Source organism: Pelobates fuscus, chromosome 11, assembly GCF_036172605.1.
Source record: "Pelobates fuscus isolate aPelFus1 chromosome 11, aPelFus1.pri, whole genome shotgun sequence".
Classification (NCBI taxonomy): Eukaryota; Metazoa; Chordata; class Amphibia; order Anura; family Pelobatidae; genus Pelobates; species Pelobates fuscus.
The window spans coordinates 83,287,448-83,431,626 of record NC_086327.1 but is presented as its reverse complement, the minus strand read 5'-3'; the positions used below and the strand labels follow the sequence as shown (position 1 = coordinate 83,431,626).

The following is a 144,179-nucleotide window of genomic DNA, read 5'->3' as shown; positions in this document are numbered from 1 at the left end:
ATAGGGGTGATTGTAACACCATTTTTTCAAAGTAAAGATTATGGCTAATATTTTTTTGTTCCCTATATCATAGTTTTGCATATGAAGCCACAAGGATGTAAAGACGTCTCAGGAGAATCCCATTGTGACTGAACAGCCCCAATACTAATGTCAGAGGTGTCAACCTCAGGATGAAAAACGTGAAGCTGGATTGGGATGACGTAAAACAGGAGCAGAAGCAAAAGCTTTTTTCCGTTTCACAAATGTTTTGGGAGCTGTAGGAGACTGATACGCATACTCATGTTTGTGATTGGGGTGAATTTGTCCATCCTATGATCAATATCCTCAATATGATACTCAAATATGGCTAATTTCTGTCATAGATTAGCAGGGTAAATGGCCCTGTCCCAGTCCATCCTAGCAAAATGAGAAATATGGGATGGATTACCAGTCCTTCGTGGTGGCCAGGCTTAAAGTAATCACAAAAGCGAGAATGGTCAGAATACAAGCCAAGGTCACAGGATACAGATAGACAACAGGACATAAAGACAAGCCAAAGGTCAAGGGGCATAGAATTTAGAATAGTCAATAAACAAGCCAAGGTCATAATCCAAAATGAGTAAACGCAGAAGGAATGCACTCTACACATTAGTGTTACTCTGCATATTAACGCAGACTAAACTTAAAGGACCACTATGGCCTCCCTCCTGCCAGGCTGAAGTGGGAGGATGGGGTTAAACACTCACCTTTCTCCAGCGCCGGCTCCCTCGGCGCTGGGGACTCTCCTCCTCCTTTGGACATCATTGGCTGAATGCGCATGCGCGGTTAAATCACAGTGAGAAGCGCGGGAAGCGCCCCTAGCGGCTGTCAATGAGACCGCCACTAGAGGCTGGCTTAACCCAAATGTAAACATAGCAGTTTCTCTGAAACTGCTATGTTTACAGCAGGCAGAGTTAACCTTAGAGGGACCTGGCACCCAGACCACTTCATTAAACTGAAGTGGTCTGGGTGCCTATAGTGGTCCTTTAAGAGGCCATTATAGGCAACTGAAAGAACATTAGCTGTTGATTTTTAGGTAAATGTAATGTCTAGGTGAGTTCTCTAGAGTTCCCGCAATGCTCAAACTGAAGGCAGATTATTGGGTGATTATAGCAGAGTTAGTCAACAGCTCTTGTGGCCACGTAGGTCAGCAGCTAAACAACACCATCTATACCTTATATTACCTATATACCTTACAGTCTGTTACAAGGTAAAGATTGAACTCATTCTGTCTGAAAGCTAACTAATTCATACTTACCTTTTCACCCCAAACGAGAAATTCTGCACTGGCCAACACAATGTGCAGCATCTAAAATACTGTATTCCTGGTTGATTTATATCGCCGCCTCTGACATTGTTCTCATACTAAACAATTGTGGATTCAGGTGGTTGGCTTTTCCAAACATATGCTCTGGTGTGGTGGGATTTCATTGATTACATCTTTGGTATATGGTACAGAACAGAGGAGAGCTTATTAGCTCTCTTTGAGGATATAAATGATATAAAGTCCGATATAAAATGTATGATGCAACAAAGTACCATTTAAAAAAATAAATAATTTGGATTATTATTATTTTATTATTTATATAACGCCAGCTAATTCCATAGCGCTGTACAATTGGTGGACTAACAGATACATAATTGTAACCAGACAAATGGACGCACAGGAACAGAGGGGTTGAGGGCCCTGCTCAATGAGCTTACATGGTAGAGAGAGTGGAGTATAGTGACACAAAGGGTATAAGTAGGGCCAATGAAATAGGTTGCTAGAAAAGTATTCACTGAGGGCTTAGTAGGTTATTTTTGACAGTGGCAGGAGAGGAGTCATGGGGGGTGAGGGAGGAGAGAGGATGAAAACCCGCTAACAGTTTAAATCATATGCTTTCCTGAAGATGTGTGTCTTCAAGGATTTTTTTTGAAGGAGTGGAGACTGGGTGAAAGTCTAACGGAGAAGGGAAGGGAGTTCAACAGAAAAGGTGCCACCCTGGTGAAATCTTGGAGGTGAGCATCAGATGTGGAAGCACGGACAGAGGATAGACGTAGGTCTTCGGCAGAGCGCATGGGCCTCGATGGGACATACTTGTGTATTAGGGAGGATAGGTATGTTGGAGCAGCATTATGTAGGGACTTGTAAGCAAGCACCAGAATTTTAAATTGAGCCCTATATCTAACTGGAAGCCAATGTAAGGACTGACAGAGGGGGAGATGTGGGAGGTGCGGGCTAACAGGAAAATGAGCCTCGCCGCCGCACTCATTATAGATTGCAGCAGTGCAATCTGGGAACACGTAAGATCCCTCAGAAAGGGATTGCAGTAGTCAAGGCGAGAAAGAACAACGGCATGGACCAGCACCTTAGATATTACCACAGACTCTGTCCGATTACACCACGTGAATCTGTCCGATTACAACAACCAATTTGCTACAAGCTGGTAGTATTCACCCTTCAAATACCATCTAGTCTTTCTGACGAAGTAAGTTTTTGAGAGTGGTACATAAACAGATGTGCAATATTCTTGATGGTGTGGTAGATACATTTTTTTAAAAGGGGCGGTGCAAGTAATCTATTTTACTGGAATATGAGAATTAAATTGTGTTGTGTAAGGATAGGAAGGATTTGTTGAAACTATAAGCAACATTTGAAATACTGATGGGATTCCATTTGTATCTGTATTCTGAAAGTAACGAAATAGAGAACAGTATTAGCCGGTGTTTAAGAAATCTTTTGCATAAATTTCTGAATTTCAGGAACGCCCACTTTTTTCACACAAGCGCACACGCAATCTAAATGAAAGCAAATATAGGCCCACTTAGACCTAAATCCCAACTGGCATTTGGTAAACCAGATTAGGGAACTTTTCCATGCTGAAACTGTGGATCTTCGAATTCTATCATTAGGGAGGGATAATAGCTCTCTACACACCAGAACTGGAAAGAAATTTAAAAAAATATGGACACTACACAAATCAGTCAATGTTTGTAGTCTACATACTTAAATGCCCTTGTAGCTTACCTTACACTTCATTAACCAAATATTCTGAATTGATTAGATCAACTATTGCCAGGAATTACATTTTATTAGACAATTAACGAATATTTGCACAAGTCTAAAAATAAGCATTTAAATAAACTGATAGATGTAATGTTGTTATATATTGGTAGAATAATAATAAGAACACAAAACAGGTAGCGGGGAACAGACTGAAAACCTGGGCTCTAACGGGGACGGTCACAGTCTGGACACGCTAACCTGTGTACCGCAAGGAGACTCCAGGGTTCTCCAGGGGCTTAACCCCTAAACTGAGTATGCAAAACAAGAGAAAAAGGGTGCTAAAGGGTCTCAAACTAAAACAAGCTATGAGACCCCATGCATCCCCTGGATATTGGTATAGCCAGCTGGAAAATAAAGAAATCTATATAGAAGCTGGTTGGCTCAATGGCCCAAAAATAGAGAGGTAAGTACTGCAAAAGACAAAATATTTACAAAGGATCTAATCTTTACTATGTGGCAGAACTGCAATAGGGCACACATGCACTAAAATCCAAGTGCAGAGGTATATATGGGATACAGGGAGAGAAAAATAAAAAACCTTTAATGAAACAATGCTAAATAAAAGTATCTATACCCCTAATTGTGGCCCCACAGCCAAACGGTCCTCTATTGCATATAAAAAGCTGGAGCCTGAACCTAAAATAGGTGGTATCATATAGGTCCCCAGCCCCCCTTGCGGTTAACAAGAGTCCAAAAAAGAGACTCAAATCAAATAATAGTATACCAGGGGTACTAGTAATGCAAGAGGAAATAAAGCAGTATACGGAGAGAGAAATATAGAACAAAATCAAAAGTCAGTGCCAAATGCACTGATAGTTACTTTATAAAGCCTCTCTCCCTGTAAAACTAGCTAAACAGACATAGTAGGGAAAAAAAGAAGAAAGAATAAATCAAAGGTAGTGGTTTAAAGCATCATCAAGGTGCTCTACACCCGAGGTGTCTAATAAGTGCCTATGTGAGAACAGCAAAAAAATAATAAAACGCCCGACGCGCGTTTCGGTGCTTAGGTAATGCACCTTCGTCAGGGACCAACTGAATGAGGTAACAGACCTCCCTTAAATATGAAAGGCGCCAAAAATGCCACTATACATGTAGCCAATCCGGTGAATAGGGGAGAAAATTCCCTCAGGTGCTGCAGTATTACCTTAATGGGTCCGGTTAATGGAGGAACTCCATGCCGGGTGGGTACATCACGTGATCGCTACTCCGAGGATGTGGATTGGTTGCCCTACTGAGCTTCCGTGATTGGATCTAACCCACATGGGGCTCGTCCAATCGGCGGGTAATATGCCTTAGGGTGACACGCCCACTGGGAGGCTTCCTTGTACAGCCGATCATACCCAGTTAGGGATGACTGTAAATCCTATGTCTCTCAGCCAGCTGTCCCAAAAGGAACTTAAACCGGCATCTGCTCACAGACATATATGTGCAAACCGCCCATTGAGGATTATAATCGAATAAATCAAATACATTTTCTACTGACTCCACAAAGAAGACGGACCTCTATTGGGGGGGTTAATATTTATTTAAAAAACGATTTTTTTCCACTGTCATCAAGGCAGTGTGACCCACTCCCAATCAATAGGTAAACACTTACCCCATATTATACTCAACTTCGTTATGTATTTAAAGAGACAGTACCCTATTCAAGTAGAGGGTATGTTTACTAAGGAGCACATAAACCTTGGGGATGTGATAAGGTATACATGTACCAGGTATACTGACAATTACAATATTCAAAGGTATAGGCTAAAGGGAAGGCCAACAGCATAAAGGTAATAAACAATCCAAATGTGCTATACAAACATGTGAGTGTGTATGAGGCATATATTATATATTTACATATTTACAAAAGGGACCATAAATCTCAATCTGAGATAAAAGAAGTGTATGAGAAGCCCTCATTGAGACCAAGGGGTGAGAGTGTCTTGAGTTTGTAGATCCAAAAGCTCTCTCTTTGTAAGAGCTTTTTGTCAAGATCTCCACCCCTTGGTCCCAGTGTAACCTTTTCCAAGCCACAGAACCTAATCCCGTCTGGGGACCCCCTATGGTGTAGTTTGAGATGTTTTGAGACTGGTGTGTCTGTCAGTCTCCTAGGGTTCACTGAGTTCACGTGTTCCCTTATTCTCAATTTGAACATCCTGGAGGTTTTTCCAACGTAGAGTTTTTTACACGAACATGTGAGTAGATAAACTACGCCTTTCGTTTGGCAATGAAAGAAATTTTTAACCTTAAACTCCTGGGAGTAGGAAGAGTCTGAAGGTTTTGGATGGGCGACGTATGAAATGACAAGCCTTACACCTACCGCAGTGGTAGGTGCCTACAACTGGAGATTTTAACCAGGTGGGATTCTGAGGGGTGTTTTGCAAATGACTGGGGACTAATAAATCCTTCAGGTTACGTCCCCTTCTTGCGGTGACGGATGCATGAGGGGTAATCACTTTATGTACATGGGGATCTTGATGCAGAAGAGGCCAGAATCTTTCCAAGATCTTAAGGATTTGATTCCAGCCTGCATCATAGTTCCCAATGCATCTGATTACGTCTTGTGGTGATTTACGATTACTCTCATCTGACAGTAGATCATTGCGATCTACAAAGGTATACATGCGTGGGCGCATCCCGTTTCTTCCATTTTGTGGGGATCAAAGAGGTGGCAGCTGTCAGCAAATGTTTAAGCAGTGACTTTTTATAGGTGGAGGTTGGTATGTCTGTGTGATGTAGGAGCATGGACAGGGGTTGGAACGGTAAGGAAGTGTCCGTGATTTGTCGGATGGTGTCCCTAATCGTTGTCCAGAAGGGAACGATACCGGGGCAGGACCACCAGATATGGAGGAAGGAGCCATCTGCAGATCCGCATCACCAGCAGTCTCCAGACGTCTCAGCGTCCATTCGGTGCAAGGTGTCAGGAGTTCGATACCAGCGGGTTAAGATTTTAAAGTTTGTCTCCTGGTATTTGGAGCTGATGGAACATTTGTGCGTTAGGGTGAAAATCTTTTCCCACTCCTGGTTAGTGAGTGTGGTCCCCGTCTCCCTCTCCCACCTGGACACAAATCCAGGGTGTGTTAGGTTTTCGTTTGTCAGGAGTAATGCATAGAGTCTGGAGACCCCCTTATCGGGGTGGGTCCGTTTTGTACAGAGCGACTCGAACTGTGTGGGCTCCCTGTGGAGGTGTTGTGTGGACGGGAAGGACCTATAGTATGCCTGGATTTGTAAGTAATGGAAGCTGTCCGCGCCCGAGGGTGTTTTGTCCCCAATAAGACCCGCTAGGGGCTTAAGCCGGTTCCCTTGTAGAAGTTGACGGAAGTATTGCCAGTCCGAGTCGGTGTATGCGCGCAGGTCTGCGGGGGTGAGCTCCCCTCCAATCTTAGGGTTATGTGTTATGGGTGTGAGGGGGCCGTCGGCGGTCGTGAGTTGGTGTGAGTATCGCAGCGACCACCAGACTTTCAACGTGGCGTCTATGAGTGGGTTTCCAGTTCGCAGGGGTCCCGTCGTCTGAGAGCTTAACCACAGGCGGGATGGAAGTGAGCCACCCGCCTGTGTGAGTTCCATGGGAACCCATAATTTGGTCGTAGGGCGAGCGTGCCAGTCCACCATCCGCAGTAGGTGGGCCGCCTGGAAGTATCTCAGGAAGGACGGGAGCCCCGCGACCCCTTTGGCCTTAGGTATTTCTAGAATCGCCCTGCTCACCCTGCTAGCCTTCCCGTTCCACACGAAGTGACGTACGGCCGTGGTTATGGAGCCGAAGAAAGTTCTCGGTAGGGATATGGGGACCGCCTGGAAGAGGAATAGGAGACGTGGTAAGACATTCATTTTGACGGCGTTTATGCGGCCGAACCAAGAGACATATAGGCCCTGCCATCTTCGGAGGTCAAGCTGAATGTCTGATAGTAGGGGGAGAAAATTCAGTTGGTATAGGAGGGACAGGTCGGTGGGGAGCCAGATCCCTAGGTATCTCAGTTTGGAAGTGCACCAGGCGAAGCGGAATTGTGTGCGAAGGTGTGCGGTTCTCTCAGCGTCAAGCGAAATCGGCAGGGCTTCAGATTTACTCGTATTCAGCTTAAGGTTAGAGATTTCGCCGAAATCTCGGAAGGCCCGGAGGAGGTTGGGGAGTGAGACTGCCGGGCTGTTGATAAAAAACAACATGTCGTCCGCAAAAGCGGCAACCTTGTGTTCCACATTGTGCAGTCTGTACCCCGTGATGCCCCCATCCCGTCTGACCGCCTCCAGGAAAGGTTCCAGGGTGAGGGCAAACAGGAGGGGGGACAGGGGACAGCCCTGCCTGGTGCCATTGCGGATAGAGAACGGGGCTGAGAGTGCGCCATTGATCCGAATACGGGCCGTGGGGTTCGTGTATAGGGCTTGGACTCAGGAGCGAACGTGGGGTCCAAATTGCATGTGTCGCAGGGTGGCCTCGAGGTACTGCCAATCCACCCGATCGAAGGCTTTCTCGGCGTCTGTGGATACCAAGACCAGGTTCTTGTCTGTCGATCGGGCGGAGTGGATCATGTTTAGGGCTCGAATGGTGTTGTCCCGGACCTCCCTACCGGGGATGAAACCCACCTGATCAGGATGTACCAAGGAGGGGAGTACGCGTGCGAGTCTAAGGGCCATGGTCTTGGCAAATACCTTAAGGTCAGCATTAAGGAGCGATATCGGCCTGTAACTTCCGCAGCTGGTGGGGTCCTTCCCCTCCTTAGGAATGACCGTCACTGTCGCGTGTAGTGAGTCTACCGGGAACCTACCACCATCTAGAAGGGAATTAAGTCCCTCCAGTAGGTGCGGTAACAATGTGTCCTTGAATTTACGTAGGCACACAGTCGGTAGGCCGTCTGGGCCGGGGGCTCTGTTTGATTTAGACACCTTGAGGGCTGCGGCGAGTTCCTCTAGGGTAATAGGTTGGTCCAGTTCCTCGGCCAGGTCACCCGGGACCTTGCGCCCTACATATTCCGAGAGGAAGGTCTCTATTTTCTGTAGGTGCCGTGGTGACTCCGCGTGTCGTGTGGTACTGTCAATGTTGTAAAGGTCTGAGTAGAAAAGCTTTTAAGATGTCTGATGGGGCCCTCTTAATTGTCCCGTCCTCCCCTACGATCTGGTGGACATGGCGTTGCCTCTGTCTCTGGGTCAGTGTACGGGCGAGCAGTCTCCCACTCTTATTGGAGAACTCGTAAAAGTGTCTGTTGGACTTTCGTACTGTGTGAAGCATTTTCTGGGCGAGTAAGTCTCTGAGTTGCCTACGCTGCTCAGTGAGTCTGCAGTATATGTCGTCCGCTTGGTCCTGTTTGTGACTAGTCTCTAGGTCTACTATTGTGCGTATTAATGTTTGAACCTGTGCGGCGTGGTCTTTCTTCCGTTGGGTGCAGAGTTTAATGAACTGGCCCCGGATCACACATTTATGTGCCTCCCAGACCGTAAGTGGGGGCTTTCTTCTTTTTTTCCCTACTATGTCTGTTTAGCTAGTTTTACAGGGAGAGAGGCTTTATAAAGTAACTATCAGTGCATTTGGCACTGACTTTTGATTTTGTTCTATATTTCTCTCTCCGTATACTGCTTTATTTCCTCTTGCATTACTAGTACCCCTGGTATACTATTATTTGATTTGAGTCTCTTTTTTGGACTCTTGTTAACCGCAAGGGGGGCTGGGGACCTATATGATACCACCTATTTTAGGTTCAGGCTCCAGCTTTTTATATGCAAGAGGACCGTTTGGCTGTGGGGCCACAATTAGGGGTATAGATACTTTTATTTAGCATTGTTTCATTAAAGGTTTTTTATTTTTCTCTCCCTGTATCCCATATATACCTCTGCACTTGGATTTTAGTGCATGTGTGCCCTATTGCAGTTCTGCCACATAGTAGGGATTAGATCCTTTGTAAATATTTTGTCTTTTGCAGTACTTACCTCTCTATTTTTGGGCCATTGAGCCAACCAGCTTCTATATAGATTTCTTTATTTTCCAGCTGGCTATACCAATATCCAGGGGATGCATGGGGTCTCATAGCTTGTTTTAGTTTGAGACCCTTTAGCACCCTTTTTCTCTTGTTTTGCGTAGAATAATAATAGTAATAAGGTTCAGAACATAATTAAAGGGTTTCTCCATGCACCATTTCAGTGATTTGAAGTGGTAATGGTGCCTGGACATACTGAATTTCACCCCTTTACTGCCAAAGTTGAAACTCTGCCCTCTGTCAGCACCATTGGAGCATCATTAACAAGCCCGAAAGAGTTGTGTCGTGTCTAATGCAAATTATGTGCATATTTTATTACATTCATTGACTAAGAGTGATCGACTGATGTTCCAATGAATGAGGGGCAGGATTGGCATCCAGTTTCTGGATATATTCCTTTTTAAAGTATATTTATTTTATTTAAGACATTTTCCCCCCTATCTGTATTTAATTTAAAGGGATACTATAGTCACCTGAACAACTTTAGCTTTATGAAGCAGTTTTGGTGTAAAGAACATGCCCCTGCAGCCTCACTGCTCAATCCGCTGTCATTTAGGAGTTAAATCCCTTTGTTTATGAACGCTAGTCACACCTCCCTGCATGTGACTTGCACAGCCTTCCATAAACACTTCCTATAAAGAGAGCCCTATTTAGGCTTTCTTGATTGAAAGTTCTGTTTAATTAAGATTTTCTTATCCCCTGCTATGTTAATAGCTTGCTAGACCCTGCAAGAGCCTCCTGTATGTGATTAAAGTTCAATTTAGGCTCTGTCAATCAAAGCCAGGGGAGGTTTGGCTAGGGCTGCATAAACAGAAACAAAGTGATTTAACTCCTAAATGACAGTGAATTGAGCAGTGAAATTGCAGGGGAATGATCTATACACTAAAACTGCTTTATTTAGCTAAAGTAATTTAGGTGACTATAGTGTTCCTTTAATGACTTTTTACTTTAGCTTGAATCACCCCAGCTGGAACATTCAAAATTGTGTTTTTCTGTTTATTTTTATATTCACACACACAAATGGCACTTACACGGACGATATAATTGTTGTGATACGTTTTATTATTTTGAAACACTAATATTTGTGTTCTCCGAAGTCTCCTGAGTATAACAGTACCCCTCATGTACAGGTTTTATGGAGTTTTTAAAAGTTACAGAGTCAAATAAAAGGCTTGCATTTCAGTTTTTTCACACTGAAATTCGCCAGGTTATGTTGCTTTTGAGACAGTATGGTAGCCCAGGAATGAAAATTACCCCCATGATGGCATACTATTTGCAAAAGTAGACAACCCAAGGTATTACATTGTCCAGTCTTTTTTAGTAGCCACTTTGTAAACCCGATTGCTCCCGCCGCCCGTTTTCCATTATGAAGGTTCAGGACCGTCACCGGTCCTCAAGGGTATGCTACCGATGACGGTCCTGAACCGTCATCGGTCCTTAAGGGGTTAAAACAATATATCGTAAATGGTTGAAAGGAAATCAACAAATGCCTTTAACTGTTAATATATGACCACAAATTGGTCCTTACCAGAAATCTACATCAATTCCACCACACTTATCATTTTAATGATTTAATGGGGACCCAGTGTTGCTAGCCCCTCCAATCTGCTGGTTTGTATTAATAGTATTATATTACTTGGCATTATTTTTCATCTTTTGTAGTTTGTTACTGTGTGTGGAAGGCGGAATACAATTAAATTGAAAATGTAATATTGTGCCAGAGTCTCAATGTTTGTAGTTTACCTTATAAGACATAAGATGCTGTCCTACTGATAGTAACATGAAAATTATTTTAAAATATTGCTTTATTTTTAAGTACATGCTGTACATGTTCCCTTGCCATATTGTTTTGTTGTTATATACTAATTAGTCTAATGATGGAATTATTTGCTTAAGAGACATCCTTCCAGTAATCCATAAACAAGGTATTTTGATTAACTCTAATACAAATAATACAAATTCCTGATAGCATCAGTGCCAACCCAACAATGAAACATTTGATTTGGTGCAGTAAAATAATAAGGGGTTCTCCTAATCTGACAATACCGTAGCAAATAATGAAAATGTAATCAAAGAATAAGGCTCAGTAGTCAATTAAAATCAGGTTATCATTCAACGGGGAATGAGCAAAAGCAAATCGTCTTAAATCACCCTAAATCTTCCTAGTGATAGATCTCCGGTAGGTAAAAGGTAACGGAGCTTTTAAGCAAACGATCATCTTAACTTAAAGACACAGGCAAACACATGATGTCAGCAGGACACTAGTGACCCAGCATGGTATTTGCACATAGATTATGGTGAATTTATTATCACATTTATATGTGATGCTTACATCTAATTATAGAACAATGATGACACATACATTGACGTGGGAACAGCTAGAGACTACCAAAATATTTTTGATTGCAAACCAAAACGTAATTTGTTTATGTGGAGAACATGTATTTGTTTATGTGGAGAACATGCACCTTTAGTTCTGTCCCAGTTTGTCCTTGATTACTCAAGTACTGTATCAGAGCATTAGATGCCTATACTCCTCTCCTGGCAGCATTAAATTATGTGCCCCCTATTCTTAAGTCCAATTGTTTACTCCTAAGCGCGCTGCTTTCAGTCTGTCAGTGTCTTACAACTTTAAAATCTGTTATTATCATAGAAACATAGAATATGACAACAATTTTCTAAATACTTTCATTACTCCCTGGCCTTATCTTATAGCTAGAATAGCCTCATGCCTATCCCACGCATGCTTAAACTCCTTTACTGTGTTAACCTCTATCGCTTCAGCTGGAAGGCTATTCCATGCATCCACTACCCTCTCAGTAAAGTAATAGTTCCTGAAATTATTTTTAAACCTTTGCCCCTCTAATTTAAGACTTAATTGAAGGCAACGAATGCCCATTTTAAGAAAATTAAAGGGACACTGTAGGCACTGTGTCTACTTTATCTCATTAAACTGGTTAGAGTGTCCGGAGTTCCTCTTTTATCGTCATTTCATTAAGCATTAAACCGTTTTTAATGTTTGTATGTTTTAATGCTAAATGAGAGTCTCCAGCAGCCTATCACCTATGTGCTGCTTTGGCTAATGAGAAAGTATTAGCTTGAGCTGCAATGGGCAGCTGTGATTGGTTGTGTCAGCTAACTGATTTTAGCGTATCAGAACTCCAACTGACAGTATGAATGGGTATGAGTACAAAGAAGAGTGTAATCTCTGCCTTAGATATAACTCCAGAAGGAACCAGACTATGGGTAGTCCAGGACCATTATTTCGTGTTAAACTGCTCTAAAGTCGTTTAACACTGAATAGAGGGACAGTGCCAGGGGCAGGGGCGGACTGACCGGTCGGGCACTTCGGACATGGTCCGAGGGCCCGGCCGGGAGGGGGGCCCGCCATCAGGGGGGCCCGCCGCCCCTTTAAATGCTGCAGCCGCCTGAACGCTCTCTTAAGAGCCTCAGGCGGCTACAGCTTCTCACCTCCCGTCCCCTGTAGCTGTGCAGTCCGCGCGCGGAACAGGAGTTTCTGTTTCCTGTACCCGGCCGGACTGACAGACAGTCAGGTGCACACTCAGTGAGGGGGGAGAGTGAGGGGGGAGTAAGAAGGGGGGTAAGAAGAGGGGGAGGAGGGCAATTGCCCCCTCCCCTGTCTGCAGGCACCGTGCGGGCAGCCTGCAAGGGAGGGAGGAAGAGAGGACCCGGCAACGTTACGGCTCTTGCGAGAGTAAACTCTAGCCCTGGAGCTACGGGCTAGAGTTCACTCTCAACACTGTGACCACCAGGGATTCCTGGTGGTCGCAGTGGTGAGAGTGAACTCTAGCCCCATAAACACACTGCCCCCACACACCATACACATTCACACACTGCCCTCCATACACCCACACACACCATACACATTTACACACACACACAGCCCCCCATACTAACATTGCCACACACATACACAGCCCCACACACCCTACACATTCACACACTACACCCCCTCACACACACTGCACCCCTTACACACACTGCACCACTGCTCCTATTCCCTACTACAGCCTCATATCCCAGCAGACCCCAGGTAAGTTGTCAAACTGTTCTTAAACGGTTTGACTACTTACTCTGAAAGGGGGGCCCGGCCCTCCTGGCACCATAACGACTGCACAGAGCAGTAGTGGTTATTGTGCATGGATTATTTCTTTAAATCATCTACAAGTGCCCCAGTAGCCAGCAAGCCACCCAGCCCATAAGCCGGCCAGCCAGCCAGCCCATAGGCCGGCCAGCCAGCCCACAGGTTGGCCAGTAGCCAGCCAGCCAGCCCACAGGCCACCAGTTAGGCTTACAGCCAGCAAGCCCACAGCCTGCCAATCGCAGCCAGCAAGCCAACAGCCTGCCAGCCGCAGCCAGCAAGCCAACAGCCTGCCAGCCGCAGCCAGCAAGCCAACAGCCTGCCAGCCGCAGCCAGCAAGCCAACAGCCTGCCAGCCGCAGCCAGCAAGCCCACAGCCTGCCAGCCGCAGCCAGCAAGCCCACAGCCTGCCAGCCGCAGCCAGCAAGCCCACAGCCTGCCAGCCGCAGCCAGCAAGCCCACAGCCTGCCAGCCGCAGCCAGCAAGCCCACAGCCTGCCGGCAGTAGCCAACAGCCTGCCAGCCGCAGCCAGCAAGCCCACAGCCTGCCGGCAGTAGCCAGCAAGCCCACAGCCTGCCAGCAGTAGCCAGCAAGCCCACAGCCTGCCAGCAAGCCCACAGCCTTCCAGCAAGCCCACAGACTGCCAGCCAGCAACAGTAATTAAGGTAAGAGGAGCCAACTTGGCCTAGGTATCAGCGAGCTATGTTGTGTTGCTATATTGTGAATAGGAAATAGTGAATAGGAGTGTTGGAGAGACCCCCCTCCAGGCCCCATTAGACTCCATTGTAGTCTCTAATGGGACCTGGAGGAAATTCTTTTAACACACTCTCTAAAGGACACTGCTAGAAGGCTCCCCCCCTCCATGGCCCATTAGCCCTCAATTGTAATCTCTACTGGGGCCTGGAGGCGACTGTTTCCAGCAGGGACACTGAGATGGCCTCTGTTATAAAGACCCCCTTCCAAGCCTATTAGACTCCATTGTAGTCTCTAATAGGGCCTGGAGGGGATTCTTTCTAACACACTCTCTAAAGGACACTGAAATAGCCTCTGCTAGAAAGACCCCCTTCCATGGCCCATTAGCCCTCAATTGTAGTCTCTACTGGGGCCTCGAAGGGATTATTGCACTTTTGTTCCTTGTGTCTAAAGAGTGTATAGGGTGTGGCTGGAGGCGGTGCATGGAGGCGGGACATGGGTGGCGCTTGCTGCGGAGTATGGGTGGGGCCTGTAAGGGGGCCCTTGATTTATTTTGCCCGGGGGCCCTGAGGGTTCTCAGTCCGCCCCTGGCCAGGGGTATGAAAATGAAATGAGATGAAATGGTATAGTGACTACAGTTTTAATTTAAGAAAATTGTACGGTGATCAAAATTCCCTTATTATAATTATATATAGTGCCAATATATTCCACAGTGCTTCCTCCCCATTACTTGCCAATTCTGTATTTAAAATTTTAAAGGATGGGGCGGGGCCGGACCGCTGAGCTGGATGGTCGCAACCGAGATCAGCGCCTACATTTCACAAACTTCATAAGCTTATAAACATGAAAAAAGACCCAAATACTGACCGACAGCAATGGTCTTCGGTGCTGAGGGGACACTGGATCCAGGGCAAGGCCGGCTCCTCGAGTTTCAGTCCCCTGGAAGTGAGGTCTTTGACGTCCCAGTTGAGGCCTTCGCCGGCGGTGAGCGGGGCGGACGGCCGCTGCCCCACTATCCTGCCCGACAGTGCACAACCTGAGGCCCGGTCCGGGGTGGATCCAGCCCCGTCCCCCCCCCCTATGGACCGGCGGGGGTGATCCCGGTCCTCACCCGGAGGCTATACAATCCAGGCCTACCGATACCACCACCCCGACTGGGGACCCGGGCGCAGCACACAAGATGGCGGATACCATGTGCACCGATGTTGGAGAGAAGGGCTGCTCTTGCAAACTGCCCACAGCAATCGAGGAGACTCCCAGCCGGAGACCCTTAGGACCCGTGCTGTCCCAACAACGATCCAAGACGACGGCCGGCAGTGATGGGGACATGGCTCAGCCGTTAATAGCTGCAGCACCAGAGGGTCGGAACGTGACAAGGCGACTACCCCCGCCAGAGAACACCGATATTGCCGCCAAGAAAGGTACTCCCACAGCGGGGCCGATCACACACCCACAGAACGCACATCAAGCAGCACAACGTCCCCAGAGCAGGGTTACGCGTGGCACCCAAGCTCACAAGAATTGCGCTCAGCTAACTACCCCGATGGCTTCTACCCTCCAGCTGCCCGGACACTGCGGCCCTGGTCCTTCGCGGCTACGGCCCGCAGGAAAACAGCAAATGGACTCTGCTCAGATCCCTGCCCTGGCGGACAATCATACCCTGCAATACCGACACGACCGTTTGGGTATCGGCTAACCGCTAGTCGGCTCATACCGGCAAGGTCTCACGCCCGCCATGTGGACGACTCCCAGAGCCTGTATCAGACCATGCATGTTAGACCAACCAGGGTGATTCATTACAAGCAGCTTACTCTTCAAGCCCAGCACGCTTACACCTCAAGCCTAGTGACCCCACACCAGCATAACCCTTTACTACACACACTAGGCATATTTACAGTTACTGCAAATCACTTACTAGGACACCAGCTTGATAAGCAACCACTTAGTCTACTCATACAATGCACCAACACCATTCTTCCTATCAGTTTCTTAAGTATACACATGTGAAAAATGTCAGCTATAACTGGTGGCTTGCCGAGCCTGGCTCTAAATGTGTCTCAATTCATTACATGCATCTTACTCTGAGAAAAGGGGTTAAAACCCCTTCAGTAGCTTACCTTAATCCAGCGCCATGCTCCCTCGGCGCTGGTTACCTCTCCTCCCCCGCCGACGTCAGCTCCCTCTGCCGACGTCAGCAGAGCCGAATGCGCATGCGCGGTAAGTGCCGCACGTGCACTCAAGCTGTCAACAGGAAAGCATTTTTCAAAGCTTTCCTATAGACGCTCTGCGTGATGAAGGCATAATATGCCTCCAGCGTCACAGATGCGCCTCTAGCGGCTGGCCGGAACACAGCCACTAGAGGCTGGCTTAACCCCAAATGTAAACATAGCAGTTTCTCTGAAGGACATTGCACCTGAGGGACATTGCACCCAGACCACTTCATTGAGCTGAAGTGGTCTGGGTGACTATAGTGTCCCTTTAAGCTTCTCAAGAATCCTATTTACCCATGCCAGATTTAGTTATTAGAGTTCTATTGCACCCCATACAAACTAGTTTCCTGTCAAATATGGGAACACTAATGTCTACTGGTACTCCTTTACAGCCAGTCAGGTACCCTATATGGTTATTGCAAGATCTGCAGTATTTCTTCAAGGACTACCCAGACTTTGATCTCTGTACGGTCAATAACAGTACCACTGAGGGCTTATAGCCAATATTGGCCTCAACTACATTCTCACCGATAACAACTATCGGCAGTTTATTGGTTCCCTATAAGTCTTTTATCGGTTCGCATCAATTTAATTCTCACAGATAAAGGCTTATTGTAAGTCAATAAATAATGTTGCAAATAATATAGACTGAAAAAAGCACATCTGGCAATTTCAATAGGCATAATTCTCGATGAATGGCCTTGAAAAAAATCGATAGCAAAAAGCTGTTGATAAATGCATTTATCAACACGCGAATAATTATAAAAAGCTCCACACATGACCCCCACAGTTGTACAAAGCAAGTTTATTGCCTACCTGATGCCTCTATTTGCCATGCCACACCTGGTGTGGGTATCAGGTGGGGGCTGTAAAATAAAAAAACATGGGGAATACAGATCAATGTCCACCCTGTGCCCCTAAAGTGTGGCTATTCAGGGCCAGATTTTACATTAGGCAAGATAAGCACCTGCATACATGCCATTGTCCACTGTGGGGCCGTTTTTAGCCCTTATAATGTGCCTTTTTGGAGTTTAGGTGGGCTGGTGAGGGGTAATACATACCAGGAGCCTTGGCCAGTGTCCTCTGTCGTCTAGTCAGCCTCCTATGCTTGATATCAGAGCTGCAGGAACGGTTATAGACAGTGTAAACTCAGTACTATTTCACCTCCATCCAGTGTCTGTGTGAAGATGGACAGGAACAGGAAGGAATCACTTCCCATCTGCCCACTAACAGCATGTCAAACAGGAAGTGCCTTTCAGGAGAAGCAGGGACAGCAATGAATGAAGTATACAGCATTTGCTTCTCTGCTATTAATTATAGGTTGTTAAAGGACCACTCTAGGCACCCAGACCACTTCAGCTTAATGAAGTGGTCTGGGTGCCAGGTCCCTCTAGGATTAACCCATTTTTTTTTTATAAACATCGCAGTTTCAGAGAAACTGCTATGTTTATAAATGGGTTAATCCATCCCTCAAATCCTCTAGTGGCTGTGAGAGCACGCAAGCGTCCATAGGAAAGCATTGATAATGCTTTCCTATGAGACCGGCTGAATACGCGCGCAGCTCTTGCCGCGCATGCGCATTCAGCCAAATGGGAGGAGAGGAGGAGGAGAGCTCCCCGCCCGGCGCTGGAGAAAGGTACGTTTTAACCCCTTTCCTCTCCCCAGAGCCCGGCGGGAGGGGGTCCCTGAGGGTTGGGGCACCCTCAGGGCACTATAGTGACAGGAAAACGAGTACCGTATGTTTTCCTGGCACTATAGTGGTCCTTTAAGTGGACTACAGAAGGCATAGGGGGTGAGTACTTTGCAATAACCATTCAAACTCCATATATCCTAAACACCTTTTTATCCACTACTCTAAATTTAACTTCTCTCAATGCCTAAACAAATCCTTTCCTTAGTACATCATTTAAAGCGGCTTGGTAAAGCCTCCCCTCCCCCACCACCACACACAAAATAGGAGGGTGGGGTGGAATGGTTGCACCCCTGCGGTACAGGTTCAGGAGGTAAGTAAATTATGCAAGGTTCCCAGACGGTAACAATGCTGCTTTAAAGGGATTCTATAGTGCCAGAAAAACAGAGCCGTTTTCCTGGCACTATAGGCTCCTGCAGTGTCCCCCTCCCTCCCTATCACTTACCTGAATCCTGTGCCGATGTCCCTCTGCGCTGGGTCAGGTTTTGTCCACGCTCCTCCCCCTCCGACGTCAGCCGGCGGGGGAGACCTAATGCACATGCGCAGCAATGGCAGTGCTCACATTAGGATTTCCCCATTGGAAAGCATTATTCAAAGGTTCGTTTCAATCCAGGAAGTCCCTCTAGTAGCTCTCTGGTAGACAGAGGTGGAGTTAACCCTCAGAGGTAATTATTGCAGTTTAATTATGGGTGCCTACAGTGTCCCTTTAAGCACTCAAAGCTTTCGCCTGGAAAAAAAAAACAATCTTTACTTTAATACTAGGTGTAGCTCCTCTGAAAACGCTTAATACTCCGTGTACCCTAATACGAAATTTAAAGGGACACTCCAGGCACCCAGACCACTTCTGCCCATTGGAGTGGTCTGGGTGCCAACTCCCACTACTCCTAACCCTGCAACTGTAATTATTGCAGTTTTTTATAAACTGCAATAATTACCTTGCAGGGTTAACTCCACCTCTAGTGGCTGTCTACTAGACAGCCACTAGAGGTAACTTCCTGATTTCTAGCAAAGATTTTCCTTGCTAGAGCGTCGCTGGACGTCCTCACGCTGTGTGAGGACCTCCAGCGTCGCCATTTCCCCATAGGAAAGCATTGAAATTAGTTTTCAATGCTTTCCTATGAGGAGACCTAATGCGCATGCGCGGCATTGCCGCGCATGCTCATTAGGTCTCCTCGGCCAGTGGGCGGATCAGTCTCGCCCACTAGCCGACGGAATCAGAAGGAGGAGCGGCGCGGAGGAGGAGACAGCGACGAGGGACATTTTTCACCCCTTCAGTAACCGGGGATTGGAGGGTGGGAGGGAGAGGGTACCTTCAGTGCCAGGAAAGCGGATTGTTTTCCTGGCACTGGAGTTTCCCCTTTAACCCTGCAAGTGTAATTATTGCAGTTTTTTTATAAACTGCAATAATTACATTGCAGGGTTAACTCCACCTCTAGTGGCTGTCTACTAGACAGCCACTAGAGGTCACTTCCTGATTTATAGCAAAGATTTTCTTTGCTAGAGCGTCGCTGGACGTCCTCACGCTGTGTGAGGACCTCCAGCGTCGCTCATTTCCTTATAGGAAAGCATTGAAAATCTTTTTCAATGCTTTCCTATGGGGAGCGCTAATGCGCATGTGCGGCATTGCCGCGCATGCACATTACGTCTCCTCGGCCGGTGGGCGGGATCAGTCTTGCCCACCGGCCGACGGAGACAGAAGGAGGAGCGGCGCGGAGGAGGAGACAGCGATGAGGGACATCGTCGCTGCCTCAGGTAAGTGACTGAAGATGTTTTCACCAGTTCAGTAACCAGGCATTGGGGGGTGGGAGGGAGATGGTACCTCCAGTGCCAGGAAAACAGATTGTTTTCTGGGCACTGGAGTTTTCCTTTAATCCAACTCCTATTCTAAACTGAACAATTCTAAACAGCCTTTTACCACAACTATGACTCCTCTTAAAGGGACAGTATAGCACCAAAACAACTTTAACTTAATGAATCAGTTTTGGTGTATAGATCATGCCCCTGCAGTTTCACTGCTCAATTCTCTGCCATTTATGAGTTAAATAACTTTGTTTATGCACATCCTGTAAAGAGAGATCTAATGTTTTCACTTCCTTTATTGCAAATTCTGTTTAATTCAAAATTTCTTATGTCCTGCACTGTTAGTAACTTGCTAGACCTTTCAGGAGCCTCGTGTATATGATTAAAGTTAAATTTACAGAACAGGAAATAACACTTCTTAAGTAAGTTAGCATCTGATTGAATATGAAACCATTTAATTTTTTTTTATGCAGGCTGTGAGTCACAGCCAGGGGAGGTGTGGCTAGGGCTGCATGGATGGAATCAAAAGTGAAAAACATGTATTTCATAAAGATATGATATTTAGGAAATACATATATTGACTGTGTTGGAATTTCACTGAAATTTCAAACCAGTCAAGAGACATACTGAGACAAAGTACTTTGTCTCAGTATATTTTCTCCGCTTGACACTTCTAGACACTGGGCGGTGCTACCGCCGTCTAGAAGTATCAACCCCCCAGCCGTCACCAGTGACAGCTGCAGGGAATTTGCTTTACCTATGGATGGTCTCTCAGGATCTTCCATAGATCTCAATGCTGTACTCTCGCACATGCATTGACACCATGTAGTGGCATTGAAGCACCAGGAGAAGAGAGGGTTGCCACCTTTCTTGTAAAAAATACTGGGCATGCTTATTTGCATAATTATGTATGCGTGACATCACAGGATGTAAATCACAAGGAGTGACATAGAAAATTCCGTAAAATCATCAAAAAAACTACTTATAGATTGATTCTGCTGTATAGAGGGATTGCTCCCACTGCCTCACTGTCTCTCAGTGTCCCCATATCTCACTGTCCCCGTGTCTTAGTGTCACCATGTCTCCCAGTGTCCCCTAGTCTCACTATCCCTGTGTCTCCCAGTATCCCCAAGTGTCTGTGTCTCCCAGTGTCCTTATGTGTCTGTGTCCCCTAGTGTCGCCACGTCTCCCAGTGTCCCCTAGTGTCTTAGTATTCCCATGTCTCCCAGTATCCCCATGTCTCCCAGTGTCCTCTAGTGTCTCAGTGTCCTAATACCCTGCGCCAGTATTGCAGTCTAATTTCAGGTGGCCTCAAATACCGCCTGTGCTGGTAAAATACTGGCCACGTGGCAACCCAAAGTCTGTAATATTAATCCCTCTCATCTTGAAACACTGTTCACTATTTCAGTGAAATAGGGCATTATTCTATTATAAAGCAAAAAGGGTTACTAAATATATATATATATATATATATATATACACACACACACACACACACACACACACACACACACACAATCTGCTCAAAAAAAAATAAAGGGAACACAAAAATAACACATCCTAGATCTGAATGAATTAAAAATTATTCTGAAATACTTTTTTCTTTACATAGTTGAATGTGCTGACAACAAAATCACACAAAAATAAAAAAATGGAGATCACATTTTTCAACCCATGGAGGTCTGGATTTGGAGTCACACTCAAAATTACAGTGGAAAAACACACTACAGACTGATCCAACTTTGATGTAATGTCCTTAAAACAAGTCAAAATGAGGCTAAGTAGTGTGTGTGGCCTCCACGTGCCTGTATGACCTCCCTACAATGACTGTGCATGCTCCTGATGAGGTGATGGATGGTCTCCTGAGGGATCTCCTCCCAGACCTGGACTAAAGCATCTGCCAACTCCTGGCCAGTCTATGGTGCAACGTGACGTTGGTGGATGGAGCGAGACATGATGTCCCAGATGTGCTCAATTGGATTCAGGTCTGGGGAATGGGCGGGCCAGTCCATAGCATCAATACCTTCGTCTTGCAGGAACTGCTGACACACTCCAGCTACATGAGGTCTAGCATTGTTTTGCATTAACTGCACCAGCATATGGTCTCACAAGGGGTTTGAGGATCTCATCTCGGTACCTAATGGCAGTCAGGCTACTCCTGGCGAGCACAAGAAATACCACCCCACACCATTACTGACCCACTGCCAAACCGGTCATGCTGGAGGATGTTGCAGGCAGCAGAATGTTCTCCACGGCATCTCCAGAGTCTGTCATGTCTGTCACATGTGCTCAGTGTGAACCTGTTTTCATCTGTGAAGAGCACAGGGCGCCAGTGGCGAATTTGTCAATATGTATCATCTATTTCTGGCCTACAGAATGGAATCAAAGCGACTATTATTAAAGTAACACTATAGGGTCAGGAACACAAACATATATTACTGACCCTGTAGTGTTAAAAACACTATGCCCCCCTCCCCTTGCCTGCCTAAATACAGTAAAATTAAACCTTTATTCCAGTCTGCTAGTGCTGGCTCTGCCCCTGATCTGCCTCCTTGGCTGACCTCATCAGAAAAAGTGGTGATCGTCAAGGAGGCAGATCAGTGTCAGAGCCAGCACAAGCCAAACACAGCCCTGGCCAATTAACATCTTCTCATGGAGATGCATTGAATCTCAGAGGGTGGAGACATTGAATGTCAGTGCTGCACACTGTGCAGCACTGCCCCCAGGAAACACCTGTAGCAATCTGAGGAGTGGCCACTGGAGGTATCCTTAGGCTGTACTTGTAAACACTGTCTTTTCTCTGAGTTGTGGCTTTTTCCCATTTGCAAAACTTTACCATTAGTAATAAAGAATAAACAAATGTTACTGTTTTATTTTTTGTAAATCTCTTTATTTATTGAGTTGATCATACAACATATCAGGTAACCAAATCATATACAAATATCAAACGATTCTGAACAAAATACAAATGTATAAAAGGATAAGGCACCTCATTTTTTGTTTTGTAGAAGAGGTTTTCAATCGATTATAAGCACGGTTTAAACATATAAGAAAGGAAAAGAATACTGTTTGCATCATGCACACCAATTCAATATAACAGAAATTAAAATTGTAAATGCGTTGAGCGAATAGTTGAAGCAAGTGTAGCCTATTGAATATGAAGCCTAAGTGCCCATATAGGTGCAGCAATGCCTAGTTTTGAGGCTTGCTAGAGTGAGCTCAGCACGTCTAGGAGAGCACCTAAGTCTCTGAGAAGGTTCGATTATCGGTGTCTAGATTTGACTCCAGCTACATTTAGATTAGCTTGTCTAAGAAAGCACCCACAGCTATGGGTGATAGAATTCATATGTGCACATTTTGGATGCTAGTTAAAATGAGATCACTCATCTGGGAATGTGCCTATATCTATGTAGTGTTGGGAGTAAGTGGTGCCTAAGTGTGAATCTAATGTCAGTGCTGTACACTGTCCCGCTTGAAGGGAATGATTATACTCACCAGAACAAATACAATAAGCTGTAGTTGTTCTGGTGACTGTAGTGTCTCATTAAGGCTAAGACAATCCTTGACCAAGGGGATTATCGGGAAGAAATAGAAGTTTATGGCAAATATGCCCATTCGGTCTTATCGGCAGCAATTATTGAATTGCAAGTGGAAGACATTTAAAAAGTAATAATGCACAAGTGAGATAATTAAACATAAGAAATGAAAATAATAGAATACACAGATTATGCACTGGAAGTGTTCAGGTTACTGAAGACAGTCCACTGTCGCCCCTTAGGACAAATGGTTTGATTCATCCCAGGTACCAGTCCTGCAATGTAAAATCGTCTGGAGGGATCTGTAGTTCTGGTGTTAAGACCCAGTGCGAACCAGGGAGAATCAGTTGTAAAATGGTACCACCTTTACTGTCAGGGACCTCAGTGCCGTCCAATGATATTCCACCTCTGGATCACAGAGGTGATTGTACCAACAGATTTCCTCCACTGCAGCGTTGACCGATGCAGGTCTTGGAAAAAAATAAGTTGGAAGGATCCAAAGGCATGCAGTGTTTTGCCCTGGAGCACTGTCATAATACTGTTTCTGTCAATCTGTGATTGGCACTGAAATAGGACATATCGGGAGGCTGCTTAGGGTGCTTGTTAATGCGGTATAAACTGTCAAAACTGTTCTTTCTGCTTGTGTAAGTGATAGGAGAGACACGATAAATCCCTGTAGGTAGTGTGGTAATTCATCTGCTGCAATGGAGTTCGGTATTCCCCTTATCTTAATGTTAGCTAGGGATGTGCATGGGCAAAAAATGTGGTTCTGTTTGGAAATTCGGGTAAGTAAAAAAATTTGCCAGTTTGGTTCGGCACTTCGAAACATATGTAGGGCCCCCAAACCTTACACCAACCCTGTCATCATTCACGTAATTTTCCCTGCCTCTCTTGTTTTCCCACTTTTCAGAAATCCTAAGCACTTCGGCACTTCCAAAATTCTGCGCTTCCGAAATTCTGAACTTCGGCCATTCGGAAGCATCAGAATGTCCGAAATTCGCCCGAATTCACATTCGGAACTAAACAAATTGCACATGTCTAATGTTAGCCCTTCTGCTGCAGTCATCTAACGCAGTGTTCCCCAACCCAGCGCTCTGCGCCTCCCTCCTGCCGGTCACTCAAACCCGGCCCGCCCTCCATACAGCAGTGCTGCGCCGCCTGGGGCTTGCCAAAGCGCTCAGGCAGCGCAGCATGAGGAGCCACAGTGGGGACTCCGGGCACAGGGATCCGGCGCCCCCTGCTAAGGTGTGCCCTAGGCGGCTTCCTAGGTCGCCTTACAGGTGGCGCCGGCCCTAGTCTGCGCATACGCTATGCATTTTCATATCATATTGGAACTTCCGAAAGACAGGGGTGTTCACTATATTTATTGCTGTACAGACAACTCATTAATGGAATATCTGTGTAAACATGTTCCATGAAGACCAAGCACGCGTTGGCACAGTATTCATAGGAACATTTTCTACACTTATGTCAGAAGGACTGGCAACCCCCCAGCAACATAGATATTAGGTACTAGTGGAATGGGGAGAGCACAGGAGATGGCAGATATAATGGGAGCATCTAGTGGCCCCTTACTCTGTGTAATAGTCACCATCCCACTTCACATGGGTTGAGGTAGAAAAAGGGCACAGGCAGATTCCAGTCATTGGAACTCCCCCACTTATTATATACTCTGTGTCACACCTGGGTACGAATCCTAGGATTTGTCATGATAATGTGGAATACTATTTGTGGGAGTTACTGCTACGTGGAATTAATTGTGGATTATGAGTATAGAAAGAACAATGATAAGAGAAAGAGGCAATAGATTACAAGTTATTTAGTAAAGAATATTGGAGAAATGTAGGGTCTCTTTTGCTTTAACCAAAAAGCATACTACAAAAAGAGTTCTAACATATATACAAGTTTTCTCTATGCCCTCGTGATTCTCAGGCATACATACTGAGAGAGAGAGAGAGAGAGAGATTCAGAAAGACAGAGAGAATGAGTGCAAGAGACAGCCAGAGAAGGGAGACAGATAGAGACACATGAGAGAAGGAAAGCCAGACACAACCAAAGGGAGATACAGCCTCATATGAGTGCATGGAGTTGGCCACCTCTTTATTGTTTGTATACGTTTTACAGTATTCCTGATTCATAGCCCATAGCAAGGGGGGCAAGTGCCACGAGGCACCTGTCTGATTTGTTCCCATAGCAGTCCCCTGCACCTGGTGGTAAAAAATTCCATCGAATAGAAAAAAGTTGTGTGTTAACACAAAATTCAGGAGATCTACCTGTCCAACCTCTATAAGATTCAAAGGTATCTAATTCATTACTTTCCCCTTTGTTTTCCCATGTGGATTTACCCAATAGGAATATCTATATACCACAGCATTCGTTATGCTTTAATTCCTATTCTGGGCGCTCAGATATATCCACTAGGGATTCTCTAGTTGGTTTTATAAGCATTCCCTGGACACTGTTAAATTGTATCTTCTCTATAGTCTGTCCAATAAAGTTACAGTGTATTACTGTTTTTGCTAAGATACATACTTCCTCAGTGTCTCCAATATTATTATGCTTTACCTTTAGATACCTCGTTTCTTGGACATACCTATAGATATACTCTCTAAACTATTCATTGTTCTACCTCTCTAACATACCAGGTTGATTGGTAGCTTTTCTCTCCCTTTGCTTTATTTTGAAAGAAGGGGGGGGGGCGTTCTAATCTGTACATTCTCTCGTAATTGCATATCCACATCTGGGTTCAAGCCCATATTTAGGTGGAACTGGTACCACCATCCTGACCCTTTACCCTAGTCTCTGATTCAACAGTTTGTGGATCGGGGACGACGGTACCCTATACATAACCTCTCATCGTAGTAAGGGGTACCCTCATAAAAAATAAACAAATAAAAATCGTATATGGTGAAGTATGTAGAGCTATGAAGCATGGGTAGGTAAAAACTTTGAATTGTACACTCACATGCAATGGAGCCGTAAAACCTGGCTCCTCTGATAGCATATGAAGTGGTACGATCCCCACTCAAGCATACAGGTGTAAATATAAATTATTCCGTCCGTGTATATATGGAGATAAACAAACAGAACCGCATTAGTGTACACTGTAAAAAGGAGTGTAAGCAGAAAGTTAACCTACTCACATGCTAAAGAGCAAGTTCCCGTTTGCTCAATCCAAAGCGCTTGGGTGGTATGATCCCCACCAGGGATATAGCTCCAAAAAAACCAACAGCAGAAAACTTAGGTCCAATTAAAAAAGTAATTTAATAATTAAAAAATAATAAAAGTAAGTGTGCACATTATAAAGCGAAAACAAATTGCATGTATTATTATAACAGTGCATGTGCTTTAATACCATAAAAACTTATAACATACAATCAGTTGAATAAGTGCAAAAAATATTGCACACCAAAGTGATTCTGTGCAAAAATGGTAAAAAGTGCAACACAATTTACTTCCACTCAGATATCTGTTTTAGTGAGACAATGATGGTAGACTCCAAATGGATATTCAGATAAAAAGAAAGAAAAAAAAAAAACACATGTAGAGCAGTACTGTAAAGTCAAAGGGCATACTTTAAAATACACATTTACAAGTATAGAGTAGTGATGTCTGCTCTGAACTATAGTCACTCGAATATATGACCACGTGTAAGACTTGGAAGTTGTAACACTATATTTACAAATTTTAAAATAAAGCAAACCAGGAGAAACCCACTCAAGGGGACACTAGAGGCACCCAGACCACTTCAGCTCATTGAGGTTTTAAGAAACTGCAATATTTGACTGCTTTCCAGACTGTTAGGTGACTTTTGGTCGCACCACCAGGGTGTGGGGGGCATGATGGAGGGAGAAGCTATAGTTTCTGTTTCAACTTTAGTCACCCCTCTGGCTGAAGCTGCATGCTATTCCTCAGATCTACCGCCGGTTACTGCAGACCTCTGATGGTTGAAGTGGGTCCTGGTCTCAGAGGCCTGCAGTAGCCATCGGTAGATCGAAGTTTACTCACTGTAAACTTAATATGAAAAAGGTTATGACATCAAGGCCGTTTGCTGTAAAAGGCGCACATAATGAGCAACCTATTTCATTACCCCTACTTATACCCTTTGTGTCACTATACCCCACTCCCTCTAGCATGTAAGCCCATTAAGCAGGGCCCTCAACCCCTCTGTTCCTGTGCGTCCATTTGTCTGGTTACAATTACGTGACTGTTAGTCCACTCATTGTACTGGCGCTATATAAATAATAATAATAATCTGTAACTATAAAAACTACATGTGCATGGAAAAAAAAATTTGGTTTGTCCAAATGTCAGCACAGACGTTTAGCGTTTCCATGCTCTGCATGGAGGCACTAACCGTTCCTGAGGATATGCTGATTGGCTAGGGCTGTGTTTTGCTGGCCATTGGATTGGCTGAGATTGTCAGTTTTGATAATGTGTAACATACAATGTATGTGTATGTATATATTTATTTATGTATATATACTTTTTTATATTGTTGAAAATAATAAAATCCTGGCTCAGATGCTGAAAGATGTAAAGAAAATCTGAACTAAATGATCTCTGGCAACACTAGCAGATATGTAGCAGTATATGGATAAATTTACTAAAGCAGGCAAATAGTACTATAATTATTGTTCACTTGCAAAAAGCAGTGGTTGCATTCAGTCATGATTTGTTTTTTTATTATCTGTAGTTTGTGAATATTCCAGGGTTGTAAAGAGGTTTGGATACAAAAAGCACTGATTTTAAACCAGGCATCTGGCTAAATGGTGGAAGCTCCTCATTTGTCAATCTTTGTTTTTATTGAGGCAAAGGATGGATCGTTACAGAAAGTAAAACAAGGGGTTAATGCATGAAAGATACAAATTATGCACAACTGGTTTATACAAGGATTGCATGTACTCCCAAGAGTAACGGCCTCTTTTTTTTTTTCTTGTTAATTAAGAGTCCCAACAATAGTGTTATATAAGCTAAACAAGTTTAGGCTGGCTAAACAACACATGAGTGATTATTAGTTTAGATTTCAATCTTATAATATGTAATAGAAACAGGCTGGATCATATAATGCAGTATAATATCGGCTTCAAGTGTATCATTAAGCTGCAAACAGGCTAGATCTAATCGCCGGTCTGGTAGTTGCATGAGATAAACAGGCTTACATAGCTAGGTACCTACACAAGTTAGTGCGATGCGGTAAGTTTATAGTAGCGATATGTGCAGGGCCCAGAGGCAACCCTCCGAGGGGAGCCAAACACCTATCACCGAGCACATAAAAAATCAACATATATCTTAACGGATAACTACAGAGGTATCTAGCTTGAGTGTGACATTTCTAAGCTGTTACGGGTGGGTAGGCTAATTAAGCAATACGCTGTAAAAACAAATAATAACATTAATAGCATTCCTATCATTCGCCTGTCACATGGAGGTCAAGGCATGAGAAATTAAGAATAAAGAGTTGGCGGGACATAGTCCTCAATGGCTGCGTAGATATGGTAGCTTGTCAGCGGTCCAGGCCACCGTGCGGCAGCGAGAGTTATTACAATGTGTCTCCGCATTGGCAGCTGGATAAAAAGCAAAATAAGCGCTAATCTAAATAACAGCCCATTACAAACTTCAAAATAACAGGGTTATACATTCTCGCCTCGTCTGTGTCACCCCCTGTCTGCCCTCATCAAACACAGTAATAGAATTAGCTATATAAAGCATATCACGCTGGGGGGGAAACATGAGGATACCAGAGACAGTCCGTTGGTTCTTGTCGGGGTTCAGTACCACCGTAGTGGGTTACGGTAAAGTGTGCTAGGCAACCAGTCCGAGCTCAGCCGATGCCCACATGCGGAAAGTACCTGAGAGAGGTATGGGAGTCACTGTGTTTTGCAATGTCGCGGCTCAGTTGTGTCATGTTCCTCTGCAGGCTTCTGATGTCAAACGGGTCAGGGCTTGAATCCGCGTGTGGGTCTCGGTAAAAGCAAGGGAATTCCACCTTCCGGCCCCTAGCTGGTTCCGAGGACGACCTCTTCATTTTACAGGCCCAGTTTTCCCATAGTGGAGCTCCGTCTTCGTGCCGGTTGGCGTTCATGCTGTCGGCATGGTTCCTGGGTCGCAGAGACGTGTAGCCGCGGTCGGGGGCTTTGAATGCCACTGGGAGGTGAGTGGGTCGGGTGTGCTGAGTGGTCCTGCACTGGTGTGCGTGTGGGCCAGTGTTGCCGCTTGCGAGATCCGACTTTATGTTCTGCCGCCCCAGCCTCCTTCCTTGTGTCCGTCTGAGGGCCGCTCTGGGGGCTCTGGGTGGGTGACCGCATAAGAGGCGTCGGGTAGCAGGGTGAAGCCACGCCATTGCCTCTTTCATTACTAGCCTGTAGAGCCAGCTCCTGGTGTATAGTGTGCTCCACAGGTTGGTGCCTAGTCGGTCATAAAATGCTAGTGTGTGAGAGGGTGGCTTGACCGGGCACCTGTTCATTGCAGGTCGAACCTGAGGCGCCATCTTGTGTAGGCCCTGTCCGCCCCAGGATGTCGCCGCCATCTTGCTTGGACCTCGTGGGTCCCGTTCGTTTGTTCGTCGTTTCATAGGGGTTGTCATCCCCATAGTGGACCGGGATAACCCCCACCGGTCCAAAGGGGGGGGTTGCAGGGCTGTGCTCTTGTCTTGCCTGTGAGCGGGCTTCGAGTCGGGGGATCGGCCGCCTCCTCCATGCTCTCGGCCCCTCTCCGGATTAGGCCGCGTGGCCGGTTCGGACTTTCCCGTGGTGGTTTGGCACCGGGCTGGTACTATTCTGCTCCGCATGAGGTCCCGGTTCAAGAGCTGGGTAGCCTGAGTAGATTGCTTCGTTATACCAGGCTGGTTGGGTATTTGTGTGCCCTCTGGTGAAGGAGCTCTCACAGGACACGTCCAGCCATCTTGGCTGTCAGGCCCCGCCCCCGGAAGCTCCTCATTTGTGATGGTCTTGAGGACTTCCCTGAGTGTAGATTACAGGCCTTTGGCCTGTCTGAAACGGACACCATGTAAGTGTGTAAGTAGGCAAACCTTTTCCGTAAGAAGCTAAGGGCTGTGTCTGTGGAGGTCTGTGCCGCCTGAATGTGCCCAAGATCTTCTTCTACCGCTACAATGCAACCCATCAGCATAGCCACCTCCTCCTGAACCACCGCCATATCATCCTTGGAGATGGCTCAGGCTGTCTCCTCTGAAGACTCAGCAAGTGACATCTTAGCCAAGGCCATCCCGAGTAACGCTCCAATAGCTTGGGCCCTGGGGCCAGGATATGCTACAGACTTCTTGGATATCCTCCCCATGGCGAGCTAGTTGTATTACGCGCTGTCTGGCATTGACATTTGGGCCGTAATTATGGTATAAAACACTGATAGCAAATTTGCTTGCAGCTCAAAGAATGTGCTTCTGTTCTGGATCGCTACTGGCTCCGGTCCAGCTCACCTCAGTTTTTTAGTTTTTTTTTTTTTTTTGAAAATCTGTTTATTTATGATAGGAGAATAGAAAGAGTACATAAAGGATCGGCTCGCAGGCCCACAAAAAATATAATTACACTTCGGTGTGGCCGAGTAAGTGTAGTTCAGGATTGTTTATATCAAAAGTAACATTGCATTTATATGAGTTGACTTACAATATAACTGTTCAGGTTTACATATAACTGTAGGCAAGAGCCTAGTAAGGTTTAATTAGGTTTCTGAATATGCTAATCGAGGGGTGTCAAGCACCTGGACCTACATATACTTTATTGAGTACAAAGCAACACTGTGTATCGTGTCAAAACCAGGCTGGGCGGCAGGTCGGAGATAATGATGAGACGTTGTAAATGTGTCAGAGGGAGTATTAAATGGGTAGATGAGTGTGCACGTCTACGTTCTTGGTCGGATTATTATAGCCGGTCAGCCTTTGAGCGAGTGCCCGTGTCTCTCGACTCAAGGTGTCCAAAGTGATGTTGCTATCCAGTGTTCCTGTTACATTACTTTGTTGTCAGTTGTTTCAGTACGGTTATGTATCATACAATAGGAAAGTAGAAAGGTAGAGATAGGGTGAATTAGGGTGGCCATCGTAGTGGACCCCCTCCCCAGCTCCACGGAGCGCAGCCCGCGCCCCCGCCGGCGTCGCAGACTCGGTAAAAGTGAGGGACTTTTTAAGTGGGTGTCGTGTTTCAAGCCCCGTGGGGTGTGTGCGTATGTATCAGGTCGTCGGGACAATGTCGATTCTGTCAGTCCAGTGCGTTGTCCTTATTGTTGTGAGCGTCTTGCCACCCATAAAGTCAGTGGCGTGGAGTATTAATTGTCGTTTGGGTCACAGTCTTCCCCCTTTTACTGGAGGTCTATCGTCTAGTAGCTTGGTATGCGAACCACGGCTGCCACCGTTCCACGTGCCTGGTTCCCCCACCCGTAAGGGATGCCTGTAGTGCTTCCGCCAATTGTATGTCTCCGACCCTGTTTAACCATTCCTCAACCGTGGGGACCTCGGACCGCTTCCAGTACGCAGGTATGAGGGCTTTGGCTGCGTTCAGTAGGTGGCGTAGGATGGACCTCTTATAGCCAGAAATAGATCGAGTGGTGATATGTAGGAGGGCCAGTTCCCTGGACCATTCCGTGTCGTCTCCCAGCATTGTTTTGATTTCAGATTTAATACTGTTCCAATATGGAGTGATGAGTTGGCAGTCCCACCAGATGTGCACGATCGTGCCCCTCTCCTCCTGACATCTCCAGCATGTGGGGGATGTCGTCGGGAATATCCTGTGTAATGTTACTGGTGTCCTATACCACATGGATATTAACTTATAGTTGACTTCCTGATAACGGGAGCTGGAGGAGCTCTTGTACTGCCAGAGGAGTGCCGTGTCCCACTGTGGTTGCGAGATCGGGTTCTCCAGTTGTTGTTCCCATAGTCTCCTGAACGTGGTGTTCGTCGTGGTACTTCCTACCAGCAGGTGTTGGTAGAGTAGTGATACCGCCTTGTTAAGCGTGTCTCCCCGGTGGCATAGTTCTTCAAACCACGTAAGATCTCTGTGAAGGCGTTCCTTGTGCGGGAGAGACCTATAATAGTGTGTCAGTTGTAAATAGCGGAGAGATACCATTGGTGAGTTAGGTCTATCGGCCAGTAATGCGCGGAGGGGCCGAACAGTGCCCCCATGGAGGACCGTTCTAATTGGGACGTAGTCTTGTTCTTCCAGGAATATCCAGGCCTTGGCTGGGATGCCACCAGCAAGGTTTGGGTTGGGAACTATTGGGAGAAGGGGACTAGGAATCGGGGATACGTGCGTAGTTTTGCGCATCGAGTCCCACGCCTTTAAGGTTTGTGTCGTCGGAGTCTCTAGTCCTTCTCCCGTGCGACAGCTTGTTCCCCCTTGCCATACTGCTGCTTTAAGTGCGGCAGGTGATTCCCCATTGTTCAGGGTAACCCATTGCTTCGGGGAGTCAGCTACATGCCACTCCAGAATTCGTTGTAGGGTGGCGGCTTGATGATAGCGTTTGAAATCCGGGAGTGCCAGGCCACCTCTAAGTCTGGGTAGGCAGAGAGTGTCGCATCGTATTCTAGATCTCTCCCCCCTCCAGACGTACCGGATAATTGCGGATTTTAAGGTGGAAAAGAAATTATTCGGTGGCGTCAGGGGTATTGTCTGGAACAAGTAGAGAAGTCGCGGGAGAACATTCATTTTTAGCACTGCGACTCTTCCGTGCCAGGTGATGTGTGGGTACGTCCATTTATCTAAATCTGAGATAACCCTTCGCAGGATAGTGGCAAAATTGTGGCGATAAAGCTCCTGGGGGTTCGTGGTGATCCATATACCAAGATATTTCATCCTCTCCGTGCACCAACGAAATGGGAAGGTAGTTCCCAGTTCCTCGTATTCTTCCGGTCGAAAAGTGAGGTTGAGCACTTCACATTTGGAGAGGTTAAGTTTGAAACCCGAAATCTTTCCAAATTTTTCGAACTCCTGGAGTAGGCAGGGCAGCGTGACTCGTGGGTGGGAGATAAAAAAAAGGAGGTCATCCGCGTATGCGGCCACCTTATGTTCTGTCCCCATCCAGGTGTATCCCGAGATGTCCGGGTGGTGGCGGATCGCTTGTAGCAGTGGTTCCAGGGTCAGTGCAAATAAAAGTGGTGACAAAGGGCATCCTTGTCTAGTCCCGTTCCGAATTTCGAAGCTGGGAGTTAGGGCCCCATTCACTCGGACGGCAGCATGTGGTTTATCGTATATGGCTGAGATCCACGCCAGCATATTGTGTCCCAGTCCCAAGGCCCGCAGGGTTTCCATCATGTATGACCAGTTGACACGGTCGAAAGCCTTTTCGGCGTCCGTGGAAAGAAGTAGGATTTTATCCCGCGTCTCCCGAGCCCTGTGCTGGATGAAGAATAGGCGCAGCGTACTATCTCGTGCCTCCCTCCCCGGTATAAATCCCGTCTGGTCTGCGTGGACCAGGCTCGGTAGTACCCGTTGCAGTCTAGTGGCCAGGATCTTTGTAAGCAGTTTTGTATCCACATTCAGCAGGGATATGGGTCGATAACTGCCACATTGCTCTGGGTCTTTTCCCGGTTTGAGGAGGACCGTGATAGTGGCAGCCAGAGATTCCGCTCCAAAGCGTTTCCCATCCGTAACGGTGTTCACAGCAGTAGTCAGCCGGGGTAGGAGGATTGAGGAGAAGAGCTTGTAATACCCCACTGAGAATCCGTCGGGGCCCGGTGCTTTGCCTGTTTTGGTGGACTTCAGGGCTGCAGCCATTTCTTCGGCGCTAATTGGTACGTCTAGTATATCCGCCGCTTCTGGGGACACTCGTTTGTCTACGTTATCGAGTAGGTAGTCTTGAATGAGCGTGGAGGGTTGGTGTCCCAGTATTGTGTTGTCAGGGCCCGGGATGTTGTAGAGGGCGCCATAGTAACGTCGGAATTCGTTAGCTATGTCTTCGGGGAATTGGGACAGTTTTCCGGATTGCAAGCGGATTTTATGTATCCGTGTGCGGGGGGTGTCTCCTTTCAGGATGCGGGCGAGGTATTTGCCGCCTTTGTTTGCGTGAATATAGAAGAAATTCTTGGAATGTTGTAGCGAGCGGTGGTATCGTTTTGTAAGGAGTTCCTTCAGGTGGCGTCGGGCATCCGTTAGGTCCTGTTGGATCGAGGCTAGTGGGGTTTGCTTATGTTGAAGTTCTAGCTTCGAGATGGTTTTATATACATTTGTCATTTCCTGCATGGTCGCCTTGCGTCGACGGGAAGCTATTTTTATAAGGATGCCACGTATGGTACTCTTGTGTGCTTCCCAAAGTGTGATTGGAGAGGTATCTGTCACGTCGTTTTCCTGGAAGTAAAGGTCAAGGGCTTGTTTGATCTCATTTTCCACCGCTGGGTCCTGAAGTAAGGTGTCATTCAGACGCCAGGTCCACCGTGCCGGCTTGAATAGCGGGGAGTCCAGCTCCACCGTAACCGGGCCGTGGTCTGACCATGTGGCGGGGCCTATCTCGGCCGACCTCAGTCGTGGTAGCCCTTCCTGCTGAAGCAGGATGTAATCTATCCGCGCATAGCGACTGTGGAGCGCAGAGTAGTGGGTGTAGTCCTTGACATCTGGATTGAGTGCCCTCCAACAGTCTACCAGTCCCAAGTCACTCATTGACTGATGGATCGCACGAATGCCAGATGTCGGTAAGGAACTATGTCCCGTCGACGTGTCCAGTTGAGGGTCCAGTGGGGTGTTAAGATCGCCCCCCACAACCAGCGTGCCTTCCGAGAATTCGCTCAGTTTGCTCAGTGTTCTGCGTAGAAAACGCGCTTGATTCCTGTTGGGCACGTATATAGAAGCCAGAGTGTAAATTCTGTCTGCTATCGTGCCTTTTAGGAAGATAAACCTCCCCAATTTGTCGGTTACTTTGTCTAGTTCTTGAAAGTCTAGGTCAGCTGCAAGAATAATGGCAACTCCCGCTTTACGGGCCGTGGGGTGGTTGTTGAAGAAATTGCCGGGGTATTGCCGGTTTCGAAGTTTAGGTGCAGATCCTTCAAGGAAGTGAGTTTCCTGGAGCATTGCTATGGAGATCCGTTGTTTCCTCAATTCCCGAAGTAGGTGAGTGCGGCGTTCAGGTACGTTAAGGCCTCGACAGTTGAGGGTCACCACACGAAGCGGAGCACTAAGGTACGCCCTTGTCCTGTCGTTGTTTGGGCCAAGGCACGCGGAGGCTTCTGCCCTAGCTCCCATACCAGTTAACCAGAGGTCTCCGTACACTATCAAGCTGGTCCCTGGCGGCCAGGCTATTGTGGGGGTAGTAGGTGAAACGGTCTGTAAGTCTCGGTTATGAAGGGAACTCGGACCGTGGGAAATGGTGCTCTGAGTCGGTACGCGAGTAGGGATGTGGGGCGATATACGTCGTCTGCGTCTAATGAGGTCAGGGTGGGGAAGACAACGAGGAAAGCGAGCCGCCCAGTGCGGGGGATGCGCTCCTAGAGCCAAGGAGAAGGCGACACAGAGACGCCAAAGTGAAAGTACAGAGTATAGAAAGTAGAGGGTGAGTATGTTAAAAAAATGGGGGGGAGTTAAGTAAGTCCCCAAGTAGAGGTGACCCCGAGAGGTGGGGTAAGAGAGGTGTTCACCTCGGTCCTCCTCCGAGAGTAGGAGGGAGTAACCGTGCGACGAGAGGGGATGCCCGGGATCACCCAGGTACCAGACCAGGGGGTGAGTCAGCGGGAGGCTCCCTCGTCCAGAGCTATGCACGGCTCGTAGTGGGGGTCAGTGGTCCTACCTCGGCCCGTAATGGACCAGAATCAAAAGTGTGTGGTAACTGTGTAATTTCAAACAACTCCTCTCCGCCGGCCACACAGCCTGGTGCTTTAATCTATACATGGAATACTAAACATGGAAACATAAATACATATAAATAGGGTAACAGAATAACCCATGAAAGGAAGGGGTCCCGTCCCCCCGCCTCCCCCAACCCGGGGTGAGCCCTCACGGCAGCTAAACAAAAGAAATAATGGTTAGGCATTTACGGCACATTTAACATATATATATGCAGGGAATAATGCGATCGGTACAATTATATACACATATCTATGGTGAGAACACGTAGATCGATATCAACATAATTCCTAGCTAATCCACTCTAGGTGACTGGGGGGTGGCACGAGCCACTAAGGCATGGTTAGGGTGCGTCTCATCTACTTCCCGGCTACATTATTCAATACAGCTATCTAGTGCATGCATTCCTGTCTACTTTAGTGGAAGTGATAGAGCGTGGTTCGGGAACTATACATGAGACGTCACACATGGCAGTATAGCTGCGCATAAATAGGGTAACCTGAAAACCCAGGGAGCCATGGCCAGAGCCCACCCAACCTGTCCCAGATGGGGCTTATCCCCCCGCCCCTCCCAACCCGGGGGTAGCTCCCACGGCAACTGAGCAAAGGAAAACAATGGTTAAGCATTTGCACCACATTTAGTAGACATATATGCAAGGGGTGATGTGAGTATTGCAATGGTGTGCACTCAGACTTAGCGATAACAGATATAATAACATCAATATGCTTCTCGACTAACCCTTTCTAAGTTGCTGGGGGGCAGCATGTGTCCCCGAAACATGGCTCGAGTGTGTTCATTCTACGTCTCAGCCTCAATTACCAGTATGGTTATCCACGACATGTACTCATATCTATGCCAGTGGAGGTGGCAGAGCGTGACCCTCCCATCCCTGTGTGTGGTAGATTGGTTGTCCGCTAGCCAGCGTGGGGCATGACGTGTACCATCCCCCCCCCCGCCCCTATGTGGTAAAATGAGAATAACGTGTGGTGGAGTATTGTGACCTATCCGGTGAGTGTCTGTTGTAACGTGTGGAGGGGCAATGTGTAGGGCTACGGGTGTAGTCTGGTCCCTGAGTGTCATACGGGCCCTGTGGCCATATAGGTGTGGTATCAAATAAGTACGTAAACGGGACCGAGTATATCCAGTGTCCTGTATGTAGGGGCATTGCCCCGTACCGTATGTCCACGTTGAGCATCTGAATAGGTGATGTTGTGGAGTGGAGAGTCCAGGGCTGCAGTCAAGGAGAGCGTATGTGTCCCATACAAAAAGGGGGTGGGTTGCAGTGTGCGGGCATTGACATACCCTAGGGTAATCGTGTTCTCCATGAGACCAGTTCAAGTGTCTCGTTGTATCGTAGTGAACAAATGAACCCGCTGGACGTTGTCCGTGTTGTAGAGTGTGTGCCCCCCATTATCCCCCCTCCCAAGTTCTTGACTGATACGTAACGTTAGGCAGACGGGTATTCAGGGCCCGGATCACAAAGAGAAGAAAAAACCCAATTGGTACCTCCTCGTTGCCAGGTCAGATAAGTCCCCAGGTTTAGCAGTAGAGAGGTGCAAGCGGTCTAGGCAGGTGTCGTGAAGGTTAAGGCGCGTGAAGGGTCCCCAGGTAGGAGTGAGAGTCAGGGGGATAGATCCAGAGGGCAGTGTGTATACCTCTTATTCCGGCGCCTCCGGGTTGTTGCGCCTGCGTTGTGCTGGGCCTTGCGGTGGTTCTCTGTCTCGTCTCCTATGAGCCCTGTGTTGTTGAGGCCTCCCTCCTAACGGGCCCAGGACCCAGTCAGGGGTAGGGATATGCGGCAAGTTCATTTCCTCCAGGAATCTCGGGATCTCTTCGGGCCAACGGATTGAGGCCCAGCCATTCCGGTGTCGGGCCAGTAGAGCAAAGGGGTAGCCCCACTTGTATTGGATGTTGCGTTCCTGCAGGGCTGCTGTGATAGGTTTCAGTGCTCGCCTGGCCTCTAAGGTGATGGGCGAGAGGTCATTAAAAAGGGAAACTTGCGCGCCCTTGTAGTCCCAGGCACGGTGGGATCTGGCTGCCTGCATGATGGCATCTTTGTCCCGAAAGGAGCTGAGGCAGCATATAATGTCTCTTGGGGTGCCGTCCGCTAACTTGGGACGTATTGCTCTGTGCGCTCGTTCGTATCTGAATGTGAGCGGAGCGCCCTCTCCCAGGATCATGTGAAAGAGGTCGTTAAGGGTAGTTTCAGGGTTTTCCTCACCTTCCGGTTCAGGGACCCCGCGGACCCTAATATTACATCTCCTTCCCCTATTGTCTAGGTCCTCCATTGTCCGCCTCATGTGTAATAACAGCTCCCCTTGGCGTGCTAGGGCCATATCAGTCGCCTGCAGTCTCGTGGCCTGTGTGTCTCGGGATTGCTCTAGGCTTTGTATTTGGCCTGCGTGTGCGTTTACCTCTGCCCGGACACCTGCTATTTCAGCCCGTAGTGCATCCTGGATGGACGTGGTGTGCACTAGGAGGTCAGCCTTCGTGACCATAGCAGCAGCCATGGATCTGATTTCCTCACCGATCTGCTCCAGTGTAGTAGTGCCACGAGGTTCCCTGGAGGACGGCTCCGGCGGCGCCATCTTGGATCCGCTCGCCTCCTCGCACATGTCGGCCGAGTTTTGGAGAAATCCATCCATCGGGCCGTGAGTGTGCCCGGATTGGGAGCCCCTCGGGGTCTGGGGGGTGTCGGTTCGTCGGTTGCGTCCCATGTGTGCTGATGGGGTCGGATTAAAGGCTGTGTTTTACGCCGGCGGGTCGGAGCTCACTCACTGTGCTGCCATCTCGTTCCGAGCCCAGGCCACGCCCCCCCCTCAGTTTTTTAGTTATACGTAAGAAAGGGACTACTTTTTCTTTGGGGGGGTGTGATCTGGACATTTTTGGCAATGACTAAAGCATATTCAAAATTCCATATCCGTTGCCAAGCTAATTTTACCCACAATCCATCAGTCAAAAGTGCCCCACAGAAGGACAAACAGCAGAGGAGAACCAAATGGAGGTGCACAGATAGTGAAATCTGGAGCAAGGCATAAATATAAAGGCTTGTGGCAATGGGAGGAGAATAATCATTAAAGGAACACTGTAGCTTTAGGAATTCTTATTCTTAACACTACAGCCCTGATCCCCCTTGTCATTTAGGTTCCCCCTATAAATAAAAAAAATAAAAATAAAATGAGTAACCTTTTCTCCAGTGCCGAATACTCCTACTCAGGTTTTGTCATCCTGGAGGCATTGTGGACCTCAGACGCGGAGAATGACTCTATGGCTGACCGTGACAACACTGCGCATGCGCACGTGATGTCATGGTATGTTACGGTATGAGAGCAGGCTATCAGATTCACAGCTCTTATACCAATATGGCTTGGAGGCGTGTTTTGAAGCCACGTTTCCAAGTCCACTAATTAGTGTACTAATGAATGCAAACCTCTTTACATATTCAAATCGTGAAATGTGTATTTGTCTGATTTTATTATTTTTTTATCTATAAATGCAGTGGGTTCTTGGGGAAATAAAGTCACTATGAAAGTATCATGTACATATTGAAGAGGACGTTGTCCCAATCTACCATGCTAATCAAACCCCTGTGAGACTCTACATATCAAAAGTGAAAACAATTGTCTGTATACAGTGAAAGAATGTTACATATAATATGAAGTAGATGTAATTATGCATGTATATCTGTCTACCAGTTAGTTTTGTATACTCAGTGTTTAGCAACCTTATAGTGTTACGTCCTGCTTATCTATTTCTGCTCTTGAAATTGTTATACAAAACAAAAAAAAAACATATTTAGCACAAATTCATATAGGCTGGAACTGGACCTTGTAATAACGGTATCAGGTTTCAACTTTGCTTCTTGGAAACGCTAGATATGTGTAAACAATAACATCTTTTCATGACTTTGTACATTGGTCTGATAAAAGTAAAAAAAACATGTGTCCCAAGATATGAGGTATTAAAGGGACAGTTGGGAGAGAAAAACCAAACAGAAACGCAGTTATGCACGTGTGCTACATCATAGTAATAATTGCCAATTATTTCTAAGCAACCCGATAGGTTTATCTGTGAGGGGTTTGCAAGCACTGTTACATTGCAAAACCTATCCAAAAGTTTATCTTGAGACCTTTCCAAAAAGTAATATTAAAATGTAAGCTGAACAGTTTGTGAGTAATCTGCATCCTCTGTTTGGTAATCAGACAGAGCAAAATTGCATATTTGTCAGAAATGTGAAAAGTGACAAGGGAACTGAGACTTATTGGACAAAAAGCAAATGTTAAAAACTGCGAAACTGGAGAATTTGTTTTACAATAGGGCTATTTTAACCTAAATTGGATCATGTTGTTTCTCCACAATCCTTGTTTAGCGGATTATCTTGAAAATGTTCGTAAGTATAAAGGGATGTATTGACTAAACAGTGAATTGTAGTTGAAATGCAAAATGTGAGAACAAATAGTTCATTCAATTTTATTTTCAGTTTGCGATCTTTGCATAAATGTTGTAATTACTTTAATTTCAATTAAATTTAATTTCAATTCACCACAATTTTAAATTTTGGGTTTAGTGCATAAACCCACATTTATACCACAGCTATCTACCTTAAAAGTCATATTTTAAAATGTGTTAGAGCACACACATTAACTAACACTGGCTTTTATATTATTAGTGTTCACTGTTATATGGCATACTGTACCTTTAAATATACTAAATACATTTCTGTGGGAGGGAAAGTTAGATTGTCAGGGTTCCAGAGAGCAGAGTGTTACTCATCAGCACAATATTAATAGCCAGATCGTATCTTGGGTACATTTTCTCCTGTGTAGGTTTTTGGGTACAGAGAGGCTTAGATCCTTTTGTTTTGCACAATGCAGTGGGTACCATGGTCTGTAATGTTCTATGTGACCTTCTGTTTCAATAATCAGGTGTGTCTGGCACAAAATTTGCCCCCTCCTTGTGACAGGTAAGTGATACGGTTTTATTTTTTCTGCATCTACAAAAGACTTATTAGAAATATAAATGCATTCAGGTAATGCGTCTGTGACACAAGTATAATGATGGATTTAGGAATGAAGCGATTTGTATTTCATGGGGGTTTGATCTCTGATTTCAAGCAAATTAAAATTGAAATGTCAATAATTACATAACAAATAGATCATTTGTAAAAAATTATCCAACTCCGCTAAAGTCTTGATTGTTTTGCCACTTGGATTTCAATTTGCGACAAACTGGAGTTTAGTGAATAATCCTCCTAGACTGTAAGTTTGTTTACGGTAAGTAAGGACTTCTTCACACTTAATTTTGTTAACTGCTTTCTGTTTTATTTCCCTTGTGCATGTTGTAAAGTGCCATTGAATTTAAGGCGTTATCCAAATTACGATAATAATATCTGATGGTGTGTGTCCTCAAACATCATAGGTGGTGCTGGCATTTTGTGGATATAATTAAATTAAAATATGCAAAACTAGTTTTGAGTTTGTGATTTTTGACAAACTTGCCGGAGATCCTGAATTTTCATAGTCTTTTTGGGGATAATTTAAGAATCCACAGCTAGTAAAATAATAAAACAGCAAAGACATTTTTAGATCCATTTGTTCCACTGGTAGAACATTTTCAGGACCTCCTGCTTTAGACAACTGTTTGTGTTCTACTGTCTTCAGTTGTCCTCCTTCCCTTTTGAAAATATGAATTTCTAATATGATATAATATGAGTAGATGACTCATTTTAATTCCAGACTACTGAATATATCATATTCTGCTGTATGTAATTCGGCAGCACATTGAGCAGGGAGATTGCTCTTTTCCTGTGATACCAAGCATTCCTGATAGGAAGTTCCCAAGGAAATTACCCTAAATTTTCCTATGCATAGGCTGATTTGGTAATTAACTTCCCCCTCTACTGTTCAATAACTAAATTAAATCAAACCAAGAATGACAAAAGTAACCAGTGGCAAACATTAAACACTAAATATATGGGTAGACAAAACGAAACAATTAAAAAGTTGATTGTTGCTCAGGACTCCTATTTCAGGGGAGAGCCAGGACTGGCTACCTCTTCTTCCCAAATCTTATAAGATTCTTGCATTTTTCTTCTCCTCACCATCCAAAGGATTCCCCAGTGAATAAAGGCACAGCCACGGGAGATCATGTGAAGGTAAGATTAAGTTAGTGGCCATAAAACGTCCCTTTTTCTTTCCTTCACTCATTGCTCCCTCGCGCCCGCCCGCGTTGGTAAATAAAGAATCAAAAACCCTTTATTTACTTACCTTACCTCAGCGCCGATGTCTCTCAACGCCCTGCGACAAGCGGGCACTAATGCGCATATGTGGCAAAAGCCACGCACGCATTAGCCCAGGAAAGCACTGAATCAATGCTCTACTATGGGGAAAAATCTGACATTGGAGTCGATCCAGGAAGCACCTCCAGTGACTGTCTGGGAGACAGACACTGGAGGCAGACATAGTGCTACAATGTAAACATTTCAGCTTCAGTTCTCAGCTGCAGTGGTCTGGGTGCCTATAGTGTCCCTTTAACCCCTTAAGGACACATGACATGTGTGACATGTCACGATTCCCTTTTATTCCAGAAGTTTGGTCCTTAAGGGGTTAAAGGTTCTGAGTTTGGCAAACACAGAGCATACAAAGGCAAAGCTTTAGGCGCTTCATGATGCTGTGTCTAGGAGAGCAAATATAAATGTAATTATCCCACAGCACAAGTTAGGGGAGGAAGCAGGTGTACAGTTTTTTTTAATGCAAAAATATTTATTTACTAAACTGTTAACCCTCACACTACCACCCAGGTATGATGAAATAGGGAAAGCCATTCTAACAGGCCAAATAGACAGTCGTAGGGGCCAGGGGCGTATTAGCCGCGAGGCAAACAAGGCATTTGCCTTGGGCGGCATTTTCCAGGGGGCGGCAAAAAACGCCGCCCCCAAATGCCCAAGGCAAATGTCTTGTTAGCCTTGCGGCTAACAGACCTGCTGGGCTGGTTGCTGGGCGGCCGGCGAGGGAGCTCTTCCCCTGAGCTCTCTGCTCAGCTCCCTCGCGCGCCGCCCGCAGAGTGAGACTGGGAGCCGGAATATGACGTCATATTCCGGCTCCGCCTCCCAGCCTCACTCTGCGGGCGGCGCGCGAGGGAGCTGAGCAGAGAGCTCAGGGGAAGAGCTCCCTCGCCGGCCGCCCAGCCTGCCCGCCAGTGCCGCCCTGCAGCCACTGGACCACCAGGGAATGGGAGAACCCCCCCACCCCCAGCATTCCCAAAGGTAAGGAGGCTGGGGGGGGGGAGTAAATAAAAAAAAAAAAATGTTAATGTGAGTGTGTGTGTGTGTCTCTGACTGTGTGTGTCTGATAGTGTGTGTGTGTGTGTGTCTGTTAGTGTGTGTCTGTTAGTGTGTGTCTGTTAGTGTGTGTCTGTGACTGTGTGTGTTAGTGTGTGTGTGTGTCTGTTAGTGTGTGTGTCTGACTGTGTGTCCGACAGTGTGTGTCTGTTAGTGTGTGTGTCCAACTGTGTGTGTTTGTTAGTGTGTGTGTCTCACTGTGTGTGTCTGTTAGTGTGTGTGTGTCCGACTGTGTGTGTTTGTTAGTGTGTGTCCGACTGTGTGTGTTTGTTAGTGTGTGTGTCTCACTGTGTGTGTCTGTTAGTGTGTGTGTCCGACTGTGTGTGTTTGTTAGTGTGTGTGTCCGACTGTGTGTGTTTGTTAGTGTGTGTGTGTCCGACTGTGTGTGTTTGTTAGTGTGTGTGTCTCACTGTGTGTGTCTGTTAGTGTGTGTGTGTCCGACTGTGTGTGTCCGACTGTGTGTGTTTGTTAGTGTGTGTGTCTCACTGTGTGTGTCTGTTAGTGTGTGTGTGTCCGACTGTGTGTGTTTGTTAGTGTGTGTGTCGACTGTGTGTGTTTGTTAGTGTGTGTGTGTCCGACTGTGTGTGTCTGACTGTGTTTGTCTGTTAGCTAGTGTATGCGTATCTGTCAGTGAATATGTGTGTATTTAGAAGGCGGGGCAGGGGGGAAGGGTTGGGTGGGGGTGGCGCGCGCGCGCGCGCGGGGGGGTGTCTGAGTTTTGTCCTGCCTAGGGCAGCACAAAACCAAGATACACCACTGGTAGGGGCCCTCCCGTGCCTGTATTGGCTGACTCTGACATAACTATGACCCTCTACTACTGCTGTTGGGGACCGGGGACCATCTATAGTTATTAAACCCCTCACTTTATGAGGTAAAGTAAGAAGAGGAAGGCAGTATCCTATTTATTTGCCAAGTCCCTAAAAACATCCGTTTGTTTTAAGAAATATTCTACTGATTTATCTCTTCATTCTGGGGCAAGTTTCTGAAATGTTTTGTGGCTTAATGTCTAAGGAATATGCAATCTGTCAGCATGAACTTAGAGCAAATTTGGTTATTTGGCTCTCATAGGAATTCTGGACTAATTCAGGTTAATGTAGTGTTTTTTGCTAATTCAGGTGATTGTGATGGATTTCCTTTAGCCTAGGATTGCTCCAAATAATTTATTCTTGATTTTTCTGTTGTAAATTCTACAGATAGTATAGGCAGGGGCGTATCTAGAGCATTTGGCACCCGGGGCTGGGTCCTATTTTTGGCACCCCCCCTCAACTTTAAATGTAAAAAACAACCTTTTTTTTTTTTTTTTTTTTAATGTATTTAGCACTGAGCAGTGTTTGTGTGTGAATGTATGCATGTTTTTGTATGGAGTATGAGTGAGTGAATGTAGGAGTGTGTGTTTGTATGTAGTGTTGGTGTTTGAATGCAAGCATGCATTTGTGTGTTGTGTGGTATTTGAATGCAGTGATGTGGTTATATATAATGGTATGGTTTGTATGTAGTGTTGACGTTGAAATGCATGAGTATATTTGTGTGTAGTGTTGGCGAGATTTTGAGATGTCTGCACATATACACATACACGGACATACACACATGCAGATACATATACACACACGCAGAAACACTGTGCTCTGCATGCTGGCATCTGACAACACATTTGCCTATAATTCACATTAGCCACCCAGATTTCTTGTTGTGGGCTGGCTGACACCTCTTAACCCCTTCAGGACGGAGTCAATAGTGCACGTTCTGATCAAAACAAAACGTAAACAAAAACTAGAATTTGCGCTATATGTCTGTTCACCCGTAGTTCCCCTCTTTCAAATTATATGCACCCACACTTATTATATATAATTTTGTTCAGGAGAAACAGGGCTTTAATTTATCATTAACTATTCATATATGGAACATTATTTATTATGAATAACATTTTCAAAAAATGTGAGAAAATAAGATTTTTTAAAAAAATTTGCATTTCCGTCTGACATTTTAACTGTGATTGTCATAATACTGTTGGGTTTTACTGCAAAAAAATGCACATATTTGTAATCAGCGATGTGTCACGAGTACAACAGTACCCCCCATTAACAGGTTTTATATTGTTTTGGAAAGTTACAGGGTCAAATATAGAACATTCCATTTTCAAATTGAAATTTTCCAGATTAGTAATGTTACCTTTGAGACGGTGTGGTAGCCAGGAATGAGAATAACCCCCATAATGGCATAGCATTTAAAAAAGTAGACAAGCCAAGGTATTGAAAGTGGGGTATGTTTAGTCTTTTTTAGTAGCCACTTAGTCACAAACACTGGCCAAAGTTAGCGTTCATATTTGTTTTTGTGTGAAAAAAGCAAAAAACGAATATTTGGCCAGTGTTTGTGACTATGGGGCTACTAAGAAAGACTGGACATACCCCACTTGCAATACCTCGGGTTGTCTACTTTTGCAAATGGTATGCCATCATGGGGGTAATTCTCATTCCTGGGCTACCATACGCTCTCAAAGGCAACATAACCAATCTGGCAAATTTCAATGTGAAAAAAATGAAATGCAAGCCTTATATGTGACTCTCTAACTTTCCAAAACACCATAAAACCTGTACATGGGGGGTACTGTTATTCTCGGGAGACTTCACTAAACACAAATATTAGTGTTTTAAAACAGTAAAACATATTACAACAATAATATAGACCATAAAAGTGCCGTTCGCTTGTAAAAAATGCGAAAATATCATCGTTGTAATACAATTTACCAGTTTGAAACACTAATATTTGAGTTCAGCGAAGTCTCCAGAGTAAAACAGTACCCCTTATGTACAGGTTTTATGGTGTCTTGGAGAGTTACAGGGTCAAATATAGTGCTTGCGAATTAAATTCTCTGCACTTTCTCCCTGTGTTGTCAGGCATGTCAATCAAATTTTAATTAATCAAATCACATAATTACGTTAAAAGATTATTTAAATATACACGTAGAATTTTAATATATATGCATTTATAGGTATTTAAATTCTACGTGTATACTAATGTAATCTTTTATGTAATTATATGTATTTATCTCTCTCTCTCTCTATATATTTATATATATATATATATATATATATATATTTGCGGTTATTTGTATTTTATATATAGATAGATATATAGAAGGCTTGGCCTGTAATTGTGGGAGGCACTTAATTTCCCTATTTAAACCCAGTGAGCCCCTGCTTACCTGTCTTCGACGATCTCGGAAGTGCTTCAGTGTACTTCCGGTTTACAGATCCGTGACGTCAGTTTCCCGCCCGCCGGCAGCCCGGTTCAAACGCCCTGCGGCTGTATTCGTGAGTATAACGCTTTTGCCTTACACGGACGGCATCGAAATCGTAAGTTTAGCCCTGTCGCTCACGGGCTCGGATTCACTCCGCTCCTGCATTTTCTCGGTCAGTGTAACACGTTCAGTTACACTTACACCTCGTAGTCTCGTTTAGCCGCACCGGGTTGCCATACGTTTTTCGTTCAGTTGGTGCAATACCTTCATTTTGTTCCGTTTTCTGGATATTGTTCACATTTTAAGCAATAATTTAGTAGTTACGTTTTATAAAAGGGGTTTAGGCGGTTTGTAGTATTGCCCAGTATTCTAAACTTCTGTATTTTAAGTAGTTTATATGGTCCCCTTAAAGTCATAAATAGCTAAGTAGATTAAATAGGGTGTATGTTGTTCCATTGTTTTAAATGGCTGTTCTTGTCCTATTTTTTGTTGTAGTCCTTACTAGTACTGACACTTCTCGCAAGTGGCCCTTCGCGGGTATACGTGTTCGCAGCTTTGTTAAAGAGGTAGGCCTCTGTGTCACCCAGTTCATTTGTGTGTATATTGTAGTTAAATAGTACGTTTCATAAATAGGTCACGTTTCTTTTCCTTTAGTTCCATTGGTTCCCTTCAGGATAATACTCCTTTATTAGGTCAAGTAAAGTTTTTCTTCCTCTGCAGGTATGTTATTGGTGTGTCCTGGGGGGGGGGGGGGGGTTCGAGGACTAGTTGTAATTCTCCCGCCAACTTAGGTATGTTCCCATAGGCCTCTTTGCCTATAAGTTTAGAGGTCCCGCAAGGCATAGGTCAGCCCTTACGTTCGGAGGTTCAGGCCAATCGTCCCAACGCATAGCTATAGCCTTGCTTCAAAACTTAGTTAGGGCCTCACCAGTCACGGCCAAACGTTTTGCTTCTTTTTCATGTCACCGAGAGGCCAACACCCCGCCACCCACCTCAGTGGCACCAAGGCCCCACGAGCCAAATCATAGTTAGTGCCTCTCATAGCCACTTGGCAAGTAGTTAGGGCCTCATCTGCCACCAACGAAAGCTAAGCTAATACAATTTCGCCTTTGGGCACTAGCCTAGTAAGTGGGGTCCCTCCAGCTATTTATTTTTCAGTACTAAACTCACCCTCTCTGCCCCCCTTAGAATGTCCAACGCTTCGGTGTTAGAAGACAATCTGTCGGTTACCAGCACCCCTCTCAGGTCGGGCACGCAGAGAAGGCAACCAACCCCTCCAAGTCCAGCTTCCAGCTATCGCTCCTGGACTATCCCTAAGATTACCGCTGAACTTAAAAAGAGGAATATCCCTTATCCGGCTTCAGCTAGGAAGAATGAACTTTTTCGTTTATTAAACTCTACTGAGGATAACGAAAGGCCTGGCCCTAGTTCACAGGTTAATGTACTTAATAGCCTGGCTGAATTACACGCCATGATGGCCTCCCTAGTGTCCTCAGTTGCCACCATCAATAACAGATTGGATAACCTGGAAGCGAATAATGTTCCTACAGTCCCCGAGATTCCCGGGCCGGTTGTCCAATCCACACCCGCCCTAGGAGGTAACAGTAACCCTCCACCGGCTAGGAAAGTTACTAACGTTATTAATCCTATTCACCTAATACCGCAGTCTCTCAGACGTGACATCATAGAGGGAAAGGATGTTAACTTGGCCTCGCTACTGATAGCGGCTCAAGACGTGGTAGAAAACAGGGCGTACACGTTTGAGGATCTATCAGTAGTAATGAGGGCCAGAGACCCTAGGTTGAATAGGAAACTTAACATTCCTGAGTTTGTCTTGGCATTTGGCCTATACAGAGACGTTATCTGTACTGCTTTTCCCCTCCGCAGAGAGGAGCTAGATTTGTACCTACACAAGGTGATAGAGCTAGCTTATAAGTACGGGGGCTTTGCCTTTTACGACTATCACAAGTCATTCTCCTCTAGGTCAGCCGCTTCATTGTCTCAATATAATGCAGTCACGGACTGGGGTCAGCTAGACACAGAATTGTTTCTTACGCATTTTGCAGGTCTCAAAACCCCTTCCTGTGCCATATGCTCGTCTGCAGCTCACTCCATTAATTTCTGTCCTGAAAATGTAGCTATCCCCTCTACCAGTAACGCCAACTCCGATTTTCAGTCAACTTCCAACCAGAAGGAGATTAGAGACAAATTAGGCAGGCCAATAGTGTTCTTAGGCAAAGCTCAGGTCTGCAATAATTTGAATGCTGGGGGTTGTAGTTACAGTGCTTGTAGACTGCTGCATGTGTGCTCGCTTTGTTTCAGGGCACATGCCAAGACAATGTGCCCTAACAAATTGTACCCTAAAAAGGCATCCACTCCAATAAACATACCGAGTTTGCAACGTTACCTGGCTAATCATCCTTCTTTACATCTGGTGGAATTTCTCACGTCAGGGTTCACTCACGGGTTTCACACAGGCTTTGTCTCTCTCCCCTCAGGCATCTTGGAGTGCCCCAACCTTCAGTCAGCTCTCACAGACCCCGACACCCTACAAGTACTCTTACAGAAAGAAGTAGATAACGGCTTCATGATAGGCCCTTTCACTACTCCTCCTTTCTCCTCATGGAGAACTAACCCTCTAGGTATCGCCACTGGGAAGTTTAACAACAAAAAGAGACTTATTATTGACTTTTCTGCACCACACGCCTCTCCCACACCTAGCCTGAATGCACTAATCCCGTCAGAAGATTTTTCTCTTCAGTACGCTAGAATCGATGATGCCATTCAAGCGATTATTAACTCCGGGAAGGCAGCCTGGTTAAGTAAGTCAGATATTACTAACGCCTTTAAGTTACTTCCCATTCATCAATCACTCTGGCATCTGCACGGAGTTAAGTGGCAAGACAACTACTATTTCGCTACCAGGCTTACTTTCGGCTCCAAAAGTAGCCCCAAGTTATTCGACCTGTTCGCCGAAACCTTAACGTGGCTTCTCCTGAACTTCTGCAGATGCCCAGTTGTCATTCATTATTTAGATGACTTCCTCACCATTGAACCTCACCACTGCACTCCACGCAGCCTTAATCACTTGCTCACGCTCTTCAAAGATTTAGGTGTCCCCGTAGCCCAGGACAAAACTGAAGGTCCCAAAACCGAAATTACTTTTCTGGGGATTACACTCAATTCTGTCACCATGCACGCCAGCCTGCCCCAGGAGAAAGTAGACCGAATTCTGTCTTACATTAGCACCTGCATGTCACTAGGCACTTGCACCAGGAAACAGCTACAGTCACTTTTAGGCTCACTTAATTTCGCCATGAGAATAATTCCACAGGGTAGGTCTTTCATTTCCAGAATCCTTTCACTTTTGCACGGTCTCCCTGACGATGACTCCACTACACCCTTAGACGAGTCAGCTACAGCTGACCTGAGAATGTGGCAGCTGTTCCTTTCCTCGTGGAATGGCAGGTCACTGTTTGTTCCCCCCGTTTCCGACGATTCCCCAGTACTCTGGACTGATGCTTCAGGTACCTTAGGCTATGCGGCCATATTTGGAGACGAGTGGCTGTACGACTCCTGGACGGTCGAAACCACGTCACTCGAGAGTTTCAGTACCACCTCCTCTCTTTTTGAGATCTACCCTATCGTAGCAGCAGCTTACACGTGGGGGGTAGAGTGGAGGGGGCAATCAGTCAGGTGTTTTTGTGACAACTTAGCTACCTGTAACATCATCAACAAGGGCCGCTCTCAGTCCCTCACGATCATGAACCTAGTCAGGAGACTCACTTGGCTAGCAGCTAATCTCCAGTTCTGCATATCCTGTGTTCACGTCCCAGGTATACAAAATACTGCCGCTGATGCTCTGTCACGCTTCAATTTGCAGGAGTTCTTCAGACTACATCCTACAGCTTCCCAGCAACCCAGGGTACCTCCAAAATTCCAAGACCTGGTAATGCGTTAAGCACTCTCTTACAACTAAGCGGCACGCTTGCTCAGGCGGGTCTATCCCTTAACACGAGGAAAGCCTATTACAGAGCATATGAACTGTTTATGTGTTTTGTTCGTAATTACTGTGTAATAAATGTTTTTTCTGTTGAAACCATGGTTGCTTTCACAACTTTTTGCCACTTTTCTCTTAATCTAGCTTACAACACAATCAAACTCTACTTAACGGGAATCCAACACTACATGTTAACCTCCTTTCCCAACAAGTCTCCTTTCCTATCTTCCTACCCTCTTAAAAGTGTCCTCAAGGGCATTCATAACTTGTCAGTACACATACCCACTAAACGCCTTCCCATAGATAGTAAGCTGTTTAAGAATTTGTCCGATGTACTCGACACGTCCCCTTTCGAACATATCACAAACCTCGTTATCAAATCAGCGGCTTATCTAGCCTTTTATGGTTTCTTGAGACCCAAAGAGTTCACTGTAGAGAGAGCTTCTGATTTCAGCTCGTGCCTCCAAAAGAAACACTTAGTTAAAAATCTAGATCACTACACTTTGTCCGTTACCCGTACCAAAACAAGCCAAACAGGCCCACCAGTGGAAATTAACTTTTATCCCACTTCAACCAAATGGTGTCCCGTCCGTGTATTGGATAAGCTAGTAGCAGCCCAAGCTAATTCCGCTCCTGATAGCCCACTTCTAGCTATACTAGGGAAACCCCTGACCACAAAAATTTTCATGCTTTACATACGCACCCTTTTACTCCGCTTGGGACAAAACCCACGTTCATTCTCGGGCCATTCTTTTCGCATTGGAGCAGCCACAGCTGCCTCAGGTAATCATGTACTGACACACATAATTAAAAACATGGGGAGGTGGAAATCATCCGCATACAACAGATACATTCCCAATCCAGAGAAAGAGATAAGGCTGGCTTTCTGTGATATGACTAAATGATGTACCGCTTAATAAACGCATTTTGTTTTTAATGGTTATTATTTTTGCCCTCTTTTACAGGCCTAACCTTACGTCAGTTTCGGCACACCTCAACTGACTTGCTATTAAGGAACTACCTATTTTAAACCCTGTTTTCCTTACGTCCTCGGAATGTGCCGTACACAAATAGAAGGCTTGGCCTGTAATTGTGGGAGGCACTTAATTTCCCTATTTAAACCCAGTGAGCCCCTGCTTACCTGTCTTCGACGATCTCGGAAGTGCCCCTCCCACCGCACCCTCAATTTTATCATTTTCCTAGGTGGGCCCTCTTTTACAGGCCTAACCTTACGTCAGTTTCGGCACACCTCAACTGACTTGCTATTAAGGAACTACTTATTTTAAACCCTGTTTTCCTTACGTCCTCGGAATGTGCCGTACACAAATATAGAATGTCATTCTAAGTGTATTTTGTTACCGATATATATATATTAATAACAAAATACAGTTAGAATGAAATTACATATGCACATATAATTTATATTAAATTTTGTTTCAATATTTTATTTATTTATTTTATTATTTTATTTATTTATTATTTTAATTATACGTATTTATATATAATATATATATATGTACATCTATTATATATATATAATATATACATATTATATATATGTAACGTCATTCTAAGTGTATTTTAATATTAATATATATACTTATATTAATATTAAAATACACTTTGTATGACGTTACATATATATAATATGTATATATATTATATATATATTATATATACATATTATATATATATATAAAAATATTTTACATTTATTTTTACACATGTTTAATATATTTATTTTCCCACCAGCAGGGGTCCCCCTGCTGGCAGATCCATAGCCAGCTATAGGGGGCCATGTGATCGCTCTTTGAGAGCGATCACATGGCCCCCGGGGGCCTCATTTGCCGGAGGGGGGCTGCCTGGGCTGTCAGGCAGCCCCCCATAAGAGGATCGCGGCGGAGGTGAGTACACCTCTCCAACAGGGGCTTAAAGCCGTTACGACGTACCATGCCGCCGCAACGGCTTTAAAGCCCATTTAATGCGGGACGGCATGGTACGTCGTAACAGCGTTAAGGGGTTAACTTTGATCATTGTTTAGCAGATAACTTCCCTATTTGCTATCCTTATGTGAGCTTGCCATATTTAAGGACACCAAATAAGGGAACTATCTGCTAAACAGCACCCTCATTTGGTATCTTTAAATATGGAAATCTTGCATACGGGCACCAATTCAGGAAATTGTCTACTAAACAGCTAAAGGATCAAAATTAAAAACGCCTTTTTCTTATTTTCAGTTGTTTAGTAGATAAATCCCTTATTTGTTATCCTTATATTAGATTGCAATATTTAAGGACACCAAATAAGGGAGCTATCTACTAAACACATACACAGAGATACACACAATCACACACACAATCACAGATATACACAAACACAATCACAGACCTACACACATACAATCACAGACACACAATCATTACATACATACACACATTTAATAAATAAGATGTCCACCCAGCCTCCCTACCTTGCTCTAGAAGGGCTGGAGTGGATCCTCAGTCCCTGGTGGTCAGTGGTTGCTGCTGGGATCTCTGTGCTCTTCCTGCACAGGCCCCTCGCACGCCCTGTAATGACGCTGAGGCCGCAATGACACCATATCCCGGCTGCCGTCTCACTGCAGGGCGAAGACCGTCAGACACAGTCAGAATCACACAGTCCCACACACACAGTTACAGGCAGACAGTCAAACACACAGTCACAGGCAGACAGTCACACACACGCGCACGCAATCACAGGCAGATAGTCACACATACACACACAGTCACAGACAGTCACACACACACACAATCCCAGGCAGACAGTCACACATACACACAGTCACAGACAGTCACACACAATCACAGGCAGACCGTCACACACACACACACACACACACACCATCACAGGCAGAGAATCACACATACATACACACACAGTCACAGACAGTCACACACACACACACCATCACAGGCAGACGGTCTCTCTCACACACACACACACACAGGCAGACAGTCGCACACACAGTCACAGACAGTCACCAAATAAGGGAGTTATCTACTAAACACATACACAATCACACACATAATCACAGATATACACAAACACAATCATAGGCAGACAGTCACACATACACACAGTCACAGACAGTCACACACACACACACGCAGAGTCACTCAGACAATCACAGGCAGACAGTCACCCACACAGTCACAGACAGTCACACACACAGTCACACAGTCACAGACAGTCACATACAGCACACACGCAGTCAAAGACAGTCACACACACAGTCACACAGACAATCACACACAGTCACACAGGCAGACAGTCACTCACAGTCACACAATCACACACAGTCACACAGGCAATCACAGGCAGACATTCACACACACACACAGGCAATCACACACACACACAAAGACAGTCACAATCACAGTTACACACAGCACACTCTCTCTCACTTACAGTAAGCTTGGGCTGGAGGAGTAGTGGATTCAGTCCCTCTGGCTCCTGTGCTGTAGTTGGGGAAGCAGGGACTCCCTCCTGCTTCCCCCCTTGTGTGCAGCAGTAAGAGGCTGCATTTAGCTCCGCCCCCGCATCCGGCTTGGCTCCGCCACCCCGGCCGTTCTAGCTCCGCCCCCAACTCGCCGTGCAGCCAGATATCCAGCTCCTGCTCCCAGCCCCTGCATGTGAGCTGTGTCGGCTGCCCGGTGCCCCTGCTGCTATGGCAACCGGTGCAGCCACACAGCTCACTGACCCCCAAGCCTGGTGGCACCTGGGGCGGACCGCCCCCCCCTTAGTACGCCACTGAGTATAGGACCCCCAATATTATTTGGCAATACTGTTAAAGTTATTAGGATATTAAAAAATAAATATATATATATATATATATATATATATATATAAAATCACTTTTAATATAAGATAGTGTTGTGAGTTACATGCTGATAATTCTTTTTTTCATAACAATTAAAACACATGATTTTAAAACAGACTGGGTAGGTCAAGCATATAGTCTATGCCAGTGGTTCCCAAACCAGTCATGGCCCACCAACAATCCAGGATTTATGTATTTCCCTGTGTTATTCCAGTGGCGATACTGACAAAGCCTGGACTGTTGGTGGTTTCGAGAACTGGTTTTGGGAAGCACTGGTCTATGCTATGATTCTCCTTTTCCTCCAAACTAAAGAGATGTCCCCATCTTGTGTGTCTACTGCCATGTCCAAAGCTTGCTGGGGTATTAGAAATTGACTTTTAAATCTGGTTATTCCTGCAATCTGGATTAACCTGCACACACCTTCAATGGGTGTAACAGGGTGGCAGAAGGTCACAAAACATATGAAAGGATTTAGCATTTCATGGGACGTACCCTTTATAGGTTGATATCGTCGATGACTTCAAGGTAACCACAATTTCACGCAACACTTTTAACTCGCATCCCCTCATTTTTTTTTAGTTTTTTTTAGTATTATCAGAATAGTTTACTAAAGTTAGAGTTCTTTGGAATTACAAAGAAAATTTCAACTTTAGGGCCAAAGTATCCAAACGAGAAAAAATTTCCCAGCCAGCTATGCTTCCAATTTGGCTACTTTGATTTTAGATTTGAAATTCACACTCAGTTTTAAACAATTCTGACTTTTTAGTAAAAGCTCCTGGTTATTGTGAAACTCACTGCCTTACTCACTAGATCTAAATAAAAACTACATTATTAGGATTCTAAAAATGGAGAAGCAGGGCAAAGTATATTTTTTATATTTATTTTTTAAAACTGCAAACATTTATACTTTTCTATAATGTTTTGTATCACTTGCTTGTTTTACAAACAAACTTACATATTTAACTTAAATTCAACTAAAATGTTCTCAGTTTATTAATTTGTTAGCTGTTTAATTACATTGATTTCTCTCATTTGATTCTCTTGTCCATTTTTAGTACCATTTACTGTACCGGAAATCTACTTCACACTGTCCAGATGGCCAAAATCTTCAAAGACGATAAGCATTTTGTTGACATGGGTCTACGTGATACACCTAGTAGGTTCTGATGTTATTTGTTATATTTCATTACTTTAACCATCAAGCTAACCCTAACTCTGATTTTTACTAATCTATGAACAGAAAAGGGGATCAGGTCCTGGAATAGTATGCTATAGGATGCAAAGGGTTACAGAACGTTATTGACCAAATTTTCTCCGAGTCCAGGGTTCTCAACAGTCTCACTTTTTGCAGGAGAGTCCCAATTTCAGGGTCCTGTCCCATCATCCCAATTTAGTACCCTGTTGTCCAGTATGGAGGGACACCATCTGTCCTCATGTAGGTTGCAGGCCGACCAGGAGGCGGTCTGTTAGCTTACTTAATTCAGTGGGCGATATGACCATTATGGGTGTTACCAGTGATGCAAGTTGCATCACAGGCAGTGCCTCCTAGAAGGCCAGCCCACCCTTCCCAATTACCAACCCTGTTCCAATGTCAGGTGGTATGTCCTAATCACACAAACAAGTATTCAATAAAGTATAATTTGACGGTAATTCAAAATTGATTTAAAATTTTGGACCACAGTAGCCAAACTGGAAACAAATTCTTTAATTCAGCTGTTTTCAGCTTGGCCTAAACGTTGAAATTCACCTCAATTCACTGTGAATTCCTGACAGTTTAAACTTTATTGAATAACCCTGACACTTTTGATATATAGAACTCGTATAGCTTTTCTTTGTATACAGGAAATTAATAAAGTCTAAATTTGGCATTCCAAGCTATTTCAACATGCCTGAGTTGTGATGTTTATCCCATTTACACTGCTGTGTAAATAGCAAAGCATGTATCAGGAATGTAGCCAACAGTCATGTGATATCCTGTTTTCTTTAAGGATTCATTATAGTATTCATAGAGTTAATTTATTGGCTTCAGTAATCATACTTCTACCGTGAGAAGCTTGGGACGGTCTCCAGTCCTGCTGCAATTTCCCATATTACAAAGGCGTACACCTATTTTTTATTAGAATATAGATGCCAACATGTGAAAAAATTCCACTGACATTTTGCTCCAGGGGCACATCATAGAGAAATAATTTGTGGCCATAAAACAATTAAAAGAAAAATTATTTTTAAAAACAAAGGCTACCGTGAAAGTACCTTTTTATTTAATCGTAAATAAATCGATCTTAAAACAATTGTTATATATGTGTGTAGAAGGCCTCCATCGGCGGTGACCATGATGGTCCTAGGGGCCCAGACTAGGGCTGCCATCAGGGCATTCCTTCAATTGTAAGAGGCCCAAGCCAGGTCCTATATCCATACCCTTATATGCAAAAAGACCTGGTCAGGGAGATCAAAGATCTACCACCATGGGTATTTGCAGAGCTCTGCAGCCGGAAGGGTTCGACGTGGTGCCGCGACTTGCGAGAAGAGCCTTAACCCGGTAGAGAGGTGAAGGCAGAGAGGATTTGCAGCCTACCGGATGCAGGTAAGAAACAGGGAGGGGGGAAATAAACATAGAAAAAAGAATGAAATAAAATAATATTTACAAAATAAATATAGTAATACAAATAAAGAGCTGCTTCCTTTTCAGGCCCCACTTAGCTCAGCCCCTATCTTACCCAGCAAACACTCTCTCACACTGCACACAGAAACATACACCACATCCCTTGCACACAAACACACACAAAAAAGCACACAATGCATCCCTCATACACGCCCACAATGCGTCCCTTATACACGCTGAAACACTCAATGCATCGCTTGCACACACACAATGCATCCATGGCCGTTTAAAGGAATTTAGAGGTCCCAAGCAAATTGGACATGAAGGCCCCCCAACCCCACCCCCCCTCCCCCCTCCCCCCGCGCCCCCCACAGGCACACAAAGCCTACAGGAACCACAGCATAGCCATACAGTTTAAGTTCACCCACACTTTATATACATAAAAAAGGTTTACAGTGCAAATACTGATGTTGCATATACTATGCATAAATAAAAAAAAAATTTACAGTGCAAATACTGCTGTTGCATATAATTTGCATAAAATTTTAACATTTTCGGGGGGGCGGAGCCTGACTGCTGGACGGTCGCATGCTGCCCGAGCTCCGGGCCCAAGACCAGCAAACCACAGGTTTACCAAGCCAAAACGATCGACAAATCGCTCCACTCACCTACTGGGCACTAGTAAACAGCCCGGGGACATGGTGCATGCGGTAAACCCACCGACAGACAGCTACTCCACGATGAAGCAACCACGTGGCCTACGGGAGGCCGAGGCGGGGGGAGACGGCCGCTCTCCTTGCACTCCGGTCGACCACGGAGCCCACAATTGCTCCCACCCTCCCCCCTACGGACCGGCGGGGGTCATCCCGGTCCCCCAGAAGGCACAGGCATGCTCACCCCGTCCTAGCCTGAGGGGCCCTGCAGACTCGGATTCCCACACGGCAGGAGCCAAGATGGCCACCGGACAGGAACCCATCTCACCTCAAACCCCCAAGATACAGGCCACCCAGGAGGATGGTATCGCCAGGGCCTTTGATGAATTCTGGGCCAAATACCAAGAACTAACCCTGCAGAGCGAGGCACAGCATGCTACCGAAGAACTGACCAACAGCAATAGATGGATGGACATGAATCTAGGCCAGGCAGACCCTAAGCAAGCTACAAAGAAGCTGGAGGATAAGTGGAAACACCACAACAGGTGGAGTGCCACCCAGGGTCTGACCCGGTCTCACCCACCAGTCCAACCGCAGCTTACCTCCACCCACACTCCTTACAGCACCTCCAGACATACACTTAGGGCACAGAGGCCTCTCTCCACACGAGACCATCAGGCCGGTCACCATCACCGTCCACCCAAACACCCACCGAGAGACCTGGGGAATACGCCACGGTGGAACAAACACAAGCAGAAGTCCAAACCAGGAAGGGGCCAAACTACAGCATGGAAAGCGGGGAGGAGAAGGTTGGAAACCCGACGCAAGCCCCTGCGGGTCGGCAAAAGCACACCAGCGGTGAGTCACCAAACTGAACGGAGACCAACACCAGGACTATCCACCCAAACCCCCCCTCCCCGCGCTGTGATCATAACCCCACCTGGGCAAAGTCACCATGGTGGAGACCACCAGACTCCCAGGCGCAGCCCAGCCCAGTACCACTACCTAAAAGTGCTGTGGCGCGATGAGGGACCTCCTCATACTCACCAAACCGCCTTAACAGAGGATACCAATCACCAAAAAACCCACCATCCCCACCAGGGACAACAAGCCCACGACATGCTCATCACAAGACAGGGGACTTATGCAACCATGCGATCTGACTACATCCCGGCTGGACACTGGAAGAGCACTGACTGGGGGGACCCCCACCGCCTACTGCTCCGGGCACTGACCCGACGGCTGATGGGGATCGGTTAGACCACACAGGCTGGACATTACGTTACTTAATACAGAGGCAATACACTAAGCTTAACACAATATGTGCACCCAATGTTTTGCCTATAACAATTTTTTTGCCTATACCTGAGCTACATATTATATATAATTATTAGCGCTAGTGGAATCTTAATTTAGAAATCGTTAAACAAATGTCACTATACCTTTCACTCATACGTAATATGCAATAGAAATGCCTTAATCTATAGTGCTAAATGTATGATCTATTACTATGTCTATACTCGTACCTTACCTTTTCTGTTGAGCAGCATAGAAGAACATTACTATATAAAAAAAATGTGCAGTACTCTCTCATGCCTAACTAATGTACCTATATGTTAGCAAACTGCTTACCCTAGCTGTTGTGGCATTGTAAGCCTAATGTGATATATCCGTGCACAAATAAAATAAAGAATTAAAAAAAAAAAAAAAATTGAACATTTGCAAAAAACACCACTGTACCATGAAATCAAATATACATAAAAAAGTGCACAATAACTAAATCCAACATACTTAAAACACACACACACACTAACACTCACAATAACATTTTTCAGTTCTCACAAACTCCTTAAACTCACAAACTCTTACTCTTTCCCCCCTCCCTATGTTCTTCTTACTGCCCCATGTTCGTCTTACTCCTCCCCCAACCCCTATGTTCTTCTTTCTGCTCCCGCCCTATGTTCTTCTTACTGCCCCCATATTCTTCTTACTCCTCCCCCCCTATGTTCTTCTTACTACTCCCCCCTCCCTATGTTCTTCTTGCTCCCCTCCCACCCTCCGTGTCCTTCTTACTCCCCTCCCCCTCCCTGTGTCCTTCTTACTCCTCTCCCGTGTCCTTCTTACTCCCCCGTGTCCTTCTTACTCCCCCCTCCTTTCCTTCTTACTCCCCTCCCCCCTCCTGTCCTTCTTACTCCCCTCCCCCTCCTGTCCTTCTTACTCCCCTCCCCCATCCCTGTGTCCTTCTTACTCCCCTCCCTCATCCCTGTGTCCTTCTTACTCCCCTCCCCCGTGTCCTCCTTCTTACTCCTCCCGCCCCCTGTCCTTACTCCCCTCTTCCCCTCCCTGTGTCCTTCTTACTCCCCTCTCCCCTCCCTATGTTCTTTTTACTCCCCCCCCCATGTTTTTTTTACTCCCCCCCTCCTCCTCCCTATGTTTTTTTTACTCCCCCCTCCCCATGTTTTTTTACTCCCCCTCCCTATGTTTTTTTTACCCCCCCATTTTTTTACTCCCCCCATGTTTTTTTTACTCCCCCCTCCCCCTCCCCCTCCCTGTTTTTTTTACTCCCCCATGTTTTTTTACTCGCCCTCCCTATGTTTTTTTTACTCCCCCTCCCCCTCCCTATGTTTTTTTTTTACTCCCTCCATCTTTTTTTACTCCCCCCTCCCCCTCCCTATGTTCTTCTCACCTCCCATTCCTTGTAGCGTGACCGAGCTCCTCTTCTCTTCCTCCTGGCTCTCAGCCCGGCCGGATACCGCACGGTACAGGAGATTCAGTTTCCTGTTCACGGCCGGACTAAAAGGAAGTGAGCACTCAGTGACTGACAGCCAGGAGGAAGAGAAGAGGAGCTTGGCCACGCTACAGGGAAGGGGAGGTGACGAGAGAGGAGTGCTGCAGCCTCCTGAGGCTCTCTATAGAGCGCTCAGACGGCTGCAGCCTTATAGGAAACACCGGTTCTGCTTGGGGCCCCGGGCCAGCTCGGGGCCCCAAGCAATTGCTTGGTTTGCCTGCCTGGTAGCGACGGGCCTGAATGCATCCCTTACACACAGAAAGACACAATTCATCCTTTACGCACACGGAAACACACAATGCATACCTTGTGCGCACATGCACAATGAATCCGTTACACACGCTGAAACACTCAATGCATCCCTTACACACACACAAAATGCATCACTTGCACACACGCAATGCATTCCTTATATACAGAAACACACAATGCATCCTTTACACACACACACACACAGAAAAACACAATGCATCACTTACACACACCCACAGAGAAACTCAATGCGTCCCTTACATACACCCATAAATACACAATGCATCCCTTACACACAGAAACACACAATGCATCGTTTATACATACAGACACAGAAACACACACTGCCTCCCTTACACACACACACAGAAACACAATGCATCCCACAATTTCTATCCCTTACACATAAACGCACTGCATCTCCTAAACACACACTACATCTCCTACACATCCCATAAGCACATACTCTACAATAACACACACCATATCCCATACACTCCATTTTCTGTGAGTGAACTCATGGGTTGGCCCTGTAGGTGAACTAATGGGCAGGCCCTGTTGGCCCAGGTCTTGAGCTATGTAAGGGGCCCCAATAGTTTATGATGTTGACACTGTATATATATATATATATATATATATATATATATATATATATATATATATACACACATATATATACACACTGACCCAAGACATTGTGCTGCCTGGGTCCAAGGATGACATTCTGCTCCCCCCCCCCCCACCAAAAGCACACCAACATCCATTATGTTATGCAGCATGTGTATTGGATGTAGTGTGTGTAGTGAATGCATTATGTGTGTGCGTATTTGTGTATATAGTGGATGCAGAGTGTGTGTGTAGTGGAGGAAGTGGCTGTGTGTCGTGGATGCTGTGTATGTGTCATGAATGTAGTGTGTATTGAATGCAGTGTATGTATGTATTGTATGCAGTGTGTGTATTGAATACATTGTCCGTGTGTGTGTGTGTAGTGGATGCTTTGTGTCTAGTGGATGCAGTGTCTGTGTAGTTACTGTAGTGTCTGTAAATGTAGTAGCGTCTCTATTGTGCATGTAGTGTGTGTAGTGTTGGATAAGTGCTGGGGGTGAGCAGTTTAAATTAAATTTGGCGTATCTCCCCCCCTTGCCTCTTACCTTTGGGCTGGAAGTAGGGGACAGTGTGTTGGACGGTGACAGTGTTGGACAGTGTGTAGGAAGGTGACAGTGACATTGTGTAGGAAGGCTGTGTGGGTTCCAGTGTGTGAGACAGGCTATGCACAAAGTCTCTACACACAAGCTCACTGACGCGCATACACACAGACACAAGCTCACTAGCACACACATATACACAAGCTCAGACACACAGAGACTCACTATATAAAAGCTCACTGACACACATACACAAGGTTACTACACACAAGCTCACTGAAACACAAGGTTATTACACACAAGCTCACTGACACAGACATACATACACACAAGCTCACTAACCCACATGCTCTCTGACACACATACACACAGACATACATACATACACACAAGCTCCCTGACACACATGCTCACCGACACACAGGCATACATACACACATGCTCCGTGACACACAGGCATACATACACACATGCTCACTGACACACAGACATACATACACACGTAGAGAAAATAATCAGTGTGGATCAACTGTGACAGGCCATAAATAGGTTATGTCTCAGTGGTTCAAACTAACAGAGCATCAATGAGAGATTTCAGGGATCTCTTTCAGGGCTTGACCCAATAGTGCTAACAAAAATAATAAAATAGGTATGCAAGTACACCAAAGGTGAGTATGCCTCCCCTGCCTGGAGATAATGGTAGCAGTCAGTTAAAGAAAACAAAAATTATAAAAAAGATATATAGCAATATGTATTTAGAGAATTGCAAGCTATGAAATACACCCGGTCTGTGTAGTTCTTGCATACCTCTTTTATTATTTTTTAACATACATACACACATGCTAACTGACACTAAATACAGACATACATACATACACAGACATACATACACACATGCTCACTAACACACATGTACACAGACATACATGCACACAAGCTCAGTTCACTAGAACCCACATAGTAAAAAGTCAGTTCACTGGCACACACCTGGCAGCAGTGTATAGCTCGTGGCTGCTTCCCGAACTAATCCTTTTGGAGCTTGTGGATCCACTCGATAACAAGCTCTCGCGGCTCTGGCTCTCAGTGATGACAAGCTGGGAATAAGCCGCAAGGGAGAGCTTATTATCGAGTAGATCAAGAGGAGGTACCTAGCATCGGATATCGCCCACTAGACCACCAGCAATATATTTAATAAAAATAAATGGCACTTTTCTTTGGGGGAGGAAGTATTCTTGGATACTGCCTCCCCACTGCCAAGGAGCGCTCAGGTGGCCACTGTGTTGAGAGCTGTGTCGGCCACCAGGTGCCTGCACAGCTCACAAAATGCCGCCCCTGTTAAAGTGCCGCCTGGGGCCATGGCCCCACCTGCTCCTATGGACAGGCCAGCCATGATTTTTATTACTTGCTGTAGCGGATTACGTTTGCAACGTTATTTCCCTATCGTTTTACATTGTATGAAGCATTCGTCTGGTTGTTCGGTAGAAACGCAATGGATACCAGGTTGAATATCTCCGTTCGACATACGAACAAACTACCGAACAACCAGACCACCCTGGAGAGAAGTGTGGCTCTAATTTACCTCCCTCATCGGTATTAACACCAGCCTAATTTCCAATTATACGAATTGACTGTGTATTCCCTGGTTCGGCGCCGTTCGACATGCGAACACGTGGCGGCAGCCATCTTGCCATATGAGCACTCAGCAGTGTTTGTCGTCAAGTGTCTGGAAACCAAATTGGACACTCGACTACGCGAACACCGCAAAGACCTCCAGACTTCCACCCATTCGTGAGGAAACACACAAACGGCCCGGCGTTCGGTAGGAAGGTACTCATGAACAAGGGGATTCATACGAATCCAGGCAAAGACTATTCTGCCCTGTATTTTCATGCTTTTTACTCCGCGAACAGAGATCGACCGCAAGGCCAGAATACATGGAACTGATTTCACCTATTGCTTCATGTGCGGTCGGTCAAATGAACACCTCCATGAAATTCCCAAACCCCTGATCCGATCTGGGTGATTTTTGAGTATTTTGCTCACCCGATCAGGGCTATCAGGGGATTATCATTTAGGGGTGCATGTCAGGTATTTGGGGTGTAAAAACTGTTCTGTTAATTATATGATCCAGTAGCTGAATACGCACAGACTGCTAAATACATACACTCAGATTGATGAATACGCAGACTGCAGAATACACGCACGCGGACTGCTGAATACATACACACAAAGACTACTGAATATACACGCACACAGACTGATGAATACATACACTCACTGCTGAATACACACACACAGACTACTGACTACATACACACACTCCTGAATACACAACCACATACAGCAAGCAGCCCTCCCTCATTCCTCTGCAACACCAAGGACCCAGTCCCTGCAAAATATTCAATATGATATTTTGGGATAGGCAACCTTCGGCACTCCAGATGTTGTGGACTACATCCCCCATAATGCTTTTACACTCATAATGCTGGCAAAGCATCATGGATGGTGTAGTCCAAAACAGCTGGAGTGCCGAAGGTTGCCTATGCCTGGCGCTAGGATATGGATCCCATTTGAGAAAAGTTTGATAGGATCTGCTAGAAAGACTACAGGCATCTCATGACTCACGGCTGCAGTCTAGAAGCAAGACAACAGGTTTCTGACATTTTGGACATTAGGAAAAGGAATACTGCCATTTCCCACTGGATTTTTTCCCCAGTGTATGCTTTGCGTTGCCCTTACACAGTAACGCAGCAGTAATGCACATAGTTAACCCTTTCCTGACTCTAGCTATTTCCCTTTTCTCTACTGTATCATAGTCAACATATGTGGTAATCGTGAATCTGACTACATGGGACATACAGCAGAGATGGAACTTTTTTTAACTTTTAGGGAAAACATCCTCCTACTCTGACTTCAAGTCCTAAATTATTATCTATAATCCTGAAGGTGATGCTTATCAGCTAGTTAAATACATGTGTTATTGGACTGAGATTTTGTTTGAGTAGAGCCTGTCCTTCTACTGGTATCCCCCCATCCCTCACTTACCTGATCTGTAGGCTGTCTCTCCCCCATCCCTCACTTACCTGATCTGTAAGCTACCCCCCATGCCTCACTTACCTGATCTGTAAGCTACCCCCCATGCCTTACTTACCTGATCTGTAGGCTGTCTCCCCCATCCTTCACTTATCTGATCTGTAGGCTGTCTACCCCCATCCTTCACTTACCTGATCTGTAGGCTGTCTACCCCCATCCTTCACTTACCTGATCTGTAGGCTGTCTACCCCCATCCTTCACTTACCTGATCTGTAGGCTGTCTACCCCCATCCTTCACTTACCTGATCTGTAGGCTGTCTCCTGCCATCCTTTTCACAATATTCTAATTTACTGAGATTATGGATTTGGGGTTTTCATGAGCAGTAAGCCATAATCATCGCACTTATGACAAATCACGGCTTGAACTATCTTGCTTTGCATGTAATGCGTCTATCTCATATATTAGTTTCCCCTTTTACGTTGCATTACTGAAATAAATGAACTTTTTTTTTTTTTAAATTCTTTATTTTGGTTGTGCGTTGTTGAGTACTTATGAAACATAAACATGTCAAATAAGAGCTGTACATCTTGTATCAGGCAATAAAATTATACATGTTGAGAGTGCTGCACATTTTTTTTTTTAAAGAAGAGAAAAACATTAAGGAATAGTGGCGTTCAGTGTGTTGGGTGTAGATGAGTGAAGAGTATATTCTCATAGGCTACGCACTGACTATGATTGTGAGGTACATAGATGTAAAGGTAAGGTGATGAGTCTATTACAGCTTACTGGTGAGTAGGAGATTAGACCTTTAGATAAACATGCGTGCAGTCTGTAGATGCGCGTTATTAAAGGCAGGTATAGAAGCTGGGAGCTGTAATTGAGTATGTTGAACAGTGCGGAGAACCAGGCTGTAGGGGATATTAAAAAGTGGTATCACCGTAATGAGACCTGATTTTACTTAATATATACTCAGGGCTGGTTATAGGTCTAAAGTTACATGTAACGGTTTCCGCGTTAGGGTGTTCGTAGTGTGGGTGGTGCCCTCGTCTTTTCAGGGAGGGGGTGCTGCGTGCCTTCGTGGAAGGCCGACCTCTCAGTGGAGGTATTGCCCCTAACCAAGGGGGTAGCGGGGGGGTATAAATGATTCAGAGGTTGCGCATGTGTGGCTAAGAAGAACCGGACTAGATTTATAGGAGGCATCTCTTTATGGGTGCCTGGTGTTGTGGTAGAATGCCTAATCTCCCTACTCCTGGGTGGTACAAGTCGAGGATCTTGTCCTCGTGTGGGAGATTCTGCAGTGGTAAACAAAAGGAAAAAAAAAAAACAAAACATATGTATAACAACATTTGGTGAAAATAAGCAAATAAGATCAAATAAAATCATAGCGATAAATTTTTGCAACTTCGCAACTGTGCGACTTAGAGCTGCTGGTCGAGTAAGGCCCCTCAGTGGGTGTAGGTCGGTCTAGGAATGTCTCTGCCAGTCAGGTGTCCAGCTGGCTATCGCTTGCTGATCTTGGCACAAATGGTGTCACATTGGATGGGTCCCATCCGTGGGTGCGATTTAGGCCCGTCGGGGCCGCCGTCTCCTCCTGGATATCCAGAGCTGCAAGGAACGCAGGAATATCAGTCCCTGTGGTTATTTTACGGATAGTCCCTTTATGCGTAATAAGAAGTGATCGTGGGGGTCCCCACCTGTAGGGCACTCCTGCCGCCCGTAGTTGGGCCGTGACGTGGGTCAAGGATTTTCGCCACTGCAGGGTGGCTTTGGATAAGTCCTGGTAAAAGGACAATTGTGAGTCCTCAAATGTAATTGGGGTCTTGTTTCTTACCGCTGTCATTATTTGCCCCTTGTCGTGAGGTAGTGCGCAGCGGAGAATAACATCGCCCGGTGTTGTAGTGTTGGTAGCATTGGACGTCGGTAGGCGATACATCCCAGCGATGTTTACTTTTTTGGCGGCGGCGGGTGGCAGCACTGTGGCTAGTAACCGTCTTACATAGTGTGGTAGTTCCTCCTGAGGTATGGAGGCTGGTATGCCCCTGATTTTAATATGGTTGCGGCGGTACCTGTCCTCCTGTGTTGCCACTTGTATTGATAGAGCCTGTTGAGCTGCCTGTAGTTGGGCTATAGAGGTCTGTATATTGGAGGTGTCTTGACGGAGCTCTTTGACCTCTGCTTCTGTAGCTGCCAGTCTGCCTGTGAGCTGCTGCATGGAAGATTTCAGGATGGGCAGGTCAGCAGCAAGTAGGCCTTGAATGTCCTGTAGCATAGTAGATAGGATTTGGAGGTCCTGTTTAGTTGCAGGCTCAGTGTTGCTAACAGAGGCTGTGGACTGTGGCTGTGCGTCTTCTTTTGGGCTTTGCAGCTGGGGTGCTGCAGGGGCAATTGTGTGGGGAGGCCCTGGTGAGGGTGGGTGGTCGGGGGCCGCCATAGTGGCTGATGTGTGTCGTTGGAGCATGACACCTATGTCCCTCTGTTCGGGTACGTTACCAGGGGTGGATTTCTGAGTTCTGCGCCCCATGGATGTATTGGCAGTCGTTGTTTGGGGTGACCACAGCTCCGCTGCGTTTCCGTCAGGATCCCCGCCCCAGAGATACTCGAGGTCGCGGTATGAAGGCTTGTGGTAGGCCCCGGTTTTGCGTTTTGCCTTCAGATGCTTCGGGGAGTACTGGAAGGGCATCTGTGGATTCAGCAGGGTGTCCCCGGGCTGTTTAGGGCGTTTGCAGTGTCGGATGGCTGCTTGTTCCCGAGATATTGTCGGGATTGCGATTTAGATTTGCGGAGCTGGGAGAAATGGCGTCCGGTCCGGTTCAGTGCCAGGCTCCGCCCCCTGAAATAAATGAACTTTTGCACGATATTCTAATTTTTCAGGTATCACCTGTAGGCAGTACTAAGAGTTCTGAAGGTAGAATATATGAGATGGGGTATAGGTAGAATTGAGAGGTGTAAAGAAGTGTCTGAGATGACGTGAACAACCCAAAGTAGATTGTATTTTAGTACTTATGTAAAATATTATTTATGTATACATAAAAATATTTTGTTTATAACATTTGCAATTTGGGAGGTGTATTTGTAGTGCCAGCTAGGGCAGCAGTTTTTGCAGTATCTTACAGTTAACAGTACTTTGGACATATCCTATTTGCAATTTTGCCCTTTACTACAATTGTTTCTGTATTGACTGCTACACAACACATCACTTCTGTGACCTAGCTAGGCTTGATGTTATACGTACACATTTGTAATCTTCCCAAGTGTCCCCATTTAGGAGTTCCTATTTTGGGCCCAAATCCCTGTGTCCCTATTCTTTTGTTTTTTTTTCTCTTAATGTCCCATTTTCTAAGATCTTCATATTGTTGGTGTGTGTGTGTGTGTGTGTGTGTATAACAGCTTCACAGCAATAATACTTAAGTTATGCGAATTTAAAGTACAATAATTGTGTTTTGAAATCATTCTGTGTAACTAAGATACACAATTCTTGTTCTAAATTACAGTTTAGTTATATAAATTATTATTAGTAAGTCACCTAAAAATTCTCAGAACAGTTCCACCCTTTGTCACACCCCTAAAATGAAATTAATTTGACATGAACATGAAGCCCCATCCTCTCTCTTGACTAAGGTGGCAATGTTTCTTTTTTACCCAATGCCTCCTCCCACCCACTTGATAAGTATGTTATGTTATGAGGGGGTCTCTATTTCTCTATTTAATGGATTGCTGATAAATAGGGGAAGGGGAAGTGGGTTACTGTTTTTTTTGTTTTGTTTTGTTTTTTCTTCCTAGGTTAGGTTTAGTAAATATGAAGATAACACATTGCTGTTATTTACCTTTTAGGTCGGATCTTGAAGAAGTTCCAGTCTTTGGTAAATTCTAATCAAGGTGAAGCACTTGTGAGCAAGCTCAAAGACTTTCTCAACACATCATTTGCTGAGCCTGGAGATGAGATTGAGCCGTGGCTTCCTCCAGACTGGAAGGAGAAGTATGTATTTAACATATAATTCCAATATTACTGAAATATAGCATTCTAATGGTTTATATTTAGAATAATGAATAGAAAATCATATTTTATATTTAAACACAGCATATTTATAGGAAGTTATCCTGGTATAGAATAATGTGAAATTCCCAAATATGAACGGTTAATGTCACAAAAATCTTAAATGTTCTGGTAATTGAACAACGTTGCTGGTAAGATCATTCATACCTTTTCAACAGACAATAGGAACTGCACTCAATCTCATCAATCTGAGCCAGGGTGCAACCAAACCAGGACCAAGCACCAAGTTCCAGTGACAATAGTATGCAAATAATGGTTCACGCACTCCAAGATCCAGAAATGCCAAATTTATTGAATCCCAAAGTGACACAACATTTCGACCTTGCGGTCTTTATGAGCTCGAAAAGACTGCAAGGTCGAAACGTTGTGTCACTTTGGGCTTCAATAAATTTGCCATTTCTGCATCTTGGAGTGCCTGAACCATTATTTGCATACTATGGTAAAATCATTCATGACATAATTTATGGAACTGATTTTGTACCAATTTTACTATAGGTACTTTTGTTTCCTTTCAATTTTCCTTTCCTTATGCTCCTTGCATCATAAAGGGGACATATCACTTCCGAAGATTAGCAATATTATATTTACTTATTGCTATATTTAAAGGGGGACTATAGTGTCAGGAACACACACATGTATTCCTGACACTCTAATTATTAAACCACTGTTTAGGTGGTCAGGCCCACCTATCTCAGGTTAGAAAGGTTATTTACGTACCTCTTTTCCAGTGCTGCCCGGGACTCCTTGCATCTGGCTCCGCCTCCGATCTGCCTTCTTGGCTGACATCATCAGAATTAATTATCTCAGCCAATTATTATGCTTCCCTATAGGAAATCAACAGTGTTAATAGGGATGAGCAAAGTTTCCCACCAGGATGAAATCTGGAGTTTTCGCCTATCCTATTGCTCACCTCTAAACTGATCTCTCCAAAATGCTTGTCTTGCAGTCCAGAACTTCTTTCTCAAATCACAGATCCACGTCTGAAGCAATGGGCCTCGGATCTTAATCACCTCTGGAAGTCTTTGGGAAGAAAGGTAATGTGAGATGAATTTAGATTTAAATTTATCACTTTCTAGGGAGATATATTATAGAACATGCTTGTAAGAATATTGTTCTTATCTTTTATGCACTTTACAGATCAAGCAAGAAGTAAAAGATTTACCTGACCGTCACTCTCAAATATATGTACCCAATGCTGTGATAGTGCCTGGGGGACGTTTCCGTGAGTTTTATTACTGGTAGGTTACGATCTAGATTCTTTGAACCATTTCCTTAAACACTACTTATCATGGGATGCTTTCCTTCCAATCCCACTTTCCAATCCCAATCCATTTCCTATCAATATAAAAACACCTGACTAAGGCAAAAATAATGGAGTCACGCTGTATTATACATTGCATAAACCTGTCTCATACATTCATAGATTGCATAAGCCTGCCATAACGCCAGTGTACCCCATTTTTGGTAGGTCCTACTCTAGCAACCTAATGGCTTCTCAAGAGAGGTGGTCTGTGTCACGGCAAGGGTGCATAATTCATTATTGCACTATAGAATATTGTCCTTTAATGTAATTTGTGTAGCGCATAGATGACCTGCCTGCCTGGTAGAGGTTGTATTGTCAATGTCAAAAGAGGTTAATTTGATTGTATGGAAGGTCAGAAGGTGTATAGCCTAATTCCTCTTTGAAGCTGGAACCCCCACAGAGGTCAGATGACAGAAGGGGTAATGTAAATTGCATAGGAATGTGAAAGGGGTCAGTTGGATTACCATATGGATGGCTCATTTGATCAATCAAAGGCTCTGCAAGGTGTGAAATTCTACACTTAAAAAGCCTGAATGTCTGTTCCCAATGTAAACTAGCTGGCTTCAGCCTTATGGCCTGTACCTTTTAATTGATGAGGTAATTTCTTTGCTATGTTAATGATCATTAGCCTTGTGTTCAAGTATCATATCCAAAAGAAACATTAATATGTGTCCATAGAATAATAATTAAGCCTCATTTTTATTATATTTAGAATGGGACACGCACCATCTTCTAAACAAGCCCAAACATGCAGTTGCGTACACACGATCCATGGGGCCCCCGCTCTTACTCTGCGCGGTCCGGGGCCGCAACACATGGCGGCGGGCACCTTGTCGCAGGACTGCGACCGCAGTATGTACGCCACTGCATGCAGATACATACACTTAAAGGATCACTATAGGCACTCAGATCACTTCCGCTCAATGAAGTGGTCTGGGTGCCAGGTCCCTCTAGTTGTAACCCTGCAGCTGAAAACATAGCCGTTTCAGAGAAACTGATATTTTTCACTGAGGGTTAATCCAGCCTCTAGTAGCTGTCTAACTGACAGCCGCTAGAGGCGCTTCCCCGATTCTCACTGTGAAAATCACAGTGAGAAGACGCTGGACGTCCATAGGAAAGCATTGAGTAACATTTTCCTATGGGCGGTTTGAATGTGCGGGCGGCTCTTGCCACGCATGGGCATTCGGAGCTGAGAGGCGGATCAGGGCGGAGAGATCCCCAGCGCCAAGGGAGCCCGGTGCTGGAGAAAGGTAAGTGCTGAAAGAGTTTTAACCACACACACTCTCACGAACAGACGCATACACACTAGCTAACAGACACACACATTTACTGACAGACACACACTCAGTGACAGACACATACACACTCACTTACAAAATATACAATCTCACTGACAAACACACACTCACTAACAGACACCAAACACGCTCAGTAACAGACACACAGTAACACACTCACTAACACACACACACTGACCCTCACTAGCAGACAAACACTCAATAACACACACACAAACTAACACACACACTGACACACTAGCAGACACACACTCAATAACAGACACACACAAACTAACACACTCAGTAACAGACACACACACACTGACACACAAAAATTAACACACACACACACTAACGCACATATATACACACACTCATTTTTATTTATTTATTATTTAATCCCCCAGCCTCTCTACCTTTTGGGAGTGCTGAGGGGATTCCCTGGGGGCCGGTCCTGTAGGCGGCGAGGGAGCAATGATACTCCTGTTCAGCTCCCTTCTGGGCCGCTTACTGATGCCCGAACCGGAACAACGCCATATTCCGGCTCCGGTACCGGCTCCGGTATCAGTGCGGTGCGCGCAAGGGAGCTGGGCAGAGAGCGCTCAGGGGAGAATGCTCCCGGTGAGTGCACTGCCAGCCTCTGGGGCAGCCGGGCCCGGTTGCAGCTGCGACCCCTGCGACCGCGGTATGCACGCCAGTGCAAACATGATTGGTTAACTTAACCATATGGGAAGGGATTGGGATGTCCGCTATATTGGGTCACAAGTTCTGCCTTTGTCTGGTAAAGAATCATGTTACCTTAAGAGGCTAATTAGTATTTTACAATTACATAGCTATTGTGCTAAGTTATATCTGGCGTGTTTTCTTATTAAGTTACCCGGGGGGCACCAATGCACCCCATTTATAAATTGTCTTGGTGATGGCAGCATTAAAATAGTAATAGTTATATTATTATGCTTAGGTGTGGGTGGTGTTAAGGGAGATTTTGTTATTATTTCCGGTCTAATGCAGACAAGTACTGAACTTTAACCCTTTCAACACCACAACTACGTTAGGCAACTACGTTACGCACACTCTTGAAGTAGGGTGCGTTCGTGACAGTCTGGACTACCAAATATATATATATATATATATATATATGAAACTAGGAAGGCTGCACTCACCTAAACATGCATAAATTATAAGGGTCCTGCTTGGGCCAATTTATACAACATACAGAATCTTGTGACCTTACTCACTAAACTCATTTTTTTTTTAGCTTGGAAACTTTAATAGTTTTTAAATCATCTGACTTAGGCAAAATTCATGGGGATTTAGTTACAGTATACAAACATAAATTGCATAAGGTACACCGGCGAGGTGGCAGACTTATGCAAAGTATGATTTTATTTCTACATTTATATACATTAAATCAGTGGCGTACATACCAGGGGGCCCGGCCGCCCCTGCGACCCGGTATGTACGCTCTGGGCCAGCCTCTTCTCCTGGGGGGCCCAGGAGCCGGCCACCTCCGGGCCCCCCGAGGCTGGCCCTGCTTACACCCGGCGGGCAGTCAGTCAGGCTGGCCGGTGCGCGAGGGAGCACTCTCCCCTGAGTGCTTCCTCTTCAGCTCCCTCGCGCACCGCACTGATACCTGAGCCGGAAGATGATGTCATCTTCCGGCGCCGGTATCATTACGCGGCGCGCGAGGGAGCTGAAGAGGAAGCACTCAGTGGAGAGTGCTCCCTCGCGCACCGGCCAGCCTGACTGCCCGCCGGGTGACCGGCCCCCCAGGAGCCCAGCAGCACCACTGGACCCCAGGAAATCCCCTCAGCACTCCAAAAGGTAAGGAGGCTGGGGGGATTAAATTAACAAAAAAATTTTGTTAGTGTGTGTGTGTGTTAGTGTTACTGTGACTGTTAGTGTGTGTGTTTTACTGTGAGTGTTATTGTGTGTGTTAGTGTTAGTGTGTGTGTGTGTGTTAGTGTTACTGTGACTGTTAGTGTGTGTGTTACTGTGTGTGTTAGTGTGTGTGTGTGTGTTAGTGTTACTGTGAGTGTTAGTGTTACTGTGTGTGTTACTGTGTGTGTTACTGTGTGTGTTACTGTGTGTGTTAGTGTGTGTGTTATTGTGTGTGTTAGTGTTACTGTGAGTGTTAGTGTGTGTGTGTTAGTGTGTGTGTGTTACTGTGTGTGTTAGTGTGTGTGTTACTGTGAGTGTTATTGTGTGTGTTAGTGTTACTGTGAGTGTTAGTGTCACTGTGTGTGTTAGTGTGTGTGTTAGTGTTACTGTGAGTGTTAGTGTGTGTTAGTGTTACTGTGAGTGTTAGTGTTACTGTGTGTGTTAGTGTTACTGTGAGTGTTAGTGTTACTGTGCGTGTTAGTGTTACTGTGTGTGTTAGTGTGTGTTAGTGTTACTGTGTGTGTTACTGTAAGTGTTATTGTGTGTGTTAGTGTTACTGTGAGTGTTAGTCTGTGTGTTAGTGTTACTGTGTGTGTTACTGTTACTGTGAGTGTTATTGTGTGTCTTACTGTGTGTGTTACTGTGTGTGTTAGTGTTACTGTGAGTGTTAGTGTCTGTGTTAGTGTGAGTGTCTGAGTGTGTCTTTTGAGTGTGTGTCTGCTAGTGAGTGTCAGTGAGTGTGTTACTGTGTGTGTCTGTTACTGATTGTGTTTGTGTTACTGTGTTTGAGCCTGTTTGATGTCTGTTAGTGAGTGTGTGTTTGTCAGTGAGAGTGTATGTTTTGTAAGTGAGTGTGTATGTATGTCTGTCGCGTAGTGTGTGTAGTGTGTCTCTGTCAGTAAATGTGTGTGTCTGTTAGCTAGTGTGTATGCATCTGTTCGTGAGAGTGTGTGTGTGTCTTCAGCACTTACCTTTCTCCAGCGCCGGACTCCCTTGGCACTGGGGATCCCTCCGCCGCTCAGCTCCGAATGCGCATGCACGGCAAGAGCCGTGCGCGCATTCAAACCGCCCATAGGAAAGCATTACTCAATGCTTTCCTATGGACGTTCAGTGTCTTAGAATCGCGGAAGCTCCTCTAGCGGCTGTCAGTGAGACAGCCACTAGAGGCTGGATTAACCCTCAGTGAAACATAGCAGTTTCTCTGAAACTGCTATGCTTTCAGCTGCAGGGTTAAAACTAGAGGGACCTGACACCCAGACCACTTCATTGAGCTGATGTGATCTGGGTGTCTGTAGTGGTCCTTTAAGTGTGTGTGCATCTGCATGAACTGGTGTACATACCGTGGTCGCAGCCCTGCAACCCCTGCGACCAGGTGCCCGCCGCCATGTGTTGCGGCCCCGGCCTGCGCAGAGTAAGCGTGCATATATCTATATATGTGGTCAGAACTTAATTTATATATGGAAATAGAGGAAAGGGAGAAAGTTGGTAGTGTTGTGCCGAAAACCAACGTACGGGTAGGCCTGTATAAAGAGGGCACACCAGGGATAATGTGATAATAAGATAGTAGAGGGAGTGGTGGGTGGGGTCACTTGAACAGGAAACTGCGTAGGTATGTAGAGGGGGGTTGAGTTTATATAGGAAAAAACTCCTCCCACAATTCAGGCCTATAGCCTTTTACTTGTAGTCAGAACTTAATTTGTATATGGAAATAGAAGAAAGGGAGAAAGTTGGTAGTGTTGTGCCGAAACCAACATGCAGCTAGGCCTCTATAAAGAGGGCCAAAAAGGTATCGGTGAAGAACACTCTATTAGCATGCTTACAAAGATAAACTTGAGCGATTCCCTGAGCTCTATTCATGAAGCGGAATCTAAGAACGGAATACAGGTATAACCATCTATTCGATTTAAGGATGTGGACTGGGCTGAGTGGATGCCCGTGAAGTGACTGCAACAGAGTTAGGTGGAAGCTGTTTCGTGTGGGTATGCGTGTATCTAATATTAACATGGGCCAGTTGTTGCCTGTCAGGAATAGTGATATTGTGGTTAGATTGCTGATCTGGTTAATTTGGAAATCCTTACGGGTTAGAATGTTAGTAAGCCTTACTTCAGTAGTGGGGAAAGAAAAGGAAACCATGTTAAAGGATAGGATTGTTGAACATCTAAAATCACATGGATTTCAAAATCAGAGACGACATGGGTTTACTTCAGGGAGATCATGCCAAACTAATCTTATTGATTTTTTTTTTGATTGGGTAACTAAAATAATAGATATGGGTGGTGCAGTAGACATTACTTACCTAGATTTCAGTAAGGCTTTTGACACTGTTGCACATAGAAGGCTTATCAATAAACTGCAATCTTTGGATTCCAATATTGTTGAATGGGTAAGGCAGAGGCCGAGTGACAGGCAACAGAGGGTTGTAGTCAATGGAGTATATTCGAAGCATGGGCTTGTCACTAGTGGGGCACCTCAGGGATCTGCACTTGGACCCATTCTCTTTAATATTTTTATTAGTGATATTGCAGAAGGTCTTGATGGTAAGGTATGTCTTTTTGCTGATGATACTAAGATATTTAACAGGGTTGATGTTCCAGGAGGGATATGCCAAATGGCAAATGATTTAGGTAAACTAGAAAAATGGTCAGAGTTGTGGCAACTGACATTTAATGTGGATAAGTGCAAGATAATGCATCTTGGATGTAAAAACCCAAGGGCAGAGTACAGAATATTTTATAGAGTCCTAACCTCAACATCTGAGGAAAGGGATTTTGGGGTAATTATTTCTGATGACTTAAAGGTAGACAGACAATGTAATAGAGCAGCAGGAAATGCTAGCAGAATGCTTGGTTGTATAGGGAGAGGTATTAGCAGTAGAAAGAGGGAAGTGATCATGCCATTGTACAGAACACTGGTGAGACCTGACTTGGAGTATTGTACGCAGTACCGGAGACCCTATCTCCAGAAGGGATATTGATACTTTAGAGAGAGTTCATAGAAAGGCTACTAAACTGGTTCATGTATTGCCGGATAAAACTTACAAGGAAAGGTTAAAGGAACTTAACATGCATAGCTTGGAGGAAAGACCAGACAGGGGTGATATGATAGAAACATTTTAATACATAAAGGGAATCAACACAGTAAAGGAGGAGACTGTATTTAAAATAAGAAAAACTACCACAACAAGAGGACATAGTCTTAAATTAGAGGGGCAAAGGTTTAAAAATAATATCCGTTATTTTACTGAGAGGGTAGTGGATGCATGGAATAGCCTTCAGCTGAAGTGGTAGAGGTTAACACAGTAAAAGAGTTTAAGCATATGTGGGATATGCATAAGGCTATCCTAGAGATAGAAGGTCACCTGGAACTGTTTCATGCAGCATCCTATAAGGAAATTAATGATGAGTTGAACATGCAAAACTTTGATGCAAATTGATAATATCCCTTATGTAGAGCTGGCTTGCTAACTAGTGCCGATAGGCGAAGATATTAAAGGACCACTATAGTGCCAGGAAAACAAACTCGTTTTCCTGGCACTATAGTGCCCTGAGGGTGCCCCCACCCTCAGGGTCCCCCTCCCGCCGGGCTGGATGGAGAAGAAGGGGTTAAACTTACCTCTTTCTCCAGCGCCGGGCGGGGAGCTCTCCGTCTCCTCTCCTCCTCCCCTCCGCCTCCTCGGCTTTCCTATGGACGCTAGCATCTTCTCACTGTGATTTTCAATGAGACAGCCACTAGAGGCTGGATTAACCCTAATATAAACATAGCAGTTTCACTGAAACTGCTATGTTTATAGAAAAAAGGGTTATTCCTAGCTGGACCAGGCACCCAGACCACTTCATTAAGCTGAAGTGGTCTGGGTGCCTATAGTGGTCCTTTAACCCCTTAAGGACACATGACATGTGTGACACGTCATGATTCCCTTTTATTCCAGAAGTTTGGTCCTTAAGGGGTTAACTATCCAGTGACCGGTGAGGCACTGCTAGTTGTCAAGTGGCTGTGAGAGGCTCTACCTATGATTTGGGCCGTGTGGGTACGTAGCTACAATGCGTTGTAGCGGAGTGTTGGCCTCTCGGTGACAATAAAAGAGTCAATACGTGTGGCTGTAACATGTGAAGCCCTAACTATGACCCTGCAGAAGAGTATGCGAGGCACTAACTATGAGTTGGGCCGTTGGGCGAAACCTCCGATATGTTAAAAAAAAAAGGTGACAAATATATCAGTTTACATTGGTGTAAATCATCGATATTTCAACCCTCTGGGAACTTGAAAAAGACCGATAGTCGAAAGGTCTATCATTTGCACGGAAAAAAGTAATAATTTCAAAACTCACAAAAAGCTTAGAGAAACTTAGAGAACGGACAAAAGCTTAGAGAAACTCAGTAGCTTGCCCTTCTGTAATCCCCGGTCAGACCTCACTTGTGCCATTACAGAGAGAACATATTCTGAAGCATATCAGACTAATCCCACCCATAAGGGCGGTCTAGAACAGAAATGCCCGGAGTTCTCTCTGCAAGAGAGATACAGCAACCCCAAATGATCGGGTTGAGCAAAACCTATTTTGAGTCCTGAGTGGAGTTTTACAGAAGCACAAGCGACCGAGCTTCTCTAAGCTTTTGTCTGTTCTCATATTCTTTATTTTTGTTGCATTTGCACAGATGTAACCTGATTTATTTTTATTTATTTTTTACATTAAACAACCAGTGTTCTATACAAGACCTATGACCACCCTTTTGGATTTATTGCTTTATGTATTTATGCAGGTTGCACCTAGGCAAGTTTATTTTTACATTCTATTAAATATATTAAAATACACATTTGGAGTGCTTCACAGCAATGATCTCACAATAAGGGACTTTATTTAATGGGTTATTAGTAGGTCATTAAGGGTTATACCTCAGGCTGCTGATCGGCTCCCCCTGGAGCCTTCAAGTGCTGCGCGGCAGCCATGATGTTTCCTGTCCCACTTTACTCAGATTAGGATGAATGCCGTGCACCTGGACAACTCCAAGTCAAAGGACGCACGGCATTCTGATGCTCCATGTACAGATTGTATTCTGCACTGCATCGATCTCGCATGGTTGCCGGATCACTATGGCAACCAGGACCCTGTAGGTTTAAGGCATTTATTAATTAAATTGTTAAGCGTCATAATTGTGGGACACGTCATCTAGCCTGCACAGATCACACCACTTTATGTGAATTAGTGCAGGATGATGCCCAATAGTATTTTGGCTGTCCTTATAAATACTTCACCCTATTTCTGAGGATCAGTGCATTCTCATTGTTTATTATAACCTGAGAGTGTTAACTGATAACTTGTTTTTTCTCGTTACTGACCCGGCTTCGTACTGACTATACTATTTGTAGCCGAACTCCAATACCACGACTAGGTGTGGCCGCTGTTACTTCCTCGAAGCTGTAAGAAGCACTGTAGTTATCAAAGCCCTTTCCCCTCAGCAACTAGACGACACATGGTTCTGGGAGTCAACTGACTTTTATTTGGCCACACACAGCTTTTATGCACGGCCCGTAGCATGGGTTCTACATATCAAAAATACACAGGTTTTTTTCCCAGGAGTGTGTCTGTGTCTGGGAGATAATGGAGCCCAAAATCGGATAACTCAATTATCTCACAGTTACAGGAAACAATACAAAATACCCCCAAAATACATCAAAATAGTGAAGGAACCCCACATAAGTCATATCCCCGAATAGCTTGAGTCTGAGCGCCCACTTTGTTGAAATAGCGCTCAGATCCCTTCGGTGGTTTGGAATCGCCATTCGAATGAAGATTTGACCAGTCGGCCATGAGGTGATGCCCCAAAACAGTTCCACAGAAAATAAGGCAACAACCGGTTTTCTCTTGGTGGTTGCCATACGAACACAGACAAATGCTCCCCCTGGCTTGTTCGGTAGTTCCTGTCGCCCAAACGCCATTCTCCTAACTGGTCAGGACGTTGCATGGGCAGCGGTATAAGTTTCCCAGGTGTTCGCAGGGTCACATAGCTGACATACATACTCAACGACTATGTACCAGACCAGAGTGGCTAGGCTTAACTTATGCCCAAAATAGGCTAAAATACGTAGTCAGTATAAAAGCCAAGGTTAAGGATGCCAGAGATACTCAAAACACGATTAAACAAGCCAGAGTCAAGGATACAGAAAAATAGTGTAGCAGAATGGATTAGTTTGAGCCACTCTCCTAAACCAGGGCTTAAAGTTTCAGCACCGACGCTATTAGCCAGGCCTTAAAAGTTACTCGCCACTTGCTTACCTTTCCTAATCCAAAAAGGAACAACCCACTTATTTGAGAGTTGCAGTTTCAATAGAGTTGCCAAAGCTAAATAAGCAGTGTATTCATTTTTGACGTGATCTCTAGGGGGCAAGTTAGCAATAATAGCTAAAGTGTAACAATTGCCCCTAAAATGTTTAATATATTGGAAGGTATGAAGGAATGAAATAATTGCACTGACATTTTGTGTCCTGCATGGAGATACTGAACTGTCCTTATAGAGATGCATTGATTCAATGCATCTCTATGTGGAGATGCTGATTGGCCAGGACAGCATTTGGCTCTGATCCCACCCCCTGGCCCGCCTCTTTAGGTGAGGTCATCAAAATTTACTCTCTCAGCAAATTCAATGCTTTCCTATGGTAAAGCATTGCGATTGGCTGAGAACACTTCTGATGACATCAGCCAAGGAGGCAGATCAGGGGCAGAGCCAGCAACAGCAGACTTGAATAAAGATAACTTTTAGTATAGGGTCAGTAATACATGTTATTGTTCCTGACCCTATAGTGTTCAGTTAAGTTTCAGTATCCACAATATCGCAGGATTAAGTGTCCTGTAATAGAATAAGATTTGGATGAACTAGTTACAGCAAAGGATGAACCCTGGTATATAGGTGCAATCAGCTCATCGAGTTATGGAGGTGTTTCCAAACTGCTGAGAAAAGTCCTATAGAATTTGTTGTCAGATGTGAAGCAATTTCCAATTGTTGGAAAATATCTACCTGATCTAAGACCCGAGTGAGCTGCGGAACCTGACTGGGTTTCCAGATTCTAGAAATGAATATCTTCACTACCGTAAGTATATAAGTATAATAGATATTATTTTCTGTTGTGAGGATATAATGCTCGTTTGGTATAGTCCATGAAAGGCACATTCAGAGTAAAGTGGTGTAATGACTTTCACAGCGTCAGAAAAATAGGTAAAAACTGCTGTCCAAAGTGATAAGTAATTTAGATCCTTCTGACTCAGTTTCTTCAGCACAATCTAGAAGTACCTGGATAAATGCAAGACAGTCTAAGCAGTGTCAAATAACATCTAAACAATATTTTACTTAGCAATTCAATGTGGTTTGAACATCGTAAAACCCTTTTTTATATATGTGATTTGATTCTAATTTCCCTCCGTAAGTTCCAAGTCCAATTCCCACTTTGCCTTATAAGACAGATACACCCTGTGTATAAACTCTCACGTAAGTTAGAATAGGGACTGTGCTCTGTGATGGGGTGAGAAGGGAGCAGAGAGAGGGATAGTTCACACTCAGGGAGGTTGTATTACTGAAGGACATCCTGTCTGTATCATGGCTGTGTGTGCCTATTTAAGTTTATGTCCTCCTCCCTACCTTCTTACCAGGGAGGGGGACACTATGTTCGATGGTGGTACAGAGGCAATTTAGGGCCCAGGCCCTATACACTGGTATGGGCTGTACCCCTTTATGGCGGCCCTGCATGTTGGCACTATTTTTATGTAATTTCCACATACTTGGTCTGAAAAGTAGTGTTACTGGAAAATGGGTCATTCTTCATACCTTATATTTGGTTGTAATTTTTTTTTATCTCGCTCCTCAGGGATTCCTATTGGGTCATCAATGGACTTCTACTTTCGGAAATGAGTAGCACAGCAAGAGGAATGATTGAGAACTTTTTGTACTTGGTGGACAGGTACGGTTAACAGCATGACTGTATTTGCATTGTAGGGGCTCCTAATTTATCTTGCTGATTAACCTGTGTAATTTTCTTTATAGCTGCATTGCTAGAATATGAAGTGTAGGAGAGTCTGAGTTTTATCTTAATACCTAGCTTGCTCGTAATGGACCATTGCAGTGAGTAGACAGTCACTAGCTGGTCTGCAGAAAACACATTGACAGAGCACATTAAGGGGGCAGACACAGACAATATCAGTACTGATTAAGGTTACACATTAAAAAAGTAATAAATATAATTAATAAAATGTAAAAAAAAATAAGACCTGAGAATCCGGTGCCTAGAGATACTTAAAATTAATATGGCTCTGGTTACCAGAGGTAAACAGCACTCAATTTCCAGGAGGGTTGGGGCAAAAAACTTGTACTAATTGTATTAGTTTCTATAGAAAGGTAACCATAGTTGGGGCATTTTTAACTCTGTTACTTTGGACACTCAGATATGGCTGGATCCCTAATGGAGGGAGGGTCTATTACATTCGCAGAAGTCAGCCACCGTTCCTTACCATGATGATGGACAGCTATATGGAAAATCAAAAGAACACCACCTTCCTTAGGTATGGCTTTAATTTGGCAATTGAAAATGTATGCATTGCCTTAGATTTGTTAAAAATGACCGAAAAAGATTAATGTCACCTTATTTTATCCATTTACAAAGTGAAAATATAGCTCTTCTGGAGAAAGAGTATAATTTCTGGATGACCAATCGAAGCGTGATTGTACCACTAGAAGGAACAAACTACAACCTGAATCGCTACAATGTTCCAGTAGGAGGGCCCAGGTGAAGTTACATTTTTTAATAGGCTTTTGCACTACAAAGCCATCTGTCCAGCAAATTATTATTAATTATGAGGGCAACAAAATGTTATCCATGAGTGTTGAATGTTATAGATGAGCTATATAAAATCAGATACAAATCCAGGACGCTACATGTGGGAGTGGAAAATTAATTTACCAACATAAAATACACAAGTGTGTCCCGTCTAGGCCCCTGCACTCTGCTGAAGACCTACGTCTATCCTTTGTCCGTACTCCCACCTCTGATGCTCGCCTTCAAGACTTCTCCAGGGCTGCACCTTTTCTCTGCAACTCCCTTCCCTTCTCCGTTAGACTTTCACCCAGTCCCCACTCATTCAAAAAATCATTGAAAACTCACTTCTTCAGGAAGCATATCAATTAAACTATTAACAGCTTTTCATCCCCACACCCTGATTCCTCTCCTGTAACTGTCAATAATATCCTACTAAGCCCTCAGGCCCTATTCTAGCAATCTACTTTGATACCTCTACTTTTACCCCTTGTGTCACCATAACCCACTCCCTCTAGCATGTAAGCTCATTGAGCAGGGCCCTCAACCGCTATGTTCCTGTGCGCCCAACTCGTCTAGTTACAAATACATGTCTGTTAGTCCACCTATTGTAGAGCGCTATGAAACTTGCAGGCGCTTTATAAATAATAAAATAATAATAATAATTTTAAATAAACTTTATGACTGGATGGGGATCAGGGATCGGAAAAACAAGCTGAAGTGATAGTACATAGAGTGACTAATCTTTCACCCTTAGATTTGGATAAATCAGCATTATATTTTGGAGACGTGTACTCACTGATTGTCCTGGATAAAGTTCCTGTGACTGTCTCTCACTGCTAGGTTTATTACTTTAACATGGGAACATTAGTAGTATGGTAACTAAAAATAAAAATGAATTATAACAAATGGAAATAATAAATAAGCGATGGAATATACAGATAGTGTTTCTTTCACTATATTATTTGCTTTAGTGCCTAGATCAGTGAAAGGTGTGCAGTGGGTTCTAAAAAATATGGTTTCTTATAAAAACAGCGTTTACAGTCCCGAAACTAATAGAAACCATTTCACCAAATCCTCACTTAGCAATAGTATTATTCATGTTTTGGACTAATGACACTAGCTATCTCAACCTCCTCCCTTAAAGCTGAAATTAGAAAAATGATTGCAAGTCGCCATGCTATACTAAGTTACTTTATCTCACCCACAGGCCAGAGTCTTATTCAGATGATTATGAACTTGCTGAAAACCTTACTACAGGTATGTTTCGTGAAACATGCACGATATGTTCAAGGCTGTCTAACTAGTCCTACAAAGGTTTCTGATCCGAACTAAAACTGTCTAACTAGTCCTATAAAGGTTTCTGATCCGAACTAAAACTGTCTAACTAGTCCTACAAAAGGTTTCTGATCCGAACTAAAACTGTCTAACTAGTCCTACAAAGGTTTCTGATCCGAACTAAAACTGTCTAACTAGTCCTATAAAGGTTTCTGATCCGAACTAAAACTGTCTAACTAGTCCTATAAAGGTTTCTGATCCAAACTAAAACTGTCTAACTACTCCTATAAAGGTTTCTGATCCAAACTAAAACTGTCTAACTAGTCCTACAAAAGGTTTCTGATCCAAACTAAAACTGTCTAACTAGTCCTATAAAGGTTTCTGATCCGAACTAAAACCGTCTAACTAGTTCTATAAAGGTTTCTGATCCTGACTATTTTTTATTAATATATTATTTATTAATACAGTTAGGCTAGGATACAGAGATATATAATCTAAACAGTTAACCTTTGCAAATCCTACTCGGTGTGATTAGGGAAGTATTTATATGCTGGTCTTCCTCTCCAGATATAGTAGTTTGATTCTCTATTTTGCTTAGAGTAAAATTATTTTTTCTTTAGTAATGGTCTTTCTTCTTTTTTTTTTTTTTTTTTTTTTTTTTTAGCTGAGCAGCAATCTCTTTGGGCAGAGCTGAAAGCAGCTGCGGAGTCTGGCTGGGACTTTTCTTCTCGCTGGTTTTCGAAATCTCGACAGGATCTCAAAGGCACCAAGACCAGCTCTGTGATCCCCGTGGACCTGAATGCCATATTGTGTCGAGTTGAGAGAACACTAGTCAAGTTCTACAAGGAACTCAGTGAGAAGTCATTTCACCACCAGATGTGCTTATAGCAAACATGTATTTCTAACGCTATAATGCCCCTGTTAGATACAGGTCACCCCCCCCCCCCACACACACACATTTCCAATAAAAAATATTCAAATTTTGATTCCCTTTTCCAGTGCTGAGGCTCTCTCAACACTGTTTACCTGTCCACCTCACACAATGTCATCAAGGAGGCATGCTCCAATTCAACACTCCTCGTAGAGGAGCATTGGGGACTGGATATACAGAGAGTGCCCCGCGAGCATACAAGCTTCCCCATAGGAAAGCACGGTTTTGGATACTCCTATGGGCTTTCTTTTCACGTGACAGATTTTTACTTTGGAACTCTAGTATAAATTCAGACACATCAAAAGTACTATGTCCCCACGAATTAGGATAGAACATAGGTATTGGTGCCCAAAATAGGGACTATCCCTCCTACATTATGAGTTTTTGGAGGTATGCAAAAGTTGTGCAAACAGGCAGTTGGCTAAATATGTATTTTATTTATTTCTGTGTGTGGGTCAGTGTGTCGCTGTGTCACTGCAGGCTTGTGTTTGAGTGTGTGGCAGTTTAGTGAAAAACTTCACAAGCCTGAAGCCTTCCAACAAAATAATAATTAAAGCACTGTATTAGCAATGGAAATATCGGTAATGCCCTGTCTAGGTCCATATTGCAAGTACTTACTGTGATTTTGCAGTGGCACAAGAGGTATTAAAGTATTTGGTGAGATGAAGATAAACCGATTTTCATCAAACTATTTATCAGATTCTGTAAAAAATATATCACAATAGTTGAAGATATATTTTGTTTCTGTTTAGTAATTTTGTTATAAGAATACTTTACATCAGGTATAGGTAATTTAAGTATAGCTAATGTTTCTTCTAAAGGCTGTAAAATTACCAGATACACATTAATTATCAGGAGAGGACTCCTATTCATAATACCATACATACAGTACAACGTGTTACCCTATTTCCCGTACAAATACTCCCAGTGCTAACATTCATCTCTCTCCTCTTTCTGACCTTTGCTATAGAAATGGATGAAAAGGCTTCTCAATTTCAGACTGCTTTGGATCAAAGAATTGAAGCAGTTAAGGCTGTGCTATGGGACGATGATGTAGGAGTCTGGTTGGACTACAATTTGGATGACAAAAGTCGAAACAAAGAGTTTTTCCCAAGCAATCTGTTCCCAATCTGGGCAACCTGCTACAACAACCAACAATATGTGGACAAAGCAGTCACCTATCTTGAGGTACATAGTGATGCATTTTTTATGTCATAGGCTAAAAGTCATACACATTTTAGTGTAGAGATTAAAGGGACACTTCAGACCCCTAGAGCAGATCAGGATGCTTTATGTGTGAATAATGTGTCCTCTTTATTGATATTACAAAAAGTGCAGATTTATAACTTTTACACATTAACGTTGTACACCCACCCCGTGGCTGTCAGACAGTCAGTCCTGTTACTTCCTGGTTGCATACCTCTGTCGAGATAAACTCAAGGACTTCTCATTAAGCTGCATTGGGAATTCTGTGATTGGACAGCCACAGAAAGTCTGGATTGGAGATAGAAGGGAAGAACTTGCTAAGCCTTTAAACAAGAGAAATGCAGGTTTTGAAAGCTGTCTTAGATATACCCCAGATGAAGGGAAAAATGCATGCATAATGGTATATGTATTAAACAGTGATTATTATTTTTTTACATTTGGACAGTCAAGTGTCCTATTAATGCTTATTTTAAAAGCTTTTCCTCGCCGTATCTTACTCCTGTATTGTGATTTGTTTTTCTTGGCTCTCTGTTACAGTGCCTGTGAATAAGCCGTTTGTTCTCTTGCATACTTCCATCCTTCACGGTTCTATATTTCTTTATAGGAACAATAAGCATCATAACACCTGCTGTATTTGTTAGTGCCCTGGCCCCTCCCAGTGTAAATAGTCCAGTCCTCTTTGCATCAATTTCATATCTTAAAATGTTCAGAGGCATGGAATGATGTCAGCAGGGAATGTATGAGTACAGTCTCTTCTCCCAAATAACAGGGTTTAATTTACCCTGGTACATTTCAGTAAAAGTTCCTAGACGTTACAGGGCCTTAGCAAAATGTCAGCCATCTGGCTATGAATGTGTATTTAACGTGTAGCAACCAAGTGTTCTTACGTGATACAGGGAGTGCAGAATTATTAGGCAAGTTGTATTTTTGAGGATTAATTTTATTATTGAACAACAACCATGTTCTCAATGAACCCAAAAAACTCATTAATATCAAAGCTGAATATTTTTGGAAGTAGTTTTTAGTTTGTTTTCAGTTTTAGCTATTTTAGGGGGATATCTGTGTGTGCAGGTGACTATTACTGTGCATAATTATTAGGCAACTTAACAAAAAACAAATATATACCCATTTCAATTATTTATTTTTACCAGTGAAACCAATATAACATCTCAACATTCACAAATATACATTTCTGACATTCAAAAACAAAAACAAAAACAAATCAGTGACCAATATAGCCACCTTTCTTTGCAAGGACACTCAAAAGCCTGCCATCCAGTGATTCTGTCAGTGTTTTGATCTGTTCACCATCAACATTGCGTGCAGAAGCAACCACAGCCTCCCAGACACTGTTCAGAGAGGTGTACTGTTTTCCCTCCTTGTAAATCTCACATTTGATGATGGACCACAGGTTCTCAATGGGGTTCAGATCAGGTGAACAAGGAGGCAATGTCATTAGATTTTCTTCTTTTATACCCTTTCTTGCCAGCCACGCTGTGGAGTACTTGGATGCGTGTGATGGAGCATTGTCCTGCATGAAAATCATGTTTTTCTTGAAGGATGCAGACTTCTTCCTGTACCACTGCTTGAAGAAGGTGTCTTCCAGAAACTGGCAGTAGGACTGGGAGTTGAGCTTGACTCCATCCTCAACCCGAAAAGGCCCCACAAGCTCATCTTTGATGATACCAGCCCAAACCAGTACTCCACCTCCACCTTGCTGGCGTCTGAGTCGGACTGGAGCTCTCTGCCCTTTACCAATCCAGCCACGGGCCCATCCATCTGGCCCATCAAGACTCACTCTCATTTCATCAGTCCATAAAACCTTAGAAAAATCAGTCTTGAGATATTTCTTGGCCCAGTCTTGACGTTTCAGCTTGTGTGTCTTGTTCAGTGGTGGTCGTCTTTCAGCCTTTCTTACCTTGGCCATGTCTCTGAGTATTGCACACCTTGTGCTTTTGGGCACTCCAGTGATGTTGCAGCTCTGAAATATGGCCAAACTGGTGGCAAGTGGCATCTTGGCAGCTGCACGCTTGACTTTTCTCAGTTCATGGGCAGTTATTTTGCGCCTTGGTTTTTCCACACGCTTCTTGCGACCCTGTTGACTATTTTGAATGAAACGCTTGATTGTTCGATGATCATGCTTCAGAAGCTTTGCAATTTTAAGAGTGCTGCATCCCTCTGCAAGATATCTCACTATTTTTGACTTTTCTGAGCCTGTCAAGTCCTTCTTTTGACCCATTTTGCCAAAGGAAAGGAAGTTGCCTAATAATTATGCACACCTGATATAGGGTGTTGATGTAATTAGACCACACCCCTTCTCATTACAGAGATGCACATCACCTAATATGCTTAATTGGTAGTAGGCTTTCGAGCCTATACAGCTTGGAGTAAGACAACATGCATAAAGAGGATGATGTGGTCAAAATACTAATTTGCCTAATAATTCTGCACTCCCTGTAGAGAGGGTGGTATGTTTTACATAATCTACATATATATTATATATTATATATATATATATATATATTGTGGGGATATTTATGGGATAATAGTAAACAGTTGAGAATTGCCCACTATTTCAATTCTCAGATCCCAAAGATCGTTATCGTGTAAGTGAAATGTATTCCATATAAATAAAATCACAATTTGTTATAAAAATACATACAATTTATTGTGAAAAATTAAATAATAATAATATGTAACATGCGTGATAATAATCAATGAATATTTAGTATAACATGGTATGCAATACAATGTGGTAATGTAAAAACATCTTCCAATGATTAACAATGATTTATGATAGTACTTCACAGAGAAACGAAAGTAAAACTTACACACAGACACAGAGCTTGCAGCTTAAGGCCATAAAAACTTTAGCTAACAGTTAGAATAACCCTTTCAATGCTGGTTAAACCTCCTAGGTAATTAAGACCTATTCTCATGTGATTTTAAATAAAATAACATTTAAACCAGCTCATTAGTCATTTCCTGGAACCATTAAATAAGAGAAATCTATCAAATTCTATAAGCAGAAGATAAGATATTTTATCATATTTTAGAGCAAATCAATACAGCTGGATAAATATCACGATATGCTAACATGTGATATGTCACATTAATATATATAATTATTACTTTCCATCTGCAGAATAGAATGCTTAATTATATACTCTTTAGTAACTAAGATTTCTAAATATCGAAATCTGATCGTGATTTATCCAGTCATATATCATGCTTTTAGAAAATTTTAATTAATTTAGATTAATTAAATGAAGCCAGTATAATTACCAGTTAGGTAGATTTTCTCATCATATGAGTAGGTAGTCTCAGGAACTGAATGGATGTGTGATGGTGTGTAAGAAATTCTGAGTGCCCTGGAGTGGATATCTGTCATGGATTTCTCTGCATTCAGGACCGGTGCTAGGATTTTTAGTTACACAGGCGAAGATGCATTTTGGTGCCCCCCACCCTTGTTTAAAATAAGGTTCATACAAACACAGAAATAATCATACAGAGACATACAGACACAGACAGAGACATACATGCAGGCATATAGACATACATACAGAGGCATACCGTCATACAGACACATACATACATAGACAGACATACAGAAACATACATACAGAGACATCCAAGCATACAGACACATACACGCATACAGAGACATACCGTCATACAGACACATACATATATACAGGTATACAGAGACATACAGGCATACAGACACATACGTACAAAGACATACAGGCATACAGACACATACATTTGTACATACAGAGACATACAGGCATACGGACACATACATTTGTTCATACAGAGACATACAGGTATACAGAAACATACAGACACATACATGCATACAGAAACATACATACAAAGACATACAGGCATACAGAGACATACATACATACATACATTCATACATACAGAGACATACACAATTACATACTTACATCAGTTCAATCTTGTCCCCTGGATGCATGCTGTCTGGCTCCTTGGAGTCCTGTCCTGCAGCCCAGCCCCATCACAGGGCGCCAGCCGCGCTGTGTGCGACACAGGGAGCAGGGATATGATGTCATTCATATCCTCGCCCCCTCCAACACATGGCGGCGGGCACCTGGTCGCAGGGGTTGCAGGGCTGTGACCCCTGCGACCGCGGTATGTACGCCAGTGCATGCAGATGCACACACAATTAAAGGACCACTACAGACACCCAGATCACATCAGCTCCATGAAGTGGTCTGTGTGTCAGGTCCCTCTAGTTTTAACCCTGCAGCTGAAAACATAGCAGTTTCAGAGAAACTGCTATGTTTCACCGAGGGTTAATCCAGCCTCTAGTGGATGTCTCACTGACAGCCGCTAGAGGAGCTTCCGCTATTCTAAAACACTGAACGTCCATAGGAAAGCATTGAGTAATGCTTTCCTATGGGCGGTTTGAATGCGTGCGCGGCAAGAGCATTCGGAGCTGAGAGGCGGAGGGATCCCCAGCGCCAAGGGAGTCCGGCGCTAGAGAAAGGTAAGTGCTGAAGACACACACACACTCTCACGAACAGATGCATACACACCAGCTAACAGACACACACATTTACTGACAGACACACTCAGCGACAGACATACATACACACTCACTTACAAAACATACACTCTCACTGACAAACACACACTCACTAACAGACATCAAACAGACTCACTAATACACACACAAACACACTCAGTAAGAGACACACAGTAACACACTTACTGACACTCACTAGCAGACACACTCACTGACACTCACTAGCAGACACACACTGACACTCACTAGCAGACACAGTCACTGACACTCACTAGCAGACACACTCACTGACACTCACTAGCAGACACACTCACTGACACTCACTGACACTCACTAGCAGACACACTCACTGACACTCACTAGCAGACACACTCACTGACACTCACTAGCAGACACACTCACTGACACTCACTAGCAGACACACACTGACACTCACTAGCAGACACACACTGACACTCACTAGCAGACACACTCACTGACACACTAGCAGACACACTCACTGACACACTAGCAGACACACACTGACACTCACTAGCAGACACTCACTAGCAGACACACTCACTGACACACTAGCAGACACACTCACTGACACTAGCAGACACACTCACTGACACTCACTAGCAAACACACACACTGACACTCACTAGCAAACACACACACTGACACTCACTAGCAGACACACACACTGACACTCACTAGCAGACACACACACACACTAACACTCACACTAACACATGTTTTTTTTTTAATTTAATCCCTCAGCCTCTTTACCTTTTTGGAGTGCTGAAGGGATTCCCTGGGGTCCAGTGGTGCTGCTGGGCTCCTGGGCTGGCTGGCTCCCTCCCTGGCTGGTTAGCTGGCTGGCTGGCTAGCTAGCTGGCTGGCTGACTTGCTGACTGGCTCCCGGGCGGGCGCGAGGGAGCACTCTCCCATGTGTGCTTCCTCTTCAGCTCCCTCGCGCACCGCGTAGGGATGCCGGCGCCGGAAGATGACGTCATCTTCTGGCTCCGGTATCAGTATGCAGCGCGCAAAGGAGCTGAAGAGGAAGCACACATGGGAGAGTGCTCCCTCGCGCGCCCGCAGAACCGGGCGCTCGGCCACGCTACAACAGGTCGTCGGTTGGAGGGGAGCGGAGTGCGCTTCCCTCCTTCCGGTCAGCCTGATTTTGCGCCCCCAGGGCCGGTGCGCCCTAAGGCGGCTGCCTGGGTCGCCTTATGGTAGCGCCGGCCCTGTCTGCATTGCCCCCGACTGCTCACCTCTTGCTTCTTTGCTTCCTTTGCATTCCTCTTGCATACCTCTCTCTTCCCTTTGTCTTAACTTTTAAAGGGAAAAATTCACTAGGTGATAGACCAATAGAAAACTGGAGGTGTGGTTACCTTCCAGATAGCAATTTAAGTATTTGGTCTATAGAGGGCAGTGTCATCCCACTAAACATTCCTATCCAGGAAAGAGTTTACTTTTCCTGGTGGCTATTTTGACGTCATTTACCTTATCTTTATAGTTGTCTACAACTCATGTTTTCTGTCAGTTCAAAGAGTTTTTTTTAGGCTTTCTTCAGACTATGAATGTAGGAACTGAGGGTGGACCCAAGCCCAAATGAGCTCAGGGGCACCAAGGAAGATTCTATGAGTCTACTCTTGTATGGACGAAATAAAAACACCTTTATTGTAGGGTATAAATTCCCCAAAAAAGTAAAGGAAACTTATAAATAATGCTAACACATCTAATAAATCGTATTGAGGGAGGTAGTGATATATATACAGCTGAGAAAGGAGTGAGCAATTAAATCTTACACAGTATAATACTTAAGACCCTCTAAACAGGGGTTTCTTTAGGTATCCATGTAATCTGTGTATGAAATAGACAATACTTGTTGAGGACTAAAAAACTCTTGAAAGAAATAAGGTAGTATCTTTTATAAGTAGAGCTATTAACTTAGTCAATAGTAGGATTGATACAGTTAGACATTAAAGCCTTAAACATAGTATCAATTGTATCCAGGACTAGCAAGTCTTATGTGATGTATTGCTATTGCTTCTAATTACTGGGCTTCACCAAAGGGCCTAAGATGAGCTGTCCATATAAGGGGTTAAAATACCCCAAACGCTTAGTATATTACTTTGCACACAGATGGAAAACTCATTCAGTGGTTATAATCTCTACAGGGGATTCTGTAGCCTAGCCTAAGCAACAGATATACACGCTGTTGCTCCTGTTGGAAAGTTGTTAAACTTTCACCAGAATCCCTGAGATACGCTGTCCATATAAGGGGTTAAATGCCCCCAATGCTTAGTATATTGCTTAGCACAAAAATGGAAAGCTTCTGCAGTGGTTATAATCTCTACAGGAGATTCTGTAGTATAGCCCAAGCAACAGATATTCGCGCTGTTACCCCTTATGTAGACAACTTATCGCAGGCATTCTGGTGAAGGTTTAGCAACTTTCCAACCCCTATATGGACAGCTCATCTTAGGCCCTTTGGTGAAGCCCAGTAATTAGAAGCAATAGCAATACATCACATAAGACTTGCTAGTCCTGGATACAATTGATACTATGTTTAAGGCTTTAATGTCTAACTGTATCAATCCTACTATTGACTAAGTTAATAGCTCTACTTATAAAAGATACTACCTTATTTCTTTCAAGAGTTTTTTAGTCCTCAACAAGTATTGTCTACACAGATTACATAGATACCTAAAGAAACCCCTGTTTAGAGGGTCTTAAGTATTATACTGTGTAAGATTTAATTGCTCACTCCTTTCTCAGCTGTATATATCACTACCTCCCTCAATACGATTTATTAGATGTGTTAGCATTATTTATAAGTTTCCTTTACTTTTTTGGGGAATTTATACCCTACAATAAAGGTGTTTTTATTTCGTCCATACAAGAGTAAACTCATAGAATCTTCCTTGGTGCCCCTGAGCTCATTTGGGCTTGGGTCCACCCTCAGTTCCTACATTCATTTCGTAATCAAGGGTTATCCCCTATCTAAGATTCTGTGGACACACTATAGATCCTGTTTATCAGGAGTCTCATTACTTTATAATTATTCAGACTATGATTCTCCAATTCCTGCTGTAATTTCTAATATGACAGTTTGTAAACTAAGTTTCACCTTTCTCTTACAATGGGAATCTTATACAATATCGAAAGTAAAATTAAATTATTTAATCTTCTCTGTCATAAATGTCTGGTTTTAGAATTAATTATATTCCATTAGCATTTAGACAGTCTGTCCATCCCCCGTTCTCATTTCTTATCAACAGGTTTGTATATACTAAGCATTCCTTTAGCTTCTGGCAAAGTGGTTAATTTTACAGAAGGGATAGAAATCTTGTGTCTTTTGTTAGCTTGAAGATAACAAAATGGAGTTTGCTCTGTTCAGAATGATTTAGGCAATATACACTTTAATTTCTATCATAGCACAATATGTCTGCCGATATAAATATATACAATATATATATACAAAAATGAAATATAGGGAGCACTCACAGGTCTCAAAAAATCGTGCAAATGGTGTATTAGGTCATCAAAAAAATCAACTGTGTTTACAAAATAATCAATATTTCGACCCAAAATCCAATCTTGATAAAAACCGAATGGGTCTAAACGTTTTTTTTTTCGTAAGCTTATACATATATATATAATCAGTAAACTCTAGAATATATATATATATATATATATATATATATATATATATATATTATATTATTATGTAAAAGCAACAATGTATTTTTTGTTTTATTAAGATTAAAAAATGGCCAAACATATGTATTGACTGGCCTTATTTCCTTACAATGATTTACAGGTAATATTGCACCTCTAATTTCTCCTACAGAATAATCCAGCGTTTAAATACAAAAATGGACTTCCTACCACTATGAAAAATACCGGACAACAGTGGGATTTTCCCAATGCATGGGCCCCACTACAGCACATGGTCATTGAAGGTAAGGACAGTCAGTGATATGGTTGGCTGACACCGATTGGGTAAAAGAGATGAAGTCAAAAGGCAACTTTTATATACTAATTATATTATATTATTAAATTGCATGCATTTTTCATGCTGATTACTCATCACAAGATCATTGGTAAATGAAAGGTAGTGGAGTGGAGAGGTTTAAAATAGCAAATGATAAAATGTACCCTTATAAATTCTTTTCAAACTTTATTTTAGAATGTTTTCAAAGAATAATTTTATTTTTAAACTTTATGATAATTGTTTTTTAAAGCCCTATTCTAAATAATGCATTAAAAATAGGTCACCTCCAGTCTGTAGTGCTTCTTTAATATTGATATGCTTAATTAATTAAGCCTAATAAAATAATGATGAAATAATATAAAGCTTCTTATAACATCCATTGGCCACATAAAAAAACATTCATTTAGCTAACCATTTTTTTTTATTCTCACCTCCAATAATTCCTGGTGGTTTTTTTTTAGGTCTGGAAAAAACTGGCTCAAACAAGGCAAAAGAACTTGCTTTTTCCTTGGCCCAGAAATGGATTCAAACCAACTATGAAGTGTACCAGAAATATAATGCAATGTTTGAAAAGGTACCTGGAATGAAAAGCACATTCGCATTTTAACTTCAGTTACAAAAAAATCGATTTCCTAATTATCCTAATTTAGATATTATGGAAATGCATGTCTAACATCTATCATCCATCTGTCACTGTCTGTGGGTCTATCTATGTGTTTGTCTGTCTGTTTCTTTATTTATCTAATTGGCAGCCACTTTGTCCTACATTGGTAACTAAATCTATAATGATTTCTGACTTTAAGCCAGTATCAAATTACAGTTATTAAAGCAATCACAGTCCAAATTTCACAAAGATTAGTAGTCCCAGTTGTGATAGGAGCACTCAAGGCTGCGACACCAAAGTTGTGGAAGTGACTTCAACAGATTCCAGGTGGGACATCTGAGAACGCTGTCCAAAAAAGTGCAGCTCTAGAAACAGCTAAGATACTGCTCAGAACACTAAAAATTCCAGGTCTCTGGTAGAGGACTCAAGAATGAGGAATATATACCACTCAAGACGGCTGAAAAAAAATAATCAATTTTAATAATATATATATATAAATATCAAAATACACTTAGAATGAAATATATATAATTTCATTCTCCATGCATTTATATATTATTTATATGTAATTTATATAGAATTGTATTGATTATAAATTGGGAGACATGCCTGACAATCCAGACAGAAACACCAGAGAATTTAATTTGCAAGCCCTATATTTGACCCTGTAACTTTCCAAGACCCCATAAAAACTGGACATATGGGGTAATGTTGTACTGAATGTAAATATGAGTGTGTTTTTTAGAACAGTATCCAAATATGAGTGTTTTAGAGTAGTAAAACGTATGACAATAATATTGTCAGTGAAAATTCAATTTTTGTGTGAAAAATGAAAAGAAACTAATATGAACACTTCCTTTGGCCACGGTTTGTGACTAAGTGGATACTAAAGACTGGACATTCCACCTTTTTGAATACCCCGGCTTGTCTACTTTTGCAAATGGTACTTCATTTTCATTCCTGGGCTGCCATGCGGTCTCAAAGGCAACATAGGCCCAGGAAACCAATCTGGCAAACTTCAATGTATAAAGCTGAAATAAGCAAGCCCTATATTTGACCCTGTAACTTTTCAAAACACCATGAAGTCTGCACATGGGGGGGCATCGTTCTACTCGTGGGACTTGTGTTTTATTATGACATTTACAGTTACAATGCCATGCAGAACTTGAAGATACTGTACACAGAAACCAAGTCTTGCATCCCTGTCGCAGCTATGCTAATGGTCCGGGTGCATCTTTGGATACCCAAATCGTTATTCTGACCACCCGAGATCCTAAACTCCGGCAACTGAGGCCTGCAGGGGAGAGACAGCCGCTCTCCTCTCTTACTACCTGCCACAGGACTACCTCGACCTCAACTCTCTTCTCCCCACCCCAGGACCAGTGGGGGATATCCCAGTCCTTGCTGTGCGCCCGGAGCAACATGTCTGTGCCGACCCCTGCACAGCGGGGTGGCACCAGGGTCGGTTACACACGAGGCACATGTAAAATAGCGGCTGAGTACTCACCGCTAAAGCAGACGCAGCCTGCAACTCCAATACAGCGTTCTGCCCACCGCACCGATCACTTGCAGCGTCTTGACGATCTATTTAACAGTTTTTGGGAGAAGCTTCAGAAACGCGCACAGTGTGCCAAGATTAGGCGGCATGACCCCGTGAAAGCAGGTGAGAAGGATCACGGGCAGCCAGGAGAGAGGGGGACTATTCCCGACCATCATCAACGCCCACCCTAGCCTTCTGGGCTGAAGGCCAAGAGGGTCCCGACCCGAAAGCATCAGCCACACAGGCGGCTGCTTCAGCGACGCAAGAGGCAGTTTACCTACAGGCCTCCCGCCACCCCCACGAGAGTGGGACACTCGGGCATTGTACACCGACGAGTTAGGGGCCAGGAGATGCGGGCCTATACCCCAGCCTGGGGCTGGAGGGACACCTGAGTGGCAGCACCTCCCCGCGACCAGCCCAAGCAACTCAGCTACTTTCCAGCAGCAAGAATAGGATGAGAGAGGCGACTAACCACGAACTCTCCTATGACCCGCATACTCTCTCTACCGGATCTTTGTGCATATGTCACAGATGTGATGCCTCGCATATATATATTTGCTTCCATATATTTTTGTTTACCTTTTGATTAATTTTGTGTATTATTGTCTACCCTGGTTTATTACATGTAGGGTCTAGAGTATATACGCAATGCCTTACTCGAGGCTCCGGACCGCAGTGACTTGCAGTCACTAGTGTAGCCAGTATGTCTAGCAATTAACCCTTCCCAGCATGACTGGCTCTCGACGAGCCACACTTGCAGACTAGATAGGGGCTGCATTTTAGTTGATAGCAATAGGCACCTCGAGCCTGTTTGTACCAAACTTATGCACTGCAAAAATATAAAATAAATAAATAAATTGATAGGATTTATTTTATTTTTTTATAAATATATAATGCAATGTAAAGTGATAAATTGCATTGCGGTGTTTTATGTGAAGTCAGGGAGAGACTCACATCAGTGTGAGAGCAGCTGTGTTCAATATATATTTTATTTACTCTACTATAAGCGACTTATTTGCACAGATCACGTTTGGTTTTATATATATTATATATGATGATATATAGTATCTAAGCAGTATGCACATAGAAATGTAAACATTGCTGATAGGCAACAAAAACCTGCAATTTAAGTGCATGTTTCTTCTTTTTTACTCCGTAGTATAATGTTGAAAATGACAGCGAACCAGGCGGTGGAGGTGAATATGAAGTGCAGGTAAGTTGCTAAAACAGAGCAGGCAGCTTGCCACGAAAGGAGAGAGTAAGATATTTTATCATTTTTATTCATTAAAGTAAGAATTATCAGGAATTTAAAAGTGGCTCTGTCACTCCCATATCAAAAGTTAAAGATCGAATCTTTCTGAAATACTCAGATTGACTGTATTGGAATTTCAATTAAATTCTCACCTAGTCGAGAGATATACAGAGACAACGTAGGGACTACTTTGTCTCAGTACATTTCTTATGCATAACAAAAAAGGAGGAGCTACCTTAAGTCAAGTTTGACATTTTCTCCAGCCGTCTCCAGGGACAGCTGCAGGGAAAAAAGCTCTTTCTGTGTAGTATCTCGCTGTCTTCTCCATCGACCTCAATGCTGTACTCTAGCGCATGTATTAGAGTACAGCGCTGACATCTGCTCCTGGCAGTTGGAGCGGCACGAGCTGCCGAGGACTGGGAGGAAGAGCACGCGTGAAGGACAGGTTCAGGTCAGTAAATCTCACCTTTCCCTGCCCCCACATGGCCATCGGATCCCCAGCCGGGATGTCACCATCAGGGGTCATTGCAAATTTTGCAAAGACCTAGTGCATTGACAGAGCCGCTATAATGCTTTAAATAGCCAGATTAAAGCATAGCTGGCTTAAAATGTTTTCCCATTTTGGTCTTAAATTTGACACTCACTTGACATTCCTGGCAATTCTCACTTTAGTGAATAACTCTGTCAATTATTAGATACTGGGACACATACTCACCAGCAGAAATTAGGAGAAGATCCTTACACCACAAGTGGTTGATCTTTATTTTTGGTAAAAGAGTAGATTATGACTCTATACCAGGGATAATCCACAGGTATCTATCAAAGTGCATTATGCTGATCCAATCTGTTTCAAGTGAAACACTTATTGGGGATGTAGGATTATTATTAAGGATGAAGTTCATCAAGCACTAGAGAGTTCCAAGTTCACTATCCTTGCTTTCGAACATCACATGGTTTTATTGGCAATTTGTGTTAATGAGAAGATCCTCCTTCTTCACATTATATGTCCCCAAGACTGGTATAAATGAATAACATCCTTTAAACTGTTACATATTTGTCACTGGAATAATGCCCCAAAACTTACTGGAATATTTTACATAGCTGTCTTTCGAATCCTAAACTGGCAACCTTCTCTATCCTAATGGTGTGTTTCTTTTTTAGTTGGGTTTCGGCTGGAGTAATGGAGTTGTATTTCAGCTACTGGACCTCTATGGAGCCCAACTGACATCCAGTTCTGTCCTTTGCTCTACAGTTTCATGGGTACTCGTTACCCTGCCCTTCATCATTTCTCTGTGGACATAAATGTACATTAAAGGAAACAAATATGTATTCCTAATGTTAGAGCTATGTGTGGTCTCACAGCAGCATGCGATCCTCAATACTTTCAATCCAATGCTTTCTCTTAGGAAATCACTCAGCAGGGGAGGGGGAGCTAGTGCACATGTGCCGCTGTCACCACTCTGCCTAAATCAGTATCTCCTCACAGAGATGCATTGACTCAATGCATTTCTATGAGGAGCATTCTTCTCCCCAATGTAACCAGGAAACCCCTCTAGTGGCTGTCAAGTGACAGCCACTAGAGGCGGCAATGAAACAGCAATGTAAACACTGCTTTGTCTCAGAAGGCATTGTTTAAACTGCAGGGACAGTCTCCTTGCACCAGAACTGCTGCATTAAACTGTAATGTTCCGGTGCTTAGAGTGTCCCTTTCAGCCAGCGGTACCCAAAAGATAGATCCCCAGATGTTTTAAAACTACAGCTTCCATTATGTTTTTGTGTTTATAGAAGGCATTCTAAATGCATGCAGAACATTATGGGAGTTGTAGCTACATAATCTGGGAAACTACCTTTTGGGCACCCCTGCGTTAAGCTATTTCTGATCTCAGTCACTCAAATAGAAACATAGAATGTGACAGCAGATAAGAACCATTCGGCCAACTAGTCTGCCCAGTTTTCTAAATACTTTCATTAGTCCCTGGCCTTATCTTATAGTTAGGATAGCCTTTTGCCTACCCCACGCATGCTTAAACTCCTCTACTGTGTTAACCTCTACCACTTCAACTGGAATGCTATTCTATGCATCCACTACCCTCTCAGTAAAGATACTTGCTGATATTATTTTTAAACCTTTGCCCCTCTAATTTAAGACTATGTCCTCTTGTTGTGGTAGTTTTTCTTCTTTTAAATATAGTCTGCTCCTTTACTGTGTTGATTCCCTTTATGTATTTCAAAGTTTCTATCATATTCTATCATAAAATTCTCTAAATCAGCTATGCTTTGGGTTCAGCTACTTTGTCCTAAATTTTGAAATTATCTTTGAATTCACTTTGCATGATAACCATTCTTTTTCAAACCTTTGTCTTCAAACACACTCAATTCTACAGACTTATTGCTTCACCCTTAATTTTTGTTCTACGTCTATTTCAAATTTAAGGATTGATTTCAAACAAAAAGCAATACAGCTGCCCAGTGAAAACTGTGCAACGTTTTATGAACTTTGTGATGACATTGTCTTCTGAATAACCACAATCGAGCAAAGCTTTTAAGTATATAACATGCGAAATTCAAGCAACATGTGTCTCATCAACTGAGTATGTTGTGTGCATATATTTGCAAACTTTAGCTGGGAACAAAAATGCTTTTTATCATATAATTTTAACCTATCCTTGTGTGGAATTTCTGCAGTATAAAAATAACCTTGGCTCTTCATGAAACACCGATTTGTTTTTAAGAGAAACGCATACTTTGTATATTTGTTGCTGTACCTCCATATTTTAAATTCTGTTTTACTTGCTTATTTCTATAAAATCTTGTGGAGCAAATATGTTTATTTTTTTGCCCTTTGATTAGCATGTTTTAATATGTGATAGCCTACTCGCCTTCCTGATCTCATAATTTATGTGTAAAATAGCTGTGTGGAGTGTTCAGTGGGGTAACAATTTAATTCCTTCAAAATATTTCACGATAAAGTTACCTGCGTTCTGTATTATATCTATAGACAGATTTTTATTACTTTTTTTATGAACAGTTAAAGTGAGATCGTTTAAGCCTTCTATTCTCTATTTACACTAAAACAAACAAAAAACATACAATAGATTGCAATTAAAGTACGCCAGTGTTGTTATGTCAAATAAATATACACATATTGGTAATGAACTATGATGAGTGATAATCGAATGTGTGTACGAGATTAACAGTACAAATTGTAATGTTACGTATAATAAACAAGATTGCAATTTTATATATAATAAAAAGTGCAAACCTTAATCTTTGTGGATTATTTTTGCTTAGTGACTTAATGTTAAATGTCTATTAAAGTCTTAAAGCGACTCTCTTTTCTTCAGTGTCTGGCCTCCAGCTTCCCTATAGCTCACCCCTGCCCCCCAACAACCATCTCTGACCTTAGAACCAGTGCGCCTTTACTTTTACAATATTGTGTTCTCTCACAGCGCAGCCATCTTTGTGTTCCTAACATGTCGGTGGCGAGAATTCTACATTCAGTTTTTCCTTTGGAGTGCAGTTCAAGTGTGCGAGAGTAAGCACAGAGTGTCAGTGACACAACAGCCCCAAAAGTGACAACGTTTGAAGGAGGTGAGTATAGCCAATGACAAAGATGACAATGGCTGTGGAGCTTAATTAAAGCTGCGACCTTTGTCAACTTTTGTCATCCTTCAGGTTATACATAAGGAAAATGTGTCCCTACCTTAGAGTGAGACGTACTTTGAAAAAAAGAGTAATTAAAAAAAATTAAAAAAAACAGGGTAACTGGTGGGGACATGCCAATGTTAAAAAAAAAACTGACATTTGCACTTCAAGTGTAATTTTAGATACAAGTACTTCATTTGAGTAACTTTTTTACATTTAATATGGATCTGTCATACATAAAACACGCATTCAATTTGTTAGTTTGTTTAGTCACAGGAAATACATGGTGACAGAAAAGTCTTCTAGGATGCAATGGAATAGCAGGAAATATTTGCAAAAGGCAGTCCCCGGGGCACATGAAAGTAGAGAACTTTAGAAATTAAAGTTAAAAACTGTGTTCCATACAGGTAATATTTTGCAACAGCTCCACCAAATATGGCTGTACATGCCAGTGAGCCCACAAGCCAGAAGACCACTGAGTGAGTTTGGTGAATGTGGCATGGATTCCTTTGAGTCTGTGTTTGCTGTATGGAGCAGCTTTGAAACACAACTTAGGAAAAGATGCAAAGCCAGTAAACCGCTTATGGACAGCTATTTCATTGTTAATGCAAATCATCAGCATGAGGTTGGTTACTGGTTTGCTTATTGAGGCTTGGTAGTGCTTGGGAAGTAAAATCCAAATAGGTTATGGTGGGGAAAAATTGTGATTGAAAACCCCTTCCACCTGAAGTCTGTGGATAGTTAATTTTAGTGTATTAGCATGTTATATATTCACAAATGGCTCTCAGACATTGTAGTAAAATAAACTTCTCTTTACTTCAGTACACACACATAATGACATAACACCAAAGAGACTAAACACAATAGAACAAGTGCATAACTTCACTATGCTGCCATCTACTGGAAGGTGGACTGCATAAACCTCAATACATAACACTCCTCCCCCCTAGACCTCAAAGTCTTTGAGATAACTGGGAGGTTTAATATTTCGTCTTGGGCGCCCCAAAACCGTGTTTGGAACTGCTTCACCTGGACCTTCAGTTGTGCCCATCCCTTCTTCCTGTGCTCTGTCAGATGGACCGCACAGAACTGGTTCTTCAATAACAACTCCTGGAGAACTGAGACCTGTATCATCCAGTGGTTCCACATCATTTGGTATCACAGAAAACCCAGTATGACTGGGACCGGCAGCAGGCACAATCTCATCACTCCGTTCCCGAATCTGATCGACATGCCTTCGTAATATTCTACCATCAGGAATTCGTACTTTGTATGACAAAGGTCCTGTGGCCATAAGTACTTTTGCAGGTATCCATTTAGGCCCAGAAACATAGTTCCTGACATAGACATCACTGTCAGGTGCAAATACTCTGACAGTAGAAGCATTATAGTTCTTATTGAATTGCAATTCTTGCTTCTCTTGTAACTCAGTTGTCAAATCAGGATGTAAACGATCCAAACAAGTTTTAAGACGCCGGTTCATAAGGAGCTCTGCTGGACTACTACCGGTGCTTGAGCAAGGTGTCACATGTTGTTGCAGAAGGAAATTTGCAAGTCTACGATTCCAATCTCCTTCAATAATTCTCTTTAATGAGTCTTTGGTAGTCTGAACCATACGCTCAGCTTGACCATTTGATGATGGGTGAAATGGTGCAATAGTAACATGTCGAATAAGATTACTTGCCATGAACATTTTGAATTCTGATGAGGTAAATTGTGTTCCATTATCAGACACAATTGTATCTGGCAACCCATGTGTAGCAAACAACCTCCTTAGAATCTTTATGACTGTGACTGAGGTAGCAGATGTAACTGGAACAACTTCTAACCATTTTGAAAAGGAGTCAACAACTAAAAAAAACATCTGTCCGTGAAAAGGGCCAGCAAAATCTATATGTAAACGGGACCAAGGTGACCTAGTCACTTCCCAAGGATGTACTGAGGCTTTAGGTGGAGCATGACGAGTAGATTGGCATGGTACACAGTTCTTCACCCACTTTTCAATAACTTCATCCATTTTAGGCCACCAAACATAACTTCTGGCTAAAGCTTTCATGCGAACTATTCCAGGATGTCCTTCATGAAGAGCATGCAATACTCGAGCTTGTCCTGCATTTGGAATTACCACTCTGTTTCCCCATAATAGGCACCCTTTATAGGCAGATAGTTCATGTTGGCGCACTACAAATGGTTTGAACTTGTCTTCCACTTTTGATTTTGGCCACCCCCTCCAAACCCAGTTGAGCACACGGGACAGCAAAGGATCCTTGGCAGACATACAAGCAATGTCACTTGCATGTAACGGAGGGTTTGGAATGGATTCCAACATGAGGACCTCAGACATAGGAGGAACAAGGAAGTCAGGAGAAGGCAAAGGTAATCGGCTTAATCCATCAGCATGTGTGGCAAACTGCATTTCGAAAACGACATGTATTACGCCTGTGTTTTCCACCGCAACTATAACAAGTTCCTTTAAATGGAGCTGTGACATCAGTATGTGGTGAACAGTGTTTTGATTTAACATCAGTCTTCTTCACTAGATTTACTTCAGGTGAGTTATCTTTGCTGGAGGATTGTATCTCTTTTGAATGGACATATGCAGCCTCATTTGCGAACGCTTCCTCTTGTGCAATAATAAAAGTTAAATTCTGTCTTGCAAGCAGTCTCCTCTGCAGTGCTTCATCTTGCACCCCACACACAAGCCTGTCCCTTAACAAGGATTCTAAGCTGGTACCAAAATTGCAATTTTCAGACAGCCTGCGCAGTTCTGCAATGTATGCTGCAATGCTTTCACCTGGTTTCTGATTTCTTCTATTGAAATGGAAACGCCTCACTGTTTCAGATGGGGTGGGTGCTAAATGATGTTTTAACAGTGCCAGTATTTCTTCAAATGAGTAGTCTTGTGGTTTAGCAGGAGATATCAGTGAGCGGACAGTATCAAATGTTTTGGACCCAATAACACTCAGTAACACAGCTCTCTTATGAATAGCATCCACCACCTTATTAGCTTCCAGGAAAAACACTAACCTGTCAGCATATGAGTCCCATGAGGCTGGATTAGCCAGATCAAATTCCTCCATGTGTCCCAGAGAAGCCATGCTGGAAATATTTGTAGATAAAAGAATTCCAAAAAAAGTTTTACTTCCTCACTCAGGCTGATTTCATTTCCTTTATATATATTCTGCAGTGTCCATTTATTGGAATCCCATCCTCGTCGCCAGTTTAGTGTATTAGCATGTTATATATTCACAAATGGCTCTCAGACATTGTAGTAAAATAAACTTCTCTTTACTTCAGTACACACACATAATGACATAACACCAAAGAGACTAAACACAATAGAACAAGTGCATAACTTCACTATGCTGCCATCTACTGGAAGGTGGACTGCATAAACCTCAATACATAACATTACTATAATGTTAAAGGGACACTATAGTCACCTGAACAACTTTAGCTTAATGAAGCAGTTTTGGTGTATAGATCATGCCCCTGCCGCCTCACTGCTCAATCCTCTGCCATTTAGGAGCTAAATCCCTTTGTTTATGAACCCAAGTCACACCTCCCTGCATGTGACTTGCACAGCCTTCCATAAACACTTCCTGTAAAGAGAGCCCTATTTAGGCTTTCTTTATTGCAAGTTCTGTTTAATTAAGATTTTCTTATCCCCTGCTATGTTAATAGCTTGCTAGACCCTGCAAGAGCCTCCTGTATGTGATTAAAGTTCAATTTAGAGATTGCGATACAATTATTTAAGGTAAATTACATCTGTTTGAAAGTGAAACCAGTTTTTTTTTCATGCAGGCTCTGTCAATCATAGCCAGGGGAGGTGTGGCTAGGGCTGCATAAACAGAAACAAAGTGATTTAACTCCTAAATGACAGTGAATTGAGCAGTGAAATTGCAGGGGAATGATCTATACACTAAAACTGCTTTATTTAGCTAAAGTAATTTAGGTGACTATAGTGTTCCTTTAAACAAAAATCTGCACACCAGTCAAGCCATAAGAGTCTTATGGCTTGACTAGTGTGCAGATAGATTATTATTATTATTATTATTATTATGATGATATTTATATAGCGCCATCAAATTCCGCAGCGCTTTACAATGGGTGGACGAACAGACCTGTAGTTGTAACCAGACAAGTTGGAACAGAGGGGCTGAGGGCCCTGCTTAATGAGCTTACATGCTAGAGGGAGTGGGGTAAAATGACACAAAAAGATGAGGATAGTATTAGATAGTGACAGTTGCAGAAGAAGAATCACTCAGGAGCTATTAACTGTTTGATACGCTTTTATGAAGAAGTGGGTTTTTAACGATTTTTTGAAGGAGTGGAGACTGGGTGAGCATCTAACGGAGGAGGGAAGCGAGTTCCACAGGAACTTGAAGGTGAGCATCAGAGGTGGGAGTATGGACAGAACATAGACGTAAGTCTTCAGCAGATCGTAAGGGCCTAGACGGGACATACTTGTGTATAAGGGAGGATAGATAGGTGGGAGCAGCATTATATAGCGATTTGAAAGCAAGAACAAGAATTTTAAATTGAGCTCTATATTTTATAGGAAGCCAATGTAGGGACTGACAGAAGGGTGAGGCATGGGAGGTGCGGGCGGACAGGAAGATGAACCTCGCTGCCGCATTCATTATGGACTTTAACAGCGCAAGTTGGGAGCACGTAAGACCACTGAGAAGCGGATTACAGTAGTCAAGGCGAGAAAGTACAGTGGAATGGACAAACACCTTAGTCGCATCTGGCGTTAAGTAGGGGCGGATGCGCGCAATGTTTTTGAGATGGAAATGACAGGATTTGGCGATAGATTGAACATGAGGCTTGAAGGAGAGGTCGGAGTCTAAGAGAACACCTAGGCAGCAAGCCTGCGTGGTGGAGCTGATGGTAGCACCGTTGACTTGGAAGGAGACAGACACAGGAGTAAAAACACTTGAGAGAGGAAAGACCAGAATTTCAGTTTTGGTCAAGTTTAGTTTAAGGAAGTGGGCAGCCATCCAGTTAGAAATAGCAGAGAATCTATCATACTATGCCAAATTATTAATATTATTTATAAAGCGCCAACAAATTCTGTATCGTATATTTGCAACAATACGAGCTGGATAGTGATGTCCCGAACGGTTCGCTGGCGAATAGTTCCTGGCGAACATAGCTTGCTCGCGTTCGCCACGGATGGCGAACATATGCGATGTTCGGTCTGCCCCCTATTCGTCATCATTGAGTAAACTTTGACCCTGTGCCTCACAGTCAGCAGACACATTCCAGCCAATCAGCAGCAGACCCTCCCTCCCAGACCCTCCCACCTCCTAGACAGCATACAATTTAGATTAATTCGGAAGCTGCATTATTTTTTTATATAGTGATCATGATTTTTAGCGATATCCAATATTTTTAAGGTGGTCTCAAACAAACATAAAATGCTATATAAAATTTGTGGGAATGGGGGCGGGGCCTGACCGCTGAGCCTGGAGGACGCAGAAAAGCATAGCTCCTGCTCCACCGGGCAATAAACGCATGAATCAGCTGCAAACAGCGCTCAACCGATCCAAAAGGGTCACCTACTGTGAGGTGAACCCACAGGGAACATAATGAAACCAAACAAGCGACCACCCCTGCAAAAATTACCGGCAAAGCGACTGCGGCCTACAAACCTGGACGGCACAGGGGAGACGGCCGCTCCCCGGCTGCACCCAGGCGAAAACGACTGGCGAAAGGGCCCACGTTCCCCCCCCTTTGGACCGGCGGGGGTTATCCCGGTCCCAACCGGACCCCTAGAGGCCCGGGGGCACCAGCACCGACCGAGACCCATCATACCCAAGATGGCGGCCGAAGGCACAACGCCACGAGACGCAGCACAGGGACTCGATGTCCTCATAAGGCTGGATGCCATATTCAAAGCGTTCTGGAGGGAGCTAGCGGAACGGCAAGCGGGAGCACACGCTCTGAGCCAGCACCTACCGAGGGCACGCTCCCGACCGCGAGATGCACCTCGTGGGGAGAAGCGACCGAGAAGATGGCGTCGCCGACAGCGACTCCCAAGACAAGCATACCACCCCGAGCAACTACAACCACGGAAGACCAAGCCACCAATAAGTAAGCACACCTCCATACCGAGGTTCCAAACGAGAAACTTGGACTTGGCAATGAGAGACTCTCGGGACAATTGCTTAAAGCAGCAAGCCCATACACACGCCAGGCGCCCCTCAGCCTACTACAGCGCGGCAGACTCAAGCCTGCACTCTCCCACACACCACTGGCCCTTGGGGACGACGGGCCCGCACACACGGAGGCATAAGCGGCCCAAGAGACTGCAGACCAACAGGCCCTCCACCAGAAGGGCTGCACCCCACCGACTAGAGACACTCACGCTCTTCCCTCCGTGCATCATCGGACCCAGCTCCAGCAAGATTCCGCCAACAGCAGCGACCCTCTATGCACCGCATGCAAGCTCCCATGACCTCGAGAGGTCGGGCATTGGATGAACTGCTACAGGGACTAACATTCGTAAGCTGCAGCTCAGCATAACCTTACTTTAGCATGTATACCTGTAGTACACCTCACATACGCTGAAGCTTCAAGCAGATAAGCAAACTATTTTACATTTCACGCTGCCTCCCCACTGTTTCATATTATAGCATAATCAACTGTTCTTAGTTTGACTAGCATGTTCACTCTATACAAACTCGTGACTTACCCTCTTGTACTTTAAAAATATAAAATTGTGCACTGTTCCTATATACCCCATTGTTACCTACGTTTTGAACCATGCAAGTGGATTGCCTTTGGGGCACCGCATGCCTGTATGTTATCTTGAAATGCACTGCAAAAATAAAAAATGTAAAGAAATAAAAATAAAATTTGTGGGAATATCGAACCATCGATCGGTAACCTGGATGAAGCAGGGGGTCTATCTGTTTTATTAAATACGCAGTAATATGCTTTTAATGGGATAGGACGTTAGGAAAGGTGTGTGATTGGGATAAGTGGTTGTGGCTGTATTTACCTTATCCTGGGACCGACCTGGCTCCTAAGCTTGAGCCGCGCGTGGCTGGATCACTCCTGTCTCCACACGAGCCGCATGCGGCTTGATCTCCTCTTCTGACTTAGCCGCGTGCACTGACCGCAGTGATTGGTCACGTGGCCCGCCTGGCACTAGGAGCACGGCTCGAGTCACAAGCTCGCTCTTAAAGGGGCAGTGGGAGCCAAAAGTTGATTCAGACTCCCATTGGCCCACGGCATTCAAGCACCCCCACACACGAACGTTTTGGGGGCGTAGGCATGACGTGGGCCAATCACTGGTGTAACAGTAGTGTACATTAAAAAAAACTAGAAATTTGACTGTGAAATAATAGCAATCAGTTTCCTTCACACGTGTGCTTTTCAGGGCCTGCCAGGGCACAGTGTCACACCAGTGCAACTCATATCTGGTGTAACAGTAGTGTACATTTAAAAAAAAAAAAATACAGGGGGCTTGTTGTCACCTTTCGGGGACCCTTGGTGTTGTACGTGGCTGGGTGGAGGAAGAGACCTTCAATGGCATCAGTGAGGACAAGGAACGGGACATGGCTAGCTTGGTATCCAACCTTGAGCAAATGGGGAGTTTGCGGTTGTGCAAATGGACTGTTTGCGGTTGTTTGCGGTGCGTTAAACGGGGAGTTTGGTCTGTCACTGTGAAGCGAGCGTAACCCTTGCACTGATACCGGAGAAACTGACGGAAGCCAAGCACAGAGAGATGGACACAGGTTTCTTCAGGAAGGAAGAGATTCTTTATTGGATCACCGATCGGGACTCAGAGGGACTAGCGTCACCAAAATACAGCAAAGTCTGAGTACTGAATACATAGAGTACATTCCTTATATAGCACTGTAGCTCCTCCCACAATTAACTACACCCACACATACCCTTAACCTATTTAATGAATAGAGTCTAAACTCATCCATCCGGTCTAACCACGTGGCTCATCTGATACAAAGGAGAGGGACGCGTAATTCCAGTTCTTACATTCCTGCACCTGGTCAGTACAGTGATGACAGTATCTTAGCTACGTGTTATTAACTAACTGATACTACAAACACATATACATACATATGCCTTGTGGCAATCTTAGCCTGCTAAACTTGTATTTTACTGGAATTACATCACATTCCCCCCTTTGATGCCTCTGATATTTCACAATTACTTGAGGCATCACTTAACCTTGGTTTGCATATACCTCAGGTTACCATGAACCAGACCAGACTTATCTTATGATGTGAATCTTCAACATTCATCTTCTTGCATTGGTTCTCCCTGATCTAGAGCCTTATACTTATATATCGCCATTATCTGTGCAGCAGCCTTCCTCTCTGCTATACTTCCTATCAGGCTTTGCACAGACCTAACTACTAAGGGTATAAGACACGGTAGGAGTAGACACAACAGTAAAATCAGTAGGACTCCACCTACCACTGCCTTAAGCCCTCCAAACCACTCATACCAGCTACCAAAGCAACTACTTGGATTGTACCCTTTCCATACCTGAGTAGGCACATGCGCTAGTTTAACCATATGGCTAGTAAGCTCAGCTATTGCTTGCCCTTCGTCATCTATTTGAAGACAGCAATTACTTAGGTTAAACTTCCCACATACACCTCCCTCTACTGCCAAAAGGTAATCCAAGGCTAATCTATTTTGGTAGACTGCTGTCCTCATCCTGGTGTTATGCTTCGCTAGAAGATTGAGCGCTTGTGATGTCTCATTTGTGATAATCTCAACCACCGCCTGTAATCTTATAATACGGTTGAGCATATAAATAGGGGTTCTATAACCAAAGGTACCATCCTCAGCCCACGTGGCTGGCCCATAGTAATCTATAATACGCTGGGGAGGCCATTCATCATCTTCCCAGGCGCCTATCTCTATGGGTCCCCTTTTCTTCCTATGATTCACATCATACACTTTAACACCTAAAGTCTCACCTGTTTCAATCGGTAACAAGAAGAAGGATGGTTTGAGCATACCCAACACACATGCCCCTTCCCAGTCCTGTGGCAGCTCCGAATAGGCTTTCTTACCACAGATCCAGTACAAATTTGCTGGGGCTCTCCAAGTAGATGTGATGGATAGATCAAACCACACATCCTTTAAATTGGCATATCTAGCAAACGGGTTAGATGGTTCTGAGACATTTGAAGCCGACCACCAAGTTGTATTCTTTGTATCATCATCATAAGCTTTTTGCCCTAGACAAGTTAATTCTCCTACAGAAGTATTATACATTATTCCTTTCCTTGCTATGCAAACATAACCTATGATGGAGGTCTTTAATCTCCACTCAGATTTACCTCTAACACTCATATGATAATCGGCTTGTGTAGATATTAATTGGTCAACTGCCTCAGAACCGGACATTACCTCCTTTGCTTCCCAAGGCCATTGGTCTCCCATGTTAGTACCTCCACACACATAGCAGTTGGTAACATTAAGACTACCGGCAATACTTTCAGCTAAATCGATGAACAGGTTTTTAGCATTATGGGGGATCTTATTATCTATACTCATCTCTTCGTAAAAGGAATGGTATACTTGATGAGTCTGGGAGGATACCGTATCAGTCTCTATTCCTATAAACAATAATGTCCCAGGATCTAAACCCGTCCCGTATATTTGAAACCCAAATAAATTTCCATACTTATCTAAGAACTTGTCGGGGTTATTAATGAGTATATGGACTGGGTTGCATTCCATAGACTTACAATAAGGGCTAGTCGGCAACTTAGTCACTATCATGTCTTTGTCTACTGTCTGTCCCCAAGTTGCCCACCCCACACAAGACCAATATGGGCAAAAGTTATAATCTCTATTTGGGCATCTAGGACTTACATATTTATTTTTGCTACTGGGACAAATATATTTATCGTTAGACCCATACGTCCTCTCCCATCTAAGATCCCCACATACATTCCACGGCTTTCTACCACTCGATATCGCTTTACACGCATCAAATAGCAGAACACCCGAAGAATGTACGGATTCTAACACCGTTTTATTAATTAGGGTCCCCTGAGGATCTCCATTCCTGAGAGTCAACCAGATTGTACGAGGCTGATACTCCGGACTGAAGCACTTAGGTTCTCCTACTCTTAAATGGCACACACTATAATCTATATTTAAGTATCTACATCTCGATACATCTCCTTTACATTCGTATTGTGAATGCCAAATTAGGGTTTGGGAAATATGGTTACCTGTTCTCGTAGTCTTAATGCATACCTCACAGCTAGGAGTGTCGGTACCTCTACCTTCCTGAATATAAAAACACATATAAATAAACACTATCAAAAGCACATCTTTCGCCGTCATCCTCAGTCTTCGTCCGTGCGATGGCGCCTCAGCTTCCAGGATGTGAGGGGCTGCAGGGAATGGAGTTCTGCTCATCTTCACAGGTGTCCCTTCGAGACTTTCCTGGCTTATACACTATGTGATGGTAAGCGGACAGGCTTTATTATGGCCTTCTCACTCACACCTGTAACAATAAAATTTGTAATCCACAATAATTCCTCGTTACTCCGACTGAGTAGTGCGTTTTAACCGGATCTTGCAGGGATTCTCTGGATCTGCTGTAACTTGCCAAGAATCGACTGCTGCTGGTTTAACCCTGGAGTGATGTATCCACGGAGTCACTTCTGCTACTTTTATCGCTGTAGGGGTAGACAAAAGAACAACATAAGGACCTCTCCACTTGGGCCCTAACGGTACATTATTCCACTCTTTAATCCACACTTGATCTCCTGGATGATAACTATGAACAGGGGGATAAATATTCACAGGTAATCTATCTTGTACCCATTTCTGTACCTCCTCCATAGTCTTACCCAACTCTACAACCTGCTGCCGAGTAATTCCTTCTCCCAACTGACTCAAGTCCCCCCTTAAGTTACCAAGTACGGGAGGTGGTCGCCCATACATGATTTCAAAAGGAGAGAGGCCCATCCTTCTGGTAGGGGTACTGCGGATTCGCAATAAGGCTATAGGTAAGAGAACGTTCCACTTAAGTTGGGTTTCCTGACACATTTTAGCCAACTGGTTCTTTATAGTTCTATTCATTCTCTCTACCTTACCAGAACTCTGGGGTCTATATGCAGTATGAAGCCTCCACTTTATACCAAGCATATGAGTCAGTTGTTGTAGGCACTGATGAACAAAAGCTGGACCATTGTCCGATCCTATAGAACAGGGTAGTCCATATCGGGGTATTATTTCTCGTAGCAGGAATCTCACAACTTCTCCTGCTTTCTCTGTACGAGTAGGACATGCTTCTACCCAGCCTGAATAGGTGCACACAATTACCAGCAGGTAACGATGTCCACCCGACTTAGGCATCACTGTAAAGTCTATTTGTAGATCGGACATGGGGAGTCCCCCCATAAACTGAACTCCTGGTGGCTTTACTGGTCCTTGTCTTGCATTATTCTTAGCACACGTTACACATCTGCGTACAATGGCCTGAGTCAAGTTGGACAATCTTGGTATGTAGAAATGTTTTCTAAGAGATTCTTCAGTACTGTCTCTCCCAGAATGTGTCCCGTTGTGATAATTTTGGACAATTTCTACCGCTAGCGATGCTGGTATAACTATTCTTCCATCTTCTAGCTGATACCACTTGTTCTCCAGATACTTTCCCGGTTCAGTCTTTAACCACTCCTCTTCTTGAGCTGTATAAACTGGAGTCCATTGGGACAGTGGAGTTGGTATAAGAGCAGCTATATGCCCTACATACTCCTGTCTTCCTGATTCAGCAGCACGCTTAGCTGCACTATCTGCCATCCGATTTCCTTTGGTTACATCACCATCTCCTCTCAGATGCGCTCGACAATGTATGATACCGACTTCTTTCGGCTCCCACACTGCTTCCAATAGTTGTAGGATTTCGGCTGCGTACTTGATTTCTTTGCCTTCTGAATTCAGTAGTCCTCTTTCTTTATACAAAGCTCCGTGGGCATGAGTGGTTAAAAACGCATACTTAGAGTCCGTATAGATATTTACTCTTAAACCTTCAGCCAATTGTAACGCTCGTGTTAGTGCTATTAATTCTGCCTTTTGTGCTGATGTTCCTTTCGCCAGTGGCCGAGCTTCTATCACCTTGTCTATTGTTGTCACTGCATATCCTGCATAGCGGATCCCTTCTTTCACATAACTACTGCCGTCGGTGTAATATTGAACATCGGGGTTCTGGATGGGAAAATCACGAAGATATGGTCTACTTGAGAATACTTCATCCATTACTTCCAAACAATCATGTTGACTTTCAGTAGGTTGTGGCAAAAGGGTAGCTGGATTTAAGGTGTTTACAGTCTCTAAATGCACTCTTGGGTTTTCACACAACATTGCTTGATACTTGGTCATACGGCTGTTACTAAACCAATGATTTCCTTTGTAATCCAACAACGTCTGTACTGCATGTGGGACTCGTACATAAAGTTCTTGACCCAGAGTGAGTTTATCGGCTTCAGCTACTAGCAGGGCGGCTGCAGCTACGGCTCTTAGACAAGGTGGAAGTCCGCTGGCCACTGCATCCAGTTGCTTAGACATGTAGGCAACAGGTCTTTGCCATGATCCCAAGTACTGTGTCAATACTCCCACAGCCATTCTTCTTTGCTCGTGTACATATAAGTAGAATGGTCGTGTGTGATCAGGTAGACCTAATGCTGGGGCACTCATCAAAGCCTTCTTCACATCTTCAAATGCCGTTTGCTGTTCTTGGGTCCATAAGAAGGGGTCGTGCTCTGTACCTTTGATAGCTGCGTACAGAGGTTTTGCTAGTATCGCATAGCTGGGAATCCATATCCTACAGAAGCCTGCTGCCCCCAAGAATTCTCGCACTTGTCTTCTATTCTTGGGTATTGGTATTTGGCAGACAGCTTCTTTTCTCTCTGGCCCCATAATTCTTTGACCTTCAGAGATATGGAATCCTAGATACTTGACAGTTGGCAAACACAACTGAGCCTTCTTTCTAGACACCTTGTATCCTGCCTTCCAGAGAATGTGTAGTAGATCGTGCGTTGCTTGCTGACAGATTTCTTTTGTAACTGCTGCTATCAACAAGTCATCTACATATTGTAACAATACACACTCTCCTGGGATGGACTCGAAATCCAATAGATCTTGACTTAGGGCTGAACCAAATAGGGTAGGTGAATTTTTAAACCCTTGGGGCAGTCTTGTCCAAGTCATTTGGCGTTTTGAGCCCGTTACAGCGTTCTCCCACTGGAAAGCGAAAATACATTGACTTTCTGCGGCAATTCGGAGGCAAAAGAAGGCATCTTTGAGATCTAAGACTGTGAAGTAAGTAGCCCCGCCCGGAATTAAAGCAAGCAGGTTATATGGATTGGGTACAACTGGATGTATACTAACAACCGCATCATTGACTGCTCTTAAGTCCTGCACAGGTCGATACTCATCTGTGCCGGGCTTTTGAACAGGCAGCAATGGGGTGTTCCAGGGGGAAGTACAGAATTTTAGGATACCATACCGTATGAACTTATCCAGATAGGATTGGATGTTCTTCTTAGCCTTCTGCGGAATGTGATATTGTCTTAGGCTCACTGGATAAACCCCATGTTTCAGTTCAATTTTTATTGGTGGAATATTGCGGGCCAGTCCTGGTGGGTTGTTCTCTGCCCAAACTCCTGGTATGTTAAACAATGTCTCATCACTCCTAGGGTTTTGGCTAGTCAACACTGTATAAAGTCGCCACTCTTCTTCCTTTGGTACGGATAAAGTCATAATACCTGAAGGTCCATTAAACTTTAAAGATGTTGTTCCATCTGGTAGGAACGTAATCTGCGCTTGTAATTTGGATAGCATATCACGTCCCAGCAATTGGACTGGACATTCAGGCATATAAAGGAATTGGTGTTTTACTACGTGGCCTCCCAATGTACAGAGTCGACTTTTAAGAACCGGTCTTTCAGCACTTCTTCCAGTTGCTCCTATCACAGTAATAGTCCTTCCAGATGGAGGAGCAACTAGATTAGTCACCACTGAATGTTCAGCACCAGTGTCGATCATGAACGCACTCCTCTTTCCCCCTATTGATACATCGACCATAGGCTCCGCTCGACCAAGGGGGATGGAGCCCGGTCGGTATCAATAGTCCTCCATGACCGTGTCAGCCAATCCTACGAAGTCCCTACCTTCTCTATCGCGGGACCTTTGCGCTGCTGGAATATACCTATCTTCCCTAACACTTCCTCTGTTCCCATTACTCCCTCTATACCCATTACTCCCTCCGGGGCCTCCTCTACCTCTCGCTCTGCCTCTAAAGTTTCCGTAGCCTGCCCTGGGTTGGTCTCTCTCGTACTGCTCTCTTTGCGGACATTCGTTCCTCCAATGCCCTTCTTCCTTGCAATACGCACACTGATCCCTACTCAAAGGCTCCCTACTCCATCTATTATTGCCTCTATCTGGGCCCCGTTTATCTACGCCTGCGATCGCTACCGCTAGCATATCAGCCTTTTTACGCATCTTGCGCTCCTCCTCTTTCTTGCTTTCTGTTTCCCTATTCATATAGACCTTATTAGCTACCTCCATTAGTTGGGAGATTGACATACCTGCAAACCCTTCTAACTTTTGTAGCTTGCGCTTAATATCTCCGTAAGCTTGGCTGACAAAGGCGGAGTTAACCATTCGGGAATTGTCTGCGTCTTCCGGATTAAAGGGGGTGTACAAGCGGTACGCCTCCAATAATCGGTCATAAAAGACACTGGGCGCTTCATCGCTTTTCTGGATCACCTCAACTGTCTTCGACATGTTAATGGCTTTCTTTCCTCCGGCTTTCATGCCAGCAATTATAGCGTCTCTATAGGCTCTGAGTTGAACCATATCAGCACCATTTACGTTCCAATCGGGATCAGTGTTGGGATAATGTGTTGCGGCCCATGCTGCTGGATTAGCTTGATTCAAAGCACGGGCTCTATCTTCTAATGCTTTAATGGCTGCTTGATTTATTCTTGTCCTTTCCTCATTGTTAAATAAAGTCATTAGTAACTGCTGGCAATCAGCCCATGTCGGATTATGCGTCTGTACTATTGAGGTGAACAGATCAGTCATGGCTTGTGGTTTCTCAGTATACGAGGAATTGTGGGTCTTCCAGTTTAAAAGATCGGTTGTAGTGAAGGGAACATATACGAAGACAGGGTCAGCTTGTGCCATTTGACCTGCGGCATTAATATAGGCTGACCCGGGATTCAGACGAAGAGGCATCTGATAGTGTCTCAATTGTTGGGCACCGGTCAACTGTCGGGTCTGTATGGGGCTACGTGGAGGGGCGTCAGTCATGGGTTCCGGTCGGGGAGAGATAGGGTATGGGGATGTGGGAGGTTGGTTTTGGGAAAAGGTGGTAAATAGAACACTTCGGGCCGAGCTAGATGAAGCTTGACCGGAAGTCTGAAGTGGCGCCAAATCAGGATATTCGTTTCTAATGGAGGTTGGTCTATCTGGTTCCGGAAGGGGGGATTTAGTACGAGGGGGGGTGGATCCTGCACTGGAGGAGGAAGCGGAAGTGGATGAGGGTAATGAGGGAAGGGTTACAGGACTTCCTGTATTTGCGTCACTTCCTCTTACCGGAAAGTAAGGGGGCGGCAAAGGGATCTCGGACTCAGGGGGCGTGTCCAAAATGGGCCTAACACCAGTCCTAGTGGACGAACAAGTCCTAGCTACCATGAGGCGACACTGCTCCTCGTGGCATGTCCGGAGCCATTTTGGCGAGTCATTTACGGCCTGTCTCCAACAATCAATATAAGGAAACTGGCCGTAAAGTTCAGGCCTACCTGATACAGCCACGTGTAAGCGCTGTACCAGAGTTGGATCCAAACTGCCACGTGGCGGCCATGCCGCAACCAAAGTAGGCCACTCCCTAGTGCACAAAGTGACCAAACGTACAGGAGACATCTTTACCCCAAAATCACAAACTTTGAATCCCTTTTTAAAATTCTTAACCATACATCCTAAGGGATCCGGAATCGTTGACTGCGACGCACCCATATTTAACAGTGGAACGTCGTCGACAACGATTACTATACACGCGTACTATTCAACAGTCACACCCGTTTCCTCTGGCAACAGCACCACGTGGTACGGTTACCAAGTGAAACGTACACAATAACAATAAACACTCAGGGAATTCCCGTACACACACAGCTGCTACACCAGTCACTATATAATCAATATTATGCCCTTTGGCGTAACTACACAGTCACCCACGCTATAATTCTCTATATACGAATTACCCGTCTATAACACACCCCAGTAACATCGTCTTTTACAAATAGCGGTTACAGTACGGTTAGCATAGGTCAAAGCACAAGTTAAGGTCACAATACAATTATTAGTGGTTATGGTGTTAAACATGCAATGGACGACAATGATTAGTACTTATTATATAATGTCAGTAAATATACAGGGTTATGGTACCGTGCACTATAATACAGCAACACACTATTAACACTCTCGCTAGACGGCTGAGCTCGCGCTATCTAACAAGATATACACTTTACTAAAACAATCGTTAACACATTTACAATTCCCAACTAAACTATTGGCCAGTACCTTGAATGGACTACCTAAAACTATATACACCCGTTTTGGTTAGCCACACTGCCCAATCACCACATATACATAGCGAGCTAGAGAACCGAATTTACACAGGCGCCTCTTAGTCGCACTATACAACGAGCTAGAGATCCGAATTTACACAGGCGCCTCTTAGTCGTACTATCAAAAGTCTAGTGGGTTCCAAATTTACACGCCTTCCCACTTAGCCCAGATAGGATGAGAACTAGCGAACCGAATTTACACAGGCGCCGCTTAGTCTCCCGGTCCCTCCGACCTAGCGAACGTAATATACACCCTAGAACGCTAGTCTAGACAAGACACCGGTGTCCGGCTAGGGCTATCTTACACCAGGACCCCGCCTGACTAACCAAATCAAACGGTCTGACTAAAGAGCGTTCGATCGAGCGGTGCGCCTTCGCTCCTTCCCTCCGACAGAGGGGGCAGATACAGATTCAAAAACCCCTTTGGGCCTACCGCACAATCGGTATACCCCTAGCGGGTCCTGCCGTCTAAAACAGCAGTTATCTTACCTCCTCGTTCCTGAACCTGAGTTCACACTCATCGACGGGGACACCCCAGCACTTCTCACGTAGAGGCCGATGATCTCCTGGACAACAGACCAGTGGCGCCGAGACGAAGGGAGGTCCACGCAGAAGTTCAGGGGTGCAGCCGTAGAGAACGTGGGCAAAGATAGACCGTCTCACGCCTCTGCCTCTCAGCTACCGTTGAACGATGAGCTTCCCGGCCAATGCACCAAATGATACCGGAGAAACTGACGGAAGCCAAGCACAGAGAGATGGACACAGGTTTCTTCAGGAAGGAAGAGATTCTTTATTGGATCACCGATCGGGACTCAGAGGGACTAGCGTCACCAAAATACAGCAAAGTCTGAGTACTGAATACATAGAGTACATTCCTTATATAGCACTGTAGCTCCTCCCACAATTAACTACACCCACACATACCCTTAACCTATTTAATGAATAGAGTCTAAACTCATCCATCCGGTCTAACCACGTGGCTCATCTGATACAAAGGAGAGGGACGCGTAATTCCAGTTCTTACATTCCTGCACCTGGTCAGTACAGTGATGACAGTATCTTAGCTACGTGTTATTAACTAACTGATACTACAAACACATATACATACATATGCCTTGTGGCAATCTTAGCCTGCTAAACTTGTATTTTACTGGAATTACATCACAGCACTACCTGATCGATCCAACATCATACCTGATGTTTTAAAGCACGTTATTCCAAATAATTTAGGAATGTTAGGTGATTTATGCCCTTTATGGATTAAAACCAGACTCTGCATAAACTATGTAATTTTCCATGGGAGTTTTGCCATTGATCCCCCTCCGGCATGCCACAGTCCAGGTGTTAGTCCCCTTGAAACAACTTTTCCATCACTATTGTGGCCAGAAAAAGTCCCTGTGGGTTTTAAAATTCCACAATGAAGTCCATAGACAAATGAGACCATGGAACACTGGGTATAGGAAGTGGTTGTAATAACCCACATGGTAGTTTATGGGGAACCTTAGAAACCGCACAAACAGTACAAGCCTCCACATACTCTCTGATGTCTTTTCTAAGAGAAGGCCAGCAAAATGATCTGGAGACAGCGGATACAGTTTTAATAATACCCAGATGTTCCGCTGTCACATTATCGTGGAACACTCTTAGCAGTGGCGTACATACCAGGGTCGCAGGGGTCGCGGCTGCGACCGGGCCCGGCCCACCAGGGGGCCCGGCCGCCCTGCGACCCAGGTATGTACCCACAGGGCCAGCCTCTTCTGCTGGGGGGCCCAGGAGCCGGCCACCTCCGGGCCCCCCGAGGCTGGCCCTGCTGTCACCCGGCTGGCTGGCGGGCGCGCGAGGGAGCACTGTCCCCTGGGTGCTCCCTCTTCAGCTCCCTCGCGCACCGCACTGAAACCGGAGCCGGAAGATGACGTCATCTTCCGGCTCCGGCATCAGTACGCGTCGCGCGAGGGAGCTGAAGAGGGAGCATCCAGGGGACAGTGCTCCCTCGTGCGCCCGCCAGCCAGCCGGGTGACAGCAGGGCCAGCAACACCACTGGACCCCAGGGAATCCCCCCAGCTCTCCCACAGGTAAGGAGGCTGGGGGGGATTAAATAAAAAAAAAACGTTTGAGTGTGTTAGTGTTAGTGAGTGTGTGTGTTAGTGTTAGTGAGTGTGTGTGTTAGTGAGTGTGTGTGTTAGTGAGTGTGTTAGTGAGTGTGTGTGTTAGTGAGTGTGTGTGTTAGTGAGTGTGTTAGTGTTAGTGAGTGTGTTAGTGTTAGTGAGTGTGTTAGTGTTAGTGAGTGTGTTAGTGTTGGTGAGTGTGTGTGTTAGTGTTGGAGTGTGTGTGTTAGTGTTGGAGTGTGTGTGTTAGTGTTGGAGTGTGTGTGTTAGTGTTAGAGTGTGTGTGTTAGTGTTAGAGTGTGTGTGTTAGTGAGTGTGTGTGTTAGTGTTAGAGTGTGTGTGTTAGTGAGTGTGTTAGTGTTAGTGAGTGTGTTAGTGTTAGTGAGTGTGTGTGTTAGTGAGTGTGTTAGTGTTAGTGTTAGTGAGTGTGTGTGTTAGTGTTAGAGTGTGTGTGTTAGTGAGTGTGTGTGTTAGTGAGTGTGTGTGTTAGTGAGTGTGTTAGTGTTAGTGAGTGTGTGTGTTAGTGTTAGAGTGTGTGTGTTAGTGTTAGTGAGTGTGTGTGTTAGTGTTAGTGTGTGTGTTAGTGAGTGTGTTAGTGTTAGAGTGTGTGTGTTAGTGTTAGTGAGTGTGTGTGTTAGTGTTAGTGAGTGTGTGTGTGTGTTAGTGTTAGTGTGTGTTAGTTAGTGTGTTAGTGTTAGAGTGTGTGTTAGTGTGTGTGTGTTAGTGTTAGTGTGTGTGTTAGTGTGTGTGTCTGTCAGTAAATGTGTGCGTCTGTTCATGAGAGTGTGTGTGTGTGTGTCTTAAGCACTTACCTTTCTCCAGCGTCGGACTCCCTTAACGCTGGGGATCTCTCCGTCCCCATCCGCCTCTCAGCTCCGAATGCACATGCGTGGCAAGAGCCACGCGCGCATTCAAACCGCCCATAGGAAAGCATTACTCAATGCTTTCCTATGGACGTTCAGCGTCTTCTCACTGTGATTTTCACAGTGAGAATCGCAGAAAATCCTCTAGCGGCTGTCAATGAGACAGCCACTAGAGGCTGGATTAACCCTCAGTGAAACATAGCAGTTTCTCTGAAACTGCTATGTTTTCAGCTGCAGGGTTAAAACTAGAGAGACCTGGCACCCAGACCACTTCATTGAGCTGATGTGATCTGGGTGTCTGTAGTGGTCCTTTAAGGGTATGTGTTTATGCATGCACTGGCATACATACCGCGGTCGCACGGGTCGCAGCCCTGCGACCAGGTGCCCGCCGCCATGTGTTGCGGCCCCAGCCTGCGCAGAGTAAGCGCTCGCGCGGGGGGGGAGGGGGCACGGATCAGTTTTCGCACCGGGGCCCCATGGGTTGTGTGTACGCCACTGACTCTTAGCACCCCCTCTCTTTCTATCAACGGAATAAACAATCTATCTTGAGGTTTATCACTAGATGCATGAGACTGAGTCGCCATGATAGCACAAAGAAGAGGAGAAGACAAGGAAAGGACAGTAGAGGCAATGATACACTCAGGTGGAACGATAGGGAAGGTCTCTTGTTCTTACTCTATGTCAAATTGCCTAGATAGGGCATCAGCTTTAACGTTCTTAGGACCTGGTCTGTACGTGATGATAACGTTAAAGAGTGACAAAAACAATGACCATCTAGCTTGTCTAGAAGACAGCCTTTTAGCATCTCCAAAGTATGCCAAGTGTTTGTGATCAGTTATGATCAGGAACCTTCCAAAATATGTCGCCATTCTTTTAGAGCTGGTATAATGGCCAACAATTCTCTGTTACCAATATCATAGTTACGCTCCGCTGGTGACAACTTTCTAGAAAAGAACCCACAAGGATGCAAAGGGGTATCCTGACTCTCCCTCTGAGAAAGAACAACCCCTTCCCCTGTCTCAGAGTGCTCTACATCTAGTATGAAGGGTTTGCTAGTGTCAGGATGTACCAATATGTCAGCAGAGGCACATCATTTCTTAAGAAACTCAAAAGCTTCTCTAGCTTCTTTAGACCATATAGTACAGTTAACCCCCTTATGTGTCATATTGGTGAAGGGGGCTATCACAGTAGAGAAACCTTTGATGAATCTCCTATAGTAATTTGCAAACCCAAAAAACCTTTGAATGGCTTTTAACCCATTAGGTAATGGTCAGTGTAGAATGGCTTCTAGTTTGCAAGGGTCCATCTGAAAACCAGAGGCGAAATATTATATCCCAAGAACTGTACCTCTGTCTGATCAAATATGCATTTCTCAAGTTTGCAATATAGCCCATTGTGAAGCAAAGTTTGCAATATTGCTTCACATGCCTATGATGAGTCTGAAGAATGGGGGAATAAATGAGAATATTATCCAGATATACTAATCTAAAAGTATAAATGTAGTCTCTGAGAACATCATTAATGAAATCCTGAAATACGGCTGGAGCATTACATAAGCTGAAGGGCATGACAAGATACTCAGAGTGAACACTTATTGTTAAATGCAGTTTTCTATTCATGACCCTCCTTAATCCTTACCAAATTGTACACACTCCTAAGGTCGAGTTTGGTAAACACCTTAGCGCAATGGAGTCTGTCAAACAATTCTGAGATAAGGGGAATGGGATAAGCATTTTTGATGGTGATCTTGTTTAATGCCCTATAATCAATTCGTGGCTGTAACTCTCTATCTTTCTTGGATACAAAAAAGAACCCAGCACCTGCAGGTGAAGATTTACGTATGTGACCTTTTTGTAGAGACTATTTAATGGAATCCTCCATAATCCTACTTTCCTGTGGTGATAAGGCATACACTGCCCCCTTAGTGGGCATAGTGCCGGGTAACAAATCTATGGGGCAATGATAAGATCTTTAACCTCCCAGTACTGCACAGGAATTTCGGTAGGCTGAGGCGTAGGAGCAGGTAGAGCAACAATGCCCACTCTTTTAGTAATAAGTAACATACATCTCTCGCTACATTCTTTACCCCATTCCAGTATTTCCCCCTTAGCCCAGTCAATATGAGGATTATGTTTAACCCCTTAAGGACACACGACATGTGTGACATGTCATGATTCCCTTTTATTCCAGAAGTTTGGTCCTTAAGGGGTTAACAAGCCATGGGAATCCTAGTATAATGGGACAAGAAGGGGAAGCAATTATCTGAAATGTAATGATTTATTTATGTAATGCTCCTATAGTAACAGTGATAGGCATAGTTTTGTGGGTAATTAGAGGCTGAGAGAGAGGTATACCATCAATGGCCTTGATGGCCAAGGGTAATGTAGCCCCATGTAGCCAGAGCGCAGCTAAGCGGAAAAAGGCCTTGACAGGGGTTAGGAGGCGGGCTTAGGAGGAAGTAAGCAAGGGTTGGATTATGGGTAAATAGGATGGGCTATTTAAATGAGCAGCCATCTTAGGTGAGTCATTCTAACTTTCTACCCGGTTGAGTTTGTGTTCACCTCGGTGTGCGCGGACTTTGCTCGGTTGGGATTTTCTTTGTCTCCTCTGCAGGACCGATGGACGACGTGGAGCGGTTGCTGGAGGGGATCAGGTCGGCGGCACGGCATCAGGGTGCGGACTGGCTACGGGCACAGCTCGGCCCTGCCCTAGCGGAGGCGGCGGATCGGGACGGCGATGGCGGGAGACCGGTCAGGGCCCGGAGGCCCCCGAGGAGGCTGAGCCCGAGCATGGGGCCCGGTGAAGTTGTTCCCGGTAGCAGTGGGGTTCCGGTTGCGACCGGCAGCAGGCCCGGGAGCCGCGTGGTTGAGGCCTTGCCTCCCCGCGTGCGGACGGAGCCTCGGACGAGCGCTCGGAGGCAGAAGGATTTCGTGGACGGGGGCGCTGCTGCTGTCGGGTCGGAAGTGGCCGGGCGGCCCCCTGGCGTTGCAAGATCCATGGAGGGGAGGTCCGGGCGGGCTTCCCCCCCATCGGAGAGTACCGAGGATGACGAGGCCGGAGCCGGGAGATCGCATGACCGGCCTGGGAGGCAGCAGGCAAGTGCAGGGGGCTCCGGCCGGGGCCCTCTTGGCGGGAAGGTTGTTAAGGGGAGCTCTGCCACGGAGAGAGGCGGGAGTAGGCCAGTGGGGGGTGCCCAGGCCTTAGTCCCAAGGGGGGAGGGTCCCGGGGCCCCTAAGCGCAAACGTAGGTCAAAAGGTGTGAGTTCCAGGGGCGGGGGGGGGTCTCTAGAGGTGGCCGGGTCAGATAGCGGGTCCCCCGTAAGGGTGGCAGGTAGGTCCGGGCTGGCGGGGTCTAGTCGGAAAGGGTGTAGGGGTAAAGGGGCGGGGGGAGTAGGCGTAGGAAAAGGGGTTACGGAGGTGGCCAGTCGGAAGAAGGCAGGAGGTCGGGGACCGGGATCCTCGGTAGAGGTCGGGCGGCGGGGGGGCCCGGATTCTGAGAGTGGTAGTGATAGTCCATCACCCGTTAGGTCGCAGGGGTCCCGGGAGGCGCGGGGGAGGTCGGGTCGGCACTGCTCCCCCTCGGACAGCTCGGCAGGGGAATGTGCGGCAGCCCCTAGGTATGGTCGGCAGGGGCGGCCTACTAGTAGAGATGGGAGGAGTCGTAGCCCCAGGGGGTCCAGGGTGCCACGTGGTGGTAAAGGTCAGCGGGAGGCTTCGGTGCAGAGCAGGCGCTCCCGGGGTCGTGACGGGAGGGGTATTGATGTCCGTTACACCCTACCCAGGACTTCTTCTCCTTTTCCTAGGTCTCGGAGCCGTTCCGCCTCCTCGCAGGCTGGGCACCGGGTGGGCTCCCCGGTCGGCGAGACAGCGGCGGAAGTTCCTCTTCCTGGATGTCGGGCGATCCGCAATGCAGCCCCCGCCGTCCCGGTTTCGGGGGGCTTGGCCGGTGAGTCCAGTGGGTCACTACACTCTACCGCATTAATTACTACACTTCAGGCACTACTCCACTCATTGGGGGCGGGGGGTGACACTAGCGGCATCGGTCAGGTGTGGGCTCCGGGCGTTGGGGCTGCGGGCTCTCGGGGTGGGAACTCCACAGGGCCTAGTTCGGGCGGGGATATGGTGTTGCCGCAGGAAGTAGGGGAGCTTGGGAGCGAGAGGGCTGAGTTGACAGGGGGCATTCCCGACGCGGCTAGACAGCACGCGTATGTGTCATTTGCGGGCCCGTTGGGGGTCCATTTGAAGCAGGAAGTCAAGGATAAAATATGGAAAGGGGAGTTTTGTGAGATCTTCTCCCTCCTCCCCTTGGAGGACTTTATAGACCTCAAGGAGGAGGATAAGAAGGACGAGAAGAAGGAGGAGGAGGAGAAAAGGAAGCGGTATCGCAAGATTCCGAAATCCTTCGGGAATTGGCTGAGGGCCTTTTGCGTACTGGCTAGCGTGCTCGGCGAGAAATCGCCGGGGTTATGCTCCTCGCTGTTTTGTTATTTGGATGGCATTTGGGAAGCGTACCGGACTTACGGAGGGTTGGCGTGGTGGCGGTACGATGAGCAGTTTAGGCAGCGGCTGGCGGCTAACCCGGGTATGCGGTGGGACCAAATGGACCTGCCGCTATGGATGAAGTTAATGATGGCGCAAAAGGCGCAGCCCTTTCAGAACTCGGCCGGCGCTAGGGGGCAGTCCGCCTCGTCGGCCGCCTTACCAAAGGGCTTATGTTGGCTCTATAATGAGGGCCAATGCAAATGGGGGACCGCCTGTCGCTTCAAACACGAGTGCTCCGGCTGCGGAGGTGCTCATGGGCTCAACCGCTGCTTCAAGAAAGGGAAGTCCGGTGGCGCCGGTGCGGCGGCCGCGGCCGGTGGAGGGGGAGCATCCGCTTCCCCTGGGCTTAACCCCAGTGAGACTAAGCGCGATGGAGCCATGGCTAAGCCGCTACGTTAACAGGGCGGACGCCGCTGTGCTCCGGGCGGGTTTTGAAAAAGGGTTTTTCATTCCGTTTCAGGAGCGGGAGGGGGGATCGGGAAGGCTGCGCAACCTGAAGTCTGTGACTGACTTCCCGGACGTGGTTAGGGAGAAGCTGGGCAAGGAAGTCGGGCTCGGCCGCATGGCGGGCCCATTCACAGTGCCTCCGCTGGGAGGCCTGCGGATTTCCCCACTCGGGGTGGTTCCCAAAAAGGAGCCGGGTAAATTTAGGCTCATTCATCATCTCTCGTATCCTAAGGGAGAGTCGGTGAATGACGGTATTCATAAGGACTTGTGCTCGGTGTCTTCTGCGTCTTTCGACCGGGCGGTCGATTTGGTCCGGAGGGCCGGGCGTGGGGCTCTGATGGCGAAGGTGGATATTGAGGCCGCGTTTCGACTGCTGCCGGTCCACCGGGACTGTCATCACCTGTTGGGGTGTTTCTTCGAAGGGGACTACTTCGTGGACTTGTGCCTGCCCATGGGTTGTTCCATCTCGTGCTCCTACTTTGAGAAATTTAGCACTTTTCTCGAATGGGTGGTAAGGGTGGAAGCAGGGAATCGTTTTATTGTACACTATTTAGATGATTTTCTGTGCGTGGGGCCGGCTGATTCCTTGGAATGCCTGCGCCTACTGCGGACGGTTGAGTGGGTGGCGGGCCACTTCGGGGTTCCGCTGGCGGCGGACAAAACTGAAGGCCCGACCACGTGTCTGAGTTTCCTGGGTCTGGAGATTGACTCTGGGTTGGGTGAATGCAGGCTGCCTCAAGATAAGCTGGACAGGCTTCGAGGGGCGGTGGCCGCTGTAGCGGGGGCGCGCAAGGTTACTCTGCGGCAGCTCCAGTCTTTGATTGGGCTGCTCAATTTTGCGTGTCGGGTAATCCCGATGGGACGGGTTTTCAGTCGCAGCCTGTCGGCTGCTACTGCGGGGGTTCGGTCTCCGCACCATTTCATCAGGGTGTCGGCGGCCATGAGGGAGGATTTGGGCATTTGGGATGCCTTCTTGCAGGATTTTAATGGGACGGTGTTGTTCAGGCAGGAGGGCCAGTCATCGGCCGAACTTGAACTTTTCACGGATGCTTCGGGCAGTGTGGGTTTCGGGGGAATACTTTGGGGGCTGTTGGTGTGCGGAGAGGTGGCCGGACTCTTGGGGTTCGAGCCCTCTTATGCGCAACTTGGCTTTCCTTGAGTTATTCCCGTTGGTAGTTGCGATGGCACTATGGGGCGACAGGCTGCGTAATCGGAAAGTGGTCTTTTTCTCAGATAACATGGCGGTGGTTCACGCGGTGAATCGTCAGTCTGCGGCCTCGAGGCCGGTGGTTAGGCTGCTTAGGCGATTGGTGTTGCTGTGTATGTCTCGGAATGTTGTTTTTCGCGCGCGGCATGTTCCCGGTTATTTGAATGAGGTGGCTGACGCTCTGTCTCGTTTTCAGTGGTCCCGATTCTGGCTGGTGGCGCCGGGGGCTTCGAAGGACGGGCAGGCTTGCCCGGACGAGATTTGGCAGCTGGGAACATCCTGCTTGGAGGACTTGTGAAGGCTTCTCTGGCACCGGCCACTTGGGCCTCGTACAGTAAGGTTTGGGGCCTGTGGGAGCGGTCGCTGGACGGGCTGGCCATGGTCAGCGGGGAGGCCCTGCGGGATGCTTTCCTGTGGTACACTTGTCAGTTGCTGGCGAAAAGGGCGTCGCCTGCCATGGTGGACAGGTCCATGGCGGCGATGGCGTTTTGGTTCAGATGGCATGGGAAGGAGGACTTTACTAAGACCTTCATTATCAGGCAGGCCCTGAAGGGGTATCGCAAGGGACGCAGGTTGCCGGATACCAGGCGCCCGGTGTCAGTCCGACTACTGGGGGATTTGGTGGGTTTGTTGCCCGAACTCTGTTCCGATGGGTTCGAGGCTTCTCTGTTTAAGGTGGCGTTTATTTTGGCGTTTTTTGGGGCATTTCGAATTGGGGAATTGGTAAGCGCTAATAAGATGGTGCAGGGGGGCTTGCAATTTTCAGGGGTTCGTGTCTTAGATGGGAAGGTGGTGGTGCACCTTGGCAGGTCCAAAACGGATGTCCGCGGCGTGGGCCGGCACGTGGCACTGGGGGCCTTGCCGGGCTCGGCTTTGTGCCCGTTGGCTGCTACGACTGAGTACCTGGCGCGGAGGCCGGTGATGGGGGGTTCCCTGTTGGTGCATGCCGACGGATCCTCCCTCTCCCGGTTTCAGTTCACGAAAATTTTTCGGTTGGGCTTGGGGAAGTTAGGGCTTCGTGCCGAAAGATTTGGAACACACTCGTTCCGTATTGGGGCTGCCACGGAGGCGGCTCGATTGGGATTGGGGGACGAGGTGGTAAAACGGATCGGGAGGTGGGAATCAGTAAGATTCCGTTCCTATGTCCGATTGGGTCTGTTGGAATAATAGATTTGGGGACCGTTTTATGCAAAAAAAAAAAACAAAAAAAAAAACAAACAAACTGTATATATGTTGGGGTTGAGCGACTTGTACCTGGCTGTACTGTAACGGTTCTCTGTGTTGTTTGGGCTGGGGGTGGGGGTCTCTGTCGGACTTCCCTCATCATTTGTTTTTTCCCCCCAGGGCGTGAGGCATGGATCGTGGGCCATTCGTTTGTCTTCTGGGCCGAGAGGAGGGCCGCAGCTCGAGCGCAAGGCCAGCAGCTGGGTTTTCCGAGGGACCAGTTGGCAGTTCGCTGGTTTGGGTATCGGGGTTTCTGCTGGGGGGATGTTTGTGGTAAACTGTTCGGGATGCTGGCGGCGGGATACGCGCCAGACTTACTGGTCTTGCATATTGGGGGTAATGACCTGGGTCTTACGCCGCAACGGCGGCTGGTGAAGTGGATGAAGCAGGACATCAATAAGTTGAGGGGCCTGCTTCCGGGGGTCATGTTGGTTTGGTCGGAGATTGTCCCGAGGCGCCGGTGGCGGCACGCTCGGGATCCGTTAGCTATGGATAGGTGCAGGAAGAAGGTGAATAGCTTGATGGCAAGCTTTGTGCGGAAGGTTGGGGGCGTGGTAGTAAGGCACTCCGAGCTGGAGGAAGGGTTGCCAGGATACTACCACTCGGATGGTGTTCACCTCTCGGAGGTTGGTTTGGACCTGCTCAACTTGGGTTGGCAGGATGGTATCCGGATGGCTCTGTTTCTTCGGGGTGGCGGAGCTCAGACAGCTTAAGGAGTCAAGGTCTGAGCTTGTGGCGGGACGGGGAGCCGAAGGAGAGAAAATAGGCTCCCCTGGATGAACGTGAGGTGGAATAACAGATTGTGGTCATCGGTGGTTGAGAGGTTTCGAGTCCTGGAGGTGACTCAGAACCTGGTGGGGCAGGGGTATCCGGGTATACCCCTGCCGTGGTTAATGGTTGGCTGGTACTTTGGAATGTTGGTGTATGTGATAAATATGTTATAAACATGTATAGGTGTTATTATATGGGGGTCATTGCCTTTTGTATGGTAGCCGAAGGAACAGGATGCCAGGGGGCGGAGTATGGGGGGCAATGACCCATGTTTAATATGTTAATTTATTATTGTTATTATTATTATTATTATTATTATTATAATTATTGGTTAATAAAGCTGTGGACAAATTTCCCCATAATACTTAGTGTCTGTGTGTTATTGGGTTAGGTTATGGGGGTGGTTTGTCCTGGATTCCGACTGCCCAAATGGCGACTATACACCTGTCATGTAGCCCCATGTAGCCAGAGCGCAGCTAAGCGGAAAAAGGCCTTGACAGGGGTTAGGAGGCGGGCTTAGGAGGAAGTAAGCAAGGGTTGGATTATGGGTAAATAGGATGGGCTATTTAAATGAGCAGCCATCTTAGGTGAGTCATTCTAACTTTCTACCCGGTTGAGTTTGTCCCACCCACCCTCCCTTTGTTTGTTATGTGTTTGTTTTAACCCGTTTCTTTCACAGCGGCGGGACGGGGAGCCGAAGGAGAGAAAATAGGCTCCCCTGGATGAACGTGAGGTGGAATAACAGATTGTGGTCATCGGTGGTTGAGAGGTTTCGAGTCCTGGAGGTGACTCAGAACCTGGTGGGGCAGGGGTATCCGGGTATACCCCTGCCGTGGTTAATGGTTGGCTGGTACTTTGGAATGTTGGTGTATGTGATAAATATGTTATAAACATGTATAGGTGTTATTATATGGGGGTCATTGCCTTTTGTATGGTAGCCGAAGGAACAGGATGCCAGGGGGCGGAGTATGGGGGGCAATGACCCATGTTTAATATGTTAATTTATTATTGTTATTATTATTATTATTATTATTATTATTATTATTATAATTATTGGTTAATAAAGCTGTGGACAAATTTCCCCATAATACTTAGTGTCTGTGTGTTATTGGGTTAGGTTATGGGGGTGGTTTGTCCTGGATTCCGACTGCCCAAATGGCGACTATACACCTGTCATGATCTCTCCTAGATGCATAGGAGGTGTTTACTGACAAATTGCATGTCGATAACGTTTCCTGCAGCACCTGAGTCCATCAAGGCTTTACATGAATAACTTTTCTTGTTGCATAGAGCAGTAATATTAAGGAGTAATCTACTTTGGTTAGTACCAGGGGACATACCCATCACACCTAAGACCGGTCCCCTTATGGTTCTTAGGTGCGTACGTTTTCCGGACGTATGGGACAAGCATTTCTCATAAACTGTCTTTCTGCCTCTGACAGTCTCAAAACCCCTAACTGCATAGGTTCAGTTTTAGACTGCACAGGGGGGCCAGAAACAACAGGAATAGAGAAGTGAGGCGCCAATGACACATTCATATATCTGGTTCTATTTCTAGTTAACTCCCTGTTCCTAAGTCAATTAGCTATATGCATCACGTAAGTGATGTATTCATTTAATCTCCCTGGTAGTTCTTTGGCTGCATTCTCATCAAGGATAGCTTTGGATAATCCCTCTGAGAATGCGGTGATTAATCAGTTATGGTCCAGTCTACCTCAGAAGCCAGGGTGCGGAATTCTATGGCATACTCTGAGACAGACCGGTTACCTTGCTTGATACGCACTAGGGCAGTGGAGGCGTTGCTCTCCCTTCCCAATGGTTTAAACAATAATGTGAATTCCGCAAGGAATTCCTGGTAATTATGGGCAACAGTCTTATTACTCTCCCATAATGGATTGGCCCATGCTAAGGCTTTACCTTGTAGTTGGTTCATTAACCCCTTAAGGACTGGACTGTTTTTGCGATGTTGTACATTTGCGACCAGGCATCTTTTTACACTTTTGTGGTGTTTGTGTTTAGCTGTAATTTTCCGCTCTCTCATTTACTGTTCCCATACAAATTATATATTGTTTTTTTCAGGACAAAAGGGACTTTCTTTACATACCATTATTTATATAATCTCATGTAATTTAATTTTTAAAAAATGAAAAAATATGATGAAAAATTGAAAAAAATACATGTTTTTTCACTTATGTGAAAAATCTTTTACTCATCTACAAAAGCGAATGAAAAAAACTGCTAAATAGATTCAAAATTTTGTCCTGAGTTTAAAAATACCCAGTGTTTACATGCTTTTTGCTATTTTTTTGCATGTTATAGGGCTATAAGTACAAGTAGGATATTGCGGTTTCAAAACATACATTTTTAAAATGTATCAATAGTGACATTGTAACACTATTATCTGTCATAAATCGCTGAATAACACCCCACATGTACATATTTTTTTTAAAGTAGACAACCCAGGGTATTCAATATGGGGTATGTCCAGACTTTTTTAGTAGCCACTTAGTCACAAACACTGGCCAAAGTTAGCGTTCATATTTGTTTGTGTGTGAAAAAACTAAATTGAACGCTAATTTTGGCCAGTGTTTGTGACTAAGTGGCTACTAAAAAAGACTGGACATACCCCATTTGCAATACCTTGGGTTGTCTTCTTTCGCAAATGGTATGCCATCATGGGGGTAATTCTCATTCCTGGGCTACCATACGCTCTCAAAGGCAACGTAACCAACCTGGCCATTTTCAATGTTAAAATATTTGACCCTGTAACTTTCAAAAACGCTATAAAACCTGTACATGGGGGTACTGTTATACTCAGGAGACTTTGCTGAACACAAATATTAGTGTTTCAAAACTGGAAAATGTATCACAACAATTATATCATCAGTAAACGTGCTGTTTGTGTGTGAAAAATGCAAAAAAGTCACTTTCACTGACAATATCATCGCTGTGATATGTTTTACTGTTTTGAATCACTAATATTTGTGTTCAGCAAAGTCTCCCGAGTAAAACAGTACCCCCCATGTACAGGTTTTAGGGTGTCGTAGAACGTTACAGGGTAAAATACAGTGCTAGCAAATTAAATTCTCTGGACTTTCGGCCTGGGTTGGCAGGCAGGTCCCTTAAATTGCAATCAATAAAATAACTTAATTATGTAAAAATATTACATAAATACGCACGTAGAATTTAAATATATATGCATATTTATATATTTGAAGTCTACGTGTATATTTATATAATTATTTATGTAATTTTGTATATGGACATATGAATAGTTCGCATTCTTTTTATTTATTTATATATACATAGATATATATACAATTTCATTCTAAGTGTATTTTGATATAAATATATATATATATTAATATCAAAATACAGTTAGAATAACATTTCGTATAGATATATAATTTTTTTTAAAAAAATTATTATTATTTTTACATGTTTAATTTAATTTAAATTACTTATTATTTGTATTTTATAATAATATATATATACAATATATATAGCTATTATATATATTATATATATACGTGTGTAATTTAATTATAAGTGTATTTTTATATTAATATATGTACATATTAATATAAAAATACACTTAGCATGACATTATATATATGATATATAGACATATATTATATAGGTATAATATATGTCTATATATCATATATATATACACATATATAATAATCATTTTTTTTTTATTAACTATAACATTTTTTTTCTGATTTTACACTGATTTTACAGTTGCAGGGAGACTGCCTGTCAGCACAGTCCCCCTGCAGGCAGACACATGGACACCTATTGTGACCATGTGGTCGCCCTGTTGGGCGATCACATGGCCACAGGGGTCCTAATCCGCCATGGGGAGACTGTCTGGGCTGCAGGCAGTCTCCCCACAACGGGAGCACCGCCGATCGCCGCCGGGGGAACGACGGCGATCGGGTAAGTACATTTTAAATTTAGGACGGTTCAGGACCGTCGTCGGTCGGCAACGCAAAAATGCCGATGACGGTCCTGAACCGTCTAGCGTTCTCAAGGGGTTAAGTACCCAATTTTAGCTCTATACGTGGGGAAAGACCAAGGTGAGGCTTCAAAATGGTACTCAATTTGATTAAGGAATCCCTGACATTCATGAATATTACCTTCAAAATGCAGGGGTGAAGATAGGGTGATAGTAGGTGTCCTATATATGATAGGTGTAGGTACAGTAGGTGGGGGTGTACCTGCCAAAGGGACCTCAGGCTGCAAATGAGCTGTACGTATTAGTAACGTATTGAAAGCTTGATCCATACGGTGATCATTCTCCTCTAGCTTTCTCTCACAAGCTACTATGTGCTGACAGATATCTGCAGGATTTATGGCCCTGTTGTAATGTCAGGATTATATTGATCCAGCATGCAGAATAGTATCACACCCTAGTTAGTACTTACCGGGCCTTAGAATGGCCGGACTTAACGTACCCGAGAATAGTACAAAAACTAGCCGAGGTCAGGGACACAGAACGAGACACAGCGATAAGGAAAAGCGAAAGGTCAAGGGTACCAAAAATCAGGGAAGTCAAAAGAAAGCCAAAGTCAAAAACCAGAATAACATGATCAGGAACACACTGTCTGACCATCTAAGGGAAACCACAACAGGGCAGTGTGCTAAGAAATAAGTGAGTTTAACCCCTTAAGGACCAAACTTCTGGAATAAAAGGGAATCATGACATGTCACACATGTCACGTGTCCTTAAGGGGTTAAATAACCCTCTTGCAGATCCGATTGGCTGTACCTAGCCCTTGACCCCAAAACGTGCGTGTGCGCCTTTTGCATGACGTCACACGCACGTCAACGTCGTCTTTACCGTGGACGGATGTGGGGCTATATAATTGCGTGGGTTCGCAGCGGCTGGCGTGCACCGACATGAGACACAACCCAGGCATCATGGCAGAAGACCGCTCGATCTTCGGAATGTAATTATCTCCGTTTTTGCCACATGGATACAAAGGATAGGTGACAACTTCCTTCCCCATGCCTAAAATCCCACATAAGACTCCTTCATGCCAAATATCCTAAGACCATAGACCTTTTCGTCTCACCAAATATCCTCTGACTGCCCTCCATTGCACATCACTCCTCATTGCTCCATATCAAATTAAATTCCATAGTTCCTCCATTCTTCATCACACATTGCCCACAGTCCAAATATCCACCACGGCAATTTCTCTTCCTGAAACCCCAAATTACCCTGCATTTTGCATGTAACATATGGCTCTCAATATCCAACATCACATATATCCTGCCGTACTCCATACCTTACTGAAATAGCACTGGTGGACCCCGTGCAGAGTTGTTCTACCCATAATGTAGAAAAGGTTGTGATTCCCTGCTTGCACATCCTCCTCGATGAAACTACTGTGTGAAGGGGCTGGTGAAAAGCATTTTTGTTATATTCCTGCTCTAAAGGTCCTACAGAGAGTGGAGTAGCAGGAGATTATTTGGTGAGAGAAAATCTTGGTTCCTAGATATAACTGAAAATCCATCATCTTCACACAACCTGTACCTGCACAATCTATGACCCCTCATTTAAACTCCTTTCTGTCCTTCCCACCCCGTCTTTATCTAACCCTATATCTCCTGATAGCCCCTATCTTTTCTAGATTCCAAGTATTTCTGTTGTCCGATCTGTGCTTAGCTAACTGTCCTTATTCCCCATTGCCTTTCTCTGGCCCTTTTCTGTCTTTCACAGCCACCTTTTCCCTAGCTATCTTCTGCCCTTCCCATGTCTCTCCTCTACGCCTATCAACCCCATCCATCTGCTGGCCTTCCAGCCCCTATCAGACCTATCTTTCAGTAAGGCTTCTCTTCATCTCTGAAGCTTTGCTGCACTGTATTGTAGTTGGAGATGGCAGGGCCTTGACATTTTGTTCTAACCCTGCATTCAGGCCTGCTGGAGCAGCAGGATTTCATTGGTGAGAAGAAAGTGAGGAAGTCACTGATAATGTTACATAATGGGACAGCCACTCTGCACAGTACATGGGACTGGGGTGACAAGCTGCAAGCATGACATGTGCACAGTCGTCCTTGTCGGCATATGCACAAAACCCCCCACCACATACTTAGTTATAATAATGACACTGACACCTGGGTTTTGGCAAAATTATATCACAGCTTTTATTTATTAATTAACATAGAATTATAAAGGTCATTGTCACACAACAGGCCCACGTTGGCCTGCACAGTTTACCACATTATTTTACAATTTAACCCCTTGACAATGACCCACCCCAACGTAACATCATAACATAATACACCAACATTGTAACACATTAGCTTAACCTGAAACATGACCATTGCCACCGAAGGGCATCAACCATTGCCACCAAGGGCACCATCCATTGCCACCAAAGGGCACCACCAGTGTAGGGGCATACCGAGACACCCCTACACACCCTGGTTCGGAGCTACCTACGAGCTCGAACCTACCAAACCAGTCCAAAGGCCTACCTATTAGCCCTGAACTCCAAACTGTCCCCCCTCTCACTCTTTTCTCCCCCCAACTTTACTCTCCATCCCCCGCCACAGCTCAGAGCTCGACTCCTCGAGTTCCTGAGCGACACCCCCCCCCCCCAGGGAAAAAATTGCCCGCTGGAGGCCCTCCTGGAAACCTAGCAGGAGAAAATCTAAGCCCACGTCTGAGAGGTGAACCCCATCCCGCCTGAAATAGCCTGGCAGCATATCCTCCAACTCTCTGTGCCTAATTACAACCCCCCCCACTCGCCTCACATATGCCGCCATGATTTTGTTGACCTTACCCTTAATTTTCGCCACCGCGGAGGGGTTCCGCGCGTGCCGCCAATAAAACCTCGGAACCATTTCCGACCACACCACTATAACCCCTGGCACTAACTCCAGCAACTTGTCTACATCCCTCTTCATACTTTCGATCAAAACCTTCTGCGGCAATGACCCCACGTCATTGCCTCCAGCATGCAGTACCACAATGTCCGGGACCTGGCCCAACAAAATTTTACGAAATACTTCCCCACAAACAGCATTCCAACCCCAACCCCGGTATCCAAACCACCGGAGCTGCACCAAGGAGCTTGGAAAGCCCAGCTGTAGACCCCGATGTCGAACTGCAGCTCTCCGATGTGCCCAGTAAATATATGAGTGGCCAACCACCCATGCCGTCCAACCTGTAAAACATAAAACACAATTCCAACCATGACACAACATTAACATAACAAACCCCTCTGACCACCCATAGGCCTCACACCAACTTGTCTGGCCTAACATACGACCTGAACCGCAGGGACTCCCACCTGCCGATCCTCTTCACCCTCTCATCACCCAACCCCAGCCTCGCCGCTTCCGTAGCCGCACCAATCCTGAAGGAATGGGTCCCAAACTGCCTTGGGTCCACTCCCAACTTCTCCAAAACCTTCCGCATCACCTTGAGGAACTGGAACTTCGACAGTGAAGAACCATCCTCGTGTCGAAAATATGAACCTCCGGCCGTCACCCGGACTCCGTGGAAGGCCGTGGCGCACGTGACCGGGCACGTGCCCCCCCCCGGGAGCTCCCGCAGCGTAACCAAGGTCCCCTTCCCCATCATGTCCGTTTTGGACCGCCTCAAATTAATCACCACCTTGTCACTCCACACCTCCACATCCGCTGCCTGAAGCCCCCCCGCCCCTTGGCGGTTGCTGCTTACCAGCTCGCTGATCCGAAACGCCCCGAAAAAGGCGAAACTAAAAACCACAGAGAACAACTGAACTTCGTAACTCGAAAAACACACACCGGGCAAGGCCCCCACAATCCGTTGCAGCAACTCAAACGACACCGGCCTCCTGGAGTCCACCGACACTTTCCCCCTCCTTAGCCCTTTCAGCGCCTGCCTCACCAGAAAGTGTTTCGTGGCGTCCTCCCAACCATTGAATTTAAACAGGAAAGCTAGCGCCGCCAGCTTTCGCCCTATCACCGCTGCTGAAGACCCTTTGGTAACCGATCTACACACAAGCCACAACAGCGTGTCCAACCGGCCCTCCTGCGAGGGCTGGCCCCCCGACTGTTGCACCAATTCCTCCCACTCTCCCCACACCTTACTGTAAGCCGTCCATGTAGCGGGGGCCAGGGAGTCCCGTATCAGTCCACCAAGCATGATGTCCCGAGCCGCCACATCTCTTCCGGGCAAGACATCCCCTCCTCCTGAGCTCCCGGCACCGCCTGCCGAAACCTCTCCCACTGCGAACGAGATAACGCATCGGCAATCACATTCAACAGACCGGGCACATGCCGGGCCCTAAAAACAATATTAAAACGCATACACAACAATACGAAACGGCGGAGAAGCCGAACCACCGGGATAGAGGACGCTGACAGCCCATTCACTGCGTCCACCACTGCCATATTGTCCGAAAAGAAAACGACCTTCCTGTCCCTCAACTGCAGACCCCACAGTGACAGTGCTACGACTAGCGGGAATAACTCGAGGAACGCCAAGTTGCGGATCAGCGGGCTGACCCTCCACTCCGTAGGCCAAGTCCCCGCGCACCATTGCCCGGAGAAGTAGGCCCCAAACCCAACGCTACCCGAAGCGTCCGTGTAAAGCTCCAGTTCCTGAGACGAAGCCACCGGCTCCCGAAAAAATACCTTCCCATTAAAATCCCGCAAGAATTCACCCCAGACCCCTAGGTCGGCCTTCATGGCCGCCGAGACCCGGATAAGGTGGTGCGGGAACGCCACCCCCGCTGTCGCCCGGGCCAGGAACCTGTTAAATACCCTGCCGACTGGGATCACCCGACAGGCGAAGTTAAGCCGGCCTAGCAGCGACTGAAGCGCCCGGAGCGTGACCTTCTTCGCTCCTCGTACCTCCGCCACTGCCTGCCGCAGCGCCACCAACTTATCCTGCGGCAGCCTACACTCCCCTTTGATCGAGTCGATCTCCAAGCCCAAGAAGCTCAAGCACGTCGTAGGACCCACCGTTTTGTCACCCGCCAGAGGGACTCCAATAACGTGCGCCACCCATTCCAGAGTCCTCAATCCCCTCCTGCACTCCTCCGAACCGGAAGGCCCGACGCACAGGAAGTCATCCAGGTAATGGACTACCATCCTAGTGCCCGCTTCCAACTTCACCACCCATTCCAGGAACGTGCTAAACTTCTCAAAGTATGCACACGATATCGAGCACCCCATGGGTAAACACAAGTCCACATAGTATGCCCCCTCAAAATGACAACCCAGCAGGTGATGGCACTGCGGATGGATTGGTAAAAGGCGAAAAGCCGCCTCAATGTCCGCCTTAGCCAACAACGCCCCCCGTCCCGCTCGCTGCACCAGACTCACCGCCTGATCGAACGAAGCGTACGAAACCGAACAGAGGGCCTTGTCGATGTCGTCGTTGACCGACGACCCCTTGGGGTAGGACAGGTGATGTATCAGGCGGTACTTGCCGGGCTCCTTCTTAGGAACCACCCCCAACGGTGAAACCCTCAGGTTAGGTAAGGGGGGCTCGCTGAACGGCCCCGCTACCCTGCCCAACTCCACCTCCTTAAGCAACTTTTCCCTAACCACCCCCGGAAATTCCCCGGCCGACTTCAGATTGCGAAGCCGCGGCACCCCGTCCCGGTCCCGGAACGGTATTACAAACCCCTTGGAAAACCCCTCTTCCAACAACCCAGCATCTGCCCTGTTAGCGTACTGCTTTAGCCAGGGCAGCATCGCGCCGACTTTCACTGGCGTTGCTCCCAGCGGCAGGGGACGCGGCCGAACCTCCGCCCGCTGCAGGGGCTGACTTCCCCTTCTTAAAGCATCTGTGGAGGCCGTGAGTTCCTCCGCACCCTGAGCACTCGTGCTTAAAGCGACAGGTGGCCCCCCACTTGCACTGCCCCTCATTGAATGACCAACAGTAGCCCCGTTTCTGGTTGGCCGACACGGCGGTAGAAGCGCCCGTGCCGGCCCCGGACTGAAAGGGGGACGCTTTTTGCGCCATCATCAATTTTATCCAGAGCGGTAGGTCCATCTGGTCCCACCGCATCCCCGGATTAGCGGCCAGACGCTGACGAAATTGCTCGTCGTACCGCCACCATGCTAGGCCCCCGTACGTCCTATATGCTTCCCAAACCCCGTCCAGGTAACAGAAGAGCTGCGAACAGCGCTCCGCCGCCTTCTCGCCCATCACGCTGGCCAAGATGCAAAAAGCTCTGAGCCAGTTCCCAAACGTTTTGGGAATCTTCCTGTACCTCCGTTTCTTTTCCTCCTCCTCCTTTTTTGCATCTTTTTTATCCTCCTCCTTGAGGTCAATGTATTCCTCGAGGGGGAGAAGCGAAAAGAGCTCCACAAATTCACCTTTCCAGATCCTCTCCTTCACCTCGGGCTTGAGGTGACAGCCTAAAGGACCCGCAAACGAAACGTGGACATTCTGTCTAGCCGCCTCTGGGACCCCCCCAAGCACCCGCCTCCGTCTACACCGCCCCCGGCCCCGGAAACCCCCGCTGGACTAGACCCGAGGACCTTCCCTAGTGGAGCCCAAACCTGACTACAATCCCCTTCCTTCCTATTCCCCTCACCCCAGGAATCAATTAACTGTCTAATGCCCGCTAACAGCTCCCCCGACTGCTGAAATGACAGTGCCTCACCTTCCGAACCCCTTGCCGCCGAAGGCCGTGGAGTTGTCATCCGGCTCTGTGCGACCTGCCCCAAGTGTTCAGCTGCTCCGGGCCGTGGGCCTGTGGCGCTGGGTCTCACCCGGTCCACGGGCGACCTTGACGACTCCTGTCCTGCTGCCCGGTCCACCTCGCCCGCCGGCAACCGTCTGGAAGTCCTCGCTGCGTAGGGTCGCGCCCCTTTGGCGGGTGACCGTCTGCGAGACCTGCAAGGAGAAGAAGACATCTTGGGTAGGCTGGTCGTAGGAACCCTGCCCCGTCCACCCTCCTCCTGGGACCAGTCACCCAACTCCCTTCTATTCGTCCGCCTTCGAGGGGTAAGAGCCTGCGCCGCAGTCCGCACTCCCTCCGAGGAACTCCCACTCCTGGAACTATCGTCCCGCAGCGTCCGTCCCCTACGCCTGGCTGGGGGCAACCCACGCCGCCCCCGGGTGTGGACCTCCCCGCAGGGGCCCCTGCCGTCCGACTCTGATCCCCTCCGGTGGTCGCTCCGTGACCTGTGTCTCCTAGCTGCTAGCGCTCCGGCCCTGCGGGCCTGCCCTTTAGCGGGCGCCGATCTCCAGCGCTGTCCCTCGCTGGCGCTGCCGTCCGTCAAGTCACCGCCGTCCCGACCAGCCTGACTACGCCCCCGGCCTAGTCGCACGGGAGACCCTGGCGAAGCGCCGCGCCCCTGCCCTCTGACTGGGGACCCCCCACGGCGTCTCGCAGCGGTGAATCTGTCCTGTTCCCTCCGGGCCCTAGCAGTCCCCTGCTTACCACCTGCCACCCTACCGTCACCAACCATGCCAGTACCGGGACCCACCCCCGGGGTAGCCCGTGGGCTAGCAACTGAGGGGACAGCAGCGTTGGAGGGCGACTCACCCGGGCGATTTGCAACCGTGGCTCCTGCTCCTCCAGCAGCACTTCCAGCACTCCCGGAACCCGCTGCCAAGCCTGCCGTACCGCTCCTCTTCCGTCCGCTGGCCTGCGCCTGCAATGGCCGCTTCCTCGAACTCCTGGCAACATCAGACACTTCTCCGTCCCTTCCTGTAAAAGAGGACACAAAAACCGAACGTTCGGCAGTTTTGCTGCCCCCACGTTCGGCAGCCGAACGGCCGGCAGTAGAGCTACCTCCACACTCAACCCCCGAACGTTCGGCAGTGGACTTGCCTCCCCGTTCGGGAAACGACTGCTCGGCAGTATTAGCACCTCCACCTTCATCTCCCGAACGTTCGGCAGTTTCGGCCCATTCGCCAGATCTCCTACCTCCACGTTCATCTCCCGAACGTTCGGCAGTTTCCGTCCGAACAGCGATCCGCCCACCTCCACGTTCGCTCCCCGAACGTTCGGCAGTTTCCGACTCGGTTCCTGAACCTGCGGCCTGCGACTCCGGCCTCGCCTGACGGCCGTTTCGAGCTGCCACACCGCGACGACGCCTGCGGCCGGTTCCACCTGCGGCCTGCCCGCCAATCGCCTCACTGCCGCCCCGACGGCCTCTGGAGGGGCTCCTCGGACGCCGGGAAGCTGGAACCACGCTGGGGCTCAGCCTCTGCGGAGGCCTCGTTCTCCTCACCGGCCTCTGACCCTGGGAGCTACCAGATCCGGACGGCAGAGCATCACCAAGACGGTCCCTCAGCCACTCGAGACCCCTCTCCTGCACAGCAGCCCTGACTCCTTCCAGCCAATCTTCCATCGTCCCGACAACCTGCAGAGGAGACAAAAGAAAACAAAGCCGCACAAATCCTGCTACAACGAACAGGTAAGTGTAACTTTGGATTAAAAGTGCCGTTAGACCTAAGATGGACGCTACTTATACCCCCCTAGTAACTCCTCCCCACTCCATGTCCTTAGACCAGCCCCCCAACTACTGACAACTAGCTGCCTGCCTCCTGGCAATGTCAAGGCCCATTCCCCTTAGCTGCGCTGCTCCATGGGCTTCAAATGGGTTATTAGCCGTCACATAATTAACCCTTGCAGCACCAAGTGCTAATTACTTATTTCCCCTTTGGCAGCGATACTTTAGATTAACATTCACTCGTAAACAAGAAAGCTATGCGCATTCAGCCGAAAGGGAGGATCGGAGGCGGAGAGGAGGAGGAGAGCCCACATGTATATCTTTGCTAGGTTTGGGGGCAATTTACAGGGTCTAATTTTGACATGCCTCTTTACTTGCTCCACACACATTTTTTGCTTTTTCTAACAATCCCTTAGCCCTAATTGTAACTCTATGTCACGATTACCTAGTGACCCGACACACAGAGTGTAAAAGATAGTAGATGAAAATAAACGTATACCGGTCCTTAGAGTGGCCGGGCTTTACGTTTGTTGGATAGAGAATGGTCAGGGAAACCAGAAATCAGGACAGCGAGGTACAATAGCCAAGTCAGCGAAACCAGAAATAAGGGAAGCGAGGAACAATAGGCGAGTCAGGGGCCGGCATCGGAACTGCTGAGGAGGTTAGAGGGACTGTGGAAAGGTCACTTTCCACCTTCTGGACATCCCCAGGTGTGTCACAGTCTGGGCAACAAAAGGTAACTTGACACCCTAACACTAACTATGCAGTTTATTAGACTGATAACCGACAGCAATTTGCAGGTCATTCTTGTGATTGGCTCTCAAGGTGATTGGTCAGCCTGTGGACCAGTCAGCGATTATTTGCGGGACTACCTCATAGTAGTATTCAGCGGATAGCTAAACCCATCATGAATTGCAGCACCTGGGGATCAGTTGTCAATCATACCATAGGATCACTTGTCAATCATGCATGTTTCTTTTTACTCTAGTGCAGGGGTAGGCACTCCAGATATTTTGGACTACATCTCCCCTCATGCTTTGCAAGCAATAAAAGCATTATGAGAAATGCAGTTCATAACATCTGGAGTGCTGAAGGTTGCCTACCCTGCCCTAGTGCATGCTCATTTTGAGTTAAGTATTTTAGGAACATTTCTATTGCAAATTCATAGGCACAGTGCTTTAAAACATTTAATAATGCCTATGAAAACAAGGGTTATGGGTCACATCAGACCATGCTAATGAAAAAAGTCCAGGTAAGATTTACATTCCCATTTTGTGCCATGCTGGCAGAGATTTCTTTTCTGCATCTGTTGTTGGTATTAAGCAGGATAATAATTCTGGATGTTTTCAATTTGTGTGTTATAATGATGTGAACATTTGTCAGCAATTAGGATGGAACATATGGTTCTGTTCTATTTATACCTATTTTACTGTCCCTAGAAAGAATGCTTATTCAAATTAAGATTTTCTTAAATTGTGCCCAGGCTTCCCGTAATGACATACTGTAAACTTTACAAGGCCCTTTAAAACAGCCAGAGAGCTGTGCAGCAGACTCAGTGGTGACTACCCACCAAAGACGGGAATGGGAGACGCTGAAGAAATTACAATTTGAAGTCTTATGTTTTTAGCAAGCCCTTAAGGTTACCCACCACTACAAGCCAAATCATACTCACAAGAGGAGAATTTCTACTCACCAGGACAGCCAATAGCAAGTGGAAATTTTGAGCTCTGGAGATGGTATAAAATAGTTTGGTTTTTTTTCAAATCTTCCACTGTCAGCGTCCCATTAGAACTCCCACCAGCACAGGCTCAGACGTTGCCAGTTTTCTTGGCGTCTTCTCTTAGTTCCAAAAACCTTTTTATATATTTCTAAATCCCGTACTTGCACACAAGTGTGGCAGAGTGTTTTTGCAACAGCCAAATGGCAGCTTAATCATAACTTAACTCTATACTTCATAAATCTTGTACAAACATCTGACTATAGTATTCTATAGTACTTTTGCAAATTCCTCTATCTTAGCATGTTGTTTGTTTCTTTATTTGGCTATACAATATAAAACTACCCTGTTCCTGTTTACTTGACCCTCTGATTTTCTAATGTCCTGAATCTGACCTGTATCTAGGCCACTTACTCATAATTGAGTAATTCTGGTAGAACTCTTGGATCTACATTCCCAAAAATACCAGTAGATTTATTAAAAATTTACTAGTTGTTTAAACATGTTTATATTTTGGTCTCCTACATTAATTAATATTGTAAAATAGGTATTAGCCATAGTCCTTTTTTCAGAATTTATCAGCATAATTGTGAGATAAGGGTTTCTCAATACTATACATCCGAGTGATATATTTTCAAACATTACACAAATAAAATAAAACAATTCTGACATAAAATTGACAATTTTATTTTTGGGAGGGGTGGGGTGGGGTTATTCCTGAACAGTAAAATATTAAGGAAATAGTTGTTTTATCCTTGCTTGATATTCCAGATTTACATCCCATGTTTCAAATCAGGCCTTCAAAGAAACTTCTAACTAGGCCCTGGGGAGATAGCGCAGCTAAGCGGACAAGGGCACATGTAGGAGTGTGGGGATAGATGCAGGGGAGGGTCTTTGACAGTGGGTGTATTGTGTGGGTGGGGGTTAGGGCTATGTGAGCTAGCAGGGGGGAGGTCTTACCTCAGTGCCACTTGGGATTCGGGCCAGTGAACAGCTTCCTGTCTCTTGCTCCTGTTTGCCTGGGCCTTTAGTCTCCACAGCTTGAGGGATGGATGTTGAGGCGATCCTGTCGTCCCTCAGGGCTGCTGCTGCGCTGGATGGTGGCCGGCAACTGAGGGAGCAATTTGCCAACATGACTGGAGGTATGGCTAGCGGTGTGGGCACCCCCCGTGGCCTACCCTCCCCTGGGGTATCTTC

General features: G+C 45.3%; 1 protein-coding gene across 1 annotated transcript; it reads left to right on the top strand.

Annotated features, from left to right (window-relative positions):
• The first annotated feature begins 40,577 nt into the window (after positions 1 to 40,577).
• Positions 40,578 to 100,614, top strand: TREH (trehalase). The gene is made up of 15 exons (XM_063436172.1): positions 40,578 to 40,787; positions 55,316 to 55,416; positions 68,566 to 68,710; positions 69,735 to 69,822; positions 69,926 to 70,026; positions 81,107 to 81,199; positions 81,681 to 81,797; positions 81,899 to 82,021; positions 83,259 to 83,308; positions 83,991 to 84,179; positions 85,228 to 85,445; positions 93,860 to 93,971; positions 94,465 to 94,577; positions 97,307 to 97,360; positions 98,561 to 100,614. The coding sequence occupies exons 1-15, from the start codon at positions 40,693 to 40,695 to the stop codon at positions 98,699 to 98,701; spliced, it is 1,740 nt and encodes a 579-aa protein (XP_063292242.1). The 5' UTR covers positions 40,578 to 40,692; the 3' UTR covers positions 98,702 to 100,614.
• Positions 100,615 to 144,179: the final 43,565 nt, after the last annotated feature.

Bases quoted from the DNA above. Each gene is read 5' to 3' on its own strand.
- TREH (XM_063436172.1), top strand. From the start codon at position 40,693: ATGCAGTGGGTACCATGGTCTGTAATGTTCTATGTGACCTTCTGTTTC. The intron at 70,027-81,106 runs GTAGGTTACGAT...CTCGCTCCTCAG, and splicing joins TTCCGTGAGTTTTATTACTG to GGATTCCTATTGGGTCATCA. The intron at 84,180-85,227 runs GTGAGAAGTCAT...CCTTTGCTATAG, and splicing joins CAAGTTCTACAAGGAACTCA to AAATGGATGAAAAGGCTTCT.